Below are 144,179 nucleotides of genomic sequence, written 5' to 3' on the forward strand. Positions count from 1 at the left end.
TGCATTTTGTGTCAATGATTCTTTTAAAACATAATATTGTGCAAGTTGTGAAGTGGCTAAATCTGCATATTTACCCAAATAGGTGAGGAGGATGACATGGAAGAGACTGCTGGCCCCAGTCAACCCGCCAAAGCTGCCAAAAAAAAAAGGCAGCCACATTTCACAAGCAAGGAGATGGAGGTTTTGATCCAGAAGTGCGTTGACATCCTGCCCCAGGCAGCCAGGAATATGAGCCAAAGCCAGAAGTGGAGAATGTGGGAGGAGGTCGCCGTTGCTGTCAATAGGGTGGGTGATTATGTCCGTCTAGCCCGGGATGTCAAACGGCGGTAAGTAAACACTTTCCCATCCTAGAAACAAACCCCATTGTAAAAAAAAGGATAATGGTTCCAAATTCTTTCCACAGATGGGCAGACTTCAAATATCGTCTAAAGCAAAAACTTGCCGACAGGGCTAGGCATGCAAGGGGGACAGGTGGGGGTCCCACCCCTGTGTCATTGGAGTTGACAGACTTAGAAGAGATGGCACAGGGGTGTGTGCAGGCTGTGGAGGTGTTTGGCGTGTCCAACATGGATACGGACATGCCAGACTTTGCGGCTCCTCATGTTGGCCAAGGTAAGTCTTGTGATGTCACCAACTCAGAAATGCTATTGTGCCAATATGTAGATTCTAATGTGAGTCTTTTCTCCAATTTCCTAACAGAGACAGAGGCGGATGAGTCTGCTCCAGAGGGGAGCCTTGGGCGCAGAATTTCTGCTGGCTCTGCAGGGGAGGAACCAGTACATCCGGCTGAGGACCCTGCAGAAGCCAGTCCAGGGCGTGCCCCCTCGCAGGCAGTGGGCCTCCTCACAGAACTCAATTTTAAATCGGATTGCCATACGGAGATTCTGCAGAGGATGGACGCCAGTCTGATACGGGTGGCTGAGGCCCTGGAGCAAAATGCTGCGGCCAACGTGACCATTGGTCAGGCCCTGGCGGAAAATACCAGGGCCAACATCCGCATCGCCGATGCCCTGGAGCAGCTCGTTCGCCAGCACATGGTGGAGCCGACCTCCCTTCCTGCCGGAACATCCGGATCCTCCACCTCTGGCACAACATCAGCCAATCCTCCAAATGTGCCTAGCCCTGTGCCTAGTCCAGAGGCCACAACATCTGCCTCTGGACAGGCCAGCCCGATGGCATCCCGGACCCGGTCTGGCGCCCACCCTCACCCAGCCAAACGGGCGAGAAAACGGTGACAGCAATGGCGACTTTTCCCACACTCCTTCTGTGCTTGGCTCATATTCCTTTCTGGTCAAAACTTCCCTCTCCTTTCTTGTGAAATGTTTTTAAATTTTGTATTTACGCTTATGTTAGTAGTTATGTTATATTTTTTTTTGGATCAAATATCTTGGCCACAAAAAAAGGAAATACAATATTAGGCCAATTTGTTTGTGTGTAAACAATAAATTAAAAACAAAACACTGACATTGTATTGTGACATTATTGTACAAATGGGTTACATTTAATCCAGGCCTTAAACGCAAAAACTGACCCTCTTAAAAAAAAAAAAAGGCCTCTTTAAGGAACGTTTAAAAAATCACATAGCGATGCAAATTCCACAGTAAACCAAAAAAAAGGGGAGCTAATTAAAAGATGATGACATTATTGTTACAATAGGCCATAACCACCAAATTGTGGCCAAAATAAAACCCCAAAAATGTACGCTAATTGATTGTGTAATCATGACATTAGCAGCTCTGATTTCCACCTGCGTACGCTTTTGTGCTATCCCAATAAACTGCTTTCCAAACACATACCAAGCCGGATTTCAATCCAACACTAATTACTTTACTGACCAGCCGCGATTAATCGCTGCACCATCGTGGAGTCCCGGGACGGAGGAGAAGGCCATCGCCAATGTGGTCGAGTAATCCTGACCCTAAGCTGTGCGAGCATTTTGAAGGGAAAGCGGATGTTTCAGTGACGTATGAGACGGTCCGAACACATTTGACGTTCGCATCTGCTAATGTATGTACGCCCCAAAAACGCCTCGCCACGCCTGCGTTTTTTCATCTCCACCCCCGTCAACACCCAAAAACGCCCTGTTCTGTCAATCACATTTGACATGTCACTTCCTGTACGCTATTTTAGGAACGAGAGAAAAAAAGCTCGCAATCTGCCGTACGCACATGCGCAGTGTAACACAGACGCATGCGCGGTTAGTCAACATCGGAACGCAACGAGCGTACTGTTGTTAACGTGCGGCTCTGAATGAGGGCCTAAGTCATTCCACTAAGTATGTTGGACTTGTAGATCAAGTTCTTTATTCGCTTCGCCAGGACCAAAGGGTTGTCAAGATCTTGCAATTGGATAACTATATTTTGGCAACTATGCTTGATCCTAGGTTTAAGTCATACATAATGTCTTTCTTTCCAACTGACACAGAAATGTAAAGAGCTCCTTGCCAGCAAGTTGTCAGTTCAAATGGCACATGACACAACAAAGACTCCTGCTTCAGTTTCTCCTACAAATGCTGCTGCCAGGAAAAAACTGACCCACTGGAGGTGTGGAAGATGAATCAACTCAGGGCCTGATTCAGAGCCAGACGCTATTTGCGAACGGTCGTTCAGAAAAAGGGGCTGGCTATTTATATTGAGCGCTCACTCTTTGCAGTCTGTTGACGCCTCTATGTCTGAGCGAGCGAACGAAATATGCACTCGCTATTTTGTAAAGACGCCCCCTGGCCGCTCGCATCCTACATCATCTCTGCTATTTATTTGATTAATCAAGTACATCGAAAGGCGTCTGAACTGCTCGCAGTGCTTGTGGTTGGATTTTCCTACCGCAATCATGCGAACAGTTCAGGCTAAGAAACAACCAAGTGACGTGGTTGATGACGCTGCTTTGTTAATTATGCACACCCTTACAACGCCCGTTTTGACCTTTTGGCACGCCTGCGTTTGGATCTCCACTCCCCGTTTTCAAGCACCTTCCCCTGTTACCATCCACAAACGCCTCATCCTGTCACTCAAATTAGCAGGCATTCGCTATTTTGCGAGCACACAATTTCCGACCGCAATGACTGGTTCGCGCATGCGTATTACAACCCATACACATGCGCAGTTGTGCGAACATCGCTCGGACCGAACGAGCGGCCGCTTATGAGCGGCTCTGAATCAGGCCCTCAGTGCACTAAAGTGAAACACCATTTTGACATTTGGTCTGGCTTAAAAGAATTGCCCACAATTATTGACACCTCTAATCTGGTACACTAAGTATCATATATTTTAATGACAATGTACATATTAGCATGTCTCACAGGATTTTTGTTTACTGGGAAAAAAAGGCAATTTGGAGCCTTGTACAAACTAGCTTTGGTGTAATTAAGTTACCCATCCTCTAGTGTATAATCGGAAAAAGTGTTTTGCACAGGCGGGACCTTGTGGGTGATTGGCATAGTTCCTCAAAATGTGAAAAAACTAATATTCATAAAAATTAACTACAAATTCTATGAAGGAGACCTTTACCACCAATTGCAACACAGTACAGAGACTTCTGTAATTATGGATTCCAGTGGGGATGAGCTAATATTGCGTGATGATAATGTTAACACTGATGAGGGTGAGGAGGATGAGGATGATAAAGACATCTTCTCAGTGTATAGACAATAATGCTGTTAGTCACCTTAAGCCCATTGGTAGCTTGTTTTGTGGGGACCCAACCAAACCAAGCTCTTCAGCCACAAAAGTGTCAGTCCCTGTTGCTGAACTACTTGGTTTGTTAAACTGTGCATGTCCACAAGGGTGGGTGGGAGGGCCCAAGAACAGTTCTTCTGTGGATCGCTTTTGCTTTTATGAGGGCCATATTTTTTTTTTGCGAGTGAAATCACAGGACCCATTCTGCACATGCGCAGAATGGGTTCTGTGCATGGGCAGACCCCAAAACATTGAAGATGTGTGCTAACCATTGGGTTAGCGTATATCCCTAAATCATGCCCTCAGATCCTTCATCTGAAATATCCAATCGGCTTATCTCTTACATAAACAGTTAAACCTATCTGCAATCTAGAAGTCATTCTTACTTGGTCAATCATTTTAACAGTGAGGTTTTTCAGATAACCTGTCTTGCACTCCACATTTTGGGGTAGATTTAAGGCTGTAGTTGTGGGAGGCCTTGGAAGCCTGATTTACAACATTATGCTAATGTGAGACACCCTAGGGCTGATGTGGGGGTTAGTATACCTGCAAGCAGAAGTTGTGCCACCCATTGACCAAGGGGCAAGTATATGGGAGAAATGCAGATAGGAGACTTTGTGCTCAGTGGTGAGGGAGAAGCTGGACAAGGTGGGAATGCAAGTAGAGAAAAGAGAGGAAGAAATAGGAGTAGAATGGAAGGAGGAAGTGTCCTTGTGGATGGTGTCAATCTTGGAAGCGAAGTGGGTGGCAAAGTCACGGGTGGTGTAGAAGTGTTGGGATGATTGGGAGGAAATGAGAGGTGTATGGACTGAAGAGGACCATTCTGTACTGGAGCTTGCATCTTCATATTATCTTCCTTCTTTAAAGGTCAGTGTAATTGATGAAGATCCTGCAAAACTGCAGCTGTAATTTTCTTTTCTGTCATCCATTGATGCCGTCTACTGTGCCATTGAAGGTTTACTGCAGCTGTAACTTTAAATAGGTCAGCCAACTTGGAACACTTTCCAGCTTCTGAGGCCAGTGGATTTTCTCTAATCATGTAGTTTTATTGTGCCCCACCTTTCAATTAACATTTTCCTTCCATCTGTAAATTATCACTTGACTGCTAGCCCTCCTATCGAAGATGCTGTCACAGCAAGTTTTCGATACATTGGCACTAAAAACATTTCTTAGAGCTGTGATGTGTGTGTAAAGATAAGAAATTATAATTTACAGGGCGACACTGTCCAATGTTCAGTAGACCCTGAAATAGTCTCGGAGACTAGGACAGATCTAATTAAGGTACCTAATCAATTTAAAAAAAAAGTTGACAGGGTTACTATATAACCAATAGACAATTACAAAAATAGGGCATTAATCACCGTGAAATTCCTTATAGATTGTAAGCTTATGAGAGGGCTCTCTCTCATACCTCTTTTACACTAAATTCCTGAGTCTGACCCAGTATTTGGACAAGGGACAGATCCCCTTCAGACCGCGGCACCATTCCAGGTTATTTCTGGGTTGGCACTGTTCACACTGCACACGAGTGCAGTGGAACTGGTCTGCAGCACTTGGAGATGACATCATCTCCAAGCGCTGGAAAATCTTGAACTCTCCATTCTGTAGATGGGACCCAGGCTGGACGACCCGGGTTACCCATGTACACTGTAGGGTTACATGGGTTGTTCCCGTGTTAAACCCTGCAAACTACCAGGGTTGGATGGCCAGGTCACTCATCCCGGGAATCTAACCCTGGCCCCTCTTACACATAGCAGCAACCCTGGTTAACTTGGCAGTACCCTGGGGTTTAGCAGTGATGTAAAAGTGCTATAAGTCTGTCTGCTATTACCCAGTCTTGTTTTATAACTGTTTTTTTCACAATTGTTAAGTTCAACATAATATGCTGGTGTTAGATAAGTAATTGTTAAAAAATAAATACTTAGGGGCCTATTTATCAAGGTTTTTTTATATATAAAATTACATATAAACTGCAGTTTCTGCATAATTATGTGAATTGTTGTACTAGTGGCACAATCCAGTAGAGTGCTAATTAGCACTGTAGATTGCAGTCCCCATTATTATCAATAAGGACTACAATTTTACCCCTAAGTGTCAAACTCCAAAAAGTCAAGCTTTTTGGTGTTTGACCACGTTGGTTTATACCATGCTTGCTTATGATGCTATTGAGTTTGAACTTTAAATTACATTTGTCATTTGTACCAGCAGAGGTCAGTAAATCCTCATTTCTTTGACTGGTAGAATCAAATAATTAACCTCATTACTATTTCTCCATGCTACTATTTTATTTATGTATTAACAGTTATTTATATAGCACACACATATTCTGCAGCGCTTTACAGATAATATTTTGCCATTCACATTAGTCCCTGTTTATAATCTGTATTCCATATCACATGCAAACACCTATACACATTCACACTAGGGTTAATTTTTGTTGGAAGCCAATTAACCTGCCAGAATATTTTTGGAGTGTGGGAAGAAACCGAAGCACATCCACACAAGCACAGGGAGAATATACAAACTCCACACAGTTAGGGTCATAATGGGAATCAAACCCACGACCTCAGTGCTGTGAGGCAGTAATGCTAACCATTACACCATCAGTATTTTGTATCTTCTATATGCAAAACACATCACACATAATTGTATTAAAAGAAAAGTATGTATAATTATTATAGACATACTTGATATAATTGGATAGTGTGAGTGGAAAAAACTACAGTTGCATCACCAATCACTTTATTGGTAATACTCTGTAAATTATTGACTGTGCTTATTTATCTATCCAGGAACAAAGACTATATTTGCCTAGTGGAAGTGGAAGGTGAAGCAAATTCATGATTTGTTTCAAAAAGAGTTCACTTCTATGGTGTAACTTTAGCATTTTAAGGATTTTTCAGGATGACGTATAACTAATAGATTGAAATGTGACGTGAAAATGAGAGGTTTCAGATTAGACAATTTATTAAAATTGTGCTAATTCTCTAACTCAGAAGGCTGACAACAAAATGGCTTTATACTGTACATCAGCGTTTTTCAATCGCTGTGCCACAGCACACTAGTGTACCGCGGGCGCTTGTTAAGTGTGCCGTGGCGTGGTCAGAGACGGCAGTCAGAGCAGCCGGTCAGCATAACCAGGCGGCGCTGCAGCTGAGCTCTTCTGAGAAGCTTAGGCGCGCCCAGGGCCATGACCTATGTAGACACGGCAGTGTGACATCACAGATCACAATTGCTGCGTTGCCAATCCACCCACCCACGCCCGCTGCTGCCAGCTCTGTAAGCTGCTGCCAGCTCTGCTCTGTGTCAGCTGATGAGGGACAGGAAGGTGCAAAAAAAATTATATTTATTTTTTATGTGGGAGCCAGTGTGAATTGCTGTTTTTTGGGGGGAGCAATGTGTTGTTTTTTTCTGTGAGGGCCAGCCAATGTTTTTTTTTTGTAGGGATCAATATGGTTTATATTTTTCTGTGGGGGCCAGCCAATGATTTTTTTTTGTGGGCAGCAATGTGGTTTATATTTTTTCTGCGTGGCCAGCCAACGTTATTGTTTTTCCTCTGTGGAGCAATGTGTTTCTTTTGTTTCTGTGGGGGCCAGCCAGTAATTTTTTTTCTGTTGGGGCCAATGTATGTGCATTTTATTCATGTGGGGGCCAATGTATGTGCATTTTATTCCTGTGGGGGCCATTGTAAGTGCGTTTTATTCCTGTGGGGGCCAATGTATGTGCATTTTATTCCTGTGGAGGCCAAGGTATGTTTGTTTTATTTCTCTGGGGCCAATGTATGTATGTTTTATTCCAGTGGAGGCAAATGTAGTGTGTTTTGTTCCTGCAGAGGCCAATGTGTATTTTTCTATGTCGGAGCCAATATATGTTTTTTCTTATGTCGCGCACGCTATACCGCCGGATGGTGTGCTTTAGCAATTTTTAAATCTTGCGTAGAGTGCCTCTAGTTCAAAAAGGTTGAAAATTACTGCTGTACAAAAAACACTTTAGCATGCATCAAATGAACTCAGAACCCTAGGACAGTTATTGAATTACTGGACCTTCTCCAATATATTTGAGACAAGTTTCCATTGAACACATGAATTCATATTAATAAAGCACTAAAGGATAAAACAAGTGCTGGTCTGAGCCACAAGTGACAGGAATTAATCTACACGTGAAAGGTGATATGAATGCTGAAACAATCAAGTATTTGAGATGCGATTATACATGGCTTAAAAGGGTAAAACCAGTTGGACTGGTGACACCTTTTATGCTGCAATCCAAGATAATTGTTCCTGGATGTGATCTAAATGGCTGTACAAAAAATGTACTTTAATACTCATGTTGGCACCTACTTTCTCAAAACATTTTAGCATGTTGTGGACTAATTCATGATACAGTAGTTGTCTGCCTTGTGATTGCCTAAAAAATGTTGAATGACAGACACATATAGATATGCCCAGCTAGTTTGTTGCTCCATACGCCATGTAGCGTGCCATGCATCTCGCGCCACACACTACACTTTGAGTCGCACCACACAGAATGTTTCGTAATGGAACATAGTGTAGCACTGGAAAAAAGTCATAAAGTGTAATACAACTTTTTGTCCAGCAGGTGTCACTTTTCCTAAACTACACAGCGCATGCATCAGATTTCCAATGCATTTTCTGTATCACCGCCTGATGATTGACTGACAGAAGCAGTGATTCGGTACACTATAGTACAGCGTTTTCCTCATGGAATCAGAGCTGTAGAAGAATGTCTAATAATGTTTTAAAACATTACATTAAGTGTGTGAGTCCTGTACTTTTCTATAAAAATATTTCACACACACGCACAGCTCTGTATTACACACTGACTGTGCATTTGAAGCTGCACACTTGCGTCAATGTCGACACTGTCAGCGCTGTCCCAGACTATAATGATTTCATGACTGCTGGAACTAGTAGCGGGCTCTATTTGAAAGAGGGGTCTTTGGATTACAAACTGACTGTGCGTTTTAATCCACACACTTGCGTCAATGTCAGCGCTGTCCCAGACAAGCACTATAGTGATTTCATGACTTTAGAAATTAGTAGTGAGCTGTTTAAAAGTGGGGTTTTAATTCACACATTTGTGGCACTGTTGGCATGTTGGTGCTGTGGTGGCTGCCAGCTCTGGGGGTTGCAATGGGATCTCTGGCGCATGCCCAGTGGAGCTGCTCCATACGCCAGTCACACTATGCTGTGGCGTATGGAGGCTAATAGTACACATTGCCTGCTGTAATTCACATACACAACAGGTGCAGCTCTTGATCTGGCCAGCATGTGGGCTAGAGGTTAGGTGATCACCTTGCTACAGTGCTTGTTCTGGGGGTTTGAGACCTGGAAAATAATTTTTTTATTATTAATTTTTTTTTAATCTTCACTACAGGATTAAAAATAAATCACTTACTGAACTCAATTCATTATCCACAACTTCCCACCACCTGGCATTTCTATGCTACTTTATGCCACTGTACTGCTGATGCACTGTGTGCACAAGAAAGTGGTGTGTCGCGCTGCATAAGCCATGTAGTGCCCTGCTAGTCATGCTATGCTGTGGCGTATGGCTTGCTTTCTATTTTGATACGATGTTATAGTAACATCCGACTCAAGACAGTGCTTTTCTTGAAGTCTGGATGCTAAAAGCTCAGCTCCTTTTTCGATAAATTCAAGTCACGAATTAAATCGTTTAGTTCCTTTTGAGAAAATTTGTGTGGAGTAGAGGAACTTTCTTCAAACTCACTTTCATCTGTGATGTCACTTGCACTGGATGAAATTAACATTTCCAAATCATCACATTCAACTTCGCACAAAGAACAGAATTATGGTACAGGTAAATCTTCGCTATGTGGTATCGGTTATTTTGCAGAATTCAGACTTGGGTATTCCCATTTGCGATTGTTACATCGATTCATACCCTTCACATTTACAGCACAAAAGTCACTCAAGTGATCTTTTGGCTCACACCACATCATAGGTATGCCGAAATGAAGTTCTTTTCGATCACCTTTAGTCCAATTGCAACATGATTCCACGCAGGTTTTACAAACTTTGTGAGGCACCCAAATCTTGTCTCGCTGGCTTATATGACATTCAAAATAAGCCTGATATGCTTGTTTTACGAATACAGTTATATTTTTTCTTTCTTTTGCAACACTATACTTGCCACAAATATAACAAAAAACATCAGGGTTGTTAGCACACTGTCTCCGAGAAGAACTAATTTTTTACGGCGAAAACGTTTTGTTTCACACATTCAGTGCTAACTCCCAACAAAAGCTGAGGACATACTGAACAAAACAAGCCCAAACGGTGGGAAATTTGTTTTGGTGGGACAGAGAGAGGGCTGAACAAAGGAACAGGAGGTGTGCTAACTGTGTCACTCAGTCCTCTCCATTGCTCCTCTCTGTATGCTGGGAGGAGGCGTGGCTGTGGTCTGAGGATGTCCCAGCAGGCTCAGCAGTGCACTGCCACGCCTCCTCCCAGCGTTAGTGAGGAGATTTGAATGTGTTCTGTGTCTCAAACGTGACTACCAGCTACATTATCACAAATAAAACACATTCTTGTTATTGTTGAAAGGTGGTAGTTGTTAAAAAAGTAAAACTAAGTCGATTCTCTTAAGTAAAGCGGCCTAGACTAGTGAGGTACTTGAAATGGAGAAAATAATAGAATTTTATAAATTGTCATTAATTTGAAAACTGGAGCCAATTCAGCTATACCAAAGATCTAATGCAAAAATAAGACCTGCGAGTACTCTCAAACCGATCTTAAATCGTTGCCAAGAAAAAATATTTTATTTTTTGTTCCCCAGTGTAATCAGCTGTGTCTGTAACAGCCTTCATACCATACATTTTCACCATATTGCATTTGAAAAAAAAATCTGTTCTGGAGAGTACACAATGTAAATGTAATTAGTAATTACTGCAGCCACTTGCCTTCTCTTCTAATTGCAAGGAAACCTGTGCCATCCTATTAAAAGTCGCCATTGAAGCATATCGTTAATAAGGAATTTGAACTTAAAAAAAAAAAACTAGCAAAACAAAGTATAGGAAAAAATTGTTTCCGTTCACATAATATGGAAAATGCATGCATTCGTTTTGAAGGTCACTTTCTGTAATTCTGATGGGGGCTGCCACATACATTTACTGTATGTTGATGCATGCATTTATATTTTCCAGCGTCCCCCGACTTTATGTTTGTTTTCCTTCCCTAATTAAACTACAAACTGCACTAAGGTTTCTAGTTTTCTCTGCTACCTAAAACTGGATTACTAGCTATAAACTTTTTACTACCTATAAACTATCTGCTTCTTCCCCTCCCCAGAGCCTCGGTGCTGTTCTGCACAGCTTGGTTTGTCTCACACCCTAGGCTGAAAACCTGAGACATGAGAAGAATATAGAATGAGGATGTGAGTGATTCACTTTCCATCTCTGTTGCCATCTTTAAATAGCAAACTTTAATGTGTGGCCACCTTGGTAGTAGTGCAGCTTAAAAATCATCTCCATTAAACCTACATTGAAGTTGCTAATAACATTACAAATTGGTTTGTGTAGGTCAGTGATTGGCAAGCTGATTCCCTTCGGGGGCCGCATTAGGCAGCACTCCAACCCTCAAACGGGCCACACATTACTCTCAATCTTAGTAGTAAGTTACAGTAAATTAATTATTTTGATCAATGAAATAGACACCTAGATATAAATTTACTAAGATTCGAGTCTGTTTATTTTAAACTCGATTAGCGTCGCCGAAACTCGGGTGATTTGAGGCTCCTGAAACTGACATATTAACTAAGAACTGAGTTTAGCTGAGAGTGAGTTGGCCAATGGTGAAACAGTTTTGAAGATTACTCACCTGAGATTGCAGTGTTTTCTCTATGCAAAACTCTCTCGAGCAAGCAGCCTGCACATATCAGTGATATATGTGAAGGCTGCTTGTGTGTTGTACCTGTAAAAAAAGGGTTAAATATATAAAAAAAAAAAAAAACGTAGGGTGCCCCCCAAAAGACATAACCAGCCCCGGACTGCTCAGCCAGTCCTGGTTCCTAAAATTATGGGGACAAAATGTGTAGGGTGCCCCTGTAATTTAAGAACCAGCACCTGGTTGCAGGGCCAGTCCTGGTTTTAAATATAGGGGGAAAAAATGCATAGTGGTCCCCTTATATTTAAAATCAGCACCGAGCCCAAACCGACTGGGGTGTAATGCCACAGCCAGGAGACCATATCACTGGGTCTCCATGGCCACAGCATTAACACCACAAGCAATCAGCCCAAGCTAGGGATCTCAGGGGAGGTTGAAACCCCCCAAGAAGGGGTCCCCCCTTTCCCAAAATTCCAGGCTTAGGCTAAAACCCTATCCCACTCACACATACTTACCTGCTGCCAGCTGTTCACATCCACTTCTCCATGTAGAATCCAATGGGAGTACCTGGAGTGAAGATCCCATACTCACCTACTCCGGGCGCCTGTCTCCGTAGTATCCCCAGGTCTTGGCAAAAAAACAAACTGAGTGGCCTGGACCAGACACTTACATTAGCGGTGTGTGACCACATACACCACTAACTGGCTCCTCACTGTTCAGTGTGAACTGTAGAGCAGCCGCTGATTGGCTCTGGCTCCAGACTGACTGACCAGCCCAGTGGGAACTGTAAAGCATCTTGAGACCATTCATGTGTGGGGTTGCTTCTCATTGTCACAAGCTGCCGCACTGCAAAAGCAGGGCGAGGCAAACGCCGAGCAGTCGGTTGCTGAACTCCTTCCCATCAAGTGACCGTCATCCATGTCTTGTTCTGGATTGGCTCCTGCGGCTATTTCCTCCTGGCTGCTCCGTTGCTGGTGATAGCGTTTCACGTGTTTCCAGTTCTGGTATTATCTCCTGTATCCAGTCGAGGTCCCAGTGTTCCAGTCAGCTTTGTTATACCTGCTATTTGTGTCCTCTTGGTGGCACAGTCTGCATACCAGCTCTCTGCCGTTTCTGTCATCCAGGCGGCACAGACCGCACCCAGCGTCCTGAGTATGCAATCCTGTGTACTGCTGCTAGTGTCATCCCGGCGGCACTTAGCACACCCCAACGTCCTGAGTACGCAATCCTGTGTACTGCTGCTAGTGCCATCCCAGTGGCATCTAGCCAAGTTTACCAAGCCCTCAAGGCTGCTACTCAGCCCAGAGGCTGCTACTCGGCCCAAAGGTCACATCTAGCCAAGTTAACCAACCCTCAAGGCTGCTACACAGTCCAATGGCTGCTACACTGCCCAAAGGCCGCATCTAGCCAAGTTTATCAGCCCTCAAGGCTGCTACACAGCCCAAATGATGCATCTTGTTCTTTGGCCCACAGGCCGCAACTTGTCAAGAACTGCAGTCCTCTAAGTTGTTGCAGGACTAAATTGCTCAGACATAACCTCAGTTTCTAACAGATTCATAATACTCAGCCAAGGGAGTGGGCTCACTCACAATTTTGCCTAAGAACACAGCCATGAATAAAGAATAGTACCAAAACATCCTCCAAGAGCAACTTCTCCCAACCATCCAAGAACAGTTTGGTGATGAACAATGCCTTTTCCAACATGATGGAGCACCTTGCCATAACGCAAAAGTGATAACTAAGTGGCTCAGGGAACCAAACATTGAAATTTTGGATCCGTGGCCAGGAAACTCCCCAGACCTTAATCCCATTGAGAACTTGTGGTCAATCCTCAAGAGGCGGGTGGACAAACAAAAACCCATACATTCTGACAAACTCCAACCATTGATTAGGCAAGAATGGGCGGCCATCAGGCAGTATGTGGCCCAGAAGTTGGTTGACAGCATGCCAGGGCGAATTGCAAAGATCTTGAGAAAGAAGGGTCAACACTGCAAATATTGACTCTTTGCATAAACTTAATGTAATTGTCAATAAAAGCCTTTGACACTTACGAAATGCTTGTAATTTTACTTCAGTATACCATAGTAACATCTGACAAAAAGGTCTAAAAACACTGAAGCAGCAAACTTTGTCAAAACCAATACTTGTGTCTCTCAAAACTTTTGGCCATGGCGGTTTATTTCCTATTCTGTCATATAAAAATAGCCTGCATTTTCTTGATTAATAATGATTTAGGGGGAACCATGTTTCATCATTACAGTACTGCTTGTAGGACCAGCATACTATAGAGCACTTAGAATGCAGCTTCTACATTATTGTTTGAATGCATGCGTCTACCACCATATAATCACGCAAAATGCTGTACTTGTAAGTAGAATTTTTTTTTTATCAACTTCGATCTTTTGAATCTTACTGGAAACCTTTATTCCAGTAATAGCAGTCACCATTGTATTATAACTATATTGAGTAGTTATTATAATTTATTATACTTACCCCCTCCTCCTTGTTGGGTTGGGTGTCAACCTTTGATATTTCCTACAGCAAAAGAGGAGTCCTGCAGCATTGATGGTTTAGGTCAGAATCTGACACTTCTGGTTTTCACACATGAAGAGAGTCATGCAATAGAAAAAGACAGAGATTAATTTGCAGTAATATAAAACTACGGTAAATTAAAAAATAAACCAAAATATAACAAAAGAACTAAACTAAAAATTACCCTCTTAGAAAAACATACCCAAAAGGACAGATTAGATGGAGATGTATATTCTTTCTTCTTTAAATGCTTCTATTTTTTTATTAACTTTATGGTGGCTTATCTTATGTCTAGTATAAAACTATGGGCCTGATTCAGAGCCGTTAGCTAGGCTGTGTTCGCACGCAGCTGCCAGTAGTCAAAGTATGCAAATCTTGCGATCGCTAGTAAGACATTAGCATGCCCACTATGTCTTGACGTGTGATCGCGGTATGTATTTAGACGCCCACCAGCCTGACACAAGACGAACACTTTCCCTTAGTAACATACGTCATCTCCAGGAAGTGTATTAAACAATCGGTAATATCGAGTAACATCGGACCCATACGCACCACTTGTGGCTGATCATGCCCTACCGCAAGCACTGCGAGTGCTGCTGTGTGTAATTCAGCCATGTGACGTGTACGCTGACGATGCGTCTTAATTATGCATGCCCCTTAAATGGCGTTCCAACTCACAGACACGCCTGCGTACGCACCATCACACCACCCCGTCACTACCCACAAACGGCGCGTCCTGTCACTCATGCTTGCAGTGCATCTGTGTACAGGCTATGAACGCTTCCCGGTCGCATGGACTAGTTCACGTACGCGCACTGTGTCTTGTATGCATGTGCAGATTGCAAACTTCGGCAGGCTACATGCGAACGCAGCCTTGCGAACAGGTCTGAATCAGGCCCTATGTTCCCAAACAGTCCCTTCTTTGACACACAATGTGGCCGTGCTAGTTTAGTTACAAAGCCCCCTTGATTACTCTTACTTGGAATTTATCATCCTTCATATGCAGGGAGAGCCCTTCCGAAATCTGCTGTCTCTGTGATATAGTGGAGTATAACAGTCTGCATAGCATCTGCTGAGTGTGCGCATGCAAGGTCAACAGGACGTACATGTGGAATGCAATATAAGTTAAATGGACATCGAGAAGACATCCAGCCCACTGGGGAGGGGTTCCAAAAGATACCTCTCTGGCTGGGCTTTCTCCAAAGAGATTAACTGGATACCTCCATCTTCAGATGCCATTAGCTCATGGAAACAAGCTTAGAAACGTTGGTAAAAATAAATTTACCAACTAACTTTGGTAAATAGCGCTGGTTCTAAATTGTGCCTTAAACATGCTGAAACAGCCATTCCTGCATGTAAGGAAAGAATAGGTTTGATAAAGGATGTTGAGAAACTGAAAGTTTTGCCTCAATCTCCATTTGGCAGTGACATCTTACATGTTTCTTTGTTGGACTTTGGCCTTAAGTGCTCTTAGTCCTTCGGCCATAAGTGTTTCCAGTCCTACCACGCCATGCAACAGATTATATATTCAGTAAAATGTGAATTTACAAATATCGGCCCTGATTCAGAGCCGTTCGTTAGAGGCGTACTGCTCGTTGCGTTCCGATGTTGAGTAACCGCGCATGCGTCGGTGTTACACAGCGCATGTGCGTACGGCAGATTGCGAGTTTTTTTGGTCTCGTTCGTCAAATAGCGTACAGGAAGTGACATGTTAAATGTGATTGACAGAACAGGCCATTTTTGGGCATTGACGGGGGTGGAGATGGAAAAACGCAGGCGTGGTGAGGCGTTTTTGGGGCGTACATACATTAACAAATGCGAACGTCAAATGTGTTCGTACAAACTCATACGTCACTGGATGATCCTCTTTCCCTTCAAAATGCTCGCACAGCTTAGGGGCTGGATAACTCGACCACAGTGGCGATGGCCTTCTCCTCCGTCCCGGGACTCCACGATGTTGCATCGATTAATCACGGCTTGTCAGAAACTCAAATAGTGTTGGATTGAAAACCGGCTTGGTATGTGTTTGGAAAGCAGTTATTTTGGATAGCACAAAACCGAACGCAGGTGGAAATCATAGCTGCTAATGTCAGGATTACACAATCAATTAGCGTACATTTGTGGGGGTGTATTTTGGCCGCAATGTGTTCGTTTTTGAACTATTGTAACAATAATGTCATCATGTTTAGGTTTGGTCCCTCATTTTGTGTTTGCAAGGTGTTTTTTACTCCTTAGGTAATGTTTTAAACGTTCCTTAACAAGCACTTTTTTTACAATGTGTAATTTGTCTTTTTGAACGTTGTTGGCTTTTGGGCCAGGATTAAAAGTAACCCATTTTGTCAAGAATGTCATAATACAAAGTCGTACATTTCTGGAAAATTTATTTGTATCCACCCATAAATGAAAACACATATTGAACTACAACATTTTGGCCACTGTTCCACAATATTTATTAATTGTGCAAACAATAATTTTGGAATAAACGTAAATGTAAAAATTAAAAACAATTCACAAGAAAGGAGAGGGAAGTTTTGGCCAGAAAGGAATATGAGGCAAGCACAGAAGGAGTGTGGGAAAAGTAGCCAATGGTGTCACCGTTTTTTTGCCCGTTTGGCTGGGGGAGGGAGGGCGCCAGACCGGGTCCGGGATGTCATCGGGCTGGCCTGTCCAGAGGCAGATGTTGTGGCCTCTGGACTAGGCACAGGGCTAGGCACATTTGGAGGATTGGTTGATGTTGTGCCAGAGGTGGAGGATCCTGATGTTCCGGCAGGAAGGGAGGTCGGCTCCACCATGTGCTGGCGAACGAGCTGCTCCAGGGAAGTGGCGATGCGGATGTTGGCCCTGGTATTTTCCGCCAGGGCCTGACCAATGGTCACGTTGGCCGCAGCATTTTGCTCCAGGGCCTCAGCCACCAGTACCAGACTGGCGTCCATCCTCTGCAGAATCTCCGTATGGAAATCCGATTTTAAATTGAGTTCTGTGAGGAGGGACACTGCCTGCGAGGGGGATTGCCCTGGACTGGCTTCTGCAGGATCCTCAGCCGGATGTACTGGTTCCTCCCCTGCAGAGCCAGCAGAAATTCTGCGGCCAAGGCTCCCCTCTGGAGCAGACTCATCCGCCTGTGTCTCTGTTGGAAAAATGAGAAAAGACTCACATAAGAATCGACATATTGGCACAATAACATTTCACAGTTGGTGACATCACAACATTTACCTGGGACAACATGAGGAGCCGCAAAGTCTGGCATGTCCGTATCCATGTTGGACACGCCAAACACCTCCACAGGCTGCACACACCCCTGTGCCAGCTCTTCTAAATCTGTAAACTCCAATGACACAGGGGTGGGACCTCCACCTGTCCCCCTTGCATGCCTAGCCCTGTGTGCCATTTTTTGTTTCAGGCGATATTTGAAGTCTTGCCATCTGTGGGTTAAATTGGAACCATTACTTTTTATTTGATTTGGTTGTTGGTTTTAGGGTGGTCAAGTGTTTACTTACCGCCGTTTGACATCCCGGGCTAGACGTACATAATCCCCCACCCTATTGACATCCACGGCTACCTCTTCCCACATTCTCCACTTCTGGCTTGCACTCATATTCCTGTCTGCCTGTGGCAGGATGTCCACACACTTCTGTATCAAAACCTCCATCTCCTTTCTTGTGAATTGTGGCTGCCTTTTCTTTTTGGCAGCTTTGCCCGGATTACTGGGCCCAGCAGCCTCTTCCATGTCATCCTCCTCACCTGTTTGTGGTAATTTGAAGAAATCTCAACTTCCCAACTTGCAGAATAATATGTTTATAATTAATCATTGAGTCAAAATGCATGAAATACTTACCGCGGGACTGTTGTCCATTGTTTTCCTGGTCTGTATCCATGTGTGTTGTTCCAACTCCAAATACACCAGAATTGTGTTTTTGTCTCGTGACGTATTTATACATGCGTCCTTTTTTGCGGCCGCATCATTGTTTGTGGGTTCCTCTGATCCTTCCTTAATTTGGGCGGGAAACTAAACACTATTTATGGGTTGTGGCGTTTCGACTCGAGGTGGCGTTTATTGAATGTTGGAGGTTACGTTGGTTGGAGTTGATTGTTGGCTGGTTTAGGAGATAGCGTTTATTGTTTTATTTTTTGGGGTTAGCGGTTTTTCTTGGTTTTCCATTCCTTTTTTTTCACTTTTGTTTTTTTGGCTCGTTTCCAGTTTTGGTAAGTTTGGGGAAGTATAATTTCGGGGAAATTTGTCTCTCATTGTGGTGTTCATTTTTCTAATATGTTTTTTCCGTCATTTCATCTCTCTTAGGTTTTTTTTTGGCTCTGCCCCAAAGACATTTTGGTCCGGTTTCTTAGCTATTAGCTCTTGGTAAGTTCATGTGTTAAATTGTTTAGGGGTTGTTCTTGTTTGTCTGTACGCAACTTTGGTTGGCCTTCCACATGTTACGTTGTTTTTTGCCAAATCGCAATCTGTGTTTTTTGTTACTTTTTTTACCGGCGTTATTGTGCCCTGTATTTGCGAACTAATTAGCGCATTTTTACTACTTACTATTGTGCCCTGTATTTGCGAACTAATTAGCGCATTTTTACTACTTACTATTGTGCCCTGTATTTGCGAAATAATTAGCGCATTTTTACTACTTACTATTGTGCCCTGTATTTGCGAACTAATTAGCGCATTTTTACTACTTACTATTGTGCCCTGTATTTGCGAACTAATTAGCGCATTTTTACTACTTACTATTGTGCCCTGTATTTGCGAACTAATTAGCGCATTTTTACTACTTACTATTGTGCCCTGTATTTGCGAACTAATTAGCGCATTGTGAAATGTGTATTCATCCCTTAATAATGTTTTTTGTCGCCTGGAGCATTGGTTGCTTACATTTGGCCTCTATTTGACGTAGTGTGCGTAACGTCGTTTTGCTCTTGGGCCAAATGTGTGTGTGTCCCCTTTTATGTTTTGTGTTGCTTAAATTTGTGATAATGACATGGCCAGCATAAAATGATGTCTATTTTTGATGTTATTATTTGCAGTTACAACATATCATGACAATACCCCAGCATGTAAGCATCAATGGATGGTATTTGAAAGCAAAGTTACATATATTTTTTAAATGTTTTTTGTAAAAAGGCTGACCTTCCAATGTTGTCATTTCAGGTTGATTTGGGTCAGATTGTTCTGGCCCTGCTCCCGGAAGCCGACCAACCTCAATCTCGTCCCAGGCGTAGGCATCGTAGGTGTGCAAGGCCCCAGATATTTCGAACACGTGTCACCCTTTTTGGAATGCCAGATGATGAGGTTTTAAGATGATACCGTCTTCCTCCAAAATTCATCATAGACACTCTCTCATTAATAGAGAGTGATCTTGAGCGGCAAATTGACAGTCCTACAGCAATTCCACCACTAACGCAATTAATGGCGGTGTTACATTTCTGTGCCTCAGGATCGTTCCAAACAACGGTGGGAATAGTGGCAGGCATCTCACAATCCTCCTTTTCCCGGATCCTGAGGGCAGTGATGGAGGCACTTTTCAAGCACCTCCATCATTTTATTCAAATGCCTTTGGATATGGGTGCCCTTAGTGTGGCCAAGGCCAATTTTTACCAAATAGCTGGCTTCCCACACATCATAGGGGTTGTGGATGGTACTCACATACCACTTCAGCCTCCAGCACGGCTGGAGGCAATATTTAGAAACCGTAAACACTATCACTCCCTCAATGTAATGGTGGTATGTGATGCCTCCCTCCAGATCCTGTCCCTGAATGCAAAATTACCAGGAAGTGCACATGACTCGTCACCCGGCAATCAGGGATATGGCACAAATTAACCAACCTACAAGCTGGTGATGCGTGGCTTCTGGGTAAGTGGAGACCTTTAGTACTTAACAATGTTAAGCTACATACAGAGTGTGCCTGATGTTGTCTTTTCATTTTCACAGGAGACAGTGGCTACCCTTGCACGCCCTGGCTGCTCACTCCTTATTTGGCTCCCACACCAGGGCCACAAAGTGAGTATAATTCCACACTTACTGCCACCAGGCAAGTGGTGGAGCGCTGTATCAGCCTTTTAAAAGGCCGATTCAGATGCCTCCACCGCTCTGGTGGTGAACTCATGTATTTGCCGGATATGGTTTTGAAAATTGTGGTCCTGTGTGGGATATTTCACAACATCGCCATAAGGAGTGGTGTCCCAATGCAGCCAGAGGATGCCTTACCTGAGGATGGCCCCCCCGAGGTAGGTCGGAGGTCAGTATGTGGGGGGGCCATACGCGATGATGTGGTGGCCAGATTTTTTAGGTAATTATTTGCAAAAAACCAGTGTTGATACCTAATGTGTTTGGGTTTGTTTGAGAGCATCTAATTTTTTGCTAATTTGTTTCTCCCTCTTCTGTTTTTTGACATAATGTTTGGCACTCCAACGATGACTACTTCCTGCTACCCTTACCAAACCTGTATGTGGATATTTTGTGGCTATATTCTTGAACACTTATTGCCACGCCATATATGTGAAATCATGTTGGCATGGTCCTTCGTCAACCAGTTCTTGATTGTATTTTTTTAATGTTTTTTTTTTGGTATGTGTTGTATTTGAGCTTATCACTGTGTGTTTTGTTTGTGAGTGAACACTTTGAATTTTCGGTTAGGTTGTTAATACATTTTTTGAGAGTGAAATGTTGTCCCTTTTTTTGTAACGTTACCACCAAGTGTAAGCAGGTTCACACACGTAACATTTGACTAAGGGGTAATCCAGTACTGACGCCATTTGAGCCAAAATTATTCCTTTATTCAGGGTCCAAACCAACACCAAAAGGAAGCCTGTACAATCCTTTGGCGTCGTAAGATTGCCCTAAGCTGCTTGCACACCAACTAGGAACCTGTAAAATGGTGAAATATCTAATTGTGACTACACCAAAAAAGGGAAATCAGATTTGTACTGTTAGGTGTTTCTTGTGGCTGTTTGACCCAAAAATACAACACACACTCTTAAGCCAGAACGTAACTTCAAACAAAACAATTTATTTACAGAATGTTGAAAAAAATAAAAACTACTCCCTAAGGAGGACCGACATACGGTCAAGGACCACCAGCACCCCGATGATTTGGCTGTGCATCTGGGCCACACATCCGGCTAAATTTGCCCGAAGCCTCTGTTCCTCTGTGGGTGAGAAAAAATTGGGGATTAATACAACAATAGTGAAAACACATAAACAATCAATTGTTAAAAAAAAAAACAACAAACAACTTTATTACAAAACTGCATTAAAAATCTACACACTAAAATGGTGTAGGGCAAAAATACAAGGCCTATGTCCAAATTCAGACAGGTGTGCTATGTGTATGTTGAAAAAAGCAGTAACAGGTTACGGCAATCGACCAAAACCACTTATTTTTGGGTTAAACACACAAAAAACAAACAAATACAAACAAAAAACAAACAGTTTGTGTCGAAAACAACCAGCAACAAAAAACATACCGGAAGACCCAACGCCAGCTACAGAAGGCCCTCCATCGTCCTCCTCGGAGGTGGGTCCATTCCCCAAAGATCGGGGCAGTGTAATGACCGACTCCGGGGAGGGGGTCATTCGAAGAGGGGTGGTTGGAGGAGAGGGGGAATTGGGACGGAGGGGAAGGAGTCCAGAAAAATCTGGCTGAGGGTGTAGGAAGGCTGGGGAGGAGGGGGGAATAGGGGAAGGAGTGGAGTTGGAGTGTTGGCTGGGGGTGGGGGAGAGTGGCCGTGCTCGCCGTCTGGCGGGACACTGATGGCGTAGTCTTCGCTGGGCCCCTAAAAGATGGCAAACAAATTGTGGTTAGTTCCAACACAAATCCGCAAAAAAAAAATATTTCAAATGCACCCCCAAAACCAAACCAAAAAAAAAAAAACTAGAATGAATAAATATGAAAGACAGGGAAAACATGGCCATGCAGATATGAGGAGAATGATTAAATATGAAAGACAGGGAAAACATGGCCATGCAGTTATGAGGAGAATGAATAAATATGAAAGACAGGGAAAACATGGCCATGCAGATATGAGGAGAATGAATAAATATGAAAGACAGGGAAAACATGGCCATGCAGTTATGAGGATAATGAATAAATATGAAAGACAGGGAAAACATGGCCATGCAGTTATGAGGAGAATGAATAAATATGAAAGACAGGGAAAACATGGCCATGCAGATATGAGGAGAATGAATAAATATGAAAGACAGGGAAAACATGGCCATGCAGTTAGGGCCACAAAGACAAACATGAAAACCACAATCCATTAAACTTACTCGCAGCGATCTGCATGCGAAAGCATGCCAGCAAGCGGGGCGTCCGCCGTTGCAGGTCCGACCACCTGCGCTCCAGCTGCCCGATATGGCGGCGTGAGCCGAAGGATCGCAGGCGGGCCCGAACCTCCGCATATGCGGATCGCTTCTCCCGGTTGGTGATGGGTGGAGGCTGGCTGGTTATCCGCCGATCCATCACCTCCGTAAGCACCAGCAGCTCGCGCCTGGTGAATACGGAGGCTCTCATGATGGCAATGGAGTTTTTCTAAAAAATCAATTTTGATAAAGTGCTGAAAAATTTTATGATTGGCTAATGTATTTAGGATATTAACAGGAGCAATTCTATTGGTTAGTGTATGAGTCATGTGTTCGACAGGGCCAGAAATATGAGGAGACTTATGATAGGCTTAATGCAGCGACATGCGTAAGCAAATTAACATAAAAAAATAAACTCCATGAAATATGCGGGGCGAAAAACAAATAGACCAATTATTTAATAGGGGTTAACATGTATTTTGACAAATACAAGCGAATGTTTAAGCCGTACGTATTCTGCGGGTAAACACAAACACGGACATAAATAAAGTTTATTGCATTGTGTAAAAAAAAACAAAAAAACAATTAAGCTAATTGATATATTGATTGGCATGTTACGATTGAGGGAGGTAGGCAGAATAAACGAGCAGTTAATCGAAATGTCTCAGGCCAACTTCCGGGTTGTACTAGTGCGTGCGTTCCCTTCAAACCACTTTGGGGATGTACGCTCGCTATTTGGCTCGCTCGTTAGTTAGAGGAGGGGTCGCCTGAGTTTGGGGAGGATGTTTTGATGCGAACGAAAATACGAGCGTGTGCCAGAATTTAAATATTTCTTTACGTTCGCCCAACGTACTAACGGCCACTTGCGTCCGGGTCTGAATCAGGCCCATAGTGCAGAATGGTGAAGCAATAGTAAAACTCAATTTTGCATCTCACACTTCTGCAAAATTATTTATACTACCTCTTAACTCACTTCATATTTCATAACAAATGTAACTGTCATTTCAAATGGAACTATTGTTTGGGTGTGCACCTAATTTTATATATATGACTTTGGGTATGCCTGGTGATTAGGCATGGTCACTGGTAGGGATGTAGCTACATCTCCTCATTGTAGACACAATTATGGTGTGTACTACTGAAAACACCAGGAAAGATGATCGTGGCATCATGGGGAGGGTAGGCAGGGCCTGGATACTGGTTGGGGGGCGTGACCTAATGTAAGGAGGCGTGAGCCACATCTCCTTACAGAAAAATGTTAAAACCCCGCTATCTACGACGTCAGCAACCTCCCTGTGTGCGCTGGGCCATGTAACTGCTGACAGGACTAAGAGGAGAGAGTGGCGGAACTAGGGGCCTGATTCAGACCTGCTCGCAAGCGGGTCGATGTTGGCCAAGTGCGCATGCGCATGAGGGAGCTGGCTCCGTCGTGCGCATGCGCGAGACCCGAATAACGACGGCCAAGCCATCGTTATGGGTCTCGCACCAAAGTGGGCGTGCTGTCGATGGTGATTGAAAGCACGCCCCCTTTGGTGGGCATGCCGGGGGCGTGGCTGCCCAGATGGAGGCATTCCCATGGGAACGCCTACCGTCTGGGGCCGGCCCCACTGACATCACTAGTGATGTCAGTGAGAGTGCTTTTGGCTCTGATAGAGCCAAAAGCACTCCAGGGCTTGCGACAAACGAGACCCTACCACAAGGGTCTCGTCGCAAGCCCGATGGTTGCGATAGTTTTGACCATCGCGACCATCATTTTGGCCGCTCGCTATAGCTGTGGGAGGTCACCCACAGCTATGCGAGCGGCCAGGAGGCAGCTCTTAAATTCAGAGGGATGGCCCTGATTCAGAGCGAGCGCTCTGTCAGAGCGTCTGGCTCTGAATCAGGTCCTAGGCCCCCACTGGGCCCCTTCAGCGATCCCGGGTAATTAGTACCCGCTCAGCCCCGCTCAGTGCCCCTGAGGGTAGGTATTTTGTATCTGCCCTTCTCCCTTTTTGGCACCCCTGTGAACAGGCCACGTGTCTTTAATGCATTTTCCTATTGGTGTCAGAACTTTGAGGTTCCTTCATTCTGCAGTACAGTCAAGTCATGTTATCCAGTGAGATATTATTAATTTCCAGACTTGCATGACAGTCTAAACTTGAATACAATGGTGAGAACTGTGAAAGTAACCTTAAGTGACCTTTGCGGTTTTCACCATGACTTCAGTGGTAGGAACCGCTCATTGGCTGAGAGACGGAAGGCTCGTCTCTTTCAGTCAATGAACGCTCAACACTGGGGTTTCCATAGTGAAACCCTGCCACTAAGCTTTCATTTCATTGCATTTTTTTATTTTGCCAAGACCCCATGTATTGCTTACATGGAACGAAGAGGACCCAAACTTCACACAGGAGATGGTGAGAATGGATTTTTTTTTTTACAAGTACCCTATGGATTCTACTTGGAGAAGAGGACCTATGGGTTATAGGGATACATACAGAAGGTGAGTGTGTGAGATAGTGTGTGCATGTGAGTGTACATGTGTGTGTGCATGATGTTTAATAAACTTTTACTTTGTACACTGTGTGTCCTGTGTTTATTTTAATATTGCTTGTGCTGTGGAACTACAGGTACCAGCGGGCCCATAACACCCTGCATGGTGGTACTTGTGTTTCTCCAAGTACCAGCATGCGGGGGAGGCTTGTTGGGACCTGTAGTTCCACAGCAAAATACAATATTTACAGTTCTACTTTTCACAACACATTTACACCATCAATTTTTTAGACAAAGATGCGCGGACGGAGATCCGTCCATGCATCTGTGTCTTCATGTTTGCAGCAGGGATGTCCCTGATCCATGCCTGCAAGCATCATATGCGGATCTGAACGACATATTGTACAGGCCAGTGCCAGATTAAGGTACACATGGGCCTGGAGCTGAAATTTACGAAGGGCCTATTGTGTGCCACTGCAGGGAATGTGACAAGCGTTGTGTCGGTGTGACTAGTGATGCAGGGGCATGACCAGTGTGGTGTGGTGGGTGTAGTCTACACAAGGAGTCTGGCATGTGCAGTGGGTGTGGCTAACTCCATAGAGGGCATTGCTAAATATAATACAGAAAGCATCTCGGTGACCACCATATAATGCATTGAGCATCGCAGTGACCACCATACAGTAATACAGAGTGCAATACAGTGACCACCATATAAAACAGAATTGCAGTGATTGCCATATAATACAAAGAACATCAGTACCTATCATATAATACACCATGTATCCAAATGACCGCCATACACAGCTACACGGCCGTGGGGCTGAGGTATTTCTGTGTGAATGGGTGCTGCTTCAGCCCAGGCAGTCGGGAGGTGAGTGATCGGCGTGGTGACAGCAACTTAAGGTGGCCATACATCAGCGACTGTTAAGGTGGCCATACGGTACATCAGGGACTGTTAAGGTGGCCGTACATCTGCGACGGATCGTTGCGATGCAGGGATGAGATTGCAAATTTCCGATTGACCATCGGAGACTTCCGATCGACCACCATCGATGTTCTGCGATCTGTCACCGGATCGCAGACATTTGCCATGTTAAATGTCAGCGATTTGATGATCGCGATCATTTTTTGATCACGATCGTCAAAATTTCTGCGATCCCGTGATGCCGGGTTGCAGCATTGCGGGATCGTGGCAATCCATCGCAGATGGATGGGGCCCATTAGAAAAAACAGAGGGGCGGAGCTTCAGGGCAGGGCTTCAGAATGCATGTTGAGATGCTCAGCCAGTCTGGGGGGCGGAGCTTCAGATGGACCCAGGGCTGGTGCAAGATCTCTGGGCACCCTAGGCAAAGCTGCACAATACCTCCCCTGCCCCCCATCATTACCCTCCTTTCAACCCCTCACGTAGACACTTGACTCAAGTTACTTGATTTTGAAAATACAAAAAAAGAGATCCCATCTTAGTGATCAGTAAGAAGTAAAGCTATTGCATATGCAGTCACTTTACTTCCTGTTTTGGACCCCTGCTATGGTACTGCACATGGGCATCTCATCTCATTTATTAAGGGAAATTTCCCATACAAAGCATAGTGTTACACTCAATATGTATTGCCAATAATTTTTGTATGTCAGTTCAGAACTATTTTATACAAATAAAATAGGCTGACTGCACCAAGTTTGGAACGCTGGGGAAGTGATTTATTAGGGTTTTTTTTTTATAGCTAATAAAATATTAATTAACTACAGTATATGGCAATACAGCTATTATATCATTGTTACTGAAACCCACTTACCTGTCATGCAGTGACTCCACATGTAACTCTGAGGTGGGGGTATGATAAGGTTAACCAGGTAATGGTGTGAGAGATCAGTCTCTGGGTGACAGAAGGCTCCCTGTCCCTGATCCACTGCTGTCTTCCTGCAGCTATGCTCCTTGTGGGCCAATAGCTGAGCTCAGAAATGGCAGATCAATCGTCTGCAGGATGGAGAAGGAAAAGAGCCCTTGCAGCCAATGGCTGAGTAGCAGGTATCAGAGAAGGGCAGGAAAGTAAGCCAGCTGGAGCTGGGCGCCCGCGCTGCTGATTGATTCATGCTTGTCACAGCACACGTCAGCGCTACCAGCCCGAGTGGCAGAGACCACAGGCAGCAGTATAGTTTGGGGTCTGTTTTAGCGGCAGCTAATAAGATCCACGCTGCTAGCCCCATGTAAAAGAAGGATGACTCGTTCAGACATCCTTCATTATTTTTGTTTTGTTGCCTCAGCGGCACCCTCCAGTGGACGGTCCTGTGAGTAGGCGGGGCTTCAGATGGCCGAGGGGCTGAGGTGTTTTTGTGTGAATGAGTTCTGCTTCAGCCCAGGCAGCCGGGAGGTGAGTGATAGGGGGGGTGGCAGGGAAAAAAAAATCCTGTCAATACTATCTGATGATGCTGTGGGCCTATTTGCATGGGTGGGCCTGGAGCTGTAGCTCCACCCGCTCCATTGTTAATCCGGCCCTGGTACAGGCTGTACGATATGCTTCCGGATCGTGTACGAGATTGGAAGATCTTACATGCAGTAGGCAAGATCTGAAGATGCGATGTACGACCCGTGGGAATGCGCATCGGCATCGTGATCGTGAGTGGACACTTAGAACATATTTTACACGATCTGACGTTCCGATGCGTTGGAATTAAAGCAATTATGAGGCCTGCTGTTTAATTTAATTCACTTGGATTACTATTGTACAGTATCATGTGACCAGGCCTACATTCAAACTCAATGGTGACCTTGACAGAGACAAAGTAAGCTTGGGGTGAGTGGTTATTGTTGTATTACAAGTCTCAGTATACTGGGATATATAATTCTACAGAACTGGAGACCCAGATGACCGGGGATATTTATAATTCTGCTCCAGACCTGAAATCAAAGAAGGTAGGGGCTTCCATGTCCACCTCACATTATGAAATGGCAAAGTTTGGTATTGTCTCGTGACTGGCCATTTCTTCTGCTTATTGCTGAATGCTTCAGAGGTTAAACACACTGTCACAAATGTTCTTTGTCATTTATGACAGGGTTTAGTGGCGGAACTCCCGGAGACAATGGAGTCATTTACCACCGGGCGCCAGGCTCCATTGTCACCCAGCCGTTCTGGGCACTGCTGAGGAGGAGCTGCATGGAGAATGAGCGATGCTGATCGGCGCTTCTTCTCTCCGATCTCCCATCCCTCCCCCCCACCCCGGCGCCAATGGCAGCCAGAGCTCACTCCTGGACTCCGGCTTCTGGGTCCCGCAGTGCACTATGGGAGTGATGTCATGACGTCACTCCCATAGTTCCGAGGAGCAGGCGCCGGGGATGGACGCAGGCAGGCACTGGAGCGGTAAGGTAAGTGTTGTGTGTGCCCTAGCGTGCTTACTACTGGGGGCACTACAGAGGGCATTACTACTGGGGGCATCATATGGGGGCACTACAGGGGCCTTACTGATGGGGGCACTATTGGGAGAACTACTACTGGGCGCACTTCAAGGGGCATTACTGTTACTATTGGGGCACTGCAGGGAGCATTACTACTGGGGTCACTACAAGTGCATTACAGCTGGGGCCACTACAGGGGCCCTTACTACTGGGGTCACTGCGGGGGGCATTACTACTGGGGGCATTACTTTTAGGGGCATTATTACCAGGGGCATTACTACAGGGGGCATTATTACTACTGGGGGCACTGCAAAGTGGCACCACTATTGGGGAGCACTGCATAGGGGGACCACTACTAGGGGCACTGTATAAGGGGCACTACCGGGGGCACTGCATAGGGGGACCACTACTGAGGGCACTGTATATGGGGCACTGCATAGGTGGACCACTACTGGGGGTACTGTATAAGGGCACTACTGGAGGCACTGCATAGAGGGACCAATACTGGAGGTACTGCATAAGGGGACCATTACTGGGGCGGGGCACTACATAGGCAGGCACTGCATAGGGGGATCTCTACTGAGGACACTGCATAGGGGTACCACTAATGGGGGCACTGTATGAAAGGAACTGCATAGGGGGAGTGGTAAATTTTAATATGGGGGGTACCAACATTTATCTTGCCTCTGGGTACCTGGGATGAAGTTACACCACTGACAGGGTTGCTTACTCTTTTGCAATAACCAGCAAAGAGATAAACAATAATGTTAATTACTATTCTATAAAGAGCACACCTATATTTGCTTAGAACTGTATCTGTGTTTAACTGTCTCTTAGGTTTGCCCACTTGTAACTGAATCAGAAAATATTTTTTTTTCTTGATATATAAGTACATGATTTTAATATTATTTAACAATAAAGTGGATAGTCTTGTCAATAAAACAGCTTGTCACAGCACACCAGACACCTGTGCTCACTTCCTGAATCCGGCAGCGCTGGTCGGCAGCTGGGCAGCGAGCGCGAAGTCCCAGGCGCCCACTGCTGAGGTTTCTCACTCTCCCTCTGATTTCAGCTGCAGTTCTTCCTCGCGGCCACAGCACCCATAGGGCTAGGCATGCTGCTCAGAGTCAAATTTAAAGGGGCAAGCGAGCCAATAGTGACGTCACTGTGGGCGGCCAATTGAAGTCCCACTATATAAGGAGGATGTTGGACACTTCTCCTTTGCCAGAGCATATAATCCCAACCTTGCTCCAGCGTTCCTATTTCTTGTGACTGTTACTCTTCATTCCTGACCTTGGCTTCATTCCTGGCCTATTTCTGTTTGATCCATGGTACCCCTTTGTCCATCTGGCTCTGACCCAGCATGTGGACAATGCTTGTACACCATATGACTTACTCCGCTACACTCCAGTCTACACCAGCACCTGTACTAGGGAACAAAGTCAGGGGGCCCTGGTGAATACCGCTGGCACGTTAAACTCTGTGCGTCAATTGCTGGCTCTAGTCAATCCCAAAGTACAGGCAAGCATCCACTATCCATCCGTGAGTGTGTGACAGAATACTAAAAAATATTGATTTTTTTTCAAATTTTAACTAACTCAAAATACAAATAAATATCTTGATTTGTGTATGTTTCTGCATGTAAACTACCTAAAGTGTTAATTTTTCTAAAAAAAAAAAAATTATATAGGGTCTCCCCCAAAAAGCATAATCATCCCTGGGCTGCTCAGCCAGTTCTGGTACCTAAAAATACGAGGAAAAAAAAAGTAGGGTTCCCACGTATTTTAGGAACAAGCACTGGGCTGCTGAGCTAGTCTTGGTTTTAAAAATAGGGAGAAAAAATTGTGTAGGGGTCCCCCTATTTTTAAAACCAGCACTGGGCTCAAATCTGGCCTGGGTGTAATGCCACAACCAGGGGACCCTTTCTCGGGTCTCCACGGCCAAAGCATTATCACCCCAAGCTGGTCAGCCCAAGCCGGGGATTTCAGGGGAGGTGGAGAGACAGCTACATGTAGAGTGGCCTCTGATTGGTTGGCGGCCTACGTGAATTTCAGAATAGTCGCGTCGTCTGTCATTCCGCATATCATAAGTATATGTGATAACACATATACCTATACTTGTCCAAGGTGGGATGGGACAGTAATTTTTTTGTTTTGCCAAGACCCATTGGTTGCTACAAGGAGAAGGGGACAGACCTGTGCCAGGACAAAGATGAGTATTGGACTTTTTTTTACAGGTAAGCTATTGGAATTCTACTTTGAGAAGGGGATGGGACAGCTAGCAGCAGGTAAGTATGTGTGAGTGTGGAAGGTGTGCAATACAATTTTTACAATCTAAGGTGTGTGTCTTGTGGTTTTTTAATTATTTTTTTACAGCAGAAGTACAGGTGCCAGCCACCTGCTGGCACTTGTAGTTCCACAAGGGCAAAAGGGTAGGTATGCTGGCACCTGTAGTTCCACTGTAACAAACAATAGTTTTTCCTCTTTTTTACCACTATTACTCCTGCACCCACTGCTCCAGGGGTGCAGGGAAGAGCTCTGGGCTTCAGCTTAAGCCTGGGGTGGTCAGGAGAGGGGGACCCCTTTATTAGGGGGGCCCCACCTCCCCTGAGGTTCCTGGCTTGGGCTGACCGGCTTGGGGTGAAATGGCCCCCTATCTGTGGCTATACACCACCGCCGGATTTGAGCATAGTGCTGATTTTAAAAATAGGGAATCCTATGCAATTTTTTACCCCTATTTATAAAACTAGGACAGGCTCAGCAGCCCAGTGCTGGTTCCTAAAATACGGGGGAGCCCTACACTTCCCCCCCCGTATTTTTAGGGGCCAGGAACCAGGACTGGATGAGACACCTGGGGATGGTTATACTTTTTTGGGGGGGACTCTATGTAATTTATTTATTTTTTTAAATAAACTTTTTTTTCACAGGTATAACACACAAACAACCTTCACATATCTCACTGATATGTGCAGACTGCTTGAGGTCAGACTCAGTGAGACATCTCGATCTGATAGACCATCGGAAAACTCGATCTCAGCTAAACACGCTTCTTGGTAAATTTGAGAGTTTCAGACGCCTCAAATCACCCAAGTTACAGCGATGCAAATCGAGTTTGAAAAAAACAAAACTCGATCAGACACAATTATTAGTAAATCTACCCCTTATACTCTTCTAGAATGACCTTAATTAATAGGCTCTTTACTGAAAACATAGCAACATGTAAGATTATTGGTCAGCTGATCAAACCAAGGGAGATTACTAAATTCCATCCTGGCGTGTGTACTAATTTTTGAAAGCTACCTTGTACACCATTATCATACAGTAAGAACCCATTCCAGCAACTACTTATATATGGTCTTCATTAAGGATTCATAATTTTAAAGCAATACTCGGTATACAATCACCTCTTATGATTATATTTTATTAAGTTAAGGCTGTATAAATGAACCAATGTGTTTTTGGTTAGGTCCCAATAAAGGAAAGATAACTGTATTTTTTAACTGTGACATCCATACATTTTGGGGTAGATGCAGATTTAAATGCACACCCATTTACAGACCGTACCTTGCATGAATTCACACTCCGGAAATGGGGGCAAGCATATAGAGGAAATGGAGAGTTATACACATTTCGATCGCATGTACACTTCTAACGGATTAGCAGAACTGGGATGTTTTCACATAGAGAAAGTTAAGGAAGTAATGTTAAAGCAGACGCGGCCTATGCAGAGCTAGACATAACTGAAAATATAGTACCCGTTGTCTGAAGACGTATCTTTTGAACTTAGTATAGGGTTGGTGCAAATTCTCACTGATGATGGGGTGTGGATCAAAAGGTCTACAGTAAAAAGGTAGACAATGTTTAGGTACAGTAGACACCACAAGTAAGAGAGGCAATAGGTCGACAGGGACACAAGGTCAACAGGGTCAACAAGTCGACACACTAAAGTTCGACCTGTAAGAAGGTCGACAGGTGCAAATGGTCGACAATGTCAAAAGGTTTCTACAAAAATGGTCAACACTTGTTTTTTTTTCTAGCCCTAATCTTCACCCTAAGCCTAACTCTCCCTCCTGGTGCCTAACCCTAACCATCGGTATAGGTGCCTGACTCTAACCGTCCCTTCTAGTGTCTAACCTTAACCCTCCAGTAAGTGGCTAAGGCTCTTTCCTGATGCCTAACCCTAACCGACGGGGTGAGCGCCTAACCCTAACCGACGGGGTAAGTGCCTAACCCTAACCATCGGAGTAAGTGCCTAAACCTTCAACCTTTTTACCATGTGAACCATTTGTACATGTCTTACATGTCAACCTTTAGTGTGTCGACCTATCGACCCTGTCAACTAAGGCACAACCTTGTGTCCCTGTCGACTTATTGCCTGTCTAACTTGTGGTATCCACCTTTTTATTGTAGATCTAAAGAGTGGATACCCCGATGATGATGACTAGTAGTAAACCAGATGTGCAATCAGATGTGGTCCCATCATAAGATGCGCACAGCTCTGCGTATGGGTGATTATACACAGCTTGTCTGCACACCCTTCTTTTAATCAATGAGCACCCAATTACATTACCTCCAACCCTGCTTCAGGCACTTTGTACATTCTCTTCTATTCAAAGACATAATAACTCATCAATATGTTTTAATTAAGCTAGACACATGAAGCCTAATGGAATGATGTGTCTATCTTATTTGTTAGTTTCTGTCTCATTACTCATCTACTGCAAAATGAAGCTCCTAAAAGCCCAAATTTTAAGACAGAATTAATTCAGTTTTAATGATGGCATTATATTGTTCATGAGGCTTTTGCTGGAGATCCTTATACACTCTGGGTCTCATTCAGACCCGGTCGCAAGCACCGATGTGCTTGCAACCGGGTCGATAGTTAGCCCTGCACACGTGCAGCGGCTGCACTGTGCGTGCGCAAGCCCCGGAGCGAGAGAGAAACTCTCTCGCTTCGGAGCTCTCTACAAAAGGGGCGGCTGTCGATGCTGATCGACAGCTCGCCCCATTTTGTAGGTGTGGTGGGGGGTGGTTTCGAAAACGAGGCGTTCCTTAAGGAACGCCTACCGTTTTGTGGGTGGCCACACTGACATCATCATCTTTCAGAGCAGGAAGCTCCCTGGGGCTTGCGGCTGCCGAGACCCAACCTTAGGGTCTCGTCGCAAGCCCCGATGGTCGCGATGGTGTTCACCATCGCAACCATCAACCTGGTCAGTTGTTAAGCTGTGGGTGGTAACCCACAGTTTACCTAACGACCAGGAGGCTGCACTTCAAAAATGAAGCGGCCGCCCTCATTCAGAACGAGCGCTTGCTTCTTGCGAGCACCTCTGAATGAGGGCCTCTGTTTTAAGCTGTAAGGTGTTTATTCTTTATCTAGTACACTGCAGTACAGTATGTTTAAATGAATGATTAAATGCTACTGTATGGGGTATATTTATCAAAGTTCGATTTTGGTCGATTCTGTGTTTTGGGTGATTTTGCATTCAATTTGCATTCGATTTTGAGCATCAGAAATTTACTAAAGTCAAAATCGAATGGTTAGCATTACTGCCTCACAGCACTGAGGTCATGGGTTTTGATTCCTACCACGGCCCTGTGTGGAGTTTGTATATTATCCCCGTGCTTGCATGGGTTTCCCCCGGGTACTCTGGTTTCCTCCCACACTCCAAAAAAAATATAATGACAGGCTAATTGGCTCCCAATAAAAATTAACAATAGTGGTGGGCATGTGATAGGGAATATAGGGCCTGATTCAGACCCACTCGCGAGCGGCTGTCCGCTCGCAAGTGGGTCGATGTTATGGACTGAGCATGCGCACGACGGAGGGAGCTCTGTCGTGCGCATGCGCCAGACGCGACGAGCGAAGGAAAGTCCTTCGCTCGTTGTGTCCGATCAAAGGGGGCGTGCTGTCAATGTTGATTGACAGCACGCCCCCTTTGGTGGGCGTGCCGGGGGCGTGCCTCCCTGACGGGGGCGTTCCCACGGGAACGCCTCCCGTCAGAAGCCGGCCCACTGACATCACTAGTGATGTCAGTGGGAGTGATTTTGGCTCTGATAGAGCCAAAATCACTCCGGAGCTTGCGGTTGAAAACCTCAACCGAAGGCTCCGGCTCTCAATTTCGATGGTAGCGATGGTCTCGACCATTGCGGCCATCACAAAGCACGCTCGTATAGCCTGTGGGTGGTGACCCACAGCTATATGAGCGTCCAGGAGGACGCTCCTTGAAAATGGAGCCCGGCCCTCATTCAGAGCGTGCGCTCTGCTCAGAGCGTACGGCTCTGAATGAGGGCCATAGATTGTAAGTTCTACTGGGGCAGGGACTGATGTGAATGACCAAATATTCTCTATAAAGCGCTGTGGAATATGTGTGCGCTATATAAATAACTGGTAATAAATAGATAAAACCGAATCCCCTTCAAAATCGAATATCATCTATACATCGGAACATTTACATACACTAAAATAGGATCCCCTTTCACTGTGTCCCCCAACCAAATCATTCACACCTGGTAAAACGGTACCCCGACTGCGGCATTACACACCCGCTAGAAACAGTCCTGTGCTGATTTTGGAAAATACAGGGGATCCCTACTCATTTTGTCCCCCGTATTTCCAAAAACAGGATTGGCTCACTGAGCCTAGGATTGGTTGATAAAATTCCGGGGGGCAACCCTACATCTTTTTCACCAGGACGAGCTCAGAAAAGCCTGGTGCAGGTTGTGCTATAGGCGAGTACTCCACGTATTTTTTTTTCATTATTTTACACTTTTAATAGGTTTTTTCTTCACACAGAAGCTTACACGACCTCATAGATCTGCGCATGTTGCTGTGTAACTGGCACCTGCTCATGCTAAAATCTCCAGCATGAAGCAGGTCTATTATGTTGGGGATTTTAAGTTCAATTTGGTGTTCAAATCGGACACGAGCATCCAAAATCGAACGAGAAATAACAAGTCAAACTCGTACCACATCGTTTTCCATTTAGAAAAGGCTAACAAAATCAAATTTTTGTAAATGTGGGATTTAGATATCTACATTCGATTTGATTCGATTTCAGGTGAGCTAAATCAAACATAAAATCAAATGCAAAATTGAACTTTGATAAATATACCCTTATATGTCATAGGCGGTTCTGCTGCAGTTTAGGTACTTTGCATGATTATTATTGTCTTCTCTTTAAATCCATGACTCAACTCACATTGTTGTATATGTTGTTTATTTATTCATTATGGTTGAGTGAAATCACTAACAATATGCTGCATTTTGCTGAGCCTCGTGATTAGGGTGCAGAGAATAAGTACTCTCTATGTGCTAATTCCTACTGTATCTGCACACAATGTTCTAGGTATAATTTAACCAACAGCTTTCTTACAGATTGCTACAATACTATCTAACTCTACAGTAATTTGATTGAGTTTCTCAAAACTATTTGTCTTTTATGTAAATGAACACGGAGTCACGTGTTAATAGGGTATTACATTTAAATTAGCAATTGTTTAAATTGACACTGTTCACAGTCTACCTAAGAATATATGTATAGTCACTTACATTGTCTCTGTAGGAATTCAACATTATCTTCAGATAGCAAACATCCTTTATGGTCTGTTCTTGTTCTAAATTCAACATTACATTGGGTTGGTAATCAGTCATTATTGTCTTTGTGTATATTAAATTCAGTAGTATTTGCAAATAACTAACAACCCTTACTCATTTCCTTGGCTTGCAAATCTCAGTTGAATGCTTTAGCTTGCAAAATCTTATGGTTTTTTTACATTTATGTTCAATTTGTTTACCTCTCACAGTTCTTCAACTGGATTCTGGAGTTTACTTAAACTTACTTAAGCTTCTGTGCTGCTATACATTGTGGAGCCTGATTGTAATGCATACGCAACTGCATACTCTCACGGATCGCTGCTGCTAAAATATGCTAATGCAGCAGGCCCCTGATTTTGTATTGAGACAGCGACAGGAGCCCTCGTAGCTGGATGCAGATCCTGAAAACATCAACTCCTTGAGTGAGTCTATGATCACTCAGACTGGACGTTGTAATTGAGACGCTGGAACTTTGTTCTCTACGTGCGCGATCGTACATGCCCAGGAAATGGCCCCGACTTACTCGGGTTTTGGCCCACAACCACCCACAAAAACTGGCCTTTTCCTGTCAATCAATTGCGATTGAATCCTACCAGCATCCACGATCGCAATTCATTCGCAGCACCTGCGCAATGCGGCTGTGACGCATGCACTAACCACCGATAATCGCTCAACTGCATAAACATCGGAATGGCAATCAACTCTGAATCAGGCCCTGGGTTACTAATTGCCATACTGTACCTATTAAATTTAATGAGTAACTATATGTTGCAGTTACAGATAACTTTTTGCTGCTTTAGTTATGTCTGAGCATGGCTGGCATGTAAAGAGCAGTATTAGCACTCATGCTGTTTGTGAGTTCTTTTATATACAGTATGTGTTACCAATCTTTTTATGAATTTGAATATGAAGTCTGAATTCAGTACTTATTATTGGGGGGGTGCTTTAGTATAATTATGTATGCACTTTATTGATAAGTATATATGTTTTTTTCTTTGTGGTATTTTAGTTTGATACCTTTTTATGATTACATACCAATAATATGACAGCGCCCTGAATTACTTTTTTCTTGTCTGTCTTAATATTTGGTGGGTTGATAAAATTCCCACCTTGGACTTTAGGGCAGCAGTCTAAATAACTTTCTGATATATTTCTTTTCATATTTTCATTTGAGAAGGGGAGGTGCCAGATTGTTTAGTTTTCTAGATTTTTATGAATTTGATATCATCAGGAAGGTGTTGAAAGTGAAAAAAGAGAAAATATGAGGTTATGAGGATACATGTGAACTGTAAAGCTGAGTACACACTGACAGATACATTGGCCGATCAATTGATCGGCCAATGTATCTGCTGCCCGTTGGGCAGTATGTACCCGCGATATGTGGGTTAACGTCGGTGTTCACCGATATATCGAATTGGCTGTGCTGCACAGCCGATGGACAGATATGTCTGCAGACATATCTGTTCATCGGCAGTTGTGCACGGGCGGTCGGCAGACCGCCTGTACACACACCGGCAGCCGCAAGGAGGGGGACGGGACATGCCCCCCGCCTACCAGGACATGCCCCCTGGTCGCCGGGACCTGCGGGCAGGCACAGATGATGGTTGTTCAGTGTGTACAAACAACCATCATCTGCAGATATATCTGTATAGTGTATACCCACCTTAAGAAGGGATGTAAATAGATAAGAAAGCTATGAAGGTTATGTGGGTGGTTCTGGAATCTGATAAGCTTGTCTGAAGAGGTTCAAGAAATGCTTGAAGGCTTGGACACTAGCAGAAAGTCTTATTGGGCATGGGAGGGCATTCCACAGAGTGGGTGCAGACCGAAAAAAAGTCCTGTAACAAGTAATGGGTGTGGATGAGAGACGCAGATCTTGTGCATACAGGATATATCGGGTTGGGAGATATTTTGAGATAAGTGAAGAGATGTATGTAGGTGGGTAGGTGTGGTTTGGTTAATAGCTTTATGTGTAAGTAAAAGTATTTTATATTGAATACGGTAGAAAACCGGTAACCAATGTAGAGTCTGATAGAGCGGATTAGCAGTCAATTAATGTTTGATAAGGAAGATCAGCCTTGCTGCTGCATTCAAAATGGATTGTAGTGGCAAGAGTCTGTTTTTTGGGAAGACCATCAAGGAGACTATTGCAATAGTCCCCTTACTTGGAGATGAAGTACCAACCAATCGGCTCCTAACTGTCATTTTCAAACACAGCCTGCAAAGTGACAGTCAGGAGCTGATTCATTGGTGCTTTATCTCTGTCTACTTTATCTCTCTCCAAGTCTTAGTGCATAGACCCCACAGCCTGTAAAGTGCAGGAGCTTATTGGTGGGTACTTCCTCTACATCCACTTTACATCTATCCAAGGCTTAGCACAAACACCCCACAGGCTGTAAAATGACAGAAGCTGATTGGTTGGTACATTGGGGAAGATTTATCTTGGAGAGAGATAAAGTGGAGAGAGATAAGATTCTTACCTAAAAGAGATTCACGGTGAGGTGCATTATAATAGAATGCATCATGCCACTATAACTCTTTCTGCTTCGCCTCTTTACTGAGATGAAGTAGGGAGCAGTACCGATGAGAGGTAAGAACATCGTAAGATCTCACATGCAGCCCGGAACCTGGCAGCTGCCGCAGCCAGGAACTGTGCTGTCCCTGCTGTGATGCTAGAGCCACGACAGCTGCAGCTGTCGAAATCGATAGCTGCAACCAGAGCCGTAACTAGACTTTTTGGTGCCCTGTGCTTTATCTCCATCCACTTTCTATCTCTCCAAGCTTTGATAAATCTAGCCCTAACAGAATTAACTCCATACATCATTGTGCAACAATGAAAAGTAAATCAAAATCACATTTGCTGTAAATATACTTCATTCATTAATCCTAATAAACAATAAAATATTTGTATTTATATCCGTAATACAATATTGGCACATTTTGAAAATCATTTAATCTAGACTAAGGGGTCTATTTACTAAGCAGTGTTAGGAGACAGAGTGAAAAGTTATAAGGTGCCAGCTCCCAACTGTCATTTTTCATATACAGCCTGTGAGATGGCAATTAGGAGCTGATTGGCTGGCACCTTATCACTTTTCACTCTGTCTCATAACACTGCTTAGTAAATAAACTCTAAGAATCAGCAAGTAGACATTCCTTTAGTGACAATTAAGGAGGTGTGTACACTATGCAAAGTGCTAAGGAGAATCTATTTCCAGATCTAGTGCTGGTTAGAGATCTTAAATGACCTGTTGTACGGAGGCAGCTTTCTCTGTGTAAAGGAACCAGGACTCTAATACGTTGCAACATGAAATCTAAAGAATGCAAAAACCAAAGTGCGATAATTAATGAGGGTCAGGATAATGAGATGGTAAGTATTCCCTGCAGTATCTGTTTTCTAATAACAAGGAAATGCTACTAATATAACTGATGACACGTACTGTAGATTGTGTATAGCTTTTTGTAGTTGAATAAAATATGATATTCTAAATGTTGTGTAAAAATGCATTTAGGAGATTGAAAGCAAATGATTTATCTGCTTCAGTCTCCCTCTATAAACTGCAATATTACAATTGTCATATACTCAAAAGTTAAGATAAGAATAATTAATAAATGGCATATACATTTTCCTATTATTGTTATTTAATAAGCATATAATTTGTAATTTTCTATATCTTACATGACTGTTGTTGCCTATCCATTTTGGTTTACAAATTCTATATGTGTGACACAATACCTAGAGCTTTCACAATAGAGAATAAGGGGTCTATTTACTAAGCAGTGTTAGGAGACAAAGTGAAAAGTGATAAGAAAGTGATAAGGTGCCAGCCAATCAGCTCCCAACTGTCATTTTTTAAACACAGCCTGTGAGATGACAGTTGGGAGCTGATTGGCTGGCACCTTATCACTTTTTACTCTGTCTCCTAACACTGCTTAGTAAATAGACCCCTTAATCCACCTTTAGCATTATCAGTTTAAAGGTCTTATTTTCTCAGGTACACTAACTAACAAGTTTACTACATACTTGGAATCATCTGTACAGATGTGTCCACATACACTTAGGGGTATATTTAATTATTTACTAAAGTGCGGGTTTTTAGAAGTGGAGATGTTGCCCACAGCAACCAATCAGATTCTACTTATTATTTATCTTGCACCTTATAGATTATTCTAACTAGATTCTGATTGGTTGCTATGGGCAACATATCCACTTCTAAAAAACAGCACTTCAGTAAATATACTTCCTAACCTCAAGCTATGCCAATTAGCCCTGTTTGGCGCACCATTGACTCTGCGTCAAGCTTCCCACAAGAGTCTTTTTCACAAAAAATGTTTTATTCTCATCACTTGTGCAACAAAAGTACACTGTAGGGGTACCCTGAATTCTGGTGCTAACATTTCATGTAGTTTCAGTGTGACTTAATCCCTAATCTGAATAAAAAGGCAAAAGACAAAGGTTCGATAGCAGTGACTCGTGGCATGCGTATAATTATGCTCGATCTGTGACTTTATACCAATTCCTTGAAAGGTATACTAATGCATTATAAGTGACTTTGTATGTGGTTACGATGCAAATAAGATGCAAAATTCAGGAAAAGTATGAAAGTACAGGGATCACTACCCCTGGGGGAGCATCTACATCATGCCATGTGTCTTATGGCGCAAAAACGCTAGATAAATGAGGATACATCATTCCTTCATAAGAGAAGCAGCAGTTTCTCTTAAGCTGGGTTCCCACTGGAGCGATGTCGTTCCAATTGTAACAACAAATTGTACATATTACGCAGTGTGTATACACGATATGCTGGCTCCCGCAGTCGCATGCAATGTCATCAGGTTTGATGTGCAGCACATCAAACCTGATGTTATCGCATGCAGCGCCATGCATGCTGATGAAGGACGGAATGAGTGATCATTCCATCATTCATTACATTGTTCAGATGTGTACCGCGGATACGATATGTTGGCCCGTCGGGTGCTATATGGTCCGGGTGCACATTGTCCCAGTGTGTACCCCGCATTAAAGAGAAAATAAAAATACATATTAACAGAAACAGTGGCATATGTTTACTTATGAGTTAATGTAATATGATTCTTCACAGTTGGTATGTAAATCAAAGCAGCCAGTATAACCCAACAATGGAAAGGACAAGTAACCAATATAATTTTAACAAAATATTGGAATTATTTCTACTCAAACGTTTATTACAAATTTTAGTATAGCTTTTATAACTGCATTTTTTGTATATGGTAGTTTAACAAAAATGAGTCATCTTAGGCAGCATTAATATTAGTGGCTGATAAAGCATTTGCTTACACTAGCCACACACACTTTTCCCACCAACAGCTATTACAGTCAGGTCCATAAATATTGGGACATTGAAAGAATTTTCATATTTTGTCCTCTATTCACCACCACAATGGCTTTGAAATGAAACAAACAAGATGTGCTTTAATTGCAGACTTTCAGATTTAATTTGAGGGTAATTACATCCAAATCAGGTGAACGGTGTAGGAATTACAACGGTTTCTATATGTGCCTCCCACTTTTTAAGGGGCCAAAAGTAATGGGACAAACTAAACAATCCTAAATCTAACTTTCACTTTTTAATACTTTGTTGCAAATCCTTTGCAGGCAATTACAGCCTGAAGTCTGGAACGCATAGACATCACCAGTCGCTGGGTTTCATCCCTGGTGATGCTCTGCCAGGCCTCTACTGCAAGTGTCTTCAGTTCCTGCTTGTTCTTGGGGCATTTTCCCTTCAGTTTTGTCTTCATCAAGGGAAATGCATAATCAATCGGATTCAGGTCAGGGGATTGACTTGGCCATTGCATAACATTCCACTTTTTAGCCTTAAAAAACTCTTTGGTTGCTTTTGCAGTATGCTTCGGGTCATTGTCAATCTGCACTGTGAAGCGCCTTCCAATGAGTTCTGAAGCATTTGACTGAATATGAGCATATAATATTGCTCGAAACACTTCAGAATTCATTCTGCTGCTTTTGTCAGCAATCACATCATCAATAAATACAAGGGAACCAGTTCCATTGGCAGCCATACATGCCCACGCCATGACACTACCACCACCATGCTTCACTGATGAGGTGGTATGTTTTGGATCATGAGCAGTTCCTTTCCTTCTCCGTACTCTTTTCTTCCAATCACTCTGATACAAGTTGATCTTTGTCTCATCTGTCCATAGGATGTTGTTCCAGAACTGTAATGGCTTTTTTAGATGTTGTTTGGCAAACTCTAATCTGGTCTTCCTGTTTTTGTGGCTCACCAATGGTTTGCATCTTGTGGTGAACCCTCAATATTCACTCTTGTGAAGTCTTCTCTTGATTGTTGATTTTGACACATATACATCTACCTCCTGGAGAGTGTTCTTGATTTGGCCAACTGTTGTGAAGGGGTTTTTCTTCACCAGGGAAATAATTCTTCTGTCATCCACCACAGTTGTTTTCTGTGATCTTCTGGGTCTTTTGGTGTTGCTGAGCTCTCCAGTGCGTTCTTTCTTTTTAAGAATGTTCCAAACAGTTGATTTGGCCACACCTAATGTTTTTGCTATCTCTCGGATGGGTTTGTTTTGATTTTTCAGCCTAATGATGGCTTGCTTCACTGATAGTGACAGCTCTTTGGATCTCGTATTGAGAGTCGACATCAACTGATTCCAAATGCAAATGTCACACCTAGAATCAACTCCAGACCTTTTACCTGCTTAATTGATAATCAAATAACGAGGGAATAGCCCACACCTGTCCATGAAATAGCTTTTGAGTTGATAGTCCCATTACTTTTGGCCCCTTAAAAAGTGGGAGGCACATATTGAAACCGTTGTAATTCCTACACCGTTCACCTGATTTGGATGTAATTACCCTCAAATTAAATCTGAAAGTCTGCAGTTAAAGCACATCTTGTTTGTTTCATTTCAAAACCATTGTGGTGGTGAATAGAGGCCCAAATCTGAAAATGTTGTCAATGTCCCAATATTTATGGACCTGACTGTATTTATTATTTCACTACCTTAGGAGTAAATCGTGTTGGTCGGAAATGCCATTCACAGGGGAGTTTAGTCTATTTTTCTGATACAGGGATTTACTAAAGGCAAACATGGGAGTAAAAACAAGATATGAACTGCAAAAAATGAGAGTAAAAACCAAAATAGAATTAATTACACCATCGCCCAAACTCTGCAGTACTTTCCATAGGAAACAATACTTCACTGGAACTTACCAAGAATTGTGTTTTCAAACACGTCCGTAAAAATACTAAACTCAGTCTCAAACATACTTTTCAAACACGGTGCCCTGTGAGCAACATGTTTGCAGAAGTCTGCACACATCAGTGAGATCCGTGGAGGCTTCTGTGTGTGTATATGTTAAAAAATTGTAAAAAATAGAAAAGAAAAGATGTGGGGTCCCTCCATCCTAAAGCATAACCCCTACAGGACTTTTTGAGCTGGCCCTGGTTCAGGAAATATGGGGAAAAACTGTGTGGGGGTCCCCTGTATTGCAATGAATCAGCACTTGGCTTCTAAACCAGTCCTGGTTGAGGAAATACGGGGAAAAAGCACCGGGCTCTTACTAGCAGGAGGGTAATGCCACAGCCAGGGAACACATTTGACATGGTACCACAGCCAATGCATTAACCCCCCTTACTAGTCAGCCCAGGCCAGGGAATCCTGAGGAAGTGGGGACCCCCCAATAAGGGGTACCTCTGCTCCAAATAACCTTAGGCCAGGGCTGAAACCCGGGGATATGCACCCTGGGTGGTAGGTGCAGGGTTTAGTGGTAAGGAATAGATTTAAAGTAATATTGCCTTTTACATTAGTACTTCAGTTCCCAGCAAGCCTCCCCCCGCATGCCGGTACCTGGAGAACCACAGGTATCAACATGCAGGGAAATAAAGGTCCGCTGGTGCCTCCTATAGTCCCCCTGTAAAAAAAATATTAAAATAAAAACAGCGCACATACACCTCAGTAAGTACAATTGTAATACATACACACACTCACACTATACTTACTTTGTCCCTGGTGCTGATCAGTCCTTTCCAGTAGAATCCCACTATGGTTAAAAAAAATAACATACTCACCTAACCCTTGCCATAGGTAGGTCCTTTTCTCCAGTAGCATCCTCATGCCATTAAAAATAGCAAAACGCAATCCCAATCCATCCAGACACAACTGGTGTAAGACTCTCTGGTCGGTAGTCACTTGCCTCTTCCTTGCATCCACTTTTGTGCAGTGGGACTACATTTGCTCTTTTCCAGTCCTGTAGCTAGTGACTGGTTGAATAATTCTGTTAATGGTGTTACCAGCACCCTTTTAAGCTCTTTTAGTATCCTTGGATGTGCCCCATCTGGCCCCATTTATTTATCCACTTTCAGTTTTGAGAGTTCTGTTAGGATCTTCTCCTCTGTAATTGTTCTTGTATCTACCTCATTATTATGATTCCACAATCTATAAACTTTGCTCTCATGGCAATACCCAAGCATGATACAATTTACTGACTTTGAATCCAGATTAGTCTTTTCTCCTTTGGTATATGCATATAAGCTGGACTTTCAAAGGTTCTGAGATGCTTTACACTTTTTCTCTTTGACCATACTTGATAGGTGTTATGTCATTTATTACAACTGTAGGAGGTTCTTGAGATAAACTGATAGTAATAGGGTAATAGGGTCACAAATGGTTAACTTGGTAAACCATACCTCATTGCTTATGAAATGCCTTGTTGCACCTTAGTCAGTGTACCAGCAATCATTTCTGTGGTTATTTGTAACACTAAGGGCTGACTCATCTTTGCTGTTAAATTTTCTGATTTGCATAAGATTCACATTATTTTGTTTGCATTAAATTGCTGTGTGACATACCTTGTGACAATTGTAACACTTGAACTTAAATTTAATGATTTTTTTCATAAATGTAATGATTTTTTTACTTTTTGTATGTGATGCAGTGGTCTCAGCATTTAAATGGCAATAACGTTGCTCTGACTATGGCCCTCATTCAGAGCCACTCGCAAACAGCAGTACGCTCGTTGCGTTCCGATGTTGACTAACCACGCATGCGTCGGTGTTACACTGCGCATGTGCGTACGGCAGATTGCGAGCTTTTTATCTGTCGTTCCTAAAATAGCGTACAGGAAGTGACATGTCAAATGTGATTGACAGAACAGGGCGTTTTTGGGTGTTGACGGGGGTGGAGATGGAAAAACGCAGGCGTGGCGAGGCGTTTTTGGGGCGTACATACATTAGCAGATGCGAACGTCAAATGTGTTCGGACCGTCACATACGTCACTGGAACATCCTCTTTCCCTTCAAAATGCTCGCACAGTTTAGGGTCTGGATTACTCGACCACATTGGCGATGGCCTTCTCCTCCGTCCCGGGACTCCACGATGTTGCAGCGATTAATCGCGGGTGGTCACAAAAGCAATTAGTGTTGTATTGAAAACCGGCTTGGTATGTGTTTGGAAAGCAGTTTATTGGGATAGCACAAAACCGTACGCAGGTGGAAATCATACCTGCTAATGTCAGGATTACACAATCAATTGGCGTACATTTTTTGGGGTTTTTTTGGCCTCAATTTGTTGTTTATGGCCTATTGTGACAATACTGTCATCATGTTTTAATTAGCTCCCCTTTTTTTTTTTAATGTGCAATTTGCATCGTTATGTGTTTTTTTAAACGTTCCTTCAAGAGGCCTTTTTTTTATACAAATGAAATGGTTTTTGGTGTCCTTTTTTGCCTTTAGGGCCAGGATTAAATGTAACCCATTTGTCCAATAATGTCACAATACAATGTCAGATTTTTTTCATAAATTTATTGTTTAAACACAAACCAATTGGCATAATATTTTTTTTTAGTTTTTCTGCCAAAGATACTTTTTATCAAAAATAAATAATCAAAAACTGATAACATAAACGTACAAAAATAACTTAAAAACATTTCACAAGAAAGGAGAGGGAAGTTTTGACCAGAAAGGAATATGAGCCAAGCACAGAAGGAGTGTGGGAAAAGTCGCCATTGCTGTCACCGTTTTTTCGCCCGTTTGGATGGGGGAGGGTGGGCGCCAGACCGGGTCCGGGATGCCATCGGGCTGGCCTGTCCAGAGGCAGATGTTGTGGCCTCTGGACTAGGCACAGGGCTAGGCACATTTGGAGGATTGGCTGATGTTGTGCCAGAGGTGGAGGATCCTGATGTTCCGGCAGGAAGGGAGGTCGGCTCCACCATGTGCTGGCGAACGAGCTGCTCCAGGGCATCGGCGATGCGGATGTTGGCCCTGGTATTTTCCGCCAGGGCCTGACCAATGGTCACGTTGGCTGCAGCATTTTGCTCCAGGGCCTCAGCCACCCGTAGCAGACTGGCGTCCATCCTCTGCAGAATCTCCGTATGGCAATCCGATTTGAAATTGAGTTCTATGAGGAGGCCCACTGCCTGCGAGGGGGCACGCCCTGGACTGGCTTCTGCAGGGTCCTCAGCCGGATGTACTGGTTCCTCCCCTGCAGAGCCAGCAGAAATTCTGCGGCCAAGGCTTCCCTCTGGAGCAGACTCATCCGCCTGTGTCTCTGTTGGAAAAATGAGAAAAGACTCACATTAGAATCTACATATTGGCACAATAGCATTTCAGAGTTGGTGACATCACAATACTTACCTGGGCCAACATGAGGAGCCGCAAAGTCTGGCATGTCCGTATCCATGTTGGACACGCCAAACACCTCCACAGGCTGCACACACCCCTGTGCCAGCTCTTCTAAATCCGTCAACTCCAATGACACAGGGGTGGGACCCCCACCTGTCCCCCTTGCATGCCTAGCCCTGTCCGCGAGTTTTTGCTTTAGGCGATATTTGAAGTCACCCCATCTGTGGGGAAAAATGGAAGCCATTATCCTTTGGTTTAAAATGGGGTTTGTTTTAGTGGGGGCAAGGGTTTACTTACCGCCGTTTGACATCCCGGGCTAGACGGACATAATCACCCACCGTATTGACAGCAACGGCTACCTCTTCCCACATTCTCCACTTCTGGCTTAGACTCATATTCCTGTCTGCCTGTGGCAGGATGTCCACACACTTCTGGATCAAAACCTCCATCTCCTTTCTTGTGAAATGTGGCTGCCTTTTTTTTTTGGCCGCTTTGGCCGGAATACTGGGCCCAGCAGCCTCTTCCATGTCATCCTCCTCACCTATTTGTGTAAATTTACAGAATTCACAAAATCACAACTTGCCTCATCTTATGTTTCAAATTAATCGTTGATAGAAAATGCATGAAAGACTTACCGCCTGACTCTTGGGCATTTTTTCCCTGGTCTGTCGCCATGTCTGAGGTCCAAACAAGAAATACACCAGAATTTGAATGTGTTTTCGTGACGTATTTATACATGCGTCCTTATTTTGCGGCCGCATCATTGATTGTGCGGCCCTATGATCCCTCCTTAATTTGTGCGGGAAACGAAACACTATTTATGGCTTGGTGTGTCTCAAGTCGAGGTGGCGTTTTTGGATTGTTGGAGGTTATCTTGGCTGGAGTTTATTGATTGTGTAGAAAGGAGTTGGAGGTTGGAGAATCGTTTGTTGGTTATATTTGCGTTTTTTTTTCCGTTATCTTTGTTGGTTTATATTTTTGGGACCTCGTTTGTTGATTTGGTAAGTTTTGTGAAGTCTAACTTTTGTTCAATATATGTTTCATTGTGTTTCGTATATTTTGTAATTTTTGGATACCTAATTTATTCTATTTTAGATTTTGTTTATTTTCGACCCCAAAGACCTTTTGATTTTGCATCTTAGATATTTGCTCTTGGTAAGTCCATTTTTTATCTTGTATTAGCGAACTAATTAGCGCATTTTTAGTAGTTACTCTTGTGACTTGTATTAGCGAACTAATTAGCACATTTTTAGTAGTTACTCTTGTGACTTGTATTAGCGAACTAATTAGCGCATTTTTAGTAGTTACTCTTGTGACTTGTATTAGCGAACTAATTAGCGCATTTTTAGTAGTTACTCTTGTGACTTGTATTAGCGAACTAATTAGCACATTTTTAGTAGTTACTCTTGTGACTTGTATTAGCGAACTAATTAGCGCATTTTTAGTAGTTACTCTTGTGACTTGTATTAGCGAACTAATTAGCGCATTTTTAGTAGTTACTCTTGTGACTTGTATTAGCGAACTAATTAGCACATTTTTAGTAGTTACTCTTGTGACTTGTATTAGCGAACTAATTAGCGCATTTTAAACAGCTTAATAATCATTCTAACTTTTTGATGGTTTAGCTTTCGCTTTTTGAGCCAACATTTCGACCCGTTTTGATGTACTGTGTTAAATGTCGCTTTGCGGTTTTGCTAAATGGGTGTTTGGCATATTTGAACTTTGGTCTAGCACAAAATGTATCCACAAAAATGCACAGAGTGAAATGTGTCAAGTAATTTTGTTGTTTATTTTCAGTTTGGACGTATCATGACAATACCCCGGCATGTAAGCAGCAATGGATGGTATCATCAAGCTAAGTTGTTTTAATATAGTTTTGGGGTGGGTCAAAAGCCTTACTTTGAAATTTTGGAATTTCAGGTTGATCTGGGGAGGATTGTTCTGGCCATGCTCCCGGAAGCCGACCAACCTCAATCTCATCCCAGGCGTAGGCATCGTAGGCATGCAAGGCCCCAGATATTTCGAACACGTGTCACCCATTTTGGAATGCCCAATGATGAGGTTTTAAGACGCTACCGTCTACCTCCCAAAATCATCATAGACACTCTCTCATTAATAGAAAGTGATCTTGAGCGGCAAATTGACAGTCCAACAGCAATACCACCACTGACGCAATTTATGGCGGTGTTACATTTCTGTGCCTCAGGATCGTTTCAAACAACGGTGGGAATAGTGGCGGGCATCTCCCAATCCTCCTTTTCCCGGATCCTGAGGGCAGTGATGGAGGCACTTTTCAAGCACCTCCATCATTTTATTCAAATGCCTTTGGATATGGGTGCCCTTAGTGTGGCCAAGGCCAATTTTTACCAAATAGCTGGCTTCCCACACATCATAGGGGTTGTGGATGGTACTCACATACCACTTCAGCCTCCAGCACGGCTGGAGGCAATATTTCGAAACAGGAAACACTATCACTCCCTGAATGTAATGGTGGTATGTGATGCCTCCCTCCAGATCCTGTCCCTGAATGCTAAGTTACCAGGAAGTGCACATGACTCCTTCGTCATCCGGCAATCAGGGATATGGCAGAAATTAACCAACCTACAAGCAGGTGATGCGTGGCTTCTGGGTAAGTGGAGACCTTTAGTACATAACAATGTTAAGCTTGATACACAGTGTTCCTGATGTTGTCTCTTATTTTTCACAGGAGACAGTGGATACCCTTGCATGTCCTGGCTGCTCACTCCTTATTTGGCTCCCACACCAGGCCCACAAAGTGAGTATAATTCCGCACTTACAGCCACCAGGCAAGTGGTGGAGCGCTGTATCGGCCGATTCAGATGCCTCCACCGCTCTGGTGGCGAGCTCATGTATTTGCCGGATATGGTGTCTAAAATTGTGGTCCTGTGTGGGATATTTCACAACATCGCCATAAGGAGTGGTGTCCCAATGCAGCCAGAGGATGCCTTACCTGAGGATGGCCCCCCCGAGGTTGGTCGGAGGTCAGTATGTGGGGGGGCCATACGCGATGATGTGGTGGCCAGATTTTTTAGGTAAGTTTGACCCAAACTACAGTGTTTATACCTAATGTGTTTGTGTTTGTTTGCGAACATCTAATTTATTTATTTTTTTTCACCATCTTCTGTTTGTTCACATAATCTTTGCCACTCCAACGCTCACTACTTCCTGCTACCCTTACCAAACCTGGATCTGGTGATTTTGGCCATATATTCTGGAACCCATATCGCAACGCCATGTTTGTGGAATCATGTTGGCATGGTCCTTCGTCAACCAGTTCTTGATTGTTTTTTTTAATTAAATATTTTATTTGTATGTGTTGTATTTGAGATTATCACTGTTTTTTTGTTTTGGGACTGACCACTTTGATTTCTCATTTATGTTGTGAATAAATGTTTGGAGAGTGAAATGGTCTTCCTTTTTTTGGACGTTAACAGCAAGTGGAACCAGGTTAACACACCTTACAATTGACTAAGGGGTAATCCAGTACTGACACCAGTTGATGTAAACTGAAATATGTTTGCAGGTTCCCAACCCACACCAAAAGGAAGCCTGTCCAAACCTTTGGATTTTGAAGATTGGCCTAAGCAGCTTGCACACCAACTAGGAACCTGTAAAATGGCGAAATATCTAATTGACACTACACCCAAAAAGGGAAATGACATTGTTACTTTTATGTGTTTCTTGTGGCTGTTTAACATACAAATACAAAATACAATCTAACTTTTAAAAAAGGAAAATCCTTGCAGGAACAGTCTACTTATGTCAGGGAAAACTATTTGTGTTTTAGAAAAAAAGAATGAGCCAGAACGTATATTAGAACTACAAAATTTATTTACAAAACGAAAATAAACAAACAAAACTACTGGCGAAGGATGCCAGACAGCCGGTCAAGGGCCACAAGAAGGCCAATGACATGTTGGCGCATCTGGCCAACACAATCCTCCACCTCTTGACGATGCCTCTGTTCCTCTGTGGGTGAGAAAAGTGTGTGGATTAATAAAACAATAGGGAATCCACATTAAAAAAACAAAAACACAACGAAATCACTCTTAAACCGAAAAAAGAAAAACCAAAACAAAAAGGGGGTGCTGGCAAAAATACAAGGCCTATGTACAAATTCACACAGGTGTGATATGTGTATGTTGAAATCAGCAGGAAGAGGTAAAGGCAAACTGCTAAATCACCAAAAGTAAACCAAACAAGCACGAATAAAGGCACGACACATGATTACATACAAACAGTTTGTGGTTAAAAAAATGAGAAATAAAAACATACCGGGAGCCAAAACGGGAGCTCCGGAAGTCCCTCCATGTTCCTCGGAGGAGGAGCCTTCATTCCCCAAAGAACGGGGAGGGGTAATGATGGACTCCGGGGAGGGGGTAATTGGAAGAGGGGTGGGTGGAGGAGAGGGGGAAGTGGGACGGAGGGGAAGGAGGCCCGACAGTTCCGGGAGTGGGTCTGGGAAGGCTGGGGAGGAGTGGGGTATAGGGGAAATATTTGGGGTGGAGTGTTGGCTGGGGGTTGGGGATAGTGGCCGGGAACGCCGTCTGGCCGGACGGTGACGGCGTAGTCTTGGCTGTCCTCCTAAAATATGTCAAACAAATTGAGGTTAGTTTCTGGGCAAATCCGGGGCCCAAATAAAAAAAAAAAAACAGCAACAAAAAACATGCAAAAAGGAGTAGAATGAAAAAAACAGAAATAGAGGGAAAACAAGCACACGCTGATATGAGGACAAATAATTAATAGGACAGACAGGAAAACATGCACACGCAGATATGAGGACAAATAATTAATAGGACAGACAGGAAAACATGCACACGCAGATATGAGGACAAATAATTAATAGGACAGACAGGAAAACATGCACACGCAGATATGAGGACAAATAATTAATAGGACAGACAGGAAAACATGCACACGCAGATATGAGGACAAATAATTAATAGGACAGACAGGAAAACATGCACACGCAGATATGAGGACAAATAATTAATAGGACAGACAGGAAAACATGCACACGCAGATATGAGGACAAATAATTAATAGGACAGACAGGAAAACATGCACACGCAGTTTGCCCCACAAACACAAACATGAAAACCACAATACATAACACTTACTTTCAACGATCTGCATGCGAAAGCATGCCAGCAAGCGGGGCGTTAGCCGTTGCAGGTCTGACCACCTGCGCTCAAGCTGCCCGATGTTGCGGCGTGAACCCAACGACCGCAGGCGGGACCGTGCCTCCGCATACGCGGAGCGCTTCTGCAGGTTGGTGATGGGTGGAGGCTGGCTGGTGATCCGCCTATCCATCACCTCCGTAAGCACCAGCAGCTCGCGCCTGGTGAATGCGGAGGCTCTCATGATGGCAATGGAGTTTTTCATACAAAACATTTTTGATAAAGTGTGGCCAAAATTTCTGATTGGCTAATGTATTTTGGAAATTAACAGGAGCAATTTTATTGGTTAGTGTATGAGTCATGTGTTCAACAGGGCCAGAAATCTCTGGAGAGTTATGATAGGCTTGATGCAGTGACATGCGTTTGCAAATTTAAATAAAGAAATGAACCCCGGAAAATATGCGGGGATCCACAGCAATAGAACAATTGTTTAATTGTGGTTCACATGTTTTTTGAACAATAAAAGCGAATGTTCCATCCGTACGTATTCTGCGGGTAAACACAAACACGGACAAGAGTAAAGTTTCTTGCATTGTGTTGAAAAAAAAAAACAATTAAGCTAATTGATACATTGATTGGCATGATACGATTGAGGGAGGTAGGCAGAATAAAGGAGCAGGTAATCGACATCTGACAAGGCCACTTCCGGTTTCACTTGTGCGTGCGTTCCCTTCAAGCCATTTCGGGGATGTACGCTCGCTATTTCGCACGCTCGTTAGTTAGAGGAGGGGTCACCTGAGTTTAGGGAGGAATTTTAGATGCGAACGAAAATACGAGCGAGCCATTGAATTTAAATATTTTTGTACGTACGCCTAACGTACGTGCGCCCGCTTGCGAGTGGGTCTGAATGAGGGCCTATGTCTGTTGTCAACTTTGCTGTATTTGCTTCCAACGTCACAACCAGGAAGTCAAACTCAGGTGTCAAGTTCTGCAACATTGCTATAGCAATCTCTTCATTATCCACTTGCACTCCAACAGATGTTAGCTGCTGAGAGACAGAAATAATTTTGTCTATGTACTGTAATCACTCATACTGCTTCATTCGTTCAGTTTGGTGTTATTCAATACATGTATTTATCCTCTTTGTGAGACCTCTATCCTGATACTCTGCTTGCTGTTTTGATTCCTTGCCATGTACTATAGAGTACATATGTTTCGCCACACTCAAGCCTATAACAGCACCTCTGGCTTTCTCTGTATCATGTGGGCGTGCATCTGCCACCTTCCGCAACCTTTCACGCTTTAACTGCATTTCTATAGCAAACTTCCAGGTTGTATAATTCTCTGCACCAATTAGTTTTATGGGCATAGCTTAGTTCCTGTACTTTAATCAGCTTCACTGCTGCTACACTGTGCTGAAAACACTCTGTGCTGTCTTCATCAGGGCTGAAACTAGGACTGTTTTCACCCAGGGCAAGACAGTACTTCTCCCCACCCCATAACTATAAGCTTTGTCCTTACAGAACCCCCCCTGGTGTCTCTACAGCAGTCAGTGTTGCCTTCCTTCCTGCATCACTGCAGCAGCTTTTGTCTCTTCCCCTGTTATTCAGCACCCCTTATAACATTATACTACACATAGTAACGCCCCTTACACATTATGCCACACACAGTCAGGGCCGTAGAGAGCCCATCAGGGCCCGGGTAAAGGAGGGAGTGTGGCCTAATCACGGGAGGCATGGTCACGCCCCCTTGCCAAAAAATAAATAAATCACTTTTGCTGTGCGCTGGGGAGGGGGTGCTGTAAGCCCCCTGAGCCCGACATCAAGTGGGGGGAACAATCAGTGTGATCGCTCCCCCCCACAGCCATAGGAGACTGCTCCGGCTGCTGCAGCAGCCGCAAGCAGTCTTGCACTGAGGGAGGGGAAGGGCGACGCCACACCTGGGCCTCACCGGGACCCTCTAGCAAGCCTGGGCCCGGGTAAACTGTATCCGCGCCTCCCCCCTCTCAGCACCCATGTACACAGTAATGCTCCTTATAACATTATGCCACACACACAGGGGCATATCTATAATGGGTGCACTCCCTGAATCCATATTTTCTAATACTTACCTCTCTGAAGTCCTGCGTTGGGTGTCGCAGCCCTGCACAAACACCTAAAACCACCACCCATCCCATTTTCCCAGTGATCTGCACATGCGCAGTAGACTCTGGGCACAAACTAGCATCCACACACACGCCCGCACTGACAGGCAGCTGTCAACAGCCTTTGAGGGACACAGCGCTGCCGTCATTTGACTCTGGCACTGGTTGCGAGCAAATCAGAGCACACAGACTGGCATCCGCTGTTGATTGAATGATGGCGGGGCTGTGTAAGAGTTAAGAGTGTAGGTTTCAGGTTTATATTGGAAGAGCAAACATGCCAGGCTCACAATCAGAACAACTACAGTATACTCTTTGTGCTAGGCCAGGGTTTCCCAAACTCGGTCCTCAAGACACCCTAATAATCCTTGTTTTAAGGATATCCAAGCTTGAGTACAGATGGTTATATAATTCTGACTGATGTACTAATTAATTAACTTTTGTTTATGCATGGATAGTTTTAAACCTGCACTGTTAGGGTTCCTTGAGGACCTTGTAGGCTCCAGGCAGCCCTACAGGCTGCAGGGTTCCTGCCTGGAGAGACACTTAGATGGGCGGCTCTGCAGTAGTGCTACTGGCTGCGGGGTCTTGTTAGAGGCACCCTGAAAGTCACATGCAGAGGCCGTAGGGCAGTGATGGTGTCACTGCACTGCACACTGTGCATCAGCTTAGGTTGCACACCCCTAGTTAAGACTCTGTTCAAACATTTGTGAAAACTTATCAACAGTGTTATAGGTCTGAAGACTTTGGTTCAATTTTTGGAGTCACAATGGAACACGTCAGTTGTATTTGTTGAAATTAGCAGTTACATCCTAGAAGGTCAGCAGCAATTACTAGTGTAGCAGAACTTTGGCGCTCAGTAGTGTGAATCCTATTCCAGTTTGTGTGAAATCTCTCTATGCATGCTCAGGTAGAGAATGCTTATGACTCCCTATGACTGGAGAGGCAAAATTGGTAAGGATGGACTATTCTAACTTACTGTAGGCCAAGTAGAGTAAAAGTGTAGTTGCCACAAAGTTTACCTACATCCACTCAGCAGCTCATGCCCTCAGGTTACACATGTACTCCAAACCTCCTCTAATTGCCACTCAGACCTCCCCACTTGCCCTCAACATGCCAATCAGACATAGACACATGGCAGTTATACTTATCCACGTACACTTCTAACCTACACACATGACCACCAGACCTCACCACATGCTTCTCATACCTCACCACATGCCACTCACATGCTTTAAGAACCTGCCTACTATACTGTACAGGCCCATCAAACATCTCATATTTCTGTAGGATGTCCATCAAAACATTCCACTAGCACAGATCTCACCCATGTAACCCATCATACCTGCCTACATGTCTCTCACACTTCCACATATGCTCTCACCCCTCTCCCACTTTTACTTACTTTTACTAGTTCTTCTAGCTTCTGCTTTCTTTACCACCCACAGAGGAAGGAGGGTGTTATGCTCCGGGGTTTTAAACCCCAATACTTATCTCTGTGCTGTCTCTACCATCCTGCATTTAGGTCACCAGATGTTCGCTGGTCCCTGCTGCCTCCTACAGCATGCAGCGTTGACAGCCTGCATGTCTGAATTCTGCCGACTCTGGTGGAAATAGTCAGCTGACTGCAACTCCTCCTATGAAAGTGCCCCCTTACTTCAGCTGACTATGGCAGCCAATAAGATATCAGCAGCCCCTAATTAAACTCTTCCTGGGAATCAGGCCAGTTGCCAGTACAACGTCATTTTACCAGACGCCTTCATGGTCCAGCAGACACCTGCAGATTTTTCTGTGTCCCTGCTTCTTGTGCATTACCAGTTCCAGCCAGGTTACCAGGTGAAATACTGGTCCTAGCCTGGTTACCAGATGCAATACCAGTTCTAGTCCAGTTACCAAAGGCAATACTGGTCCCAGCACGGTTGCTAGATGCAATATCGTCCCCAGCCCAATTACCAGTCGCATTATTGGTCCCTGCCTGGTTACCAGTCACATTACGGATTCCAGCCCAATTACCATATGCAATACCGGTTTTAGCCCGGTTACCTTACACTACAAGCCATCTAGTTAATCTCCTAGGACTCACACCTCTCTATCTCCTAATCCAGTGCCTACTTCTTTCCTCAGTTCTTACTCCATGCAAAGGAACTTAATGAAGTCAACAAGCTTTCTTCACCTTGCTTCCAAACCAGCTGCTACCATAAGCTTCAGTCCGGGTACAGAAAAATCCTCAGTCCTGACATAGGAGAGAGTGCACAGGTCATTCATGTGGTTGTCGGTTGCTCCTATTCAATCTTTTTTGCTTTATAACAAAGCAGAAAATATTTGATATCAAAAGCAGAAGGCCATCTGTTACTTACCATAGTCATAGAAATATAGGTTTTGCCAGCTGGTCTCTCTAGTCTGCACTTTTTTGGGTCTGTTTATATATTAGGTTTGTTCTTTGGTCTTAACGATAACAATACTGTATGTTTGTCCCATGTATTTTTACATTTTTTTTAAGTCACTGTAGCTTCTGGTGGTATGCTGATTGTATCCCATTATTTCAGCTCCGGAATCTATACCAGGAACCAGTGTCACAGGCACTACATTAAAGCTGGCCACACACTAGACCAACTTGCATCCAACCAGCCAACTAGTTGATTGGTTGGAATGAAAATCTGGTAAGGTATGGGAGTGACTGATGATCAGCAATTTGCTCCTAAATACCAGAAAACAGATGAAAATGGCAGTCAGACAAGTTTGTTAAATGTTTGATCTAAACAATTTGTTCAAACAACAGTTTTTGTCCATTTTCCGGCATTTGGGAGCAAATTGCTGATTGTCATTTGCTTTCATTCCTTACCAGATTTTCATTCCAACCAATCAACAAATTGGCTGGTTGGACAGATAATCTGTAGATGTGTGGCCAGCTTAACAGTCAGTGTCTTACTGTAAATTATTAGACATTATATCAGCAGGTATGATAACATCAGCCTGTTTACACACATTAAACCAGAATCCTGTGTGCCACATATTGTACCCATAGTCATTATATAGCATGTCAGTGTATAATAGTGTATTAACAATTAGGGGTATATTTACTAAAGTGAGGGTTTATATTAGTGGAGGTGCTGCCTATAGCAACCTATCAGATTTTAGCTATTATCCTCTAGAAGATGCTAGATAAATAAGTAGAATCTGAGTGGTTGGTATGGACAACACCTCCACTTCTGTAAACCTGCACTTTAGCAAATATACCCCTTAGTGTCTCAGCCAGTACCACTATGTATAAATGTGGAGAGAGGACTACAGCTTAATTTAGAGTGGAGAATTATGCTGCCAATCATTTAGAATAGTTAGTCCTTTGCTGTACATAACACCTATTATATATACACACACTGTAAAAAATGTATTTTAAACCTGAATGACAGAGGGAATATAGCGCATCCTTCATTGACTAAGCAGGAGGGCCAGTCACCTTTCAAGGTATAGCTGCGCTTTTCTGTAACAACCCCCTGCCCCAGTTAGTAAGAACAGACACACTATCACCAATCACAATTTGAAATCTATTGCTATAGATATTGGTTACAATGTTAACTGTGTTTTGTCAATAGGAAATCTTTGGCTACAGACTGAGTGTTCCGTGGATTATCCTCTGTGTGATTGGTTACTTTATATCAGGTGGGATTCTTCTGCTGCTGTTCTATTGGAAGCCAGAGTGGAGCGTGTGGGCAAACTGTGTCCCATCTTCTTTGGAAAAAGCCAATGTGGTTTTACTAAGATCAACTGTGAGTAGTTAATGTAGTTCACTGTTCATCTGCATTATGCCTTTATGACAAGTAAATGATACCGAGTATGTATAGAATTTGTAGTATATGTAATTTTTGCTATGATTCTTGTTAGTATGATATTAATGACGATCTATCATTTTGTCCAGGACGAAAGAAAAAAATACACCAGGAAGAAAGTGCGCCGGATTACTCTGAATGCCTATAAAGATTCACTTTTGAGTGGGCCGGAATGTTCTGCCATCTCTGATAAAAATTCAGTTTTAAATAAAGCTATTAAAAGGCCAGATCTTAACGTACGTATACAATGAATGCATTCATTTCACTTTCTTTTACAGCGCCACAATAAGCCTGAATAATCTTTCTCCTGGCAATTTCACTTTCCACATTCATTATGTTATTCATCGGGCCCCGATAATCTCGCGGTGAGCACAGGAGCAATTCACTGACTCAGCAGTGCTAGTGTGCCTGCGTGAACTAGAGTTCATGCTGGCGCAAAAAGCCCCGGCGTCTGGCGGTAGTAGCTGGACAGGGGTGGAGGGATCCGAAAAGATCCCTCTTCACAACCCGAGACACTATCCCATAGGGACGGAGAAGGGGGAAGGCCAAGTGTGGGAGCAAATGGCGAATGCACCCGCAGTCAAGCTTGATCAATTTCTGTTCCCATACTAGTGTATAGGGACAGCAGGCCACATCGGAAGAGAATAGTAAGCAGGAGATATCTGTGATACTAGTGTATGGGGACAGTGGGCCATTCCGCCAGCGGAAGGTAAGTAGGAGATATCTGTGATACTAGTGTATGGGGACAGCAGGCCATTCCGCCAGAGGAAGGTAAGTAGGAGATATCTGTGATACTAGTGTATGGGGACAGCGGGCCACATCGGAAGAGAATAGTAAGCAGGAGATATCTGTGATACTAGTGTATGGGGACTGCGGGCCATTCCGCCAGAGGAAGGTAAGTAGGAGATACCTGTGATACTAGTGTATGGGGACAGCACGCCATTCTGCCAGAGGAAGGTAAGCAGGAAATATCTTTGATACTAGTGTATGAGGATAGCGGGCCATTCCGCCAGTGGAAGGTAAGCAGGAGATATCTGTGATACTAGTGTATGGGGACAGCACGCCATTCCGCCAGAGGAAGGTAAGCAGGAGATATCTGTGATACTAGTGTATGGGGACAGCAGGCCATTCCGCCAGAGGAAGGTAAGTAGGAGATATCTGTGATACTAGTGTATGGGGACAGCGGCGATTCTGCCAGAGGAAGGTAAGTAGGAGATATCTGTGATTTCTCATGTTTTACCTTTTTGATGAATGGCCCCAAAACTTAATTTCTACAAAAGCAGGTGAAAATGTTAATTTTCTCCTGCTTTTGTAGAAATTAAGTGATACTGAATAGATCCCTTATTTACTACAAACAAATTAAAAGGCTATACTACTTTCTGAATATTCTCTTAAAATATAATGCATTTTATTTTGCATTCTGATAACAGGTGAAATTCATTAGAGTGCAGAAAATTCGTTATGTATGGAACTACTCTGAAAAGAGGTTTCAAAACATTGGGTGAGTGTAAAATAATGTGCATCCTATGGATTCAATGTATAGAGATACCATATGTAACTATTCATAAATCATATATAGTATTCTGGCAGAGACATAACTATATGCTATGCTGCATTGCTAGATTTACTGATATCTTTACTAATCTGACACATGTGCCAGAACTACTCAATGTTGCTGGCAGCAATGATTGTAGTTATGCCTGTGCTCTCTGTAATTACAGGACTTTGGAGGACGAACATTCTTGCTTTAGCATTCATTCTAATTATGCATCTGGACTGAAGAAGGAAGAGCAAGCTATCAAGTAAACTTAATCATTTTATATTTCTTTTAAGAGGATAATCCCAATTGTTATCTTACAGTTGTAGGGCTTTGGAGTGTGCATAAAACATGACCTAACAATGGATGAGCCCAAGGGGTCTAGATAGGGGAGCACATGAAGAGGGTCAGTTCCCAGGGAGCATGCGCTGCCTCAGTAGCAGAACATTTACATTTGCCACTTGGAAATAGCTGTGGAGGTGACTGTGAGTGAGAGGGCAATAATTGTGACTGGCACTTCGTATTAGCCCTCACACTCACATCCCACCTCCATAGCATCACACAGCCCCAGTCTGACAAGGACTATGAGACAATCCACAGAGAAATGGGAAAAATGGCTGTGATGGGGAGGGGGAGGGGGGATTTATTTACATAGTCAGACAATTGCTGTATTTCATGGCAATTTACACACACATTTTGAGGCTGTCCTGATGAAGCCTGAAATGCTGTGGCAGCGGCGTAAGGTTACACTGCTGAGTTCGGTACTGGCAGTGTCACTGCGAATGTGCAACCTAAGGTGCAAGACCAGGAGGAGGGATCTATGTGGATCCCTCTTCAAACTCCAGGAGCTCATTCCATAGGAAAGAGCTCACTGATGGCACTAGGTGTCAGAGTCAAGTCTTGAATTTTTTTATTTTCCGGAGCTTAATAAATGGCCCAATCTCAACATCCCCATCCATTATTGTTTAGGGATGGCAGTGTGCTCTGATTCTGCTATTAACACAGGACTTACAGTACTTCATTTAGTGATAATCACATGGCACCTGCTTTTTTAGCATGATTAATGGAGCAAAGAGGTTTTACAAATACTTTCATCAATGTATTGGCTTTTATATATATTGTAATATTATTAGAGCAAATAATATTTTCAAATACAGATCATTTTTGGCAATGCTGCAAGTATGCTTTACATTTCATGACAACCTTTAAGCTAGATTACATAAGCTCCATATGTTACTGCCAGCATTAATTATTTTACCTTATCCATTTCAGGAAGCTAGTGTGTGGCTATAATACAATTGAAGTTGAAATTGCTCCAATTTGGAAACTTTTCATTTATAAGGTACTTTACCTACATATGGTTATTTAGTATATATTTAGTTTTTAATATTGCATTATTACCATTAGTATCCACTTTTTCTTAATTTTTGAATCTTATTCATCATTAAAGCATAGTAAAATACCAAACATCACTTACTGTAAGCTATTACAAGACCTGAAACAGTATAAGCCATTTTAAGTATACAGTGTGAAAGTGAGAATTTAATTTACAGTAAACAGTTTCTCAATAACATGTACAATTGTATTTGATATCATTCAGGTTAAAGTTACTATTTAACCAGTTGCTGTGAATACACTATCTGCAACCTTGTTTAGGGTTTGGTTGAAAAAAAAGGGGGGAGGGGATAAGAAATTGTTTCCAAAAAATTCCTATCCATTCCGAAAAGAGGGTTATGATTGGATCTGCAATATGCAGCATGCAAAATGAAATCTGTCTACAACCGGCCATAACCACCATAAGTGTAGGTTATTATGTGTGCCAGCTGAGCATCTATTGTATAATTAGAAGGTGACAAGTGCTGTTGAACTTAAGATAGCATAGGAATGATAAGATTCTTCTTTATGTATATATAATAATTTTAATTACTGTTTTCTGTACACAGGTGTTAAACTTGCTCTATATTTACCAGTTCTTTGCTATTATCCTTATGTTTGTTGAAGGCTATCTGGGATATGGCATTGCCATTCTATTGTTATGTGCCTGTAACATAACCTTATCACTCGTAGAACTACGAAAGGTAATTTATTAAGATCTGTGTCCAAGATATTCTTAAATCCTGGATATATAAATTATATCAATCTTTTATTTACAAAATAATTAATTTTTTTACTATGTTATCATATTACTACTAATATTACTAACATTAATAACTACCTACAATTCTAGCAGCATGATATTAATGTGATATTGAATATTAATAATAAGTAGACATGTAGGACCTGGGTTGAATGCATTCTGTATGCATCAAAAATGCACACTCAATGAGGCTGATACCTACCGAGTACTACATAGTTTATGTAGCATATCTTTCATCAATATGCACTGTACAGATGCAGAATGCAAAAAAGCACAAATGCATTATTGCAGAGTCAAACACATTGTACACATATTAAACCATATGATCACAGAGGCTGAACGGAGATGGGGAAGGGGCATTCCCACATAGACAAAGTTCAGTAAGGACATTTATGTGACACAAACAGGTTGTCAATTTTGAACATTTCCCATTGGCAGGAGGTGTATGTTTTGCACTTGCTATAGGATGGGTGTGAATACACTGCTGATGATGATGACTAGTGATGCAATATACTATTTATGCAAGCACTTGTGTTTGGAGTCATTTACACCCATTTCTCTATCAGCTTTGCATCAGCCCCACAATTTGTTCACACACAAAACAACACAATGACACAATTATGATAAGTTGCACTTCATATACACTTCATATAAATGCTTGTGAATGCTAAGAGCATGATGATTCAATATTAATATTGTCATGATCATTATATTATTAATATCGTCATCATCGTTATATCATCATCATGAGCATTGGTACTGGGAACTTTTTTGGGAGGAAATGCAGTTTTTCTTTTTTAAATATAGTAATATACTTTATCTTTTTTTATACAGTGCAAAGTTCAGTGGTGATGATCATCATCATGGCCACAGATCTATGCACCAGAGATCAGACACTTACAAGAGATGTGGCTACTGGCAGGAGTATCCATGGCCACCATTCAATTCAAAGCGGTGCTGAATAGCCCCAGGAGGGAGCACCCGGGGCTATTCAATTCAGCACGATGATTGCTCCAACTAAAGGAATTCTTCTCGCACCCTCCTGAAGGTGCAAGGAGAAATCCGACTAAAGTGCCGGCCATGCGGCTGTTTGCCGGCTTAGCGCGGCTGTTTGCCGGCTTAGCGAGGCGCTAACAGCCTTGCGGTCAGCACTTTAGTTGGTAATGACTGTTCTCACAACTAAATACCCAGGTTAAGTCATGAGAACTGGCATTCTCCGACTTAACATCGTGCTGAATTGAATAGCTCTGGGGCTATTCAGCATCGCTTTGAAATGAATCGAGGCCCATGTGTCCCACTCCCTGCAAGTTACCATTCTTTATGCCCTTTATATTCTCAGCCAGGGTTAGCCTGATCTTTCTCTCCCCAATTCTGCCTCTCCAGTCAGAAGGAGGCACAAATGTCAGATAAAAACATATCTTATGCTAAGCAAACATGTATACATACCGTACAAGTTAGCACCAGCACTGCAGAGTATTATACATACTATAAATATATTGGATTAAGTAAAATTTTGTGCATCTTTAATACTTTTTCTACTTATAGCAATCTTCAAAGCTCCACCATTTGGTCAAGGCTCACAATAACATGAAGGTGACTGTGTATCAAAGAGACGGTGGTATGTTTATAAATTGCTAATAATATTAATACTAATAATAATAAAAAGAAGAGCTATAATTGTTAATTAAATAAAAAGAGGAGTGGCCTCATGGATAGGGACGTGGCCTCACAGGTAGGGGGCATGGTCTCTCCGGGGGCTCTTGGAGGTGCGGACTGCCCCCCGGGGTACAGAGTACTTGCAGTGCCGGCTCCCTCACTGTATCAGGTGCCGAGTGCTCCATGTATTGCTACAGTGCAGTACCCATCTCGAGGTGGAGTCTGCACTTTGGTGGCACCCCATGGCGGCTGACACGCGGGTGCGGCCTTCACCCCCCTGCACCCCACTTGCAACTGCACTGACTCTAGTCACCCCAATCTGCTAACTAGATAACAACAAACTATTTTCCCACTGATAGGAGAAGTATTAAATGCAAAGAGAAAAGCTCCCAATGGTAAAAGCATGGTGGCCAGCTGAGGATCAAAAATTGTTGGAGAAGATGGCTGACTGTAAGTGACAAGTCATCTTAGTAACAGCTGGGTCACTTAGTGCTGCCATGGGTCCTATGGTAGTGCTGATATACAGTACTGGCCTGCACTTAGCGCTAGCAGGCAGAAGGCAGAGAATGTACAGGAACTTTCTCTGACCTTTTCGTTTGGCTCCTTTATCTCCCCTTAGTACATGGGCCCCATTAGCTGTAAAGTGACAGTTAGAAGCTGATTGGTTAATACTTTATTTCACTCCAAGCTTTGATGAATCTCCCCCTAAGATGTAGACCTGTGAATAATTCACCATTGAGTGAGGACTGTGACTATGAGGTCCATGTACTAAGTGGAGATAAGGGGGTCGAATTAAAAATGCAGAGAAAATCCCTGTACATATTGCTTCTCAATATGTACTAAAGGCTAATTTATCTCTGCCTTCTGCCTGCTAGTGCTACTACCAGGCACCTATGGCAGCTCTATGTGACCAAGGTATTACTAAGATGACTTGTCACTTACCATCAGCTGTCTCCTCCAACGTCGGCTTAGTAACCTGCAGCTGCCATTATCTGCCTCTCCTACTGTAAGTGAAAAAGCAGAAGTGATCTGTATGTCAGTTTGGCTGGTTGTCAATAAAGTTTTGACAAAAAACAAATCTATCTGTTGAGTCTGCTGCAACTGTAGAGACGAAAAAGAGGAGAGTCACACACAGTGCAGTCAGCACGAAATGCAGTTGTGTATCTATAATGGGTGCAGGGTGTGCAGTACACAAGGGGCCCTTGGTTCAAGGGTGCCTCATACCGTACACTCTGCACCCATGTTTAATACTTACTTATCCGGAGCCCTGGCGCATCAGCAGCAGCAGCACTGCAAAAACAGTGGGAAAATGGTCATGGCAGTCATTTTCCTGGCGATTTGCTCATGTGCAGTGGAAAACACACTGGAAACATTGGCCCTCATTCAGAGCCGGACGCTATTTGCGGTCGTTCGTTTAAAAACAAGGGGTGGCTATTCAAATGATCCGTACGCACATTGCAGTCTGTTCACACCTCTAAGTCTGAACGAACGAGCAAAACATACGCTCGTTTATTTGTTAAAAACGCCCCCTGGCCGCACGCATCCTACGTCATGTCCGCTATTTATTAGATTAATCGAGTACATCGACCAGCGTATGAACTGTTCGCTATTCTTGTGGTTGGTGTTTGCTACCACAAATTTGCGTGCAGTTCTGGCTATAAAATAACCCAGTGACGTGGTCAATGACGCTGCTGTTTTAAATATACACACCCATAAAACGCCCGTTTTGACCTTTAAGCACGCCTGCGTTCGGATCTCCACTCCCCATTTTCAAGCACCTTCCCCTGTTACCACTCACATACGCCTCATTCTGTCACTCAAAATAGCAGGCACTCGCTATATAGCGTACAAAGGATTTTCGGCCGCACTGACTGGTTCGCGCATGCGTACTAAAAAGCGTACGCATGCGCAGATGTGCAAACATTGCTCGGAACGAGCGTACTGCCGCTAACGAGCGGCTCTGAATGAGGGCCATAGGGTCTGATTCAGACCCGCTCACGAGCGCACAGCGCTCGCAAGCGGGTTGATGGTCCTTGACTGCGCATGTGCTGCCTCCGATTTGCGCATGTGCGAGACCCATACTGCGACGGAGCTCCATCACAACGGGTCTCACTACAAGACGGAGCGGCTGTCGATGTTGATTGACAGATTGCCCCGTTTTGTTGGTGGGGAGGGGGGGGGTGGCTGCACAAACGCAGTTTGTGGGCGACCCTACTGACATCATCATGACATTGTGATGTCAGTAGTGGACTTCCTGCTCTATTAGAGCAGGAAGTCCACTTGGGCTTGCGAGAGCTGAGACCCTATCACAGGGTCTTCTCGCAAGCCCAATTGTCGCGATAATCGCGACCATCACCAGGCCGCTCACAAAAGCTGTGGGTCACCCACAGCTTAGCGAGCGGCCTGGAGGCTGAAAAAAAACCCCGCCCTGATTCAGATCGAGTGCTCGCAAACAGCGATCGGCTCTGAATCATGCCCATAGTGCCATAGCCATGTTCTCAGAGACCTGTGCTTCCACAGTGCCAGAGTCTACTGATTTCCGCCTCTGGCTAGAGAGGATGGTGTCCAGATGGAGAATGCACATGGCCCCCTACTCTCTTAATACGCCCCTGATGAAATGTGTCTTTGCTGCCACCGCCGGGGGGGAAGGGATGACTTAATGTTCACTCTCCCCGGTAGGGCTGTTTTTAGTAACTATCGCGGTAGCTGGCTCCTACTTCGCAGCAATAACACACGAAGCAGGGGCAGCTTTTACTCCATGATAAGTGGAATTTTAGTATATGGACAATCATAGTTTCCCAAATCCAGCCCTCAGGGAACATAGCAGTGCATGTTTTCCATACTCTGTTCAGGAGCACAGAGGTTTTCATTACTGACTGAAGCACTTTAAAAGATCCATAGTTATATTCATTATTTCACTTATGAGAAGACCTGAAAAACATGCACTGCTAGGGTGATCTGAAACACTCCTCAATACGTTTATATTAATCAACCACCATTCATTTGCTTTACGTGCAACTTCTATACTCTATGGGCCTGATTCAGACCCGCTCACGAGCGCAGAGCGCTCGCAAGCGGGTCGATGTTGCCCAAGTGCGCATGCGCACGATGGCGGCTGCTCCGTCGTGCGCATGCGCGAGACCCGGATAGCGACGGGGAAGCCGTTGCTCCGGGTCTCGCACCAAAGGGGGCATGCTGTCGATGTTGAGTGACAGCACGCCCCCTTTGGTGGGTGTGCCGGGGGCGTGGCTACCCAGACCGAGGCGTTCCCATGGGAACGCCTACCGTCTGGGTCCGGCCCCACTGACATCACTAGTGATGTCAGTGGGAGTGTTTTTGGCTCTGATAGAGCCAAAAGCACTCCAGGGCTTACGGCCAACGAGACCCTACCGCAAGGGTCTCGTCGCAAGCCCGATGGTCGCGATGGTCTTGACCATCACGACCATCTTTTTGGCCGCTCGCATAAGCTGTGGGTGGTCACCCACAGCTATGCGAGTAGCCAGGAGGCCGCTCCAATATTAAGTAGGACGGCCCTGATTCAGAGCGAGCGCTCTTGTCAGAGCGTCCGGCTCTGAATCAGGCCCTATGTTCAAAGTAAAGGGAAGGCTACATTTTTCCCTTTAATATTGCTATTACATTTATCTTAATAAGGATTTAGCACAATCATCATAAGTACAGCAGTGTTTAAGCAATCAATTTGCAGACCACTGTAAAATGTCCATCTTAAGGCCCCCATACATCAGCAATTGATTGCAGCCATCGTGCAATTTGCAATCAGTTGTGAATAAAAATCTTTCCCTTTTTCAATCGATTGTGGCAATTCTGCAATCTGCAATCGATTGAACAAGGGAAAGATTTTTATACACAATCTATTGCAGATTGCACGATTGCTGCAATCAATTGCTGATGTATGGGGCCCTTTAGTTACAATGGAAGGGAAGACCCCTGATGAATACCCAGATGTAATGTGACATGTAACCACAATTGTTGGACAATGAGTCTGATACATTCAGTAATTTCAGTTCTCATTTAATTCAAATCTGTAATTAACCTTCTTAGTCAACCAATGACTAGTATTGTATATTACACTCAATATTAATAATTCCTGAACCTTGCAGCCTGAATAAAAGTCTATAAAAGATCAATTTGAATTACTGTACTAAGATTTTTGCAAACTCAAATTTACCTACAGCGTGTTCTAGTTCAGTCACTTGTGTTTGTGCAGATTTGTATATGCTTATTTATGTATGTCATGTGTCTGTGTCCTTGCAGTTTGCAGCCAAGTTGAGTCTCGTCACTTAGTTCCAGGGGACATTGTTGTTTTATCCAGCAAAAACTTTTTTATGTCATGTGATGCCATTCTGATTAATGGGACATGTGTTGTGAATGAAGGAATGTTAACAGGTGAGAAGATCTATCTGAGGGAATAGATATAAACAATGTCTGCAGCCAAATAATGTATTTACAGTAAACAGTTTAATGCGCCTATCTTTAGGATGCTATATTTTGTCTCTGTTATATCTCGTTGTAGTTTAAATGTATGTTACATAAGCTGCATATATGTAAATACTATGTAAGTCTGTCTTCCTATCACCTTGTTTTTCTCCTTCCCTTTGCCTCCAACCTACTTGACCTAACTCACTGTCTCTCCTCTTACTCACATACTGACCAGGGCCGGCTCTAGGGGTGTTTGACCTGTGCGGTAGCACAGGGGCACCGCCCATAGAGGGAGCACCCCTTCCCAACATCCTGATTTCAGCGGGACAATACTGTCCCACTGTTCCACCCGTGGGCCAAAGTGGCCCGCGGGTGGTCAAATCGGGAGGTTGTGGACCCCCATCGCCGCAGCTGTGCAGCGGTGCCGGAGCCCGGAGACTCTGAATGGATGCTGCGCGCATGCGCACGACATCCATTCAGTGATGGGAGAGGGCTGAGGGAAGCCCAGCTAGTGAGGCTCCCCCCAGCCTGACGTTATTTGGAGGTGGGCACGCCTCCTAATAACGTCACGTAAGGGGCGTGCCCTATGTTAATTAGGTCACGCCCCCATTCTCAGTCGCACGCGCGAATATAGGGCGCAGTGAAGAAGGCTGGCACAGGGTGCTCCGTCCCCTGGAGCCGGCCCTGATATCGACCCTTTGTAATTAGACTTCTGCTCTCATCATTCCACTAAGACTGTGTTCACAAAGGGACCATCAACTTAAACACAGCAAAGTCTAAGGAGGAGATGTATCAAAGTTTGGCGAGAGATAAAGTACCAACCAATATAGCTTTGCTGTCATTTTGCAGGCTGTATTTGAAAAATGACAGTTAGGTGCTGATTGGCTAGTACTTTGTCTTTCTCCACATTATTTCTCGCCAAGCTTGGATATATCTCTCCCTAAGTGTCACTTCTTTATACTCATTCTTCTAGCCCTCTTTGCTAAAATGAAAACCACTGATCGCCCTCTGCTTAAGCACACCATTCACTTTCCTGGCACAGTTGGTTCCCGCATTGTATGCTGAACACATCCTACTGTACATGCACTAGATGCAAAGTTATGTAAGCACTATGGTCTTTTATCGTTACCTCCTCATTAGATGCACATGATACTGTATCGGTACTTTGTTATATGAGTAGTTTGGTAGTGTTGATAACCAGATTAGTGGTTTAGTTTACTTACTGTGTAATACAGTAATATTTGTAGGACTTGCTGAAGACCCTACCTGGTTCAAAGACTAATGTCAGTTTAGGTTGAATGTCAAATTGTGAAAGCCTATGTACTGTATTTGTACTGTGCTGTTTAATATTGTATATGCAATATCAAACACAGTAAATTCACTGCACATTACAAAGCTCAGTCCAAGGGAATTGCACATTTGGGATTATGGGTTTAATATAGCTGATCACAAGGATACCAGAATACAAATGCTACATCTACATTTATACTATTTTCATTGTTTGGTTTCTTTCAGGTGAATCCATTCCTGTGACGAAAACTCAGCTGCCAAACTTAGATGACTCAATGCCTTGGCAACAGTACAGTGGAGAAGATTATAAGCGCCATGTACTGTTCTGTGGTACTGAAGTGATACGGACAGAATCCACTGCTCAGGGCCCAGCCAGAGCTGTCGTATTGAGAACTGGTGAGAGATTATGGCTAGGTTTCCAAATGTGCACATATTCAAAATAATTATTCACCAGTTTAACATTAGCACTTTGTTTTGTAATAAATCAGTTGACATTAGGGCCTTATTTTCAGTTGAAGAAGCTGTAGGTATTGTAAGTGAATATCTCCTAAATTAGTAATTGTGCACTTAAAATGCTCATGTAAAAAAAATGGTGATATGAAAACACTAGGGCAGTATTTATCAAAGCTGAGAGCTAAAGTACTAACCAATCAGCTTCCAATTTACATTTTGCAGGCTGTATTTAAAAAATGATAGTTAGGAGCTGATTGGTTGATAATTTATTTTTTACAATTTTATCTCTCTCCCAGCTTTGATAAATACCCCCTAAGTATGAAAAAATAAGTAAAATAAAGTGAAATAAGTAAATAAAATCAACATTAAACCATTTCAATGCTGCCCTTGTCATGTGCCTAGTTTGTCTATATAGAAAAAGCAGCTTTGGTATAAGTTCCCATTATTGCTAGATCAAAGAGACTGTTTATAATGCTATGCACATAGTTAACAGATCCCAAAATCATTTAATGACATGGAGAAAATACAAATTTTCTCCTGCTTTTATACAATATGAGACAGCACTAATACAGTAGGTAAAAAAATAAAAAAATGCATAACAATGTTTTTTGCATGGTGTCAAATAAATAATACATAGATGACAAGTGAAAAAAAATGAACAAAAACATTCAATTAAAATATATTGTTGCAGTTATATATTGGATGTACTGTTTAACTTATGTTCTTATACTCACACATATTTCGTCTTTTCTCTTTACTGAAGCGTGCATCCATCTGTTATTTCTTGTACCATTGTAATCTGCTACCAAAAATAAGATATTTTTGTCCAGAATGAATCAGCCAGGGGAGGTTAGTAATAGGAGACACATCAACGTGTTTTGCTTTCGTACTGGGAAATTTTTCAATATTGGAATGTCTGCTGCAGGCTTCTCCCAAGTACTATCAGCAATGCATCCATTGGCATATTTCAAATCAATTAGGCTCATAGGTTTACCGTTAATAAAGATGGTCTTTGTCAATCATATGGAGTGTGCTTATCCAACATAAAAGAACACCCTATAACCTAATTCAGCTGCTAATAGTAGTAGCATCGTGTTTACTGGTAGAATAACTCAACTCAACAATAATAACATTTATAGATTCTAAATATCATATCTCTGTATAACATAATATCTAGGATAACATGTACAAATAACAAACAATACCTTGTATATAATTTAATTGAAATTTGTTTTCACTTGTGATCCAAAAGTGTTTTCTCCTGCTTTCATCATAGGTTTTAATACAACTAAAGGTGACATGGTAAGATCCATACTGTATCCAAAGCCTTTAAACTTCAAGCTTAACAGAGACGTGAAGTGGTTTTTCATATTTTTGATGTGCCTCGCCATCATTGGACTCATCTATGCTATTACCATATATGTACAGAGAAAGGTATTATACTTCATGCCATGATTACTTATATCATCTGTTGTTTTCACTTTATTACAATGTAGTATTACCATAGCACAACACAAATCTCTATTTGAAAATCATACTGCAGGTCATTTACAAGTGGAGAGCTAGACACTACGGGGCCCATTTATCAAAGTGTATTTGAGATATAATCCAGTTTTTGGGGGTTTACCTCAAATATTAAGTATCCCCTGTATGTATTAAGAAGGGACCGCTCCGATACCTGCTGCGATCCCTTCATTACCGCTGCCAGCCGCAAACCCCATAGGTTTCTATGGGGGATGCGATGCTGCCAAATTCACCAATATCTGGAATGCGATGCATTCCAGATATTGGCCCCTGCAGCTAACGCCATCTGAAGCGTATGGGCTACACAGTGCATAATTAGCCGGCGAAGGGATCCGCCGAAACCCTCCCTGGTTATGGCGGATGTGCATGTGCAGTCCACGGGATTGCGCATGCGTAGCACCCCCTGCACTGGCCGGCAGCTCTCAGGAGACATCGCAGGGATGGGCTCCTTTTGGAGCCTGTGTCCCTGCATGTCCTGTGTGATACAGTACATCCAACCAATAGGATCGCATTTTGCAATGCGATCATGGACGTTACTGGCATGCCCTGATCGTGTTGCAAAAGCGATCATTGATAAATGGACCTTAATATGAGCTACAGTGGAAATGGTGTTAACTAGATCCTAATTTGGGAAAGAAACCAGGCATTGTGTTCTGTGATGTAAACAATTAAAGTACAGTTATATTAATACTCATTTGGTACTCAATTTAAAAGTTAATTCTGCTTTTTAAAAAAGTTTTCTTAAAAATAAACTACAATATTCTTTATTGGTGGTATCCATACTCAGGTACACCTTCGATGTCGGGCCCACCATTAGCTGCATCATGATATCACATACAATTAGTGACGTAACATTATAAAGTTTGGAGATCCCAGCACTAATAGCTGTTACACTATAGTTAATAGAATTTCTAATAACGTTGCATTGGGAAACTGAAGCAGTGTAGCGAGGCAGAAATGTTAAATGAGCTGGACAAAAAGTTTGCTTGTTGGCAGCATCAGATGGAAAGAAAGGGTAAATGTAATTATGCTTACCTGATGACCTGAATCACCCATTGTATGGTCTTTTTCTGCGTACTGATACATGTAACAGATTATCTGATCTCACAAATGTTCCAGCTTCAGTTTATTAGTTCCAAAAGTGGAAGAGTAGGAACAGTGATATAAAAATGAAGAATGTGAATGAGCAGTTGTATTTCTGTATGTTTGTATTAGTTTTTCTAACAAACATTTATACTATTGCCTGTCTGTAAATTAAACATTTGACACTGTAATAAGTAAGCATTTTAATTGACTAAACCATTATATTTGACAGGTTCCTGCTAGGAGAATTATTGTGGAGTGCCTTGTTCTTGTGATTTGTGCAATCTCTCCAGTTATACCAGCTGCCCTGATGGTCGGGATCCTTTATGCACAAAGGAGGCTAAAGAAGAAGCAAATATTTTGCATCAGTCCAGACAGAATCAACATGTGTGGCCAGGTCAACCTCTTCTGCTTTGACAAGGTAAATACATTGTATTCCAGTTTTGTCCATGTAATAAAGCATGTGGGCAGTCTCTCCTGTAGCAACATCTTCATTCATTCACCTCTTAGTGATGTCATTCACCAGTCTGTAGATAACAGATCGTTATTCCTGAGAACATTTATTTTGGAATTGTATTAACATATGAGTCTCTAGTCGCTTAGCACCACCATATTTACAAATACTGCGTAACACAACATCTATATGGCTTCAATTCTAAATTATAAGGTGTGTTGTTACATGACTTGTGTACAGCAAAAAGTGTGTTACATTAATATATGTTGTCTAATTATTCCTCTATGGTTCCCTTTCATATTACTGATGTTTTCCTTATTGATTATGAATTATAAATTTTATTCTGTTTCACTTATTTTATTTATTTGAAATGCAGACTGGAACCTTGACAGAAGATGGACTTGATTTAATGGGTGTAATACCAACAAAAGGTGCATGGTAAGGCTTACAGGCTTACAGTACACTACTGCGTATTTGTCATCCTGTAATATCTAACTAACTGATTGCTTCCATAGAGCCATAACTCAAAATTGAATTTGTTTTTAAGAATTTATTATGCTTTAATCAATGCAATTTATTATTGTTGTCAGAATTACTTAACAATTTTCCTTCTTACGTGGCAATAACTGTATTTTTCTATTGATGTTTTTTTTTTTTATAACTATTACCTGTGCTGTACTTGCTTCTAGCTTTCAGAAAATGGTTACTGTTAAAGAAACTAATGAACTATCTTGGGGGCCGCTGTATGCTGCTATGACATGCTGTCACTCTATGATCATGGATGATGGGAAATTACAAGGCGATCCTTTGGATGTGAAAATGTTTGAAGTCACTGGCTGGGTATTACTATTCGTAGTAGGATACTTTTGTGCACAATATGAATGCATCCCCTATAGGAGTGATATATATTTTATAATTTACCAGGTAATAGAAGACACCTGCATTGATGGCCATGATGAGTACTCTTCCCAGAGTATGGTTGTCCGTCCAGGGTCAAACTCAAACACCGTAAGTCTATCCAGCTGAAGCCATTGAGTGCAGTTGCGCACAGTTTTATAACAGGCATATATAATAAAGCTAAGATTCTTTTTTTGTAGAGTAATAGATTAAAGATCTGTGTTGCTGGATTATATATTGTGAGACTGACAACTTCAAATCCTGATCACATGCACTTTAATGCCGTATTTTCTTCTTCTTTCGTTTTAACAGCATACAGTAAAAGGAATAAAAGTTTTGTTCCAGTACCCGTTCTCCTCCGCCATGCAACGTATGTCCGTAATCACTGAGGTTATTGGAGGGGATGAGTTGATTGTTTACATGAAGGGAGCCCCTGAGATGGTGGCCAGTTTTTGCAGGCCTGAAACAGGTACTGTCTGCTTTCACAAGTCATATATATCTAACCTAATTATTATTCTGCCAATAGATTGCAGGCCAATGCACAGGCCAATGAATGAAGATTGAGGTTGTGCTTGTATAACAACATTGTGGGGTCTATTCATTAAACCATATTTTTCATTTTTATGCTATTTTTAACATATTTATGTATGTATTGTATTCCAGTTCCATATGGACTTAATTAAATACAACACTCAAAATATTTGATCGGTGGTCACCTACTTTGTTAGTGATTCCACAGTTTTGACCAGACTTCCTGTCAACCTGTACTGTTGCCAACATTTTTATATACCTTTGCATTCCTTCAATTTTCTTAACTCCATCATTCCCTACTTCTTATGGGGGTAATTCTAGAGCAGGCATGTCAAACTCAAAATACCAACCATGGCCGAATATTCAAGGTCTAAAGGGTGTGGGCCGCAAAAAAAAAAGTCTCATATGCAATTTTGAAAGGTTTATTATTAATAAAAACCAATGCAGTGCCCCCTGTAGTAGTGCCCCTTATGCAATTCCCCCCTGTATTAGAGCCCCTTATGCAATGCCCCCTGAATTTGTGCCCAATATGCAATGCCCCTTCTGCAGTGCCCTAGTAGTGCCCATTATGCAGTGCCCCAGTAATGCCCCTTATTTTCTGCCCCAGTAATGTCCCTATTAGTGCCCCTTATGCATTGCACCCAGTAATGCCCCTAGTAGTTCCCCTTATGCAGAACCCCCAGTAATGCCCCTTATGCTCAGCCCCCAGTAATGTCCCCCGTTGTGCCCCTTATGCAGTGCCCACAGTAATGCCCCTAGAAGTGAACCTTATGCAGTGCCCCCAGTAATGCCCCTTTTGTTGTGCCCCCAGTAATGCCCCTTTGCAGAACTCCCAGTAATGCCCCTTATGCAGAGCCCCCAGTAATGCCCCTAGTAGTGCCCCTTGTGCAGAGCCCCCAGTAATGCCCCTTATGCTGTGCCCCCTCCCAGTATAGAACAGGCCTCATTCACCTAAGCAGTACTTACCTTTCTTCTCGATGGCCACTGGGCACCTCTCCAGTCCACACCATCATCACTCAGACCGTCCCGCGTAGATGCTGCTGCTGACTGGATCTAATTAGATACAGAGCGGCAGGCTTCTCTCATCGCGGGCAATGCGGGTGACATCATGACATCACCCACGTGCTGCATCACTGGGAACGCTGGCCTCTGAAGTGATCAGAAGCTTCTGATCGCTTCAGAGACCAGCGTTGCCAGCTTAAAATAAAGTAAACACTGCCCGATCGGGGCTGAGCTCCGATCGTGGCAGGGATGTGGACTGCATATTATACATATGTGGGCCCACACTCGCAGGCTGCATAAAATGTTTGTTTGGGCCGCATGCATGTTTCACATGCCTGTTCTAGACCAAGCTTTACCAGATTTAGAAAACAGTATAAACTTTTTAACAAAAAAGCAAATAGTCCAGCATTATCTTTACAATTGCATTTGTCAATCAGGACAAAAGCAGCCCAAGAAGTCCATTTATGTTTTACTCCATTTGCACCAACAGACTGTTCTATGCTTTCCATATTCAAAATAGATATTAAAAGGACTGTAAAAGAAATTGCACATAGATTAAGGGCCAAATGTAATAGGGTGTCAGTTTTGGTAAATTGCGAATCTTGTGCTAAACTCGCAATTTTTCACAACTCTCCAATGTAATAGGGTGTCAGTTCACTAAAACTCGCATTTTTCAGAGTTACTAAAAATCTCCATTCTCAAACTCGCATCCATATGTTTTCACATTGAAAACAATCAACTCGCCCAATGTAATAGGGTGTCTGTTTTAGACTCGCAAAAAAAAGATAACCAAAAGTCCCCAAATAATAGACCTGCTTCAGGCTAGCGAAGATATCCTGAGCAGGCCAGATTAACACATAAATATGCACATATCTATGAGATACGTGCATGTTTCTGTGTGTACTTATGTCAAATGTTTTAAATTATTTAAAAAATTACGTGCTCCCCCTCCCCAAAACCATAACCAGCCCCGGGCTTTATAAAGCTTGTCCTGGTTCTAAAAATACAGGTGTCAAAATGCGTAGGGAGCCACTGTATATTAAGAACCAGCCCAGGGGTTTGTTGAGCTGGTCCTGGTTCTGGAGAACAGGGGACAAAACGAGTAAGGGTCCCCTGAAAATTCAAAAACCAGCACCGAACTCTTTCTAGCGAGGGGATAATGCCACAGCCAGGGAAAACCTTTCATCGGTTTCCCCGGCCAAAGCATTACCCCTGACCGCTAGTCAGCCCAGGCCGGGGATCCCTGGGGAGTTGGGGACTCCCCCAATAAAGGGGTCCCCCTTTCCAGGGCACCCCAGGCCTAGACTGATAGCCCGGGGCTATCCCAGACACCCTAGGGCGGTGGGTGCCGGGTTGATAGTGTTAGTGTTTTGTGTAAAATAAAGGGTTAAATATTGTCTTAGTTGTAGAACCACATGTACAGTACCAGCTAGCCTCCCCGCATGCTGGTATTTGGAGAACCACAAAAACCAGCATGCGGGGCATTACGGTCCCGCTGGCACTTGTAGTTCCACAACTAAAGAAATACGTAAAAAAACACACACCATGAAAGTAAAAATTTTATAAAAAATACCTGCACACTCACACATACTCACCTAGTATCCGAAGTAATCCATAAGGGTACCTGAAATAAAAATCCATACTCACCTCTCCTATGCGTAGATCGCGTCCTCTTGTCCAAGTAGGCATTCCAGGGGTTAAAACAACAAAACAAGGGTACCCGATTCCAAGCCGGACTGAGTAAAGGTATGTGTGTACACATACCTTTACTCTGCGTAAATGACCGGGGCACACGTGTGCCCCGTCATTGAAGGAGCCGCCAGCCAATCAGCGGGCATCTCCGTCAGAGCAGCTCTCTGATTGGCTGAATGCGGTCAGCCTGTGTTCCCCATAGACTTCTGTGGTGAGAATTCACCATTGAAGTCTATGATGGGAGCCGCTACATCGTAGCCTCAAGGTTAATTGAGTTTAAGCTTGTGGTTACATCATTGATAGGTGAGTATGTGTGAGTGTGAGTGTGCAGGTATGTTTTATAAAATTTTTACGTTCATGATGTGTGTTTGCTTTTTTACGTATTTCTTTAGTTTTGGAACTACAAGTGTCAGTGGGCCCGTAATACCCCGCATGCTGGTATTTGTGGTTCTCCAGATACCAGAATGCAGGAGAGGCTTGCTGGTACATGTGGTTCTACAACTATATTTAACCCTTTATTTGACACAAAACACTAAGACTATCAACCCGGCACCCACCGCCCTAGGGTGCCGGGGATAGCCCCGGGCTATCAGTTCAAGCCTGGGGTGCCCTGGAAAGGGGGACCCCTTTACTGGGGGGTCCCCAATTCCCCAGGGATCCCCTGCCTGGGTTGACTAGCGGTCAGGGGTAATGCTATGGCCGGGAAAACTGGTGAAAGGTTTTCCCTGGCTGTGGCATTATCCCCCCCGGTGCTGGTCTTGGAATTTTCAGGGGACCCCTACTCGTTTTGTCCCCTGATTTTCCAGAACCAGGACCAGCTCAACAAAGCCCTGTGCTGGTTCTTAATATACAGGGGCCCTCTACGCATTTTGGCCCCTGTATTTTTAGAACCAGGACAGGCTTTATAAAGCCCGGGACTGGTTATGCTTTTGGGGAGGGGGTGCACATAATTTTTTTTTAAAACACACACAGAAGCCATCACGGACCTGACTGATCTGTGATGGCTTCTGTAAAACTCGCACCTTTTAATGCTAGTCACATTAAAAGGTGTCAGTTTACATAGGGAAAAACTTGCCTAAACTCACAAATGCAGTAACTTCGAGCTGAAAAGTTCACAGGCTTTTGAATTAGCGAGTTTCAGTACAAACTCGCACTTTTTAAAAGTGCGAGTTTGTACTGTTGCTAAAACTGACTACCTATTACATTTGGCCCTAAGTGTTTATTCAGAAATGTAGCTATTACTCTGAGGAGTCACTTAGTTTGGTTTTTAAAGTGGTATATATGGAGTTCTGATAAGGCCTGAGCACCTTCAGCTCCAACAAATCTGCCTCTAATAAAGGTACATACACACAAAGCGATTTTAATGAATGATTTGAACGATAACGATATTCATATCGTTATTTTTTTTTGCTCCCTACCAACGACCAGCATAGCGATATCGTCCATCGGCCATGAATGCTGGCCAACCTGCTCGATATCGAGCAGGTTACTATAGGGACTCATGATCGGTGGTGAGTTGGAGGTGTGCTTGGATGATTGATATCGATCATCCAGCATACCATGGAGAGTGCAGGATGATCAGCCAGCGATATCGTATCACTGGCTGATCGCTCCGTGTGTACGGAGCATAAAGCTGCATACACACGGTACGATCTGTACCGCCAACGACTTGAAAGATATCTTTCAAAGATATCATTCAAAGATCTTTAAAAAATATATTTCAGTGAGTTTTCCTGCCACATCTCTGAACAGGCAAAGTTGATAATATCGTCCAAGTTGGCCTGCATGCATGGACGATGAAAGATATCGGTATCGTTTATGCAGGAACACGCATCGTTGGTTGATCATTCACTGCATAAATTTAACGATATGAAAGATTTATCATTGAGCGATATCATTATCGTTCATATCATTCAGGAAAATTGTACCGTGTGTATGCAGCATAAGAGAAGCCCGTGTTTGCTTATTTAGTAAACACCAACCGCCTCTCTCAAGAGTAAAGGCACCCATAAACGGTGCGATATGCACCATGCGACGTGATATACTGACATATCAGGCAGTCCCCACACACAGAGCGATTGGGTGGTCGACCACCTGATATGCTGGCTCCCCCATCTGCATAGCGCTGCATGGGATCGCACATCAAATCCCCAGATCAACTGATCCTGCAGGAAGATCTGGGGATGCGATGTACGACCCCACGGGAGCGTGCTTTGTCTGATATCATAGCCATACACGGTGCGATATAGCAGCCGAATCGTACCAATCCATCGAATCGGCTGCTTTATCACACCGTGTATGGGGGCCTTACATTTTTTAAGAATCGGGATTGTTCCAAGATTAAACACGATTGGCATCACAGGGATATGTGACAGTTTTTCAAGATCAAACACTCAAATTTACTGAAAATCGTGTCTGATGGGCCCTAGTTTAAAAAAAGTATGGGAAAAAATGTGTAGGCATCCACTGTATTTAATGAACAAGCACCAAACTCTTTGAGACAGCCCTTGTGTAAATATTATGGGGAAAAAATTGTGTTGGGGTCCCCCATATGTTTAGAACTAGCACTGGGCTCCACTAGCAGGGAGTAATGCCAACAGTCAGGGGACACACTTCACAGGGTCCCTCGGCCAACACATTAACCCCCCAACTAGTCAGCCCATGCCGGGGATTCCTGAGAAAGTGGGGACTGTCCCAATAAAGGGAACACCCTCTCCAGTATACCCAAGGCTGGGGTTAAAGCCCAGGTCTATCCCTTGCATCCCTGGCAGGTGGGTGTGGGGTTGATAGCTTTGAATTTGAGTGTAAGTAATATTGTCTTTTACATGTGGACTACAGGTCCCAGCAAGCCTTCTCTGCATGGCGGTACTTGGAGATCCAAGAGTAACAGCATGCGGGGCATTAAGAGCCTGATGGTGTCTATAGCCTCCTTGTAAAATAAATATTAAAATAATAACAGTACACACACACTAAATTAAATAGTCCTTTAATACACACTCACCCAAGGGTAGAACTATGGGAAACAATGCAGGCGCCTGCCGCCGGGCTCCAGCACTGACGGGACACCTCCTCCATTGTCCACAACGTATTCACCCCACTTAGGGCTGTAACTATGTACCCGGAGTGTACCATCACGACCGCCCAATACATGGCACCCCTTCCTGGCACCTGAGAATCCACCATACACTAGTAGAGAGCTCCATGTCAGACCATCAGCTACCACCTCCGTCTATCTATAGCCTGTCTGCATACGAATAGCTACATTACAGTGTCAGCGGCTGTGATGGGGGGGCACCAAATTATAATTTGCTCCTGGGTGTCTGGGATGAACTGCACTGCACTCACCCGCACACCCACACTTACACTCACTTTACATACTTTAACTTGCCTTAGCACTGGTAAGTCCCCTGGTCCAGTAGGCATCCCAGGCGGAGATCTGTCCTCTTCTCCAGGTGGCATCCTTGGGTATTCAAATAAATAAACATACTGTACATACACAGTAGCGCTGCTCCCGAAAGTGACAGGATACAGGAGTGTTCCTGTACTTGGAGCCCTGCCAGTCAGTCATTAGCCGCTACCATGGGAACCGGCTGCTAATTGGCTGTGAGTGCTCTGGGCCTGATTCAGACCCGGTCGCAAGCATTGAGCGCTCGCAACCAAGTCGATGTTTGCCCACTGGGCATGCGCACAATGGAGCCGGGTGCTCCATCGCTCCGGGTCTCGCACCAAAGGGGGCGAGCTGTCGATGGTGATTGACTGCTTGCCCCATTTGGTAGGTGGGTGGGGGGGTGGCTTCACAAACAGAGGCGTTCCCGAAGGAACATCTGCCGTTTGGGGGCGGCCCCACTGACATCACTAGTGATGTCAGTGGGAGAGCTTCCGGCTCTATTAGAGCCAGAAGCTTTCTGGGGCTTGCGGCCACGAGACCCTACCACAAGAGTCTCGTCGCAAGCCCGATGGTTGTGATGGTCTTGACCATCGCAACCATCAACCTGGCCGCTCGCAATAGCTGTGGATGGTCACCCAGAGCTATGCGAGCGGCCAGGAGGCAACAACCAGTCCACTGACTGGCATGTGTAGTAAGTGAATGAGTGCATGTGTAGTAAAATAATACAATATTTGGCGTGTTTGTGAACTGTCTTTATTTTCATATTTTTCCACAGTGGACGTACCAGTGCCGGCCGCCTGCTGAGCTCTACAAGTGCCAAAAGGCAGGCACACTGGTAGCTGTAGTCCCACTATGAAAAACAATTGTATCCATTTATTGAAACCATTACCCCTGCACCGACCAGCCAGGGGTGCAGGAATTAGCCCGAGCCTGGGGTATACTCAGGAGGGTGGACCCCTTTATTGGGGGGTCCCCACTACCTGGGAAATCCCAAGCTTGGGCTGACTACTTGGGGGCTGGTTAATGCTTTGGCCGGGGGACCCCATCAAGTGTATCTCCCAGCTGTGGCATTACCTCCTGCTAGTTGAGCCTGGTGCTGGTTCAAGAAAATATGGGGGAACCCTACGCATTTTCCCCATATTTCCTGAATCAGCACTGGCTCACAGAGCCCAATGCTGGTTATGCTTTGGGAGGGGGACCCCACATAATTTTTTTTTATTAACCATTTAAACACTGAGAAGCATGCACAGATAACAGTGAGCTGTGCATGCTTCTGCTACATACTCTGCTGGTGAGGTGGTGTGTTTGAAACTTTTGTTTTGGACTGAGTTTGCTTAATTTACACCCATGGTAAATGTCCATGTTGTATTCTTGTCTATGGAAAGCACTTGTGAGTTTGGCCGATGGTGTATTTACCGTGTTTTGCAGAGAGAATGATGATTTTATAACCAGTTTGCCTTTAGTAAATTTCCATGTTTGAAAATCAGGGGAAACTCTCACGAAAATGCAATCTTGGCCAGACATGATTCTTAGTAAATTTACCCCTCAGTGTTCCTTGGTATAATGAATGAGTCCAGTTTTATGACAGAAAGGCTTTACTATAATTATCTTGTGGAAATTACCAAAATCAACTTATTCTATCACAAAGAAATTTCCTTAACAACTCCACTAGTTGCTATGGAAAGCGTTACCATGTTAGTAGTATCTATTTATTTTCTGTTTGTGTGTGTGGAGTACGTTATCTTCATCTTCCCCATGTTTAATGTCTGTTGGGGTCTTTTATAGCTAATAGCAAAATATACTACTTAAAAATGTTATATCCTGCAAAGTCAACAGCAATGCAAACATTTGGTTAACGGGGTATAATACAGAATACAATGATTTCAAGAGTATGTAAAATATTGTAAACATGCAATGGCTAGCTGTAACTGCAATTACATCAATATGTCAATACTCATTCTATCATTTTCAAGTCCCCAGCAATTTTTTAGATGAACTAGAATGCTACACATTTCAAGGCTTACGAGTTATTGGATTGGCCTTCAAAGTTCTCCAAAATGGCAATTATGATGATTTGGAAAACAGTGAAAGGTACGTTTAAAGAGAGAAACTAGTTTTAGTGGTAGTATTACGCCAGAAAACTGCCTATGGGTAATATGCATACACTGCTAATCTTCTGAAACTAAGAAACTTCGGCAAATTAACTAAAGGGGTTGAAACAGTTCATTTTTATTTGTTTAAAGTTTTATTTTTAAACATACCATGAAACATTAATTAAAAGTAACAGAAAACATACATTACATATCACATCATAAAATAAAGCATTTCACTATATAATATTGTAGCAGTAGCCAGGCACGCTGCACCCGGGTGAAAGGGGGTGTGGCCTAATCCCTCTTAGGGAAAAAAAACCTAATACAATTTTGCAGCTCCACGAAGCAGCGCTGTGCGCTGGTGAGGGGGGTGGTGTGAGTCACTCAGCCCTGCGCATAGCCAGTGGGGGGCGCGATCAGTGTGATCGCTCTCCCCACAGGCATAGGAGACTGCTGCGGCTGCTGATTAGAAGCTGCAAGCAGTCTCCCAGTTCAGCCCATCACACAGCAGCGTGTGCTGGGCTGTTATAATGTAAGAGGAAGGGGGGCGGCGCCAGACTCGGGCCCCCTGCCGAGCCCCTCCAACAAGCCTGGGCCCGGATAATTAGTACCCACTTCCCCCCCTTCTCGGTGCCTCTGGCAGTGGCATCACTAGGGGGATGCGTGGGGTGTGGGTAGGGCCGGTGCTAGAGTGTTCAGCATCCCCCGGCAGACTATAAATTTGCGCTCTCCTACAAATATATCCTCTTGACATGTCTCTTTACAATGTTTCATATTTTGAAATGTAACATGCAATATGTTGTCAAATAAGTGATTTGACTCCTGTATCTGTACTCACCTTGTTTATTGCTCCAATAAAAAAAAGAAAAAAAAATTGTACCCTCCTGTTTTACATTTTACCATTTCTTACACTTTATGTTTGTATGCAATTTATATAATAGCTTAGCTTAAAGCTAGCTAACTGGCTTCCTCGCCCCTGTCAGGGACAAACAGCTTCCTCTCACTCTCATTCAGTTTTTGGCTGGTCCTCTTCGTGGCATTGTGGTGTGCAGCTGAGGCAGCTCTTCCATTGCTCCTCTGCTTGCGCAAAGCAGACCACACACAGAAAGAGGAGATGTGCGTTCGGCATTACATCATCCTGTGTATAAAGTAACTGCCAGTCTACATGCTATTGTTGGCAGTGGTGCTGCTTAGATCAACGTAACAAGGCAGGGGAATGCTGGCAATGAAATCAGTTCCTGACCAGGCAGCCATGAACATAAATTACATTTAAATTCAGGTGGATTGGCATTTGGTTAATGGGTGGTCCTGAGTCCGGACTACCCATTAACCAGATCTCTGATCCACATTAATTTAAATGTAATTTATGTCCACGGCCGCCTGGTCCACACCTGGATCACCCCTTAATTTTGCCATGTTACATGTGCAGCGACTGCAGCTGTAAAGTCACTCAAAAAGCAAATAGCAGGGATGTTGCCTTTCCAGCCCGACGCCCCCTGCAATGTTTATACCATTGTGCCGGCCCTGGGTGTGGGCCTCACCAGGTGACACTCATCCGAGAGCTTGACACAAAAATAGCAGAGCTGCTCTGTTATTTTGGTGTCACTACCTTGGATAATGTCACCAAACGGCAAGCAGCGGTGATGGATGATGCCCACACACTGTGTGAGGAAAGAGAGATAGAAGGCTGACAAGCAGTTCCCTGAGTGCTGGGTAAGCCCTCAGCATGATGAGAATGGGGGCGTGACACACAGCCATGCACTCAACACATCATGCCCCTATACATTAAGCACTGTAAACTATAGCACTATAGCCTGATTCAGAGATGGATGCAGCTATTGCACTTGTTGCCAGAGTCACGAATGTAGGTAGATGCAAATGTTATTCTCAGCCCTTCCCTTGGTGTAGAAGCGTGGATCTGAGATGCCCACTTTCTGCATCTCTGCATGCTTAATACCACAGGTCATTGTTTAGATGCCACCATATGTGCCTCTTCAACACTTGCACCAACCCTATGACACGTGCAGTTTCTCCGTCTGATTACTCTCATAGCACGCCCATGAGATGTACTTATTTGCATTCACACCTAACCATCTCCAGGTCTCTGCCCAGGGACCCCGATCACATTTACACCCCATTTCTGATACCATTTGTCCCGATCACTATAGCATCTTTGTGCACACATCTGTATCACACACGCGTCATAGGGGTTTCCTTTCAAAATTTTGGCACATACGCAGTTGCTAAAAATCACTAAACTACGTGAACATTGGCCTTGCGTGCGGATTGCGCGCAACTCAGATTCAGGTACTATGAGTGGAGCGCATTAGTGGGAAAACAGAGATATTCATTAACATTGATTATAGATTAGTTCTGATACCTAATTATATATCTGACCTGCAAGATTGTAAATAATCATTTGATTACCATATTATATTATCAATTTACATATGGAGTTTTTATTTTATTATACTAATAAGTTTGTTATGAGATGTGGCTATTAAATAATGAGACTGTACGTGTAAACAATAAACCATACTACGCAAGTTAAAAGTGAGTAGGGGAACATTGACCTTGGACTATCCCAAAACAGTGTTGTAAATTTCACCATTGTTGCACAGATAGTTTGCAGTTGATGTATTTTTCCCATAAATCATAAAAGTGCTTAGTTGAAAAGTAAAGCAACATGTTACTGTAACTTAAAATTTTTACTTAAATTGAACAAAACACCCACCAAATTTTTCTGTATGCTAACCGAGGATTACAGGGCAAATTGTATGTCACGTACATTTGAGTGGCACAAAGTGATGATCGTGAGTTAGTTGAGAATGATGCACATCCCGGATGGCCATGCACATCAAACACAAATGAATACCTGTATGTGGAAACATTTTTTAAAATAGTTTGAATTGACCATCAACTCAGCATCTGAATGACAACAGAAATGGTAAACATCGACAAAGAAACTGTTAGGCAAGCTTTACATTAAGATCTTAACATGACAAAAGTTTGTGCTAAGATGGTTCCAAGGCTTCTTACTGCCAAGCAGAAAGAAAATCGAAAGTGAATTTGTACAGACATTTTGGAACAAATTCAAGCAGATTTACATTTTATAGATAAAGTTATTAACTGCAATGAAACATGCATCTTCCAGTATGATCCTGATACAAAACGCCAGTCCATGCACTGGAAAACACCATCGTCACCAAGAATGAAGAAAGCATGACAAAGCAAATACAAATTCAAAGCCATATTAATTGTTTTCTTTGAAAAATGGTTTCATCCTCCATCAGAACAACACACCAGATCCCACAGCTCTCTCTGTGATGGAGTTTTTGGCCAAGAAACTGATTCCAGTGCTAGAACACCCTCCATACCCGCCAGACCTCGCACTGTGTGACTTCCTTCTTTTCCCTAAAGTCAGATCTTTACTCAAGGGAACCCGTTTTTCATCAGTTACTGAGGTATAGAATAAAATGATGGAGCTGTTGAGATCACGACTTTGACCAATGGAAAAAAGAATGCAACGGTGTGTGCAAGCAGAAGGGGAATACATAGAAGAAGTTATAAGAAAATATGTCTGTGCTACTCACTAATCTATGTTGATATGGATTACGATGTACAACCCACTGACTCAAATCCTGATATTTAATAGAAGAACAAAATAATTTATTAATCCATTAGATGCAGCATCGGATCAGAGAAGCCGGCAGTGGAGATCTTATTACTTAAGACTCCTCCTTCGACTTTTGCTTATTGTACCACAGCCGCTATCTACAAAGACGCAGCAGGTGTGCTACAGCGTACAACTCTGAATCCGGCCTACTGTCAGGATTACTAGTCCACTTTGGTTCCCGATGTATGGTTTAATTACACAATGAATGAATAATTGGCCAATTGTACTGATTATAATACACCATGTATCTGGGTTTTACTCTCTAACCATAGTAAATTGTCAACACATAGGGAAAAAGATCACAACAAGTCTATGGCTTACTTTCAAATCTGCCTCATTTAGCTAGCCAGGTAGAATTTCCCTCTCACACAATTCAGAAGGTTATGGTAGCAATCTAATTCTTCTAAATAAGTTATGGATCCGTAAAGAGCAAAAGAACATCACTTATTAAGTTGGAATTTACTATATAAAAATACAATGCTTACAGGTTAAAATAATGATTAATAAAAAGGTTATAAACCAGATATACAAATACAAAAGTAAATGCCAAATATAACGGAATAGCAAAACAGAATAATCGACATACACAAAGTAACTGAGTCTGCTGTTTGCCTGCGACTGACTTGGAAGGATGGAACAGTGGGCCTGATTCAGCAGAGGATGGAGTTGCTAAAATTGTAGTAGTTGCAATAGTACTAATATGGTAATACAGTAGGAGGCTTCTTGCATGTATTACTTATGCGAGCTGTATCCTAGGATGCAGCATTGGATCATATGTGTGTCCATCGGCAAGCTAAGTGACCCATGGGGTCACACAATCCGGCAGCCAGTGATGCACAAAAGAGGCCAGAAAATCTCTGTCAGCATACGGAGATCCTGGCCTCTTCACTTCCCCCCCAATGGTGGTGACGCGCCTCCATTTTGGGAAACAGAGGTCTTCGCTGCCCCCTCCATTAATGTGCACTGCTGAATCAGGCCCAGATTTCCTAGTCAATGTTGCATCTTTTTACACAGCAGATATGCAAATGTCGCAGCTTGTTAGATACGCCGCTTTCACTAGAAGATGCAGCATCGGACGAACATTGGAAACATCAGTTGCACCATCAAACTTCTGAGCAACCATATGGTTAGAATGCCCGTTGCAAGAAAGACAGTGACACTACATCCAAAGACGCAGTCACTGGCTGCAACGCTCCCCTGAAACTGTTGTGACATGCCTGAATTTTTGTCCAAACTCCCCTATTATCTCCCCCAAATGGTCACTGTCCGTCAATAACCCAACATCCTAATCCACACTGCAACTGCAATCGCAAGACCATTATGGGACAAGCGTAGTGCAGCATGAGAAGTATACAAAACATTGGCCAGTTGCAACCAAATTGTGTCCACCTCTGAATCAGGCCCATTGTGGCATACAGATGTTAAACTGCCTTCCAGGGGCAACAAGTCCCTTTTGAGGAAATAAATTAACCTCTATGATTTCCAAAGCATGTTACCTGGGTGAAAATCCTTTATACCTATTCATACATTAGGCATACTTGCCTACCCTCCCAAAATGGCCAAGAGGCTCCCGAAAATTGAGTGGCACTACTGGCCACCCAGAAAAGTGGACAAGCCTCCCAGCCAGCCACCAACCCAGACCCCCTGCATTATCACACACCCCCTGATGCTGTAATTCACACTGAATTGCATCTTCGTGGCCTGTCCCCTGCTTCACAATGCTCTAATCTTGGCATTGTGTGGCAGGGGTGGGGCTATGATGACGTGATTCCGTGTCCCACCGTCAATAAACCATATCGCCCTACTATGCCCCCATATTCTGCGCTATGCCGCCCTTATGCTGACCTGGATGCCCCCTCCCAAAAGCGCTCACCTTGCTCCTCCGAGTACACTCCCATGTTCTCCTTGAATTTCTCGAGTTGAGCATCAAGAATATGGACTTTGAGGGACATCCTGCACACTATTGTGCCGAAGTTCTTCACCAAAGTCTCAACCGACTCCACTTACTTTTTGGCCTTGTAACTGCCCAAAAAGCCCCGAACCACTGCGATAAAGCTGGTCCAAGCAACTTCATCCTGCTGAGCGAGCATCTTTGGGAATTCCTTGCACTGCAGGATCTTCTTAATCTGTGATCCCACAAAAACACCGGTTTTGACCTTTGCCTCAGACATCTTAGGCAACAAGTCTTGAAGGTACTTGAAGGACCTCTAGAGCTCTAGAGCTCTAACAAATTGCTTCATAAGGCCCAACTTGATGTATAGTGGAAGCTCCTTTCTGGAGTCCACCAGTGGCTCCCATTTGACGTTATCCGCCCCCACACAGAACTCTGTATGCTGTGGCCAGTGTTGTTTGTTGTATTGCGCCTTGTTGTCCATGGTGTCCCAAATGCAAAGAAAGCAGGGAAACCTGGTAATACCACCTTAGAGACCCATTAGGAATCCCAGCATTTTGAAGACTCACATGACCCAACCGTAGTCGTCATATTTCAAGGCTTCTAGCAAGGTACAGTGTTATTAGGCTCCCCTCCTGCAGAGTTGGACTGCTCTGCAGCCTCCATGTTGCAACCGCACTGAAGAATCACAAATACATTTTAAAATATCTCTGACTAGGTCACAAAAGCATAGTTTGTGGGGAATAATTGGCATTACTATACTCCTTGGGCATAGGCAATTAGGAAGTAACAATTGAAGCACAAGGACAAACAACATTTTTTTAATTTGTAACATAGTGTTAGGGGCCTGATACTGAGTCGCATTTAAAGGATACAAATTATCAATTTATTGAAACAACACTCAATTGGCATAAATTGTAAGCTCTTATGCTTATCCATTCTTTTTAATTTGTATATTACTCACATACAGTCTTCTCTTTGGTTTCAGGATCTGCAGATTCATTGATAATGATAGAAACTAATCCGCAGCTTTACATGTGAATAAAACACATTATATCTTTGATTTGTGAATTACAAATTAAAAAAAGAGGATATTAGAACTTTTATACCAATTCTCTACTTATATTATCATATAATGAGCCTATTATCTTAGACTGAATGAGACTGAGAAGATCATAAAGGATATCTGATGGTATTAAAGAATATACAATATAGACATATAATTAATATGGGCCTGATTCCGAAATTGGCAGCATCTGCGATTTTCACACTTCGCACGCTCATGAGGCATACGTACTTATACAACCCTGCCAATCTGCAGGACTATTCAGAGTAGCACGCAAGTCAGTCGCATCTCCCCTTGTGGCTAAATGGGTGTAACTGGGTAGATGGGATGCAACAGGGCATCTGCGAGTGAGCATGAAGAATATTTTCTGTAAAGCACTTTGGATTTATTTAGACAGAAAATGACCAGCTTCATCTAGAAAAAACTTAATTTATAAAGTATATTTTATATTGTGATTCCTTAATAATTTTTAACTTATTCTGAAAGTGAGGGGAATATATTTTGCCAGGTGGTTTAGAATTGAGCATTGAAATAAAAGTCCAAGAATGCTTTATCTAAGTGGCTTTAGTGGATATCCTTATTAGTAACAATTTACAGAATTTAGTTAAGCTTCAATGTTGAAATATTGAGGCAGTTGCATTTATTTTTTTATTTTTATTGTTTAATATTTAGTTAGTATTTATTGTTATCCTTAGAATAAATGTACCTTTAGGTTCTATGATTACTGTAAGAGGGCAATATGCAGCCCTGTTTTTTTTAGCATCAGCAGAAGCTGTAATTATAACTGATAACTTTCTATAAGACCATTTGGGCAAATAAGATTTGGAACTTAGGCCTCTTTCAATAGTGAGGGACTTGACACTCAGTAATACAGTAGTAGGCCCTTTGAAATTCAAGGATTCAAGTATGATAAACCTTTTTATGGGAGGAAATGAGAATGCTGGTGTGAGATTTCAGTAAATATTAGAGATGTGCTCTGGCGCTCATGTTTTGGTTTTTGGTTTTAAATGATATTCATGTTTTGGTTTTGCCAAAACCACCCTCAAGTGTTTTAATTTTGGATCTGGAATTTTTTAAAACATTTATTAAAACCGTTAAAATCATGTAATTTGTACCTATTTTTGTTCCTACAGTATTATTAACCTCAATAACATTCATTTATATTTATTTCCTGTATATTTTGACCACTTCACAACTAACAATATTGTTTTCAACAATACTACCTAAATCAGTGAGCTGACTGGCTAAAATAAGCGTCAGAGCAGCGGCACAACACACATAGCAGTTTAAAAGAAAATAGCACATCTAGGAAACATAGTGTCACTTCAGTGGCAGAAAGGACGACAGTTTAATATAAAACTATACAATGCTATAGATTGTTTTATTAATCAAGAACTACAAACAGAGGCCTGAGGCCAGTACAGGGATATTAAGGTAGAGTAATGTGAAAGCCAGGTAAAGCATGCCATTGATTGATTTGATTGATTAATGATTATATGAATCGAGAAGCAGTTACAACTATAAAGAAAATAAATCAGAGAAATGGGCCATGCAAACCATAAGACTGTCAACAATGCCTAGTAAATGACAGCCCAGTAAAGTACAATGAGAAGAACAGTGGTGCATGATGGAATTGTCCTCTCTCCTGTCCTTATATTTTATAATAAAAAGGACATGCACAGTTTAACAAACCAAGCACTTCAGTGGCAGTCACTTTTGTGGCTGAAGTGCTTGGTTTGTTTGGGCCCCTACAAAACAAGCTAGCAATGGGCTTAAGGTGGCTAACAGTATTGTTAATCATCTCTACAGTTGTAAGATGTAAATTTCATCCTCACCCTGATCAATGTTATTATAATCATCACACAATATTAGATCATCCCCACTGGAATCCACTGATACAGAAGTCTCTGTACTTAGTTGTAATTGGTGGCAAAGGCCCTACTCATAGAATTTGTAGTTCATTTTTATGAACATCAGTTTATCCATATTTTTAGCCTCCAATGCCGATCGCTCACAAGATTCCCGGCTGTCCTAAACACACTTTCCGAGTACACACTGCAGGGTGGGTAGCTTAAGTACAGGTAATTTATAATCCAGTCGCACAGGAATAATCTTAAATATCTCTGATGATAAGGACCCCCTATATATAGCAATGAATCAAATTCACATGGGGGGGTGCTACCACTAACATATGCAATTTACATAGAAAAATAGAAGACAGGATTGGAAATGTCATTTGTAGTGCATGGATAATTTAAAATATAACTTTTATTAGAAACATTTTAATATGTATATAGATAGATAAAAAAGCATTTTTTTTTCTAAAATGAAAATGAAAGAAAAAAATGATAAAAATATGCTGTGTGTGATGCCTTCACTGTATGTCTTCAACTATGAATTTAATAAATAAACAATCTTGAGTGTGTCACCTTTTGTCTTTAGAAATTATTCTTATATGTAGTCTGAATATTATGAGTCGTTATAGCAAGGAATATGTATAGGTAAGTTCCTGTCAAGTATTTGTGGTAGGATTCCACATGATAAGGATTTTCATCAATCAAAAAGCCACATATAACCTCACATGTGTTATTTATCTAAAAAAATGCTTTTTTAAAATCTATCTATATACATATTAAAATGTTTCTAATAAAAGTTATATTTTAAATTATCAGTGTGCCACAAATTACATTTACAATCCTGCTCTTCTATTTTTCTATCTTAAATACAGCAAAGCTAATTTGTACAGTACAAGGGACTTCAAATTCCCTTTTTTTTTCCTCCCAGTATTCAAAGGCCTGCTAATTTGTACATTGTCATTAAAATAAGCCTCCACCATTCTATTGATGCTTAGCTTATCAGATTGAGTGACGGAAAAGGTGTCAATGTTAGCTATTTTACATTTTTCAGGAGTGAATTTTCTCTTTATTAATAGAGTTAATGTTTTCTTTAACATTGTGAAATATTGTTTAGATTTCAGGTGCCCTTTCTTAAACCTTCTTTCCCTTGACCACCGGCTTTAGTAGATGTTGAATCACTATCCTGAGTGGTATCAGCCGCAGCACTAGTACAGGGTTGTTGCTCTTACTATTCTATCGACTGATGCATATCGACTCACAACGCTCCTAGCAACACAATGTTTTATTTTATTTCTTTTAACTCAGTGCCTGAACACACAACACAGTACTTCACAATGCTCCTAGTAATGGCACCCTAATGAGGTTTTTTTTTAACAGAGTGCCTCACAGCGCTTCTAGTAATTGCCTCCTAATGACGTTATTTTTTAACACAGTTCCTAAACAAACAACACAATGCCTCACAGCGCTCTTAGTAATGACACCCTAATGACATTATTTTTTAATACTGTGCCTGAACACACAACATATTTATTTTTATATTTTTACCACAGTGTCTGAACACACAACACATGCTTCACAGAGCTCGTGGTAATGGTACTTTAATTATGTTAGTTTTACCACAGTGCCTGAACACACAACACAGTGGCTCACAGCACTCCAAACAATGGCACCCTAATGACGTTCATTTTTAACACAGTGCCTGAACACACAACAAAGTGTCTTTAACACAATTTATAGCCCTGAACACACAACAGAATGCCTTACAGTGCACCTATGTCATTTTATTTTTTAATGAAACAGTGCTCCTTTAAGTTAAACATAGTGCTACTAATGTAATTTTTTTTAATGACATAGTGCCCCTTTACTGGCTTTAGCACATTGCTCCAGTCCTAATGGCGTTTTTAGTGCCCCACAGTGCTGCAGCCCACAGTCCCAATCTTGCTTCGGTCTTCTGTGTGAACTGGCGCCAGATCACGAGGGAGGGACTTTTATATTCAATCCAAAATACGTGAGATATGATGCCTAGGTGTTTTGCCTCAGTTTGGCATCCAAACATGGTGGGAAAACTCGGGCCGGGGCTCAGTTCGACTCTGAACCCCTAAGTTCGGATGTGATCAGATTCCACCAAAACTGAACTGCACATCTCTAGTAAATACAGAAATCTTGTGTTTCACTATCATGATATTGTCATTTGTCACCCCCGTTTTCGTGGATCACCGAGGCCAGGGTCTGCATCTTCCAAAAGTAGACTTCCTGGCCTTGGCAACAGAGGGGAAATCTGAGTAACCTCAGCACTTGGATCTGCGATGCAGACAGGATGCGACTGTTTACTCCTGATGCATTATTAGTTGTACGGTATTGAACAGCTGCTTCCCTGCATTTGTGCGATAGTGTACAAGTCTGAATCAGGCCCATTGTAACCAACATGTTTGGAAGTGGATATGTTCTCTTATCCCACTGAGAGATCTCTTTAAGAATAATACCCAGACACTAAAACACAAATGGATTCAAATCAAACTTTCTATCTCTCTTGCCAGCATAAATTATTGTTCAAATATAGTCAGTCTCTAAAATCAGTACATTTGGCAATTCTCAAATTCATTAATTTATTAATTATTTTCTTGTATCTCTGAAGGGAAGAAGTGGAATGTGACATGGAGTTTCTTGGTTTACTAATATTAGAAAATCGTCTTAAACCAGAGACCCAGCCAGTCCTGGAGGAACTGATTGCAGCCAACATCAGGACTGTTATGATCACAGGTGTGAATGCAATGGACTCATATGCAGGAATGTAATAGATTAAAAGTTTACATAAGTGGTCATTTTCCAGTGAATTAAGGTGGCACTTTTTATAGGTAAAAACTGAATTAGTCTATAAAAAAACAAATAAATCCAGCAGCAAAATCACAGAAATAAAATTGACTCTTATGTTAACTTGGAATCTATAACCTAGAATCTAGAGAAAAAAAACAATTATTGTAAGTATGCCTTGATAGCTGCATTTACAGAGATCATGTTCCTTTTTAAAACTGCTGGTTGACTATTATATATAACTGTAGATATCCAGAGTAGTCCCCATGACTGTAGCTAAGGGTAGTGGCACCTTAGTAAATTCATACAAAAAGAAATATATTTATCACACTCTACAGTATAACACTCATACTCTTGTGCCTAGGTGACAATATACAAACAGCGACCACAGTTGCAAAGAACTGTGGCATGATTCCTGATGGCAGCAAAATTATTCTGGTAGAAGCTCTTGGACCTGAGGACTGTTCTCCAGCTTCTGTCACATGGAAACTTTTGGAGTATCCAGTGGATAAAGAAAATGCAAAAGTAGTTTACATCCTAAAATATATATTTTTTATGTTTTTGTAATGTAACCACTTTATTTAACTTAATAAGAATGTATAACCTTTTCTGCTAAAAGTGACTCTAATCAGAAAAACCTGTCCTCTCAAGTACACGTGGTCATTTGGGGTCTATAGACTTTTATTTAATAGAAAGAGATTGGTTCCATTGTCAGACGCACCCATGTTCCTGAACATCTTTTCGAAATCTTTCACCCCCCCCCCAAAAAAAAGGAGTCAAAGTCTACAAACTTCGCATACTTTAAATAACATTTAAATAATAACTCTTACAAATGTTATACCTCTGTAGTTAATTTGATATTTAGTCTGTGGACTACTTGCATTATTTTTTTAACTGTTGGTGGACCTTCTCAGTTGCATAGGTCAACTTTAGGATTTAAAATATATTATATGTCTAGCACTATTATTATTCCACTTTATAACATCTAAGCATTGTTTATATATACACGCTCTAGTGGTACATATAATGAAAGCCTCTTGGGTCAGACTTGGTATATTTGGAGGGTGGAGGGAAGTAGCATTTAGTCCTCTGTCTACATTCAGTCATCACCAAAGCTGACTTCATTCAGTTTGACTTGAATAGCACCAATACAACAGCATTTCACACTTGATAGTTCAAACTGCTAACATGTTATCTATGGGATTCTTACTGAACATTATACAGCTATACTGAAACACATAATTTGAATGTTAACAGGATCTCTGCATCAATATCGAAGATCTTTTGAACAGCAAAATCCAGAACAATGATTATCACTTTTCAATGAGTGGGAAGACTTATGAAAATCTAGATAGATACTTTTACGATTTGTTGCCAAAAGTAAGTGAAAATGCACAACAATCGACTATGGTAGCTCTTTAGAATGTTTAATATATGACATGATTGATTTAACAGACTTTGATAAATCAGCAAAGAAATAAAATATTCCCAATACATTCAATAGCTCACAAAATTAGATTTAACGGCCCTAACTGTGTGGAGTTTGTATATTCTCCTTGTGTTTGCGTGGGTTTCCTCCGGGTACTCCGGTTTCCTCCCACAATCTAAAAATATACCGATAGGTTAATTAGCTCCCAAATAAAAAAAAATAACCATAGTGTGAGTGTGTGCATGTTATAGGGAACATAGGGCCTGATTCAGAGCCGGCGCTCTTTCAGTCAAGACCATCACGACCATCGGACTTGCGACGAGACCCTTGTGGTAGGGTCTCATTGCCGCAAGTCCCAGTGGACTTCTTGCTCTTTCGGAGCAAGAAGTCCACCCACTGACTTCACTTGTGAGGTCAGTGGGGCCGGCCCCAGACGTTAGGCGTTCCCATGGGAACGCCTCCGTCTGGGTAGCCATGCCCCCGGCTCGCCCACCAAAGGGGGCGTCCTGTCACTCAACATCAACAGCACGCCCCCTTTGATACGAGACCCGGAGCGACAGTTTGCCCGTCGCTATCCGGGTCTCGCGCATGAGCATGAAGGAGCCGCCTCCGTCATGTGCATGCGCACTGGGCCAACATCGACCCGCTTGCGAGCGCTCAGGCCCATAGATTGTAAGCTCCACTGGGGCAGGGACTTATGTGAATGGCCAAATATTCTCTCTGTAAAACGCTACGGAATATGTGTGTTTTATATAAATAACTGGTACTAAATAAGTCTCTGTGTATCAGTTTGATTAGTCATTAGACCTTACACTTAGCTGATGGTGAAATGTGCTCTAGTTTTGCAGTTAAGACATAAAAGACAATAATCATATATATCATATATTGTATACTGTAAAATACTAAATTTGTGACATAGTTATCAACAATTAAGACTCTATCATGAAAGTGATGGGTTTCTGCCCTATCTCTGGGAGTGATGAGTCTTATATAATTGATGTTGACATTGCGTACAGACAAGAACCTCCCACTTTCCTTTCCAGTCACAGTGAAATGCTCTTTTTCTTAGCCTTTTATTACATATTTTTATACGTTGGCCAGTAAATATTATATTGCACAGTATTATCGGTACATTCAGTTTATTTCCCATTTTAATAAAATGCATTTATATTGTTTCTATACAGATACTGATGAATGGAACAGTTTTTGCGAGAATGTCACCAGGGCAGAAATCAACAATTATAGATGAATTTCGAAAGCTTGAGTATGTATCACAGTGTGATATAGAAATAAGGTGTTTGTCATTTTCAGGGACAAAGTCATAACGCTTATGGGGTGATTTGCTTTAGTGCTATATTACTTTATATACATAACATAATGTAAGAAATGCATGTATCATATATTTAATATATTTCCGAATGTATTGTCAGTTAACAATTAAGCTATGAGGCGGTATGTATAATGAGCAATAATGCGGTCAAACCCCTGGCAATGTAATTTTCGGGGGTTTGACCACATTTCTGATATGCACCAAGCTTCGGAAAGCAAAGTTTTCCTCAGCTTGGACACAATAGGTAACACCACCCTTAGATGGCGTTATCCAATAGAAGCCTATGGACTTCTTTCCGCAAAATGCTGTGAGAGGGATCCAATCAGATCCCTGTCTGCACCCCCCGGTGGTGCACGCGTCATTCTGCATATGCGCAGAGGGACTTCTGGTTCATAAACCCGGAAGTCACTCTCTCGCAAAGGATAGCTCTTATCATGTGATTTTCTTCATGCATAATGGTATTACTAAAGCCAGCATGCATGCGATGATTGGCAGAATGCATCACATGCAAAATGTGAAGCTTGATGCCCATGGAACTGATACAGAGAAAAGATTCTGGGGTTAATTCATTATGCTAATTATCAGGGGCTGGATAGCTCCAGATAATTAGGTATCCAACTCGCTGTGGGTAGCAGCGGTGGATGCAATGCCAATGAAACAATTCAACATTGCTCCGGTGTACAGCTGATTCAAAAATGTTCTTCATTACTGCTTCTCGCTACTGCGCATGCATGAACATCAGGGACATATTGGGGTAATATCTGTGATATCACCTGCATTAGCTCTATAATGAATGGCCCAGGCACTTAATTTACTCAAGAAAAATACAAGAAATCTGAGCGTAAATAGAATTCTTAAACATTTAATAGAAAATTAATCTAAAATTTAAATAAATCAAAATAAATCAACATAAAATACACAATAGTAATAGGACAGATCTTGCATTAACCTGAAATATTCACATATACTGAGATCAGAAAAACAACATTGAGTGATACTGTAAAAACATAATGAATAGCAATATAGCAGAATCTGATGTACACTGTTGTTAGTATCCCTATGGGTGTTGTGATGGATCACTTAAAAATAAGGATAGTACAGTATCCAAGTTGACTTAAAATAAGCCAGACACGGTTAAGGAGTTCAGTCCAAAAACCAGTGCTTTCCTTATTGATGTCCCTGCACTGATTGGTGGTTATAAATATCCAGATGAAACCGATTACTTAAAGTGGGCTTAAACCAGAAAAGAGTGGTGACCGTCACTTATAGGAATTAATGGTTACTTAGCTGATTTTCCCTGTTGTTTAAAAACAGTCCGTGTAAGCCTGATCGATATTCCTCCCGGTCTCGTCCTACGTACTTAGGGCAGTGTCCGGATTGCTGCTCTGGTGAGGTGGCCGTGTGGAGGGAATCTTAATCTCGGTCTGTGCTGGAAAGGCTCTCCCCCGTCTTGTACCGGTACGCTATTGAAAGGGGATGAAAAGACCAGTCCGCTACCACTCTTATCCCGCTGTGACGGGATCCAATGTAGCCGATGGTTAGACAACTAATGAAAGTCTGAGTTGTCTTTTACGGCAAAGATCTCTGTATAGACGTGTGGAAGTAAGATATTTAGTATTTTTGTAGTACTTCATTTACTCAAAAGTAGGTGAATATGTTAATTTTCACCTGCTTTTGTAGAAATGAAGTGATAGTGAAGTGATACGAGTACCATCATGCAGGGGAGGCTTGCTGGGACCTATAGTCCTAATGTAAAAGATAATATTACTTCCAATCTAATCTTTACACCAATTAACCCTACACCCACTGCCCAGGAGTGTGGGGGATAACCCCAGGCTTCAGCCCTGGCCTAGGGTACACTGGAGAGGCCCTTTCTATTGGGGCAGGGTACCACCTCCCCAGGAATCCCCCGCTTGGTCTGACTAGTTGGGGGAGATGAATGCTTTGGCCGGGGGACCTCATCAAGTGTGACTTTTGTGGCATTGCCCCAGCAAGCTCCCCCCCCCCTCGCTAGTGGAGCCCGTTGCTGGTTCTAAAATTACTAGGGACACACATTTTTCTCCTTAATTTTAGAACCAGGGCCAGCTCCAATAACCTGGTACTGGTTCATTAAACACTGGGGGGTTTTTTACCCCATATTTTTTGAACCAAGGTTGGATCATAGAGCCTGGGGATGCTTATGCTACTAAGGGTGGAACCCACGTCATTTGTTTTTTAAATTGACACTTTAATGGGTTTAATTGTTTTTTTACACTCTCACTAATCTGTGTATGCTTCTGCTAAACACGCTGTTCAGGAGGGGGTCTATTTGAAACTTCTGTTTTAGCCCGAATTTGCTTAATTGACACCCGCAATCACAATTCTTGGTAAATCCCAGTGTCCTAATCCTGTCCATGAAAAGTACTTGTGAGTTTGCCCGATGGTGTATTTACTTCTATTTTTGTGTTCACCAGTGTTTTGCAGAGTGATTTATGATATACACCTGTGTTTGCTTTTAGTAATTCCCCATTTTGAAAAACCGGGAAAACACACCAGTGAATGGCATCTTAGACAGACACGATTCTACAGTCTAAATTCACTAACTTACAAGTACACACACATTAGTGTTAATTTTGTCTGAACCAATTAACTTATCAATATTAACCCATCAATATGTTTTCTTTTGGCGTGTGGGAAGAAACACATGCAAGCACAGGGAAAACATGCAAATTACACACAGATGGGCCATAATTAGGTAGTGAACTCATGACCTCAGAGCTTTGAGACACTAATGCTAACCATCACAGCACCATAATACCCTTTGATCAATGATTAACTGTTGGATGCCTATTTATGAGGTTTCCTGCTTTAAATGCTATTTGACATTTACTGCCTAAAAAAAGGCCTACTTTGCTTATATTAAGTCATACAAAGTCTTTTCAGTGTAATTCTCTAAAATAGTGTTCTGTGCAAACAAGCTTTTCAACTTTTCCAATAATTAAAGTGAGTAAATCATTGGCAAAAATAAACATTCCATTGTATCAATTTTACAAGAAAAGAAATGAATTTCTTGCACTTAAAAATGTAAATATTTTCCATTTTGTTTTGACAATTTCTCTATGCCCTTTGTTGCAGTTTTTTTCATTTTGGCTTCAATGATAGCAATTTTGTTATCTAATTCTAAACTAATAGATGCAGTAATTACTGGTCCAAGCAGGCATTTTTTTTCTGAATAAGTAACAGGACACATTGCTGCTTTTTACCTAGGTTAAATATATATGCAAAACAGCACACATATGTAGGTTCATTAATATTTGTAGTTTTAGCTGAAAATTATTCCGAATAAATTTATAGCATTCGTTGTTTACAATTACCTCTTTTCCACCAAAAAAACGGGTCCGACTGGGTTTTCAGACATGGTCTAAAACCCAGGTCAGACATCGTTTACACAGTATCATCGATCTGGGTTATTCTCAGGTCAGCCCCGTTCACACTGAACCTGGGTCTGCCCTGCTAAACTTGTGAGGTCTTAAAAAGTGGGAGGTGACTGCTCCACAACCACCAATCAGCTCATTTTAGGCATGACCCAGGTCGGATAACCTGGGTTGTGCCATTTATACTGCACCATTATCCAGGTCCAACCCAGGTAGCTACCTGGGTTGGATTGCAGGGTCACTGGACCTGGGTTATTTTCAGGGACCCTTTTACACTGAACTGCGACCTGGGTAGACCCAGCAATAACCCAGGTTTTTGCTCTGGTGTAAAAAGGGTATTATTTGAAGCTATAAAGATTTTTTATTGTAACAGTTAAAGCTTATGTTAGGTAAGGCAAGTACACAGAAAAACATCAGCTACACAGAGAATTGTTGTGCTTATCACAGTAGTAATTACCTGTGCTCAGGGTTGGACTGGCCCATAGGGATACAGGGAAAATCCCTGGTGGGCACCATTTCCTGAGGGCCCTACCCCTTCCTCTGATGTCAGGTTCCAGACAAAATATACATTGTTACTCTATTAGATGGTCAGTTACATGGTCATTAATGGCTGGATAAGTCTCTGTGGGGGCTGGCCATACCTCTTAAGCACGGCCCCTACCACTACATTCCACCAGTGGGCCCTTTATGCCCCAGTATGACACTGCATTTTCCTCAACCTTTGGTAGAAATTATTTCCTTCTTAAATACATGTACTGTTTTGTGTTGCAGTTACTATGTTGGAATGTGTGGAGATGGAGCCAATGATTGTGCAGTAAGGAACCATTTTCAGTCTGTAATTTTATGTTTTTACTCTCACTTTTGACCAATTGTCATCTTTCGTCAATTTTCAAAGTAATGTAATAATGCACCTGTAAAGGCCAAATTGGGGAAATTGTACACAGATCAGATTTGGTAACTTCATTTACAGAATTATAAAGGTGACGATCAGAGATGCAAGAAATTGTTTCAAAGTTCTTCATCTGCTTCTAGAGTTTGAAATTTTGCAACAAATTCTCATATTTTTAAGCTCACAATTGAGGTAGTAGATTAGCAGCTATAAAACACACATCATGGTGGTTGAGCCAAATTTCCATATTGGCTATGTAGGTCCAAGGTAGTCACACTGGGCCAGTTTGATCAAGGTTTGAATTGGTTCAAATAGTTCCTGTATCTCTAACAATGAGTCATTAGTAATTTGACTTCAATCTCTTGACCCTAAAAATCCAATGAAGCCTGAACCAGGCATCTCATCCAACTCATTGCTCTAAAGGCTGCAACCCAGTGCAATATGTGTAATGGTGGGGAACTCCAGCACAACCCAGTCCAATATGTTGAATGGTGGGGAACTCCAGCAAAACCCAGTGCAATATGAGGAATGGTGGTAAACTCCAGCACACCCCAGTGCAATACTGTATGTGGAATGGTGGTGAACTCCAGCACACCCCAGTGCAAAATGTGGAATGTTGGTGAACTCCAGCACACCCCAGTGCAATATGTGGTGGTGAACTCCAGCACACCCCAGGTGTAAAGCCTGGGAAAGTTCTTGCAGTTCAATCTAACATTTTATAGTGTGTAAATCAGAGGTATAGCTTGAAATCATGCCCCATCAAGTCAGTACCTAATTATGGATGTATTGTTCAAAAACAAAATCAAGTGCCTGAGTAATCTAGAATGAATCATTCAATGTAAAACTTAGCTAAGCAAGTAGGCTTATTTAGCAGGTCCAGTACAGTGTATAAAGTCAGCTAAAAATAATATGGAGTACGTGACCCCCCCTATAACATATGGACCACAGCAGCTGCATAGGCTGTTATGTTCAAATTCACAACACTGGGTCTGATTCACTAGCGTACGCAGTTGCTAATTACACACGCAATTGGTCGAGATTATTGCGTACTGCGCATGCGAGAACCAGTCATTGCGATTGGGACTGTGATCGCAGTGGCAACGCAGACCCATCGCAGAGTGATTGACAAAAAGTGCCGTTTGTGGGTGGTAATGGGGGGTGGTCGGGCGAATGCAGGCGTGCCAGTACATTTTAACGGCATTGCAGGGGCGTGCATAAATTAGCAACTGCGATACCATATGCAGCCTGAGGCTTCATAGTGTGCGCTGAAGTAAGCAATTCCTGACTGAGGTCTGACCTGCCTTAACTGTGTGTATGGGCCCGATGGTACTCGATTGTACCCGATGTTTTCGCAGTCTTGCTAACCATTACGGATGTACGTGTAGGTGAAGTGGACGTCCTTATGTAGTGCTGCAGCTGCATTGCGATCACTATGGATTAGCATACTGCATATTGCGATCCGTAGTAAATCAGGCCCACTGTCGGAAATAATATACAGTACATTGAGGACCTCATTCACAGCCGATGTTCGCTAAACTGCGCATGCGTAAAGTTTGCAATACGCGTGCGCAAACTAGCTGTTACGATCAGAAATTTCTCTCTCCTTGAACACAGCCAGGTCGTTAGTTTGAGTAACAGAATGAACCTTTTGTGGGTGGTAACAGGGGAAGGTGCTTGAAAACGGGGGTGTGGAGATCCGAACGCAGGCGTGCCTGATTATGCGAACGGCGTTTTATGGGAGTGCATAATTAACAAAGTAGTGTCATAGCACACGTGACATGGGAGGTTTGTACACTGACTTGATCGTAGTGCTTAAGAGAGGGTATGGTCAACCTTAAGCTCTATGACCATCTCCGATGGTTCCCGATGGTCGCGATTAATCCTTATATCCCAGGAGATGACGTGTGTTGTGATCGAGAAGGGGGCGTGATTTAATCTTATGACCGCTTCTTACCCTCGGTCGTTCAGCTAACGATCTCATCTTAGGACCGCAACTTGTGATTGCTTCATTTGCATATCCGGCCCCTTTCCCCAACGACCGACTCTGAATGAGGTCCTAAGTACCTAGCTAACTTATGTGGATAAGCAACATTTATTACTGGAATGCACTTGCGTTTTGGAGCTTTCACATCTATCTGAGGGCAAAAAATACAGACTGCAAGTGAAAATAGGCCAGTAATACACATCTTCTCTCTCAGGCTTTGAAAATGGCCAATGCTGGGATTTCTTTATCTGAACAAGAAGCTTCTGTGGCTGCACCTTTTAACTCACAAGTCACAAATATTTCCTGCGTTCCAAAGTTACTCAAGTAAGTGTTGTTGGGTACATTATGTCGGCACTCACTATGGCCACAGTAAGGATGTCGACATGACAATGACGGGGCCGGGATCACAACTCAAGTGTAGTGTTACTTGAGCATTTCAACGAAGTGGGTCTTATAATATTAAACATGCCAGTAAGATGCATATTTAAAGTTCTAAGACCTACAGTATATGGTTGAAATTTTTAAGTAGCATTACATCTGTGTTGGGATCACGGCAACAACATTGTCATGTCGACATACTAACTGTGGCCATAGTGAATGTCTACATTATGTCGACACTCATGTTTTTTGCTATTCTATCTAAAGGATGTAGACTTTAAACCAGGACACATTATTTGATTAAAAAAATTTAAAAAATAACCTCTAATTCAACTAACATGTAACAACATAAATTGTGTTTAAACTACTATGTGCCCAATATAATTTGTACCAAAACTAAAATATTTTCAGTTAAATATTAAATATTTTATAGATTTCCAATTGACTAACCCATTGTTAATGCTCTTCCATACTGGAATATCCTTGTTATTGTCACATATATGCTATAAATAATTTCAGGACTAAACAAATATTTTACCATTTGTGGCCCAGACTGCAGAAAGTGGAGTAGCTCCTGGTACAGTACAACCAGCACTGAAATGGTGAAGGGCTGGGGCTAGTGTTTAAATTACTGTATATTAAACAATCCTGGCTACAGTAAGGCACTCAGTGCTGCAATGAGTAAAGTGACACTGTATGTTACAGAGCGCTAAGGACTGGGGTGCCACCAACACAGAAAATGTCCAAGCAAGGTGCACAGTCACAGTTCATGCACAGAGCTTGATTGGCTAAAGAAACCAGGGAGAGCTTACCTCCTGTGGTATTGTGCAATGGAATAGGGGATCTGTGAAGTGTGAACTTAGAAAGTGTGTATATCCTATGACTGTGACAGAGTTGAGTGAACTTCTGCATCATCTTGTATGCTGTGGAGTAACTTTGGAAAGTCATAGAAATTGAGAAATAAAGATCTTCTTGCTTCAAGATACCTGCATCTGCTTGTATCCTGTGACTGCCAGTAGAGTGCCAAATGCTATACGGTTCTCCTGCTGTTCTGTGATGAGTCCAGTGTCTCCAAGCTCAAGCCCTCCACCAGCTACCCAGTGCAGACTGGTCCTTAGTAAGGGACCAGTGGAAATTAGCTGACACCAACCAGGAGATGTTGTAGCACAGTGACCACACATAACCAGAAGCAAGTGATTGCAGGTGCCATTGATAGAAGCCTGGAAGTAGTTTCAGGAGCCAGTATAGGAGCTTGGGTAGAACAAGTGGTTCCAGGTGTAAGCAACAGGCAGTTACTGATGGTGAGAGGGAATACCTAGGAATGCTGATGTAAGGCCACTCTGGTTACTAAAGGATGAGCAGCAATTTTTATATACAACAAAATCTGTGATTGCCTGGTGGAGCGAGGTACTGTAATCCAGTTTAAGTACCTCAAGGTTAACTTATATATAGCTTGTGTTTCTGAAGAACAGGTGTCTCACACACTGCAAGCAGCGCCATAGTTCTCGCAGAACCATCATTTAGATAGGATTCTAGAGTCTGCCTCTACAACTAGGGCACAGAGGGCCTAATTCAGCAGTGCACGCTAGTGAATGCAGATTCACGATGATCGTGAATCTGCGAAGGCACGCATGTGCAGAACGAGTCTGCAACCCACGCACGTAAACTGTCAATCACTGACAGTCTACTGCCATTCGGGGGTGGGGAGGGTGCAGCGTTGGCCTCCGTTTCCTGAAAGAGGCCAGGTTCTCCATTGGCTGATGGAGATTTCCTGGCCTCTTCCTCGCAGCTGCGAAGGCCAGCTGCATGACCCCATAGGTCACATTAGCCAGTCGATGGTCCGCAGAGTATCTGATGCTGCGTTGGAAAACGTCGCTCGGATACGTAATGCAGCAGAAGGCGTGATATGCCCCCTGCTGCATTACCATATTAGCACAAACGGAATAGCTAAGCTGCTTGTGAGCAGCTTAGCTATTCCGTCTGAAGCTGAATCATGTCCAAAGTCCTGTGACTATGAGGGTTCAATCTCCAACCACTCCTCTCAGGAGTAGGAGGAAAGGTGGCTGTAGCTTCAGAAATGTTGGATCCTTTTGGCCCAATTTGAACCTTAAGTCCATTAGCAGCCGCTTTCAGGTAGATGGGTTCATGGGTTCAAAATGGAGTCTGAGGACACATGTATCCTGCTGTAAGTATGTCTGGCCTAAATGTGGAGCATATGCTACTGGTAAAGAGTGTGCAACCTAACATCAGTCCCAAAATGTAACGAGTGTAGCAGTACCTATGAACAAGCACATCATGATGTGTTTTAAATGAGTTGTAATTAATATTGTCGGCAGAACTATTAGGCCCCAGTACTACGGTTGTGCATCCAGGGTTGTGAATACTGGGGCCTTTTTTACATGCCACATTAAGTTGGCATGGTGACACTCTTTGGGACATATCTGTGCCACCTTCGGCATCCAATGCCCTCGGATAGGCCCGGGCCTGAGTAAATTGGCCTGATGCCAATGGTTGTAAACTGCTCTTGTTAGTAGAATAGCTGTAATCGCCTGGAAGAAAAGCTTGCATTTTTTTTACACTATCTTATATATTGACAGGGAAGGACGAGCTGCTCTTGTTACATCTTTCTGCATGTTTAAATACATGGCTATGTTTGGATTAGTCGAATATGTCAACACGCTGTTGCTCTATTGGGTAAGATTTATGTAACATTGCAATTTGATTACAACTACACTTACAAATGAACATATATATATATATATATATATACCAACAAAACAGTAACCAATAGTTCATGTTTTTACAATATATTTAAATTTCTTTTACTTCCCAACATTCAAGCTTGAGCCAGCTAATTCCTCTTACCTCACTATACACTATAGCAGGGGTATTCAACATGTGGCCCACAAGCTGCTGTGGAACTACACATCACAGCATGCCCTGCCACAGTTTTGCTATTAAAGCATGCTTAAATTGTGGTAGGGCATGCTAGGATGTGTAGTTTCACAGCAGCTGGAGGGTCGAATGTTGCAAACCCCTGCACTATAGGAACATCCCTTTTGTGGTTTTATGACGCTATTCTGAGACATTAAAGCTGTATGTGATGACATTATGTTTATATGTGGTGTTATAATTGGCTATCATATTATATTAAAGGTGATATGGATATACTTGGGTGTATTTTACGTGCTGAAATCAGTAATGTTCACATTATTTAAAGTTTTGCCATACCAGACAGTAGAGGCAGATTGAGACTTAGGAAGAGAGGGTCTGATTCACGCTATGGCCAATAATCGCATGTTTGCGTATGCGTTTGCATCAATATGCGCACGTGCGAGTCACTCAATGCACTCGGGAATTGTATGCTCGTAGTACACAGACTGGACGCTACTTTGAGTGACAGATTTGTGGGTGGTAACAGGGGAAGGTGCTTGTGAATGGGGGAGTGGTGTCTGGCCGTCTAAACGGCGTTTTATGGGTGTGCATAATTAGCAAAGATGCGCCATTGTACACATCACTTGGTTGGATTTCAACCTGCAGTGATCGCAGTGCTTGCGGCGGGGTAGGGCGGGTTACCTCAAGCGCTGGGTGCAGCTCCGATGGCTCTCGATGGTTTAGATTAATCATATACTTCCTGGAGATGACGTGTGTTAAGAAAGAAAAGTGGACGTCTTTAAACCAGTGTGCGTTTGCTCTGCCTTCGCTCTCTAAGACATAGAGGGCGTCCTTACACCAAACAATGCGATTGCGGAATTTGCATACCTTGCCCCTTTTAGCTGCGAGAGAGCACAGTTTAGTGTCTGGGTCTGAATCGACCCCAGAATTCTCCAATCATGGAGATAGATAAATTGAACACAGTTGCCAACATCAAACAATCGGCTTCTAACTATCATTTAACAGGCTGTGCTAGAAAAATTACAGAAGCTTATTAGTTGCTGTGAGTAACTTCTCAAATGTATCTCTCCTCAAGGTTTGATAAATATCCCCCTTACAGTGGCACTGGATAAAAATTATGAAAGTGTTTTCATGTAGGTAGGACCAATTTATCTGTAGCTGGGGCCAACACAAAGTAGCTGGGGTTAGTGATACAAAATGCTCAGCGCATCATACTGACCAATAGACAATATACATGTAATATAAATAAACACAATTTAAAACAGAGAGCATCCCAGTGATCAACATACATCAAAGCTAAAATCCTAGTAATCACCATACAATACAGAAAGCATCATTATGACTGTCATGCAATACATAGAGCATCCCATTGATTCCCATACAATACAGAAAGCATCCCAGTGTCACCATAAAATACAGAGAGCATTCTAGTGACCACCCTACAATACAAAGTGCATCCCAGTAATCACCGTACAATACGAAGGGCATCCCAATGACCATCATACAACATAAAGAGCATCCCAGTAATTCCCCTACAATACAGAGAACATGCCAGTGACCACTATACAATGCAGAGTCTGTCACACAATATCACCTCCTCCATCATCTCCCTCTTCCCCATTATTAATTTACCCCCACATCACAAGTTAATTCTATTCAGAAATGTTAACCCATTAATTACCTCCCTTGGTCTAATCAAAATGAATCCCATTAAAAGATTGAACCATATCACCCTCATAATAAAACCCAATTATACTAAATACTAAACAACCCCTATATTCATAACATATATTCCCTTAATTAACCCCTTCCTCAATCCAGCCCCTTTTAACTGTTCCTGATTGATCTTCCTATGCTGATTTCACAGCACAACCACAGTGTGCAGGAATGCTAGTCCCATTGCAGCATGTGATGGGAGGGTCCACCAGTGTGGAGGTAGGACCCATGTACTGCAGCAATAGGCAACTTGGCCCCTACATAAAAGAGCCCTCTTTTTCTTGGGTGCTGTAAAATAAGTAATAAAATATCTACATTAAATAACTTTATTGACATTAACTTTCCACGCACGGTGTACGTAGAAGAAGCGCCCAATTACAGTTTAAGAATGCTGGGAATAGAAATGGTTTATTGTCAGATGATTTTGTAAATTTATATTGATTTGTTTTGTGTTTTAGCAACGAAACATATTTGGAAATAATCAGTGGCTCATACATGATTTTCCTATTGTGTTTGCAATCTTTTTTACAAGTAAGTATATCTAATGTATGTATCCATTATTTTGTACTGTTTAAGAACTTCAGATCTCATGTATTGCTTGATAAATCATTGAATTGTAATATTTTAGCTTTTCCATGTAATACACAAAGTATTGTTTATGGCCTTTTCAGTGAGCTCTACTTCTGCATACCCAAAACTGGCAAAGTACAGGCCGCCAGGACAGATGATTTCTCCTCCTATGCTGTTTTCAGTGCTCTTCAATGTTCTTTATACGATAGCAATGCAGACATATGCTTTTCTCATGGTTCAGCGGCAGCCATGGTACGACAAGGATGACATTTACAGGTAAGTGTCACAATATAAGTTCTTGCCCCTTGAAATGTACATTACTGGATGTCATTTTTCAATTAGGTCTGTAATCAGGGGTGTAAAACTGTGATGTGACTCCCAATATTTCTTTTAACTTAACCTTACTGGATCATCTACCTGCCTGCACTCTCTTGTTGTCTGTCACTCTGCTACACAACATACTGCACTTCCTGTTTAGATAGGAAGGGAACATTAGAGTTCCCTTTCCCACTGAGTATAATTTTATTTTAGAGTCATAGAATTCTTGGGCTTAAAATGCCTTGTGGTATTGCCGTTCAGGGAGTTTATTAAAACTTTAAAACTTCCTGCTGACCACAGACATTGTGCTTTTCTCCTCCCAGTTCAGCTCTCAGAGGATATGACATATGGGAGCAGCACAGGTCGCAGATAACTTACCTAAGGGTTTCTTCAGCTGCCATACACTGTATCAGCTGCTAATCTTAGTATGCCAGTAGTCACATCCATGGCTATAAAAGATTGTTCTGCGAATGCCATTATATTTGAAATGCTGACAATTATCTTATTAACTTTGGGTTAGGCTTTGGCTCCGGTTAGGGTTACGCTGTGGATAGGGTTAGTTTTAGGGTTAGTTGATACGTAATGAATATGTAAACAGCATTGACATCCCAACTGTCGACATTCACAATGTCAACATTCTAAATGTCAACTTTCTGTACCACACCCCATGGTGTGTACGTTCATGATGTTGACTGTCTTTAGCTAGTTTCAGTCATACAGTAAGTAGTGACAATGTTATATTGCCTAATAAATAATAAACAAGAATATAATATAGTTGAAAATATAATAAGTAGAGAACATTTAATATTGTTTTTGTGGATAATTTGTTACAAAAATATATATCTGATGGTTTGTTGGTAAGAAAGGAATAACTGTTCTAAGATAAAGATAATGTTTGGTATGCTAAAGCTAGGTTTTATTTCTATTTCTCCCAGTGCATGTAATCCAGAAAACAAAAGCTTAAATTGGAATCTTACGTATGTGCTAATTCACCAAAGGACTAAAATAAATTATGAAAGCTTTGAGAGCACAACATTGTGGCTGATAACGTCTGTGCACCTGGTGATCTTGTCTTTTATCTTCTCCAAGGGAAAACCTTTTCGAAAGCCTCTTTACACTAACTGTGAGTTTATTTGTTATTCTTACTGTATTGAGAAAAAATTGTATATTGTCATATCACTGTCATACATCAAAAATAGAAGTGCTGACTAGGTTCAGAAGGGATAAGAAAAAATGTAAAAACATGTAATGTACATCTAATGCTGGGCATACACTATACAATTATCTATAAAATATATCTGTCCAATCTGGAATGATAACCTGGTAATATATGGTAGCAAATGACAGTCGATCATATGGTCTTAAACCCTGGAAAACGGACAAAAAACAATTGTTCATATTGGTTAAATTCATGTGGTTTAACCAATTTGTCTGAATGACCATTTTTGTCTGTTTTCCAATGTTTGTGAGCAAATGGTCTTTTGCTCCCATACATCACCGGATTTTCATTCCAACCAGCCAGATTGGACAGAAATCTGATAGATAATTGTATAGTGTATGCCCATCATATGTTATCTATCTATATAAAACTAAACAATCAACAAATAAAATATGCAAATTGAGAGCTGCCAGTTTGAAATTTCAATAAAGTAACAATACTCGTGTTCCAGTTACAGAATGCTGTTAAACTAGATCAAGGGTGCTGAACCTTTTTTCTGCAAAGGGCCAGTTTGATATATATAACATTATTCACGAGCCTGGTGCAGGCCACAACCCTCCGTGTGACGTCACACAGGGGCGGTGCACAAGGGCAGCTGTGTGACCGTCTGAAGCGTCCTGAGGATGCTCCAGGCGGCACTGCTGCATGGATTCTGGCTGCAGGGTGCCATTCTACGCACCCTGCTAGCCAGATGAGACTAGCAGAAAAAAGCTCTGAGGGCCAGACCAAATGATTTTGCGGGCTTTATATGGCCTCCGGGCCTGAGGTTCCCCATCCCTGAATTAGATAAATGCTTTTTATAATCTAATATATTCCCACATATGATAAAGTACAGTATGGTGTGCATTGGTTAGAGATATCTTGTTGACATTCTCAATAATTCTTTGTATACACAGTTGAGTACTGTAATTGAAAATAATATGGTAACCACAGTGGCTTTAAAGTCACAAATCACTACACTGTATGGAATATTAGACACCAATCTCATATACCTGCATTTAGATGAAATACTAGTGCCTATTTGCATTTTCCAGGTAAAGTGAGTAAATATATCAGAAACTAATGGTTTGTTAGTAGCAGTGTGGATGATTTTAGTATTGATGCATACAGTAGATGACAAGCAGTATTTGCAACAGTGAGATAGTGTGCAAGTAAATCACAGTTTAATATCTTATAAAACATTCCATAATTTTGTTGGCTGTCGGAGTGTCAATGGACACGGGGACTATCTCCAAATGCTTGTAATTGGATTTATGAATAAGTGCTCAATAGCTCTAGACTGAAGCAGGTGAATCAGCCGATCACAGCTCAGCTGCCGACAGCAATGCAGGCAAGTCAAATCCTGCTAAGTGGAGTGAATGTATCGATCAGCAAGCGTTTTGACGTCAGTAACAGACTGCAAGGCGACAGATCCAATCCTGACCAGTTTTTCGCCTACTGGTAGGGATGGACATTGGAAGTCCACCATCAAATGATGGTTGGGCTTCAGATATCTAAACTTTCGATGTGATGGTAACTAACCATTGCATCAAAACAGTTGTATGGAAAAGAACATTCTTTCACAAAAAATCTCCAGTTTGCGCATACGCAATCACACCCCGTGGCCATTCCCGATGTTGAATTCAGTTGTATTTTTACATCGGATGACCATCGCTTTCACACCATTTGATGGCGGCTACCATTGGAAAGCCACCATCAAATGGTAAAAATACTACCATCAAAAGGAAAAATTCATGATTGTGAAACATCAGAAGCCAATGTCCATCCTTACCAACTGGGCCGTTTCATTTCATGTGATGAAAACAATGTAGTAAGGTATGTGTACAACACATGCATGTTTTGCATGAAAAATATGTTTAATAGTCTGAGGAAAGAAAATATATATCTGTGACTGAAAGAAAAGTCTTCATTCAATAAACTAATAGCAAAATAAAAGCAAAAACCTGTTTAAATTATTATACTGTTATTGTCAATGTACAAACATTAAAATCTAATTTAAATACTTTGATATGCTTTGAGGATACTGCCCTATAAGTTGCAAACACATAGGCGTAAATTGTGTTTATCTGCATATTATGCAAAATGCATATTTCGTCATTTACGCAAATGGCGTTAGATATGTAATTAGCGTAAGATAAACTCTAGAATACTGTATATTCTGGTATTGGCATATCTATGCAGTATATTACAGTGGGGATTGTTCATGGTCTAACTTAGAGCATGAAAAAACCTGATTGTCTAAATAAAAGAGCTTTTAGTACTACAAGTTCCAGCATACCCACTGGCTGTCAGGATACAGTGGCACTTGAGAAACCTTAAGGAGTCCTGCTGCGAATGACTGAAAAGTACAAAAAACATCCCAAAATTACCCAAACAGAAAGATAGAGAGAGGAAGGTGTTAAGGTGTCTGGAACGGAATCGGTATGTAATACCGCCGGCCGCATGGTTCGAATCCCGGCAGCGTCAGGGCGACAGAGGAAGAGATCCCAGCAGTGGGAGCCCGACAGCGCTGGAAATCCCGATCATCCCCAGGTAAATACTAACTAACCTAACCTACGCCCCTAACCCTAACCCTAACCCTCCCTTAGGGGTGCCAAACCCTAACCTCCCCCCCAAGTGCCTAACCCTAATCCCCCCTCTAAGTGCCTAAACCTAACCCCCCCTTCCCCGCTGCCTAAATCTAAGTCCCCCGGGGGGGTGCCTAACCCTAACCTCCCCCCCGGGGGTGCCTAACCCTAACCCTCCCTCCCCCTAGCCTAACCCTAACCTCCCCCCCGGGGGTGCCTAACCCTAACCCTCCCTCCCCCTAGCCTAACCCTAACCTCCCCCCCGGGGGTGCCTAACCCTAACCCTCCCTCCCCCTAGCCTAACCCTAACCTCCTGGGGGGGTGCCTAACCCTAAGTCCCCCCCAAAAGCCCTAAACCTAACACTCCCCCCCGCGGCTGTCCACTCGCAGCGCCCGACATCCTTTCGATCGGGATGCTGGGTGACGGTCTCCCAGCGTCTGTAAAATGAGCGGTGTCTACATCTAGACGCCGGTCATTTCACCCTCGCCGGGATATGACAGTCGGGAAGTCGGCTGTCGGTATAATGTCAGCCGGCTTCCCGATTGCATACCATCTGGAACATCTCAGGAAACTGTAAAACACAGTTTAGAGCTGACATTTCCTCTGTGTCTAGGCTCAAGGCAATAAGGAGTGGCAGATGCAGCCAGTGTCTCAGCAAACTTCACTCAAGACTAAAAGAAACAAAGCCAATGTCATACTGTCAAACTCACAACATGACAGGGCTGAGGTTTACCTGGAACAGGATCGATTATGGCAAGAACAGATATAGGCACAGACGTGGATTGAAGAAATAATAACTGGACTCATGGCACAGGCACAGCTGGACTGCTCAATTGCCTATACATACTGTACATACACTGGGGATAAAAGAAGAGATAGCTACAAGTGAGAATGATAATAAACAAGAAAATTGACAGGACCAAACAGCGCCCCCTGCCCTGCGGTGCCCTGTGCCATGGCACTGTTCGCCCTACCCTAGTTATGGCCCTGGAATCAGCTCTGGGTGAGATCTCCTGGGTTTGTGGGATTGTGTCCCAGAAAATTGCTTACCTGTGTGCAAGTTAGAAAGAAAACAAGCCATGATAATACAAATCATGTCATCTAACCCCATCTACCTCTGTGAGCACAGACTCAACTTCATTATACTATATTGTATCCTATACAATTGATGGCGTGACTAATGTCATGAAGTTACAACCACCTCTTCTTTTCATACATAACCTGTGCATCTCCCGGAGATGAGCTATAAAAAGTAGGCGAATATGAATAAGCATTAAGTAAGGCGGAGCCAATTTGGAAATTGGATTTAATTAGGGACAAATGCAAATCAAATGTATTAGAGGGGTGTTCCTGATACAAAGTAATAACCAGTGTTTGGTAAGAGGATGGGGCTTATAATGATGTATTCTATACCACTGCCCTGAGCGCAGGTAATTTCTTCAGTGATAGTCTCTGTCTACCAACAACAAGTGCAATACACTGCCAAAAGGCCACTGTAGAAGTGCCCATGTAATAATACAGTAGTACTGGTGACTACTGGTTATATGAGTATATTACCTTTTAAAATAAATACAGAATGTTTGTTGTGAGGCCTCTTTTCTAACATTACATTTAATTTATTTTTAACTACCTTATGCTAAGTGGTTGAAACATAACAAAGTTGCTAGCGTGTTATTTCTTATGTTCCAGACTTATTTGTGGCCATACTAATAATAGAAGCTACCTTCACCATATTCTTCATATTTGCTGACTTCGAAAACATCTATCTAGTTTTGGAAGTAAGTTATAGTTTGCTAATAAATTTTTTTTTTTCCTTTTAGGACTTCACATTACATAAGTGACATAGATATTAATATGGATGTTCTTTATTTCCAGCTTGTCTGCACTCCCACCAGTTGGAGAATACACATCATAGTATTACTGGTTATTTGTCTCGTGGTGCTATTTTTAGTGGAGGTCAGTATTATTCTAAAGTGGCAAAACTGGATGAACTATTATTCTTCTACTTATTGCTATTATATATACAAACAATGTTAACATATGGATAAACTCCTCTATATAATATCTGTTTATACAGTGAGTTCTGGTGTCATCATTTACAGATGAAAGTCACTTGGATTTCTGTGGTCTGTCTAAAACCATTTTCCTCTTAGTCTTGTATTTTTGATATGGGGGTAAATGTAATAGTCTGTGGACTGCAAGCATCGGCAAGTTCCGTGTGAGACTACCCAATGTTTTAAAGGAATAGTCATTTAAAAGTCAAAACCAGGTTAATTTTGCCTTTTAAATGACTACTCCTTTAAAACACTTGGCAGTCTCGCACGGAACTTGCAGATGCCTGATGTCCACAGGCTATTACACTTCCCCTATGTCACATAACTCCTTGGGTAACTGTAATATCCATATAATCCTTAGTACAGTAGTTTAAACATTATTATTGCTGGAACATGTAAGTAAATGTATTTTTCACTTTTTTAACAATTTCAGTAAAACAATCCAGCAACTTTTATGATGCAGAGTCAACCTTATTATTTACTTCATTTACAGTACATGGATTAAAGAGGAAAAAAGTTATTGTTCTTTCATACTTATTGATCCACTCACGACTGCCTTAGTGTTCGGAGTGCAGCAAAAGAAGTAACATACATGATTACAATAAATGAGGACTGTATGTGACTATATTTAGAATGAAGTCTATTGTACTCTATGGACGTGGTGCCAAAAAACATTTATATCTATTTTATTTTGTTCTTTACCTATCTAGAGTTCTAAAGTTTTAATATGACATGTTATAACTAAAGCTGGGTACACACTTATCTGCTGTAGCCAGGGGCGTATTTATAATACAGTAGGTGCAGGTTGTGCCAGCACCGCACACCTTGCACCCATAACACCTGGAAAATGGCCACCGCAGCCATCTTCCCTGTGTTTTGCCCATGCACAGTAGACTCCGGGCACAGACTAGTGCCCGGAGTCTACTGCTGCTGTTAGTTTGCTGACGGCAGCCGGGAAGAGAGGAGGGGGCCCCGGGAGGGGAGTGAACATACTGTAGGCCCCCACCTATGTTAATATGTCTGTAGCGCAAAATGAGCTGGTGATTTGGTAAACTACAGTATACACATTTACCAATCGCACTGGATATGTCTGGTCATACATCACAACTGGGCAGGAATTTAAATTTGCCTGCCCAGTTGAGATGTCAGTGTCGGTGGTCCCTACAGCCAGTGTACGAGCAATTGGCGGGTTGCCCATACACACATGCAGATGCACAATATATATGCATGGGGATGCGGTCAATAACCTGACCGCTGGGATTCCGGTAGTTAGAATGCAGATGTCGGAATCCCGACACTAGTCAGAATATCTTCACTGGCATCCTGTATATACTGGGGTTAGACGAGAGGATTAGGGTTATGGGTGAGAGTTAGGCACTACAGGGAGGGTTATTGTTAGGCACTAGGGAAGGAGGGTTAGGTTTTGGGTGTGGGGAAGAGGAGGTTAGGTTTAGGTACTAGGGGGGGAGGTTAGGTTAAGGCAACGGGGAGGGAGGATTAGGATTAGGGTAGGGAGAGGAGCAGGTTTAGAATACCTACTGACAAGTGTCGGTATTCTAACCCTGTTGGGATTTTGGCAGCCGATATCCCGAATGCCGGCATCCCGTATGTATGCCATCTGCATGAAATATATAAGCATCAGCTGGACTGCAGGGCTGACCTGATATGTTTGTGAACGACATTGTTCACAGACATATATAGTGTACACACCCTTGGACCCACTCCCGATATATCGTTCGTCAGCTAATCAAACAATATATCTATTAGTGTGTACCCAGCATAACACTAAAGGAGGAAAAGCTGACTCCTTCAAGCTGAATACTTCCAAATGGACCCTGATAATTAACATATTAAGTCGCCGCGAGCACTGGAGCAATTCATCTCCGGCACATAGACAGCTGAACCAAAGATCAGCTGTCTCCACAAAGTGGCTTCACTGTTCCTTTTGGAGCAGTAAAACTTTGCACTGCCGAAATTGTTAATTTTCACCTGCTTTTGTAGAAATTAAATGATGATGAATACACCCCTATGTATTTTTAATCTATTTGTAATGTTGAACCATATTTTTGAATCATTAATATCTTTAAAATATACCATAAATTTTTTAAATAGCAATGATACAGGTTCCTTTTTTTTCCCAGGAGTTTATTCTGGATAATAGAGCTCTCTGGTTGGCTTTGAAAAGGTGTTTAAAATTAAAACCAGGAAGTAAGTATAAAAAGTTTCAGCTAGTTTTGGAGGAGGACAAAGAATGGCCGCCTGTTGGAACCACAATATATAGGAGCAGTAACATGAACGATGAGGACTATAAAGCCAACACTAATCCTGCTTACATGCATGAAGAGGTTTCAAGGGAGGAAAAGTGTCATACAAATGATCAAGGCAAATAAGAGACAAAAAAGATGCATCAATTAACATATTTTTAAACAATTATACCGTCAATGAAGAAGAATAATAGTATTGTTTATTTATTTTATTATTTTTTTCAAAAAGCTTCAGATGGTTTTTTAATAGATAATAGTTTTATGCTTTGTGTCCTTTCTAGAATCTTGGAGTGAAATTTAAACAAACATGATGAAAATTAAATGAATTATGAATGTGTAAAGTAATGAAATGTAACCTTAGACATGGACATAACAGCAAGTTTGAGAGAAAACATATTCACTCCAATTAGCACTAAAATGGCCTTTGTAAAACATTTACCATCTACTGTAAATTTTGAAATTTGTTATGATATTAAGGATGCATATGCACAATACAGTAAGTAGAAAACAGAAAACAATGGATAAAAAGTGGATATTAATGTTATACATGTTTAACATCTATGGGTATATTTACTAAAGTGTGTGTTTTTAGCAGTGAAGTTGTTGCCCATAGCAACCAGATTCTACTTATCATTTATCTAGCACCTTCTAGAAGATAATAGCTAGAATCTGATGGGTTGCTATGAGCAACAACTGCACTCCTAAAAACCCCATATTATCAAAAGGCTTAGGATTTCCCATATAATGGAATTTTCCTTATTTTAAAGCCCTATGCCTACTATTTATTACATGATAAAAATTTACACTTTTCCAACAATGACTTAAGCCTCAGCACCTTGTTAACTTGTTTAGTAATGCTCCTTATAGTGAGTTTACTAAGAAACAGTTGATCGGTTGGTGATCACATCTCTATGTATGAGAATACTTGAAGAGTAGAAAGAGGGGCACCAAGAAAATATTGTGCCTCGGTACTTAAAGGACATTGCCTTAGGGGGAATATGTGTCCCAACTCACAAGAGTATTGCAGGTTGATGTGTTACAGGAGGTTTGTTGCAGTGGTCCAGAAGGGGTGGTGGTCTCTTGACGGCTGAGGTCTGCATCGTATCAACACCTGGCTCATAGGTACAGGTCACGACAGTTTGCTTCCATAGCAACTCAGTGTGCTCTGGGATGCTGCCAGTATCTTGTTCCCGCAGTGCATAACCTGTGAGTGTTCCACCCGCTCCCTTCACTAATGACTTCACCTGACGTCTCCCTATTTAGGGCAAATAGGCCTAGGGCACAGTGCTTGGTTATTGCTACAAGTTCCTGGTGTTCCTGTGCTTTGTCTCCATCGTCTTGTTTCCAAAAGTTTAATGTCCAGTTGCTGGGGACTGACCTCTTCCTGAATATTTGACCTGTCTTTGGATTTTCCTTGTCTTGCTACTTCAGTCTCACTGTGTATCAACCACTACCTGCATATATGAACTATTTTGGATTTCTCTTGAACAGTGCCTTGCTACTTCAGTCTCCCTGTGTACTGACCACTGCTAGTATATTGAATCTATACCAGATTGTCCAGCTATCTCCGACTTTTCTGCGCTCTGACCCACTCAAAACAGAAGCTTAATTTGTGTGTTTGAATTTCGCTCCACTGCACATGACTTCTCAGCAGTTCTCAACAGTACAACCTGTAACCAGCCTTAAGAATCCACTTCCATATCACAAGGTATAAAAAGTACACTTACTTAACTTGTGAGTAAAATGTAACTGAATTGTGTCAATATGTACAGCAGATTCTGCTTGTCTGGAGGAGGCATAACAATTTGGGACCATTGCCTCCCTGGCAATATTTGACCACTGTAACACCCCTCCCCTCTTTGTGCCTCTTTCTATAAATAAACTTTTCTTGTCTCTAGAACTTACTGCATACATTTCTGCATCAGATAAGAAGTCACATACATGTTTATTTCCTAATGCAGGTCTACACATGATAAAAAGGATGGTGAATGCATAGCTCTTTAGGTCAGGATCAAGGAACTTGTCGCTTACTTGCCAAGAATGCCATTGACTTTCAGACTCTCACATCAGAGTCCAGATAGGGCAATGAGTCCTCTTAGGGGACTCAGAATAATTTGCATTCAACTTGGCACCCGGATTTAAGTAAATTTTAGCAGAAAGACATCAGCTCACCATCACCAGATTAACAGCCACCAATGATCCATTACATTCCAGCTCAACACTTTGAGGAGCATATGCAGCTAGAAATGTTACTTTGCATGAGATTGAGAAAACTTAGAGATGGGTGGATGTCTTTATTGTGGCTGCAAAGGTCACTGGAAAGAATCGTCTAGTTTTGGAAAGATCTGAGCTATCAGGAAATGGTTTTGCAGCGTGCGCTGAGCTACTGGCAGGTAATAGGGAGGGGGCTGGACCCGGGCCCCCCAAGCCCCTCCAGCAAGCCCAGGTAATTAGTACCGCCCCTCGGCGCCCCTGACTGTACTGTATATACACTAAGCAACACTAACAGGATCGCTTATTTTGAATACACATTGTTGATTTATTGTCAGAGATATATGCTTAACGGCAGTAATAAATACAGAAGCTTGAGTAAAATATTACCTTTTATTGCTCAAATGCATTTGGTTGTAATAAAAATTAGCAGGAGAAACAAGAACATGTTTTAAAACACTTTGACTGCTTTAACATATCTTTATCCAATATAATTTTATTTAGTTGAATTTTATACATTTTGATGACCAGTAATAAAATTGAAAGAAATAAATTGTTTTAAATGATTTATAAAATGTGTTGTAATAAAAGATTTCATATGCAGTGCATATACAGATATAAACATTCTTCTGCTATACACATTCTAGAGTGGACCAGATTCCCTCTCACTATCCTCAGTGGCCACAAAAATATATTCATAGAAGGCATAGTGACCACAATTCCTAACTAGGCTTCAATTAATCACAAATTGCCTTGATCCAGGAATTTAAAGGCAGAGTGATTCGCCAACAGTTCTAACCTGAATGATCAATCTTGGAGGGCAAAACAATTATACCTCCAGGCTTTATTCTGAAAATGGCTTTGGGACTGTTGGACAGGATTAAGGTCAAAACAATAATCCTCACCAAGATGCCCAAGGCAGCCAAAAACAAGAATGTATTTTCCTATGGCTACCAGCTGAAGGTCTTGCAGTGGGAATATGACTCATGATTGGCAGGGCATCACAAAATCAATAAGCTGTAAAAAGGAATGTGTCCAATCCTGCACTACCTGTAAAAGCACCAAGGAGTCAGGAGATGTGTACGTTATAGTTCTGATATCCCTGTCGATTCCACAGAAGCCATGGACCAATATCTACATGGATTTCATCACCTACTTCCCCAGTTCCAAAGGTAACACTATAATTTTATAATTAGTGGATCGCTTCTACAAAGAAGTCCAATTAATAGCTTTAAGAACACTGTTGCCAGCTTTCCACCTCACAATGTCTTCAACTACTGTAAGAGGTCTAGTTCATATCTATGGTTTGGAGGGCCTTCTGCAAGGAGCTTGGAATTTTGCTTCACCTCTTGTCCAGGTAACACCAACAGTTGAACAGACAGATAAAGCAAATTAAGCAATCCATCAGGCAGTTTCTACTGATAAGCAGAGTTCTCACAGAACAACATTGTGCATGAATCCAATGGTTATATTCCCATTCTACCTTACCACAAGTTATACCCTGTGTCGATTCTATCTTCCCATGCTTTCTCTGGGTTTCTTGGTTTCTCAGACAATCATGTAAAGGATCTACAGTGAAACAGACTACAGGAACAGGTGAAGATGGCTGTAACTACCTAAGAACGTTTTAAAGATCAGAAGAGATGAGGCAGATGTCAAAGCATATAAGCAGATATGACTTGACCATGTTGAACAACTAATAGATGTGTGTTTTGAACTAGACTATGAACAAACGTGAGAAAATGGTACCTCAAAAACATTTAGGAATCCTTGATTTGCAACATAAGAGTTTAGAAAAGGATGCAATCTAACAACAAACAAATAAATTACTATCGTCTTTACACAGAGAACCCCAAATTGGTTGAAACAATCCATGGTAAGGTCTGAGGGATTGGGTCCACTTGGCAGAAGCACTGCAGATAGTGCCAGAATGTGGAGCATGTTGGGAGGGTAAAATGGACAATTGAAAGTGAAACCCATATGTACATAGGAGACTTAAAACCTTCTGGGCTAGATTTGTAGTTTGAGTCAAGAAGGAAATATAATGGTCACCCTCCTCCTTATAGTTAAAGCCCAGATCCTGCAGCACCAAATATCAAGCAAAAAATAAGAGCCAGACTAGCATTAACAATGTCGACTGATCCAGGAGCCTATAAGAACAAAAATAGTCAAAGATAGTGTAAGTAGTAAGCAAGTGCCCACACAGTAGAGGGTGAAGGGACAATGCAATCAGTAGTCTGTGTGGGGAGTGGTGGGAAGAGTTAAAAAAATATATATTTGATAGAACTGCAGGTTGGCGTCATCATACAATATGAAGGGTTTTCCTCAGGTTTGACCCATGTGCTTGACTTTAAAGCTGAGAAATCAGATTATGATATCATATGGTGGGTGGTACACTGTTCTTTGTGTTGGGTTGAAGGGCTAGGTGAGCTCTCTGAAGGGATAGAGAATGGGTGCCAATGTCCTGCAACATCAAAGCTAATATACCCTGTATGTAGGTCTCCAATGCATCTTGACTGATTTAGCCAGAACATCAGATGAGCCTTTTTATTTCTCCAAGTAGGGGTAATACAATACCAGCATGTTTCCACCTTTTGAGGAGTGGAGGACCGCTGCTGGAATCAGTAAGGTACAGCAATCAACGGTAATTTGTTGTTCTGGCTTAAGGCTTAGCAAGTGGAGCTTCAGGAGTATAGCTGCTGGTTACTTCCCCAACCGAGATGGCAATAACAAATACCACCAGTCGTGTACTGGTGAGAAAAATAAAATAAAAATGTTTTTAAGGTGCCACACAAGAACAGCCTATGGCACACCACTGGGGGCCATTAGAACCCCACAAACATGGATATAAAACAAACAAAAGTATACACTATAAGTCATTGCCAAAGTTCCAGAAATTTCACATAGAGATGCAATATTCAGACCTTTATTGCTCCAGTTAACTCATCTGTATGACTCGGAAAAAATATGCAAAAAAACAAATATTGCAAACATAGTGTGAGTCTATAAAATCAAATGCCAAGCGCTTCTGCACATAACCAACTAGTAGTGGAAAAATATCCTAAAAAGAGATCTCTCAATTGGGAAGTAGAAGGACAGATCAATTATACCAAATGCCTCAGGATTAGAGATGAGCGGGTTCGGTTTTCAGACATCCAAATTCACCCGAATTTTGTAGATACGAGCCAGATCCAAGCCGGCTCGGATGTTCCCGCCTTACTCGGATCTCTCAAATTGAGGCAAAAACATAGAGACGAAATCTCGTGGCTCGCAAGCTTTTGTCTCTATATATAAGGGACACGGCGGGCGCCATTTCACTCCAGCTGTGGAAACTAAACAGGGAGGTTGGGTAGTGTAGGGCTAGGGAAAGGTGCTGTTCTGTCTGCTGTGTCCTGTTCTGTCTGCTGTGTCCTGGGCTGGTGCTGATCCATTCTGGGCTGGTGTTGTTTTGCTGTCTGCTGTGTCCATCTGGGCTGTTGTTGATCCATCAGGGCTGGTGCTACTGCTGTCACTGTGCTGTTTGCTGTGTCCATCTGGGCTGTTGCTGATCCATCTGGGCTGGGGCTGTCTGCTGTGCTGTCTGCTGCGTCCATCTGGGCCCAAGTTCTGGACCATCCAAAAAAATACAAATACTTTTTTTTGCTGTATTATATATTTGTCTGTGTGCATGTAAGGCTTAACCGCACAAGATCTAGCAAGTCGGCCACGCAACCTAGTGCTGCCCGACTCCAGTCCTCATCAGTCTGTGCTCTGGGCCCAAGTTCTGGAGCTGGAAAAATAATAAAAACATATTGTCTTTTTTTTCAAATAATTATCTGTGTGTCTGTGCGCGTTAGGCTTAGCCGCACAAGATCTAGCAAGTTGGCAATGCAACCTAGTGCTGCCCGACTCCAGTTGTCATCAATCTGTGCTTTGGGCTCAAGATGTGGACCAGCAAAAAACAAAAAAACAGTGTTTTTTTGTAAATAAAAATTCTGTGTGTGCACGACTGCACGTGGGTGAATTTTGTAACAGCACCTTGGCTACACTATTGGTGCTTGTGACGCTGCTTCAAGACTGCAGAAAATATGAAGGGCTGTCACATGACAGGAGAGCAAGGCCAAGAACCACATGTTGTAGCTGCCGCCAGCAGTGCAAGGCCATCAACTTCCTCAACATCTATGAAGGCCCATGACCCAGGGTTAAGTCATGCCATCAATATGGTAAAGCTACTTTTACTGAAGTTAAGAGAAAAAAAATTTAAAGGAAATTTGCCTTTAGATAAACAAAAAATTGTCAATATGCCATTCACTACACGAAGTGACAAGGAAAGGATACGGCCTTAGCCTTTCTTTATGAAGACTGTTGGTTCTGATTCTGATGGCCCTTTGGAAAAAACAACTGTGTGCCCTGAGAAATCGAAATCACAAATCCCCGAGGAGAGTGCAAGTGTGTCCGCGGTTGCCATGTGTGAGCCAGACCTAAATACTAGTGTACTGGAGGATCCTCCAAGTTCCAACATTTGTGTGCCCTCTGTAAATGTGGAGAAGGGCAGTCAATATCTTGCAGACGTAGTCAGTGAGGATGCTTCTGTGAAATTCCACATGGAAGAGGAGGATATTTTGATAGTTGAAGGTGCTAAGGATGATGAGGATGTTGGTGATGAGGATGTTGTTGCTGAGGTTGTCCTTTGTGTAAGTAAGGCAACAGCTATTACCCATGAATTGAAAAAGACAAAACCCATTGTTGTCATGCCGGGGCAAAAGACAAAAACATCCACTTCTCACGTGTGGAATTATTTCCACCACAATCCGGACAACAGTTGTCAAGCCATATGTAAAAAATGCAAAGCAAGAGTGAGTAGAGGGAGGACCTAAACCACCTAGGAACGTCCTCCTTGTTACGTCACTTGGAGCGCATTCATAAAATATCAAAGTGTATGTCACCACATTCCAAAACTCAAAACGTAACAAGTCCAGTGTCACCTACCTGCTCCCTCTCGATCCAAGCGCCTTCAATCTCCAACACCAACACCTGCATCATCATCAACATCCTTATTCATGATCAGAAGTAATTTAAAAAAACAATTGACTATTAAACAGTCCTTTGATAGAGAAAGTAAGTATAACAGCTGTCACCCAGTTTCACAGCGGATCACTGATGCCACGATGGCTGTGCTAGTATTAGATGGTGAAATAATAAAAAATGAGGATGATAGTGTAGAGGAAGTGCAAAAGGAGGATGAGGGGGAAATTTGTGTCCTATCTGACGCTAATGTGGACGTTGATGATAAGGATGTGGTTTGCGTAAATCAGCCACCAGTGGCAGCAGTTCTTGCTAATGATAAAAAGAAAGCCGGAAAAGCAACGTCTTGGGTATGGAATTATTTGAATCTAAAACAACAGTTGTGAAGGCACAGAAACAATCAAATCTCAGGTGCACAACTCCAAATTATTAATAATATATATAAATGCAATAAAATTTTGCAATCAATAGAGGTTATTAGCATAATCATGGCCAAGGTTATGGGCCTACCCACCATATCCAGGTAACCTCATTATTATTAGACAGTCAAGGTTACACTTTTTATTTTTAATATTATTATTACACAGTCAGTGTAATAATAACACACTTTCACTGTGTGTGAATCATGACCCGCTACTGTACAGTATGATATTCCATACTGTACGCAATGGCGTACAGTACATAGCCATAGCGCTACAAGGGTATGGCTATGTCGCAGCACCACTGGCAATGCATTGCAACCCTGCCACTGGGCACGCGCCAGAGATCCTACAGTATTTGTACCGTAACCCATCAGAACTGGCTATAAGTTACCACAACGCAAACTGTGCAGACATTGACGCAATTTTGCAGTTTAAACGCGGAGTCAGTTTGTACTATAGAGACCCCTCTCTTATACACAGTCAACTATCAGTTACTAAACATATGTCTCAGGGCACCGCATTATAACACATTTTCCTTTATAACACATTTTAACCCTTCACTGTGTGTGTTTAATATATATGTACTTCACTTTTTTATTTTCATTCTTTATATGCAGCTGCAGCTGCTCCTAACTATCTCTTTACACTGCACTTTTCTTACTATGGTGGTGCCCTGGGGCGGCTTGGCTGGGCCAGTTTTGGGGGGTCCTGCGCTCTGGATTTGAACCCTAGTATGTTAGGGACCTACCCGAAAGAAGTTACCTGAATATGGTGGGTAGGCCCATAACTTTGGCCATGATTATGCTAAAAACCTCTATTGATTGCAAAATTTTATTGCATTTATATATATTATTAATAATTTGGAGTTGTGCACCTGAGATTTGTTTGTTTCTGTGCCTGCAATTAGTCTCATCAGGTAGCACCTCCCATCATATATATAGTCAGGTTGTGCAGTCCACAAATCTTTCCCAACAGTTGTGAAGGCATCTGTTCCATTTGTAAAGCCAAAGTTAGCAGAGGAAGGGATGTTAACCATCTAGGCACCTCCTCCCTCCCTGTTACATCATTTGCAGCGAGTTCATGCAATTTGTTTAACAAAATCATAATTTGTAAATTAATAACAAGCAGTCCATTATCAGCTACCAGCAGTTTGGACCAGCACATGCAATCTCCACCAACAACACCCTCATCATCAACCTCCTCCTTAATAATTGAATGTAGTCATTCCAAAAAATGTTTTGTGGGGGACCCAAACAAACCAAGGTGTTCAGCCACGAAAGTTTCAGTCCTAGTGGCTAAAGTCCTTGGTTTGTTAAACTGTGCATGTCCTTTTTAATATCCCACATAAGAGTGGGTGGGAGGGACAATTCCATCTTGCACCTCTTTCTTTTTCATTTGGCACAATTTGGGGCATTGCCGACTGACATTATTATAGTTTATTAAACTGCCATCCTGTCTGCCACTGCTGTGTGGCAATGTTTCATAGATGTCCTATATTTTTCAAACTGCCGTGCGTTTGTGCTGCTGCTCTATTGAGAGCTGTGAGGTGGTTAAAAATGTCTAGAAATGCCTGAAAATGATTGTTATTAAGGTTAATAATACTGTAGGAATAAAAACAGGCCCACATTATGTGGTTTTAGCTGTGTATATCATTTTTTGGAAAAAATACAGATCCAAAACCAAAACCTAAAAACAAAACACCAAGAAAAAAAATCCAAAACCAGATTCAGATCCAAAACCAGGGGAGATCCAGATCCAAAACCAAAACACGGGGGTCGGTGCACATCTCTACTCAGGATATAATGTTTACATCAACAACTGTATGGGAATCATGAAATATATAAAGAAAGCTTCATTGTGTAGCATGTAAATATTAGCACATTAATGGTACAAACATGTAAACATATAAAATCTTGGAACACATATTAAAATACTTTATATATAGGGAATGCCATCCTACCAGGGATAGAAATATAAACGGGCACATTGATTCTGAAATAGTAAGACGACATGTTATAACGTTTCAGGTTCTTTCAGGACAAATTACTAACATATTATTAATCTTCTGTGGAGGATTGAAAGCAGAAAGAACCATGCCTATGAATTTAACTAGCATAATATTTAATAACTACCTTTTAACAATCATTGAATTACTAAACCGTCTCCAGTTTGTTTGGGTTGCCAATGTATACATATGTTCATAGTAGTAAAGTATGAAGGAATTAAACAAGTACTTGTCTGAGTCACAAATAACTGCACCTGTGAGGTAGACATCTGATATGACTGTTGAAATAATCATGTGTTTGAAGTTTCATTCTAGTTTGATTAACAAAGTGAAACTAGTTGGATAGGTGATACCTTTAATATATTCATCCAAAAATGATTGCGTCTTAGTTATTTAATAAATGTTCTACACTTAAATCATAATCCCCTCAGAATAGAGCCAAATTGGCCAGTAATGCCCTGGCTGAAGGAATTGAAGACTCAGGGTCCATTCCATTCCAAATACACCTTACTTATACGGTGTACTTTTTGCAACAGGAAACCTCTGTAGAAACTGATCCTCCCTGGGCAGACAGTGTCTTCAGTTGGTATTCAATATTCATGTAGGAGACCACATGGTCCATAAGATGCCTGTTTGTGTAAGAATATAACCAATCTCATTATCATATAGTGAAAGTTCAACCAGGCTCATGCCCCATGTCACCTCCTGCCCCCTGTATCCCCTCCAGTCTGCTGCCCTTTGTGTCTCTCCAGCCTCCTTACTTTCCAGTCCCCTGGCCACTGTATTTCCAGCCTCCTGCTCTCTGCCCCATCACTCTAGTCTTTTGCAGTCACTCCAGCCTCCTGTCTTTCCAGCCTCCTGTCCCATGTCTCCAGCCTCCTGCCCCATCACTCCAGTCTCCTGTCCCCCATGTCTCCAGCCTCCTGTCCCCCATGTCTCCAGCCTTCTTATCCTGTTTCCAGCTTGCTCTCCCATGTGTCTCCAGCTTCCTGTACCCTTATGTCTCTCCACCCTCCTGCCCCATCAGTCTTGCCTCCTGTCTTTCCAGCCTCCTGTAACTCTTAACCTCAACCCCTCCTTGAGTCCCCCAGCCTACCCCTCTGTGTCCCTTAGCCTTCCCCTCATCTTGTGTCTCTGAGCCTCCCCCTCCCTCTGTGTATCTCAGCCTCCCCCTCACTCTGTGGCTCTCAGTCTGCCTCCCCCTCTGTGTCTCTCATCCTCCCCCTCTATGTCTTTAAGCATAATTTCCCCCAGTGTTTTTCAGTTGGGCCCCATCATCATCAGTCTCCCCAGCCAAGCCCACACTTACCTCTTGCTGCATGATGAGGATGTTCATGCTGCTTTCTAATCCATCTTTGTGGGCAGCTTGGCACCTCTTTAGTGTGTCCAGCTGCATGACATTATGAAATCATACCACTACATCTTAAAAAAAAATCTTTATTGTGCCACCCACCAGTGGCTGTCCTGGGCCGACTTAGCCTCTTTTCTGTGCTTTACTCCGCCATTTGTTCCGTTTTCATGTCAGATATGAAAACGGAACAAACTGTGTGCAATAAGCGGTGAGGTGTTAGGGGTATGGTGCTTCCTAATTGCATGCCAAACAACCCTGTAAAGCCATACTTGCACCTCTGGTATTGGCTCATGTAAACAATTTTGTATGATGCACAGATTTGGATTTCTTGTCTCTGTATAAATCAGTTTAATTAACAAGTGTTGATCCTTTTGGGATTTAAGTGCACACACACACTTACCTATTCTGCTGAGAATTTAAATACTACCAGAAATGATGTACAGCTGTAATTTTTAATTCAACAAATTTCTTTTATACAGGATACATTTTTTTAGGTTGAAGTAAAGTTATATTTTATATTTTAATTTGTTTGCTTTGTATCAGTACACCTTATGTAGACTACTTCTTCTTTTTTTTACTCGATTTACAAAACTATGATATTGCAGATTAAAATCTGATAGCTGTCAAATTAGCTTTGTGAGAGTGCAGACACCACCTGGAGGGGGTCACTCACAGCTGCATTTTCACAATTCATTGATTTTTATCTCCAGCCATTATTTTTAACCATTCCCTCTAAATTAAATAAATTAGGGATGTTTTAGGTTTTTTGAGGATATTGATTGGGAAGATGATTACTATTTTGTTATAGCAGACATCAGTTCCCTATATACTATTACAGTTCACCAACAGGGAATTCAGGCAGTCTGGAAATTCTTAACTCTATCATCCTTTGAGACAGATTTACAAGACTATTTAATAGAAGTGATTGGTTTTATTCTTTTTAACAACTGTTATTTTTTATGGGTACTGCCATGGGCACCAGATACACACCGAGTTATGCTGATATTTTTATGGCACTGTGGGAGGCCGAGTCCATTTGGAATCATAAGCCATTCCGGGCTAACCTAATGTCTTAGTGTAGATATATTGATGATATTTCATTTCTATAGAAAGGAGATTTTAAAGGTTATTTTTGTTCCTATCTTAACAATAATAATAAGAACATTGGACCTCATTCAGAGTCAGTTGTTGCGGCCACTCGGTCATAAGGTAAAAGGGGCCATATATGCAAATGAAGCACTCGCAAGTTGCGTCGTTAAGATGGGATCGTTAGCTGGACGAGCGAGGGGAGGATGCGGCCATAAGCCTAAAAATATGCCCCCTTCTCGTTCGCATTACACGTCATCTCTGGGCATATAAGGATTAATCGAGACCGTTGGGAACCATCGTAGCTGGTCGTAGAGCTTAAGGTTGACCATACCCTCACTTAAGCACTACGCTCAAGTCAGTGTAAAAACCTCCCATGTCACATGTGCCATGACACTACTTAGTTAATTATGCACTCCCATAAAATGACGTTTGCATAGTCAGTCACGCCTGCATTCGGATCTCCACTCCCCCGTTCACAAGCACCTTCTCCTGTTACCACCCACAAATGCCTCATACTGTCACTCAAACTAACGACCTGGCTGTGTTAAAGGAGAGAGCAATTTCTGATCGTAATAGCTAGTTTGTGCATGCGCATTGCGAATTTTATGCATGCGCAGTTTAGTGAACATCGGTGGCATATGACCGAGCGGCCACAACGACCGACTCTGAATGTGGTCCCTAGTTTTTACTTTCAATATCAGTAAAGAAAGTATGGATTTTTTAGATTTAATGATTTATGTGGACAAGGGCCACATTAAGACAAAGAACTTTATAAAACTAACTGATTCAAGAGCCTATATACAATGGAATTGGTTGGATTCCATTTGAGTAGGTCAATTTAAATGATAGAAAAGAAACTGTTCTGATTTAGTACATTTCTAACTCAAGCTAAGGAAAAGAAAGAGTGTTACACCTCTTGTGGATATGAGGAAGAAAAGGTGGCAAATTCTTGAGAAATAGTTTCCAAACTGCATAGAAAAGACCTGATTAAAGGGTGAATAAAGAAGGCCACATGGAAGATTTAAATGGGCCTTCACCACTAATTACACATCATAACACCATCAAGTTAGAAATGTTTTAAAGAAACACTGGAAATTAATAAAACAGGACCCTTTGATTGGGATTGATTTACCAGAAGCACTGATTTGCATTTTTCATAAAGCACCCATTCTGAAATTTAAGCTGGTTATAAGTTTATATTTTCTAACCCCCAAACCATCCACTATCATCTCAGAAGGTTATTTTCAGATGTGGGTCCTGTATAGGATGTAAACATTTTCTTATTACCTTTGGGAATAAGTAGAAGTTGTTATTAATGAATGAAAAATATTATTAAAGACTTTATTATGTGTCACTCCCACAATATTATATATGGGAAAGAGTGATTGTGCACTCTATATCAGTAGAACCAGCAGGCCAATAAAAAGCACCTATGTAATATCTGGAATGGGTTAGACTATCATGCACTTTAAATAAGTACATCAGTGTGCTATAAAGCACATAAAAAATTGTATGCTCTGAAAAAAGTCACTGCAGGAGCACTAGTTAATAATGTCTCAGAAATTGGTCCAGAGTGAGATTAATTTTATTTTTAATTTTAAAACTCACACTGAGAGAATTAACCAGTAATTGGAGAACACTAGGGAGACATTACTTCTTCAATACTTTCTAGGAATCTCAACGTTATTGTTATCTATGAATTCATCCAAAGCCCTTTGAAGACATAATTACCTCAACTAAATTATACCTCTCACAGACTTGCATGAAAAAGTTTGCTGACCACTGCCAATTACCTAACCTCATTTAAAAGTTTGTGAATTATGTTTGGTTATTACCCATGAACCTAACTCTGATATTGTGATTTATGAAAACATTTTCACACTTCATTGAACCTTACACTGTATACTGAGATATAAGTTATACTACTGTGACTGTCCTACTACCTTCCACCAACTAAGATGACTGGCACACAGATGACTGGAGTCCATATTCTTTTTTTCTCTGTCTTATTAAACCAGGAAGTATGGCCTGCAGACCATCCAATCATAGTTTTTGTTCTATGGGCCGAGGTGCAATTCCTTTCACTGTTTGACCATGGTTAATGCTTTCCAAACCTAGCATATATTCCTGCTACTTGCCCAAATGTTAAGAAATTCCTCTGCAGAAAAGCCAAAACACCCACCAGCAACTATGACTGTCCCTGACCAAGTACTAAGTGTCCTAAAGATTTTTGCCACACCCCCTTTGTATGCAATAGAAAGGGTCACTGACCAATACAGCAATCAGTGGTTCAAAGAGCAGAGATAAGGAGTGTAACAGAGTAGCTAAACCAATAGACACTTGCTGTATTAGAGCATTGGTCAACCTGAAATGACTGCTTCTAATTTCTAAGGCATCAGTGGACAAGTGTGTCAAATCATTAATTATTTCAAACACAAGTTTACATGTCACTATGGAATTTTTTATTATTATTTTTTTTTGGGGGGGGGTGATATTTATCTATTATATTGCACTTTAAAGGGTAAAAATTAGATTTCAGGTTATTTCAGGACACCTTAAAATTGTATTGTAGCCAAGATGTATGCCTAAGCACTTAGCATGCATGAAATCAATTAGCAATTATTGAATTACTGGACCTTCTCCAATCTATTTGTGCTGCCAATGAAAACAGATAATGGTCTGAGCCACAAAGGACAGGAATTGTCAGTTTATATGAAACAATCAAGTGTTTGATACATTATTAAGGTTGGATTAGAAGAGTGAACTTAATTGGAAAGGTGACACCTTTAACACCACAATACTTGTTTTATTTAGTAAACTATCTATGATAATAAATAATACAAGATGTCTATAAGAGCCATGAAATCATGCAATTTAGGAATATTCCCATGAATAAACTCTGTTCCTGAAGATGAACACAATACTGCAGTCCACTTGCCTTTTGGCTGAAAGGTAACCAGTGCCATCTTGTTTAAAGTTGTTATTGAAAATGTTCATCTATAATGAATTTTGAACTAACGTGGAGAGTCTTTTATTTCTCAGAGTCCTATTAAAGGACTAACTCCAGTCATTAGCATCAAGATTAGGTATAACTGTAGGTATGTAGCAAGTGGAGAACAGCTAATACAACTGATTGTATTACTTCATGTTAAGTACTTTTATGCTGAAAACTGTTGGATCATTTAATTTGCGCATCTTTGTTATTAAAGGATGTCAAAATTAGGGAATAATTTTGAATAAGCTTCCAATTTTTCCATAGTTTCTGGCAGAACCGCCAATTTGATATTGGTAGAGGGCTGTCTAATATGTCTGATGGAATGCCTACACTGCATTGATGTGAGAAATATAGTACTGTAGGTTGGTGTCTAGTATGTGTTATGGGGAGACTGGTATAATTGTATTAAAGGATTGCATATGTCAGTTTGAATTATTTTGTATTTATCCTGTGGGGCTTATGATGCAGAGTGGAATGTATGCCTGTTTGCATGCATGCTCCATGACTAAGTGAGGATGGGCAATGTAGAGTCATATATTGTATCTACACTTATGATTGAAGAGGCGTAACTGGGCTGTAATGGGGTGTTCTCTCATAGACAAAGTTCAGTGAGGGTGTCATTACAGCTACAAAACTAAGCCTATTTCCAAGCACGTAGTATAGGTTAAGTACAAGGGCACACTGAAGATGATACTAGCAACAAACTAAGCATACACATAAGGGACAGGTGTATCTGCATATGGTAGAATATACACAATTTTTCTATGCAGACAGACAGGGATCAACATACACCCAACTAACTTCCAACCCTACCTCAGGCACTATTTATGGTTTGGAAAGATATATATAAAAATACTTAACATATTCTGCTGTACAGGTAAGAGAAGTTATTTTACTGCATTTAGGTTGTGAGAACATATTCAGTGCCATAGCAATTTATCTATATGGATTGAGAATAATGATAGGTAACCAAATTGTTTGATTTTACCAAGTCTGAGGTCCAAATGTGGTCTAGGATTAACTACAGTTTGTAGACTAATAGGTAGTCTACACAGGCTGTATGTTTCATATTGGGTTGACCTATGCAAAGATCCTGGAATGTATCCCATGCCTGGAGACTACTAATAATTGGGACAGTTGCAAGGTTAAATAATAAAGGTGACATAGGGAGGAGGGGGAGGATTCTGTCAGGTTCCTCTGCATAGATGTAGAAGGTGATTATTTTTGTAATTAATTATAGCTGGGATACCCAACATTGGCCGGTTTGAACAATATTAGGGCAGTGTATAACGTGTTTCTCCGCCTGCAAATACAGCGTCAGCAGCTTCCTTTGACCTGAGGAAGCCGCTGACGCTGTATTTGCAGACAGATAATCGCGGTATACACTGCCCTTACATTCTGACAAGGCTGGATGTTCTTTGGCTGACCACCGGACCCAGTGGTGAAGTATTTACCTTGCATAAAGCACTTTATAAATATGGCTGCATGATTGTGGAACACTAACAGCAGATGATACAACTTATCAAATCTATTCACTGGGGACCGGGACTGTGAGGTTATACAGCCAATTCCAAAGAGCCTGTCAGAAACAGTTATTTTTATGAGAGACTGATTGAAGTTCCATAAAACAATATATTATATATTAAATAATTATTATATTATTTAATACCAATGAGTCATTGAAGTGACTGTATATTCAACAATTTTTTCTTGCTGGGAATTTCCACATTTTTATGGGACACAAGTAAGGCCTTATTATTGAGTTTTTTTGCAGTATGCTTTCAAAGTTTAATGTTTTCATTTTTCAGAAATTTGTCAATTATTATGAGCAGTATATAAGTTATGATAAGATGGGATAATATGGAATAATATATGTGTAATATGTAATTTTTGGAAAGGGACTTTTTAACAAATGTATTGATCTGACATTAAGAGGTCTTATCTCATATATGGGATTATATTGAGTCTTTTTGACCATTATTGTGATTTATGACCACTACTTATTTTATGGTATTACTAGTTTTAAATAATTAAATTCTTCAATTCATAGCGCTTTCTTCTTTTTGTAAGTTTTTTCATAAAGATATTTTTGTCAAAAATGTAGACCTCAGTGGCCCTGATGAACTTCAAACATAGCCAAAAACCTAATCCTGGTCAAACTAAACCACCATGCCAAATTTGGTGGAGCTAGGTACAAAACTCTGGCCGTGCATAAGAGACAAACAGACACACACTTTTTTTTACTTATTATATAGATATAGGAGGCTTGCTGTACAGATATTTGATAAAATGCCTAATAATGGTTCCAAAGGTGCAACTGAGCTATACTTTGTAGGAGTGACCACGACATCTTATCAAAGTCTTATTCTGTATCAAAACTTTAAAATTTTCGCCTGTTTTTTTTGTCTGCCGAGGAGGATATTACTGTTGCTGATGCTTTTTTGTTACTGTACGTATGACTGCATGTTTGCCATGGGTGAATCATAGCTGATCGTGCCTGTGTAGGGAAGTCATAAATCTTTGAAGCCTATTTGCCCAGACTTTGGACAGTAGTTTAAAGTCTTGGTTTAGTACCATGATAGACTGGTATGAGGAAATCATTTGTGGATCTGTTACATTTGAGGTGGAGAATACTGTACGTCTTATTAAAATTGGCTGATGTGGTTTTTAGGTTTGAAAAAGTTGAGATGATGTCCACTTTATGAATTTATTTATATTGGGCATATATTTATGTGATCCCCATTTAGGCCCTCAGGACGTGGACTTTGCTTAATTGTCATTAGTTATTGTTAATTATCTCCTTTTCTTTGATGTTGACATTGAGTAGCTCTATTTAAGAGGCTGGCATTGATTAATTTGAGTGTGAAGCATTATATAATTTTGTGTAATAATAGTGAAATTCTTTGCCAAGGTCTTGATTGGAATAAATCTTTTCCATTCCTGGGCTTCAAATTATAGTACTTAATGTTATTGTTTATGCATCTTAACCATATGTGCTAGAATTCTCCTTGTCTTATCACTCCATCTATAACATTTATTTGGTGTCAAAGTCAAAGCTGAACATCACATGCCATGTACTTTTGTTGTTCTCATTTAATTTTGAGGCCTTAAGGGTGATTTTTATGAATATCAGAACTTTTTTAAAGTTAAGTGAACTTTTAAATGTTGCTATAAAGAAGAAAAATATATTACATTGGTACTTGGTGACACATATCCTTTGAACTTCCTTCAGGATTAAATTACACCATTAAACATTAAAAAAAGAGAATATACAGAATGTAGTGTAACTTCTAAGACACCCTTGTGAGGAGGAATGAGGAAATGTGTACAGTGTCCAGAATTTCCTTAAAAAAATCGGACACAAATATCGTAGGACAAGTCTTTGATCAAATGCTTGCTGCTCCACAAGGTATGAATGCATTCCCATTCACCAATAATTACAGTTCTACAGAAATACAGTTGCAGGCATAATACCTTCTTAATAAACTCAATCTTTAATGTATGTTGCACTTACATTATAGAAAAAAGTTTTGAACATGTGGCATACTCTTGGTGTAGTAACTGCAAACAGAGATTGAGATCCTGTTAGTACATGGAGTTAAAAAGCTATACAGCATGTGTTATTTGTAATTGTGTGATTTCGGGATTTTAATGACAACTTGTATTTTATATCTCTTCTGTATTGCTTAAACTTTTACTAGTATTTTCCTTGTTCAAGTAGTGTATAGAAATAATCTTCAATAGCGAAGCTAACAGAAAACTTAGCAGCAGACACTTCCATAAAAAATAAGAGAAACACCAGATACTTGAACATATAAGCAATTAAAGATTTGCGCATGAACTGCACTTGAAAAAGGATTATGGAATCTGAAATGCATTGTGCAGACGCAATGTCACGCTGACTAGTCCCCATCTACATGACTACAATACCGGGCTAAAACTTTGTGTTTTTTTGCCGAACTTGCCTACATTCCCGACATTGGCCGTTTCCGTCTCTATTTGCACACCCCCCAGATGGACAAGGTATGATCAGGGGAATCCATATTATGTGTATATTTTAGTTGTGTTACTGATACTTACTTTTGATGATTAACTACAGTATATGTGTATAATAAATTTGTTAACTTTCAAGTGAAGTCTAATCACCTTCCAATGATTTTTGGGTAAATTAGGTTGATGAGCAATAGTATATATGTGTGTGATCCCATTGAATTGGGTAACCTGTAATTAAGTACATCTTTCAGATACTAGCACTGTATGCACCCATATATGTTCTTTTAATTGCTTTAGTATTGTCCTTGAGCATTGAGCTCCTGAACTGTGCTCTTTTGGATTGTTTCTCTGTATATGACCTTGATTAATATGACAACTCTCCTGGCTCTGAATATGGACAGTGCCACTGCTACCTTGGCTTTTGCATTATTATTGTTCTGCTCACAACACTGTGGACACAGGGACGGTTCTAGACCTTGTGTAGCTCAGGTAGAAATCTTCCTTTAGCACTCCTCCCTCCCCCTCCTCCCAAAAAACCTAAAGAGGACCCTATTCTGCATGCGCACTCCCAAATAGGGGGCTTGGTTTCATTACATGCTCCCTGATCATCACTGTAGGGGGCATGCCCTACGGAGAGGTAGAGGGTGACAGGGAGATGGTGGCAGGAAGAGGCAATGGGTGCCAGGGTAGAGAAGATGAAGAAATGGGTGACTGGGTAGTCATTGGGTGACAGGAAGATGAAGAGGGTGACAGCAAGGGGCAGTGGGTGACAGAGGAAGGCAGAAGGGGGACAGAGGAAAGTAGAGGGTGACAGTGGAAGGCAGAGGGTGACAGGAAGATGCAGAGTGTGACAGAGAGAAGCAGTGGGTGACAGAGGGAGGTAGAGAAGAGGTAGTGGGTGACAGCATAAGGCAGAGGGTGACAGAAGAAGGCAGAGGGTGACAGGGAGAAGGTGGCAGGGAGAGCCAATGGGTAACAGGGGAGAGGCAGACAGGGAGAAGCAGTGGGTGACTGGGTAGTCAGTGGGTGATAGGAAGATGCATTGGATGACAGGGAGAGACAGTGGGTGACAGAGGAAGGCAGAGGGTGACAGAGGAAGGCAGAGGGTGACAGGAAAAGGCAGGTGACAGGGGAAGGCAGAGGGTAGAAGAGGAAAGGGGGAAATAATCTATATATGATGCACTTTAATTAAAAGATAACTTTTAATGAATCCTATCTAAAATAGATATATTTAAAACAGCGAAATATATGTGACAAAAAATATTTAATAAATAAAATAGATAAGGTGCAAATAATGTGAAAAAAGTGTCTAAAATACACTGTGTGCCTATACTTGGTCTTATTATTCTAGATATGAACCTGAATACCTCACTTTAATTTGTGTGAGGCAAAGTGTTTGTCAAACCTAAAATATCTAGGTTGATAGTAATCATATAAATCCTTGCAGAGCACAGACTCTCTGGTGTCTGTGTCTTATATAGACTTGTATCCAAAAATTTGATACAAGAGTATCATTAAGCACTGAATATTTAGCAACAATTGTAACTGTCAGTGTTCCCTTGGTATTAAGCCAACTAGCTTATCTTGGAGAATTATCCCTTGTCTGCCTTGATATATTCCTGTGTGTTACATACAGGAGTTAAAGACTCCGAATACTTACATTAAGTTTGAGGAAAAATAAGCATCCCTGTTTTGTTATAGGTTTTGCTGGATTCTGTAGTTAGGGGGTTAAAGGATTAGAGGGCGTAGCTAGGGTCTGTCAGTCAGTCATATAAAAAGCCAAGTTGGAGCAGCCATCTTCCTCTTGGCAGTTTGATTTCAAGCCTTGCTAAGTATCACATCAATCATATTCACTCCTTCTGTACCCTTTACTCTTCTTTTAAAACTTTTCTCCTCCCCGGCGTTTGGTTGAGGCATCCAGGCCACTCTCAACCGCGGCCCCAGCTCCAACCAGGCACGGTTTGCGGAACCGCGATGCTGCGTCTGTGACAGCGAGTGAACGTGCCAGAGGTTCCGGTGCTAGCGCTCCATCCCCCGCTCCCTCAGCACTCACCTCATGGTTGGCCCCATACAGGCCCCGGTAGCAGCACTGTCGCCCATTGGCCCCACCCACCAGGCCCCGGTGGCCATTTTGCAGGCCGCACAGTACACCAGCACCTCTCTCCTCCCCCACAGCAGCCCATCCCCCTCATCCCATGTTTCAGGAGCAAGGGGACTTGGTTCCCCCCTCCTTTTTAGCAACAGGGGTCACTTTCCCCTGTGCATTCGCGGGCACCCAGTACCCCCATAGCAATGGTATATTCTGCCCCTACCTCTCCAGCCATTTCACATGTGGGCACTTTATACCCAGGCAGCCAGAACCCCACCCCCTTCACTACAGACTGGATGGTCTCTTTATTTTGCTGGCACTGGGCAGCACTACAACATGTCTGCACTGGCCCCTCCTTATGCCCCCGGTCCCATGATGTTACAACAGGCCCCCCTGCAGTATGTTTTAAACACCAGCTTTCCCACACATGACTCCTTGGCACTGGGGGCTGCAGGATTTTTTCAGCCTTACCAGCAGTTCCCCAACACCCCCGCGGGTTTTTCTGCTATGATCCCACCTATGCCACCTGGCCCGGTACCCCCCCTACCCCCCCTCCACCGCCACCTACTGCACAGGCTACCCAAGCCCCCCCCACTCCTTATGGCCCGCATCCGGCAGTTAACCCACCTCTGCCTCATTCTCACACTGTTTCGAGCCCTCAGATTCCTGTTCCGGTGATTTCCATGTCTCTGCAAGTCAATTCGGTACTAGTCAGCACAGAGACGTCGTCGATTCAAGCCGTGGTGGGTGCTCTGTGCAGCGAGGGACAGGGCTTATCCGAGCAATCTGCAGTGGCTGGACCATCTTCTGCTGGAACTGGTGAGCATGCTGTTCTCCCATGGCGCAGCACCCCCTCCACAACTTCTGATTCTTCCAACAGTTCTTCTAGCTCAGCAGGCAGGCCGCGTAAATTTATGAAATACTTGGTTCAGAAGTTTAAAGATTTTTCTTTTTCTTTGGGTAGCCCAAAGAGAGCTAAGTTGGTGTCCGCTTCTAAGGTTCCAGACATGGCTGGGGACATGGTTCATTGCGCAAATACTGCTATTTTTAGGGGCCTGCGGTCAAAAGTATGGGAAAGGCGCTGGATCAGGCGAAGTCAGCAGGGACAGGGGCCGAGGAGGCCAGATGGTCATATACAAATTGGTTGACCGGCATGTACGTTTTTGTGGCATGTTATTTAGAAACCAGGCCGGGCGAATACATGAATGTATTGAAGTACATTGAGTTAGTCCATGGCATGAGTAACTTGTGTAAAGGAGACGCTGGCGTCACTATGACGAAACCTTTAGAAAGAAGCAGGAGGGTCAGGATGTATTCCAATTTGGCTTCAAAGGTGTTGAAGTCTGGCTGGAAGTCACCCAACAAACTAAAGCGCCCACGGATGTAAGCACGGCCACGGAAAATGCTATGCTTTCAATAATGCCCCATGCAGCAGAGGTGCAGGATGTAGATATAGGCACATCTGCATGTTGTGCGGTAGCGGTCATCCTGCCAAGGATTGTCACCGCATTGGAAGTGTCGGTGCAGGTAGGGGGGAGCAACGCGGGGAATAGCATGGTGATCCTAAGTAAGGCGGTATCACCTATAAATTTAGTTGAGCTGGAGAAGTGGTTAGACCGCTATCCTCTCAGGGTGCAGGCGGCTTTTTTGAGCGACGCGTTTAGGTACGGTGTTTGCCTACCTTTAACTCGCGAAGTCTATGTGGTTTCCAAGAGAAACTTACGGTCCATGAGGGAGCATCCGGACGTGGCCTTGCGTAAAGTAACTGCTGAGGTACAGTTGGGCCGCATGTGCTGACCCTTTTCCTCTCCACCCATGCAGGAGCTATGCATCTCACCATTGGGGGTGGTTCCAAAGAAAGAGCAAGGAAAATGTTGTTTAATCCAACATCTTTCTTACCCAGAATGGGGGTCGGTCAACGATGCTTTAGATGCAGAGGATTGCAGTGTGAAGTATCAGTCATTTGAGCAAGCCCTCGAAATAGTGCAAGGTTTTGGTAAGCAGGCAATTCTGGCCAAGGTGGATATTGAATCTGCCCTCAGGCTGCTGCCCCTTCACCCCGATTCCTTTAAATATATGGGTTTTAAACTGGCGGGGCAGTATAACATTGACAAATGTCTCCTAATGGGCTGTTCTATCTCCTGTGCTTTTTTCGAGGGTTTTAGTTCTTTTTTTGCAATGGTGCGTTCAGGCGGGTACGGGAGGTGTCGCCCACTACCTGGATGATTTTTTGTTGGTAGGCCCGGAGCGAAATTCAGTTTGCGGGGAATTACTATTTTCATTGCAGGCATTGTTTACCGTACTTGGGGTTCCTATAGCCAGCGATAAAACGGAGGGCCCGACAACTCGTTTATCCTACCTCAGGATTGAAATCGATACAGTACTAGGTCTCTGCCGGTTACCATTAGAGAAGGTTAGGAAGTTAGGGGGGCTTTTGAAAGTTTTTGTGCTGGCGAAAAAGATTTTGGTTAAACAAATGCAATCTCTGCTAGGCCTTTTGAATTTCGCTTGCAGGGTAATACCTATGGGCAGGGTTTTTTTTTCGTCGTTTAGAGCGTTCCAAGGCGGGGGTGGCAAAATCTCACCACTTAGTTCGCATATCACAAGACATGCGGGAGGACCTTCAAGTATGGCTTATTTTCCTGCAGGAATTTAATGGGGTAAGAATATGGCTTCCAGCCACGTTGGATAATTATGAGCTACAGTTATTAACTGATGCGTCGGGTACATTATGTTTTAGGGCATTTTGGAAGGCGAATGGTGCGCAGAACCTTGGCCCGAATCTTGGATAAGACATGGTTTAACCGCGAGCATGCTGCTATTGGAACTCTTTCCAATCGTGGTCTCCGTCGAGCTATGGTCCGGCAAGCTGGCGAATAGGAGTATTGTTTTTTGGTGCGACAACTTAGGAGTGGTGCATGTCATCAATAATCAGAGGCCAGAATCGCCTCTGGTGTTGCATTTGTTGAGATATTTGACCCTTTTATGTTTACGCAAGAATATCTAATTCTGAGCTCGCCATGTCCCAGGCGTGGAAAACAATATTGCCGACGCTTTGTCTCGTTTTCAGTGGGATAGATTTAAGGCTCTCGCCCCATGCGCTAGTAAGTATGGCTTATCGTGTCCTTTGCATGTCTGGCAGATTGTCGAGCCAGCATCGAAGAACTTACATTGATGTCGTTGGCCCCAAGTATGCTGAGGACTTATTCAGCAGCTTGGAAAGATTGGCAGGGCTTTCTGGCATCCGAGGGAAAGGGAGGTAAGCCGATTCATAATTACATGTTGCAATTCATTTTGAATTGGCATGAGCAGGGACATTGTAAAGCTGCCATGTTGGCTGCTCTGTCTGGCATCGCTTATTTCTCTAATTTGCATGGCGAAGCGGATCCCACAAAATCATTCTTGTTAGCAAAAGCGATGAGGGGTTGGGCAAAAGAACGAATGGTGTCGGGCGACGTTAGAAGGCCTATCGTTCCCTCTCTTTTATGGGAATAGCAGTTTCAGCGGTCGCGTCAGGCCACTACGAGGCCATTCTTTTTAGTTTAGCTTTTTCGTTAGCTTATTTTGGTGCTTTTAGAATTGGGGAGTTAGTTGCGGTGAATAAGACATCTATATCGTCAGGCCTGCTTTTTAGCAATGTTGTGGTTAAAAAGGACCTTATTTTATGCCGCTTCACAAATCTAAGACTGATCAGTTAGCTAAGGGGAAATAGGTTTCTATTCCAGCACACGAGAATCCCACCCTAAATCCAGTTAGTTGGGCTGAACGCTTTGGCAGCATGCACCCCTCCGGTGGTATGCTATGGCTAGTCCACGCTGACCGCACCCCGCTGTCTAAAGTTCAATTTGCAAAGGTTTTTCATGGATAACAAATAAATGTCAGCCTTATCGTATCGTGTGCAGACTGAGAATGCCAGAAGCCGTATTCTGTCTCGTATTTGAATATAATTAACCCGTGGGTAGTATATATTGAACGGCTTAATTAAATACACGCTCACATATTGCTATATGTCATCTTTTTATAGTGTTCCTATTATTTATGTCAGCAATTACTGTGACGGCTGAAGATGCCAAAGAAGTGCACGCTGCCTTATTAGGAGGCTGTAGTTAATAAGCGTGCAGTGTGTATACATTAGCTTAATTACAAACACATTGTTAAGCTGCTGTATAATACGCAGATAGACCTTGCATCTCAAATGACTCTGTTACATATATACTGATATACTGTTTATAAAATCATTTTCTTTGACATATTCATATTGCCGGGCATTAGCGGCTAATGATAAAGTTGAGAATGCCACAAAGCAAACGCTATTCAGTTAAACAACCACAGACAGCAAGCGCGCAGTCAGTGTTGATCGGCTTAATCCCACACAGGCTTATACACTGCAACAAGGTATTTACAGTCAGTTTACATATTATTTTGTATTGATATCCGGTTTGACAATACACATTTAACATTTTTCAATCAGGTATTATTCTTTTAGATGACCATAGGCACACAGCGTCAGTGACACGGCTATGTGACTATGGTCAACTAAAAGAATAATACCTGATTGAAAAATGTTAAATGTGAATTATCAAACCTGATATCGATACCCAATAATATGTAAACTGACTGCAAATACCTTGTAGCAGTGTATCAGCGTGTGTGGGATTATATAATGCTGGGTACACACTGGCCAATATATTGTGGCCCCGTCGGCCAGTTTGTACAGACGATTTGTCTGTGAATGACGTCGTTCACAGACATATCGCATTGGCTGTACGGCACAGCCGATGAACAGATATGTCTACAGACATATCTGTTCATTGGCAAGTCTGTACGGATGATCAGCCGATCACTCGTACACAGGGGTGCCGAGAGGGGGGGGGGGAGCGGCGAGTGGGTACTAATTACCAAGGTCCGGCACTGCTCCCCATCCCTCTTAGGTCACAGCAGCCTAGCACATTCTGCTGTGTGCTGGGCTGCACTGGGAGACTGTCCAAGGCTGCTAAAGCAGCAGCTGGACAGTCTCCTATGCCAAAGGAAGGGAGGGATCACGTTGATCGCGCCCCCCATTGGCTGTGTGCCTGGCGGAGGGGCACACAGCGCCACCCTCCCCAGTGCACAGGTGTTTTTGTCCCTTTTTTCTGAAGGGGGCGTGGCCACAAGTTCTGCAATTAGGCCACACCCCCTACCCGCCTCCAGGTCTGCCCAACCCGCTGCAGCATGCAGATGATGGTCGTTCAGTGTGTATGAACGACCATCATCTGCAGATATATCGCTATAGTGTGTACCCACCTTAAGACTCAGACACCCAAGAGTCTGTGTTCTTCAAGGATTTACATGATTACTATCAACGTAGATATTTTAGGTTTGACAAACACTTTGCCTCACACAAATTAAAGTGAGGTATTCAGGTTCATATCTAGAATAATAAGACCAAGCATAGGCACACAGTGTATTTTAGACACTTTTTTTCACATTTATTTGCACCTTATTTATTTTATTTATTAAATTTTTTTTGTCACATATATTTCGCTATTTTAATTATATCTATTTTATATAGGATTCATTAAAAGTTATATTTTAATTAAAGTCCGGCATATACAGATTCTTTCCCCCTTTCCTTTTCTATTGAATATTCATCTGTGGCAGCACCCCATATGTACAGAAATGACCAAATTATGAAACAGATACTGAGATAGTTTATTTTTGGGGTCCTCTTTAAAACAAATGATTATTATTTCTTCCTGTGCAATAGAAACCCTTTTCTTACAAAGGCAGAGGGTAGCAGTGAGCGGTTCTCATGTTACACTATTTTAGCCTTATACTCCCTGTGTACCTCCAGCTGATGTGAGACTGGCAGAGTCCCTTCATATTTTGCTGTCCCCATCTCTAGTCCCCAGCAGCAGTAGCTCTTACCTTCTGCTGTGTAGCTGATGCCACCGGTTCGTGCCACTGCCCGCCCCTAGAACCACCACTATGTGGACATTGTAGTTTCAAAGGTAAAACCTTTTCTGATCATTTATATTCAGTAGCAGCTCCAGTCCAAAATTCAAATAGGGGAGCCACACCAATTGCCAGTGAGTCCCACCTGGAAATATTTGGCAGCTTTTGGAAGGGCCGTCGTTGTGGCTCCCCTATTTGAATTTTGGACTGCACTGCAACCCCACATTTGTAGTTGCCATTTCTTATATTTGTTAGTTTAAGCAAAACTAGTAGAACAATTGTGCATTCTTCAGACCTTGGAACCAATTGCTACCAGTGTGTCATACTGACTCCGGTAACTCTTTGCTATTTAGTTATTTATGTGCAGCTAAAATATATCTCTTCTGCCTAACTAACTCCCAACTATTGTCTATTTCACAAGTTTCATGATCACTAATATCATTATCCAACAATTCCTGACAATGGCCCTCATTCAGAGCCGTACGCTCTGAGCAGAGCGCACGCTTTGAATGAGGGCCGGCCTCCATAACTATGGAGCGTCCTCCTGGATGCTCGTATAGCTGTGGGTCACCACCCACAGCCTATACGAGCGTGCAGTTTGATGGCCGCGATGGTCTTGACCATCGCGACCATCGAAACTGCGAGCCGGAGCCTGCAGTTGAGGTATTGAACCGCAAGGCCCGGAGTGATTTTGGCTCTATCAAAGCCAAAATCACTCCCACTGACATCACTAGTGATGTCAGTGGGCCGGCTTCTGACGGGAGGCGTTCCCTTGGGAACGCCCCCGTCAGGGAGGCACGCCCCCGGCACGCCCACCAAAGGGGGCGTGCTGTCAATCAACATCGACAGCACGCCCCCTTTGATCAGACACAACGAGCGAAGGAAAGTCCTTCGCTCGTCGCGTCTGGCGCATGCGCACGACGGAGCTCCCTCCGTCGTGCGCATGCTCAGTGCAGAACATCGACCCACTTGCGAGCGGACAGCCGCTCGCGAGTGGGTGTGAATCAG

At 42.3% G+C, this 144,179-nt stretch overlaps 1 protein-coding gene across 1 annotated transcript; it reads left to right on the top strand.

The window, feature by feature from the left end:
- Window positions 1-39,136: 39,136 nt before the first annotated feature.
- LOC148508305 (putative cation-transporting ATPase 13A4) lies at window positions 39,137-116,204 on the top strand. The gene is made up of 30 exons (XM_088444707.1): window positions 39,137-39,199; window positions 57,344-57,517; window positions 57,667-57,813; window positions 59,008-59,078; window positions 59,299-59,379; window positions 60,387-60,456; window positions 61,058-61,192; window positions 62,797-62,869; window positions 67,180-67,311; window positions 68,860-69,030; window positions 70,364-70,521; window positions 71,927-72,115; window positions 72,525-72,586; window positions 72,838-72,988; window positions 73,073-73,156; window positions 73,358-73,514; window positions 81,632-81,749; window positions 92,876-93,000; window positions 93,416-93,576; window positions 94,309-94,431; window positions 95,665-95,744; window positions 99,995-100,037; window positions 102,311-102,420; window positions 105,072-105,168; window positions 107,544-107,616; window positions 107,757-107,931; window positions 108,909-109,096; window positions 113,450-113,538; window positions 113,636-113,716; window positions 115,956-116,204. Exons 1-30 carry the CDS (start codon window positions 39,137-39,139, stop codon window positions 116,202-116,204), a joined length of 3,630 nt encoding a protein of 1,209 aa, XP_088300833.1.
- Window positions 116,205-144,179: the final 27,975 nt, after the last annotated feature.

Source organism: Taudactylus pleione, unplaced genomic scaffold (assembly GCF_031769625.1).
Source record: "Taudactylus pleione unplaced genomic scaffold, aTauple2 ptg000372l, whole genome shotgun sequence".
NCBI classification, from domain to species: domain Eukaryota; kingdom Metazoa; phylum Chordata; class Amphibia; order Anura; family Myobatrachidae; genus Taudactylus; species Taudactylus pleione.

Bases quoted from the DNA above. Each gene is read 5' to 3' on its own strand.
- LOC148508305 (XM_088444707.1), top strand. From the start codon at position 39,137: ATGAAATCTAAAGAATGCAAAAACCAAAGTGCGATAATTAATGAGGGT. The intron at 73,157-73,357 runs GTAAGTCTATCC...TCGTTTTAACAG, and splicing joins CAGGGTCAAACTCAAACACC to CATACAGTAAAAGGAATAAA. The intron at 107,932-108,908 runs GTAAGTGTCACA...TATTTCTCCCAG, and splicing joins GACAAGGATGACATTTACAG to TGCATGTAATCCAGAAAACA.